Source organism: Ipomoea nil, unplaced genomic scaffold (genome assembly GCF_001879475.1).
Source record: "Ipomoea nil cultivar Tokyo-kokei standard unplaced genomic scaffold, Asagao_1.1 scaffold0202, whole genome shotgun sequence".
NCBI classification, from domain to species: Eukaryota; Viridiplantae; Streptophyta; class Magnoliopsida; order Solanales; family Convolvulaceae; genus Ipomoea; species Ipomoea nil.
The window spans coordinates 1177346-1321524 of NW_017616630.1; the positions used below are offsets into that span (position 1 = coordinate 1177346).

The window sequence follows — 144179 nt, forward strand, 5'->3', positions numbered from 1 at the left end:
CACACACACACACACACACACACACACACACACACACACACACACACACACACACACACACACACACACACACACACACACACACACACACATATATATATATATATATATATATATATATATATATATATATATATAGGGTTGAGTTCAAATGAGGACAACAATATATAGAGGACTGTGAGGACAAATAACGGGCACACAACAAATTAATACCAAGCACACAACTTAATACATAATGGCACATAAGAATAAATGTAAACATCAGGTTTCGAACTCAGGCTCTATAAATTAACAAATCTAGCATGCGACATACAAACTGTGGCACACGACTACATTCGGCCATGCACACAACATACCGGCTTATGGCACACACTACATCTGTCCTCACAGTCCTCTATAATATACTTGTCCTCATTTGAATACACACACACAGATATATATATATATATATATATATATATATATATATATATATATATATATATATATTCCTTTCATTTTGTCTGATCAAGGGCCGTGATTGCGTTTCTGTTTGGGTTCACTCGGCACCAGTGCACTGTCTACATGCTATCTTTTGGGATGTAGAGGTCATAGGGGAATTTTAGTATTTTGTATTCCCCCACTTTACGCCGTGCGTGTGGTTTGTTTTTGGAGATAATTCCAGCAATGGTCCTCCGACTATATTGATTTTCCAAAATTAGTCCCCGACTTTTAATTTGGACACTTTACATCCTTTGACTTTAAATTTCTTTCCAATTGAGGTCCTTTCGTCAGATTACGGTAAAGTGGACTTTAAATGAAAGGGTAAAATATTCATTTCATCTGCCTAATGTATAATTCTTCATATTTCTTCCTTGTATACGCGACTTCGGACATCAGATTTACTTAATTGCTTAATCCCTAATGGAATTTTGTTATTCGAGTGGATTTAGTGATGTCTCTCCCAAAGATTGCGCAATTAGTGATGGGTAGGTCCAATGGCAACTGCCGATCGAAGAGGGGTGCGTCCGACCATCCTTTTGCGCCGTCGACACCGGCCTCGGCCGGTGCTCACAGAGTGCAGTCGGCGTCTGGGCCGTTCAAGCGACGGGCTGGAGGCGGTCAGCCGCTCTCCACGGTAGGTGGTGCATTTGACCGGGCTGCGACTGGGGTAGCTTCTAGGGTCTCCGCGAGGCGACTGTCGGGTGTGTTATTGGACTGCGGGTTTCTGTTGCGATGCTTTACCGGTGTGCATTTGAAATTTGGATACGCACAACACATTATGTGAGTTTAAATGTTAGGAAATAAGTTAGGAAATAGGATTGAATGCTTAATGGAAATAGGTTGAATTCTATATGATTGTTATGAGTGTACTGTCTAAGGGCTACAAACCTGAAAGATTGTGGACGCACACCTCTGTAGCGTTACAACAAATATGGATACCTATAATGCATCCTGATGGTAGTACATATTTTGCATATTTGGGGTTAATATGAGAACTTCTAGCATCTTAAAGGGAAATTACTGGTCTTTAAAAAGGAGCATCTTGGGGCTTGGGGTCTATGTCTCAAAAAGAAAAAAAAAAGTTCTTTTATCAGTAGAGGGTTTAATTTCTTGAGCTGTATCTTTAATTGTTGGGAAAAAAAAAGTTCTTGTACTATTTGATGGTTTAATTTCTTGGTCTATATCTTCAATTTTGCATCCTGGTATGCGTGATTAGCTTTATGCTGGTGTAACAGCAGCCTTTTAGTTCATTATTTGGGTGTTTACATGCTGGTGTGATCTATTTACATTTTTTGGCTTGCCCGAGATCGGTGTGGGTTCTAAAAAAAAACATGGGTGCATTTTACATGAGGAAATTGGATTACTTAAACTAATCTTAAAGCTTACAACTTTTCTACATCTTAGCAACCTATTATTACTGTAGCTATTTGTTTGCTTTGCATAACACAGTAGGCATGCACAGTAGGAGTTTTATGGAAAATTGGAATACACTGAATAGGAGGTAGGGACTATGCACACTCCTTTGCATAACACATCAGGCATGCACAGTAGGAGTTGCATGAGAGGGAGAAATGCACTAATGCCCCAGGAGCTATCTGTTTGGCAGACCATCGTAAAGGTGTTGGCAATTAGTTAGGGGCCACCGGATGTCCGATATCAATGCACCACATCAATTCACAAGTTCACAAGATAATGTTGGTGTGCACCAGAACCCATTATGTGAGTTAAAATGTTTGTATGGTTCTATGGCAGTGTACATTTGAACCCATTATTATTTTCTCTGCTGCATCAGATTCATAATTCACTTGGATATTCAATTTAATGGATTATATATCTTTTTTAAATAAAAACAAAGAGATATGCGGGGATAGCGTTCATGTGTTGTAGAACTGTATTCTAAGACCAAAAAATATGTGTGCACTTAGAAATAACAAAACAAGGTGAGCTGTGGTGTGGTGTGGGGGAGGACCATGGCAGTGCACTACACAAACTGGTGGTGCACGCTTGGACGGGACGAGGTGCACTCCTGTCTAAGGAAAAAAAACATGCCTTTAATCTTACGGCTGGTGCGTTTGTATTATATTATGTCGGCATTATATTAACTGTTCGTAGCGCATTGCTGTTCACTTGTTTGAAAAAGTTTGCGCGCACGACACCATAATCATATGTTTAGTTGTTAATTAATTTAAGTATAATATATTAAGAAATGGGTTAGAGAGTGCAATGGTAGCGCGTGAGAAAGGAATGAGAAGATTTGGTTTGCGGGGTGATTTTATCAACATGGGGAGGCGTGAATGTTACATTTTATGATGTCCTATTAGTTTGCTGTGATTCAGTATGATCCAAAGTTTGGTGCTTGGTTTTGTTCAATATAGATATGTTTACTGGAACTTGAGCTTTGGGTTCGTTTGGAAAGCAGGAAAATGACATCTGGAAAATGAGTCATTTTTCAGAAAACATTTTCTTTGTTCGGGAGCACAGCAGAAAACTTTCTTTGTGTGTTTGGTTCATTTTCTGGAAAATGAGATAGAATGGTATAATTAAGCATTTGTTGTAAATAATATCAAGTGGACATTATTATAGTGTTTATAACACTTGTAACGGTCGGAGGTTTATGACTACACTTATGGTTTTCGTTACAATTGTACATTATATATATGTGCTTATACCTTCTTGTAAAGTAGTGGTTGGAATGCAAGATTAATAAAACTCTCCCATTTACCTTGTCTCTTATCTTGTCTTACTTTTCTTATTTTGTGCTGCTTGCAACTATATTCACTGGTTAGAAGCTAAATGGCTAACCGGCATAATCTCACACAACACGTTTATGTCACTCTTGAAAATCTTAGAGCTCTTGAAAATCTTAAAAAAGTTATATCTTTATAACGATCGTCCAGAAGACGAGAAAACCCAGTAAATTTATAAGGTGCACCAAATATTCATAATACTGGGTTGCGGAACAACCAGGTATAAATATCCTTGGGAAATGGCTATAATCTGGTTAAATTTGAAAATTACTGGGAGAAATTATTGAAAAATTTTATAAGTTGTCGGCAACACAATTGCCTTCAAAATTGCTCATATTATATGACAATCTGGATCCAGAGCTAGGTGCCAGAAGCGCCTAGATTGATTAACGTATAAAGAGAGCAATTAAAGGCGTATATAGCTCAACTCGCTAATATATTCCTTTTATACACCATTGAAGTATTAACCCTGTAGGTTACAAATGGTGTTTGTATAAAGGAAAAACAAGAATGATAAGGTGGTGAGATATAAAGCGAGTCTGTAGCCTACGGGTTCACGCAGAAACCCATAATCAAGTATACTCTCCCATAATGAATATCATTAAAAGTTCCGCTACATAATTGGCAGAATAATAAATTTAGATATGCAACTTATTAAAGTCATGACCTAGAAATTATGGGTCATTAGACACTAATGTTTATATGAAAATCCTTGATGGATTTATAATTCTCAAAAATGAAAGAGAGTAAATATCACAACATGTTTGTTGTTCAAGTACAAATGCTTTACTTAACTTAAAATAGTGAAGCAATTGATTGAGTAATTTCCTCTTAAAATAAGGAAATTATAGAAATGAATATGTACCATTACGTACTTATTAAGGGGCTTATTTGTAAAATAAAGGAGATGGAAAATCAAGTATTATCTCGACCTGTAGATCGAGCATTTCCTTAAAAGGAATTTCACATACTAATTAGTCTATGTCCAAATAATCTCCCGAAGTAGATAAATGACCTTTTTAACCTAAAAGGATAATTCAGGACCAGAAGTCCGCTGCTTCAAAACATCATTTTTTAATACCTTTTATTTGAGATAGATAGTTCCCAAATTCGCATATTATTTTTGTAATTTTTTAAGAGTGATTTGGTGATTCTCCAAGAAAGAAAAGGAAATAATGTCAATTAATATCCTTAGGGTATAAAATACGTCTTTCGAGAAGTCATTTGAATATTGACATTGTGTTAAATGTCATGACTTGGACTGATATATTATAAATCAATCATTACTTGTTCTTATAGATGTACTTTGTACATTTTCATCTCATCATTACTCTACTATGCTCTCGCTTTGTTATAGAGATTTTTAAATTATGAGATGAGGTCAAGAATAGCAAATTAAGGTACAAATATTCATATTAATGTTTTTTTGACATGAAGTCATCATACTTGGACAAATAAACGTATATAGTTTTCATGATATAAACTCCAGAAGAGTGATAAAATATTTGTCCAGAAGATTTGCTCCAGTGACAAGTTAGCAAATGTCTACCTACAGAATATCTATGAGATTGATATGCGTGGGTAAAGAAAATTATTATATTTAGGGGGAGCAACAAAATATAAACTATAAATAATTTTATTGGTCCAAATGATCGTGAGAAAATATGATAAATTCTAAATGACAATCCTAAAGATTATACCATATCCCTTCTCCACACACCCTTTTGAAACAATGATTTTACTTTAAGCAATGTAGAATTTGAAGATTGTTATCTTCAGGGGGAGACAAGAAGTACATTCACTCAAGGCAATCTTGTAGATTGATCAATCCTATAGATTGGGTCCTAAAAGGACTAATAATTGCACTTTTTGCAGCGTGTATATTCACTCGAATCAATCCTGTAGATTGGGTCTTAAAAGGACTAATAATTATAATTTTTGTAGCATATACATACCATGTACTCTTTTCCTCACTAGGTTTTTCCCAATGGGCTTTTCTAGTGTGGATTTTAACGAGGCACGAGTATGATATAGTAATGTCAATTGGGGTGTTGAAAATATATAAATACTTAAATAGACGAACCCCGAAATCCTGAAGATTATGCCCTGAAGGCTTATGGTTGTACTCTTTTTCCCTTAACTAAGTTTTCCCACGAGGTTTTATTAAGTTAAGGTTTTTAATGAGGCAACTCGTACCATATATGATTCTGTAAATATCATGTACTCTTTTCTTCAACTAGGTTTTTCCGACGTGGTTTTCCTAGTGAAGTTTTTAACGAGGCATGAATGTATTTGAATATATGATTGGTATACCTTGTACTCTTTTCTTCAACTAGGTTTTTCCGACGTGGTTTTCCTAGTGAAGTTTTTAACGAGTCAAGGTCGTGGCCAAATAATGTCCAAGGGGGAGTGTTGTAAATAATATTAAGTGGACATTATTATAGTGTTTATAACACTTGTAACGGTCGGAGGTTTATGACTATACTTATGGTTTCCGTTACAATTGTACATTATATATATGTGCTTATACCTTCTTGTAAAGTAGTGGTTGGAATGCAAGATTAATAAAACTCTCCCATTTACCTTGTCTCTTATCTTGTCTTACTTTTCTTATTTTGTGCTGCTTGCAACTATATTCACTGGTTAGGAGCTAAATGGCTAACCGGCATAATCTCACACAACAGCATTTTATATAATTAATTATTTTGTTTAAAATAAAAAATATTTATAATAATAATTATTTTTAAATCAAATAATAGCAATTATTAAAAAAAAAAAGACGGAAGGATCAAAGAAAACTTCTCTCTGGTTTCTTCCGGCGAGGGAAACCAGAGAGAAGCTCTCTCTGGTTTCCCCTTGCCGGAAGAAACCAGAGAGAACTTCTCTCTAGTTTCCCTCGCCGGAAACCAGAGAGAAGCTCTCTCTGGTTTCCCTCGCCGGAAGAAACCAGAGAGACTTCTTCTGGTTTCCTCGCCGGAAACCAGAGAGAAACTCTCTCTGGTTTCCCTCGCCGGAAAAAACTAGAGAGAACTTCTCTCTGGTTTCCTCACCGGAAACCAGAGAGAAGTTTTCTCTGGTTCCCCTTCCTCACTGCTTTTTTGTTTTTTTTTTTTAAGATTTCCGGGAGAAACCAGTGGTCTGGTTTCCGCTGGAAACCACAGCTCTGGTTTCCGGCGGAAACCAGAAGACTGGTTTTTGCCGGAAACAGTGTTGGTCATTTGGCGGAAAATGACTTCCGCCAAAATTTGGCGGAAGTCATTTTCCGCCAAATTGGGTTGGTTTTCCCCAGTTAACGGAAAATATTTTTCGTTGACCAGGTTTTCCAAGCCTTACCAAACATTGAAAACCCGGAAAATGATTTCCAGAAATCATTTTCTGGGTTTTCAAACACAGCCTTAGATTTTAATAAAAGGTGTTGTTGATTTTGCACTTTGCTTCTGGATGGATGCAAAATCTGCAGCACGATTTGTGAACAGTACAATTTATAGTTAACAAGACTTAAGATGGCATGAGCTTTATTTTATTGGCAACCAGAATTTATTACTTACCACCACTTTGGTAAACGCTTCCCTAACGAGACTGTTTTTTTTTTTTTTTCATGTAGATCGACTTGCTCCCCGCATTCCTAGACAGTAAGAACCAGACCCTCCATGCTATCCGCCTAAGGAACATGAAACCAAAAAGAATGTAGATGGCGTGGTGAGACACGACTAACAAGCGTGATTTGGGTGAACACTTGCTGATGTTAGTGTGTAGGTATCACGGCAGTTTAGAGGCCAAATAATTGGTAACTTCGGTGATTTTTGTAAACACTCTCCTGCTAGTGTTAGTGGGTAGGATACATGTCAAGTTTTAGGCAGCAGAATGCACTACACTCGTGCACTGCTAGTGTAGTGGGTGTGTTTTTCACATGAATTCTGTGTTCCAAATTGCAGCAACAGTTAACCAACTCCATGCTTATTATATTTGTCCACAGATTAACGGGTGTGTCAACGTTATCCAACGTTACCCAATGCACGGTTAAATGGTTAATGTCCACCTACTTATCACCAATTGATTTTAAGTAGGATATGACAACTAGATAGCCAAAGAAGCATAGTATCTGGTTACAATTAGTTTATCTGTTTTTGATCACTTTGGCAACAACTAGTTGATAGCCTAAGTTGAACATACTCAAGCTGATTTACAAGAAAACACTAGGTAGTTAGCTTGACTAAAGATAAAAGAATTGAGGTATCTAAAGTTTTAATACAAGCATAACATCATCAAAATCTAAGTACAATGATTCCTAATAGTTTCTCCCTTTTTTATGATATCGAAAGCTATCTATTTGCCAGAGCGGAAATGTAAAAACTCTCAACTTGAGTTACTAACACACCCAATGAAATTTCAATTTTATTGATGATAAACTTCATATTAGATTGAGCAAAATTCCCCATCCATACCTTATCACCATTAGTCGTCTTGAAGGTAGTGAGCAATTCATGGTTGGAACACAGGTGCCAGGTCACATCGATGTCAATGAACAACTTTATTTGGTTGGAACCAACCAAGTTTACCTCCACCATAGCCAAGGAGATGATTTCAGATTCTTCCTAATTGACTTGCACTACATTGGATTCAGAATTATTACTATTCTTCTTCTTAGGTGTTTTGCAATCAGTCGACTCGTGCCCATCTTGCCACAATTGAAGCATTTTTCGTGGAATTGCTTATTCGAAACACATCATTTAGGACTAATATTTTTCTTGTCCTTTTTGGAGTTCTTAGAGCTTTCATCGTGCTCCACAACATTGGCTTTAGTGCCACTAGCAATAGAAACATTCCCATCGCTTTTCCTGTTGCCCTCCTCAATCTTGAGTCGGAGGATCAACTATTCCATATTCATTTCCTTCTACTTATGCTTCAGGTAACTCTTGAAGTCCTTCCAACTTATAGGCAATAAGTGGATAATAGATGTCGCTTGAAAGGCTTCAATTACCACCATTCCTTCGTCTTGCATCTTGTTGAAGATCATTTGGATTTCTTGAACTTGACTAAACGGTGTTGGAATTCATCATCTCTCATCAGCATTCATGTTTTCACTTTCATGTTCTTCTCATCATCATCATCATCATCATCATCATTATTATTATTACACAAGGGAATTTTTGTCTTTTATCACTTACATACCAAACACTATAATTGAAATTTCTAATAATTCTATGTATGCCTACTAAAGAATGGAATTTGAATTCCTACTTTTATTATCACATTATTCCTTTTCCATAGAATTAGAATTCATTTTCTTTTTAATTCCCTCGGCATGTAAGAGTAACCCAAATCCACTTTAATCCTATCTAAATTGAAAGTGAAACACTAAAAATTATACCACAAAATGATCATTTTAAATAGCGGAGTATTTAAAACCGTGCCACCTTCTTCCCTCGTTAACTTTTACCATTGCCTTCGCATTCCACACTCATAGCCATCTCCATCACGGTGTTGCCGTTAAATTTCATTCAAATAAAATTTTAAACAAAATGAAGAAAGAAATATTATTACTCTATTAGGTTATGCCGTTGAAACTGTACCAGTTGATTCATTATTATATGTGAACTAGTTCTTTTACGTGCTTTGTGCGAATGAAATAGTGCCCAATGATTATTTTTAAATAAGTATTTTAAAGTATATTAATGCAATATTATTATATCGGAGATGTTCATGCATAAGTAAATAAATATTGAATTTGTTTATTTAAATCGGTAATTTAAAGTATATAAATGCAAGATAATATATAAGATATTGATTTTATTGTTACTAAAATAAATGTTTGCAACTTTGTAATAACGCTAGTCTAAATACTTAGTCTAAAAATGATAGTCTAAATAAATACTACTTTTGATTTAAATTTCACTAATTCATCTTAATTATCTTTTGGGTAGCATTGTCATTGTCTTCATCTTCAGTACATGTCTTCTTTTTTTTTTTTTTTTATCGTGCAATGAGATTATGGTGTAGAAAGCTTTAGATTTGTCTTATTGTGTGTATATGATAATATGATGGGATATTAGTTGTACTATTAACTCCTTATCTTACAAGTACCTATTGATATTTGGTAGTGGTCGTTTTTTCGCTACATGTTTCATGCGTTGTGAGATGTGTGCCGTATGTTATCATGTGAAAGTATTGAACAAAATATTAATATTTATTATATTTGTATAAAATACTTGGTAAATAAATATATATAACATGTTTTGTATTATAACTTTGATACTTAATTACAAGATAATGTAATAAAAAAAAAAAAGACAATGGACAATGTAGTGAATATAATAAATTAATAAATTTGAAGATAATGAATCTTTGAATTGTAGAAAATAAAGACAATATAACTAATGAAAGTATATCTCTTTTTAAATTTTTTATATTGAATAATTTTTTAAAATAAAAGAATTATAGACATCTAATTCTGAATTAATTAAATGCATATTATTACTTTTTGTTGTAGCTACTACTTTATTTAATTTAATAAGAGTTTTAAAGTGACGTACATATTTTTCATCAACAATAATGAAATCATTGATTTTTTAAAATTTACATTCATTGTTGAGATAAATTATTTTGAGAGTTTGTCAATAATAATTAATGTCAATAGATGATAATAATAATAATAAATAATTCAAAATATATAGTTACAATAGATATTGTTATAATGATATAGTAAAAATTAATTTACAAATTTTTTTAGAAGTTTTCATGCATTGATAAAATTCTGATGGGTAAAGTTGTTCAATTGAAGCTACCGTTTCATAGTCCAGGTGTAATTGTATTTATGATCAACAACTTTGTAGTTAGGTCGCGGATGCCTGACAACGATGTAAGAACAAATTTTGTCCGAAAAAATTAATAATAATAATATAATATTTGTAAAGTAATGTACAATTGTACCATTATAAAAATACATACAAAAAATATTAATACCATAACGACCTAAATCATACCAATAATGCAAAAGTATAATTGAAATATTAAATTTTGTTCTAATCTAAATAATCAAAAGAAGGTTAATTAAAAGAAAAAAAAAACTTAACCTAAATTTGTTTTTTTTTAATGCACAAAAATCAAATGATTTTTAAAGTTCTTGATATGTAATCTTTGATGCTTAACTTTGAATGTTTTGTATTTAGCCAGACTAATTATTTGAACAAAGTTTATGTTAAATTTTATATTATATATTTTTTAATATATATTTTAACATATTCGTAGTATATGTTTAAAAATTATGTCAACTCTAATTATAGAAATTAATGAGTAAGTTAAAAATAATAAATATTTAACAGAATATTCCGTTACTAATGTTTATACTAACAGAATTTAGGTTATTTAAAGGAAGAAAATAATATAATAGAGGGTAAATAAGAAAAATCATTAAAAAAATACTAAAATCAAAATAATATGAACCATTCATTTTATGAATCAATAGTACCGACATTTTTTTGTTCCAATAATTAAGGACCTAACATTATTCGCTCTTATTAAAATTGTAGATGTAGATATTAAAATATTAATATTAGCTAGGATATAAGTATTATCACAAGAATGCATGTAAATGTGTGTACCAAAGTATATGCATGCATAAAACTATTAAATTGTAAATCAGTAAATTGTGGATAACTCAATCAAATTGATTAGATAATTAACCTGATAACTATAATGTTTTAAGTTTAACTTTTTGTAGGAGTCATCTATTTGCCTTCTTAATTTGAGACGACTTGACTAGTTTACTTCCTTGTGGTCCTTTGCTAGCTAGGGCCACAATGCGGACTACACACAAGATGCACATTCAGAGGTAGTGATTGCCCAGAATATTCCACGTTCGACTTTCTCTAAGAACTATTTATTCGACTTCTTAATTTGAGCCGGTCGACGACTAATTTAACTCCTTGTGATTCTTTGGCAGTTATAGCACGTTTGGTTCACAAAATGAATTTGAAGGGAATAGGAATGCTATTCCATAAGAAATGGAATAGGTGAGGAATAGAACATGAATTGTATTCTATTGTTTGATTCGCTGAAGGAATAGACTTTAGGAATTGTATTCCAACGTTTGGTTGGTTAAAGGAATAGAAATGGAATATATATTTAAAAGACCTAAATTCCCTTCTACAAAATATAATAATAATAATAATAATAATAATAATAATAATAATAATAATAATAATAATAATAATAATATAATAATAATAATAATACACAACCTTAGCATTTATTATTATTATTATTATTATCAAACAAAATATGTTTGAAGAAGTGTTCAACATGAGATCTAGCACTATACGTCGCAAGGGATATACGTTGTGCTCAGATTGTCAATCGGCGGTCACCGAAATTTCTGAGATTTGTTGCGACGCCGACAAGTCTCCGGCGAGCAGAGGACTTTGACAAAGGAACCGGTGGTGGCGTTGGGCTCGGTATTAAGGCTGTGCATCGGTCGGATACAGACGGATCGGATTTCCCATCCGTCCATCCTACCGGATTTCGGATTTCCATCCCTGTGACACCCCGTAATCCGAAATTCAATTAAGGGATTAATTAAGTAATTAATCCTAAACCAATTGGTAATTTAATTCCTTAAATTCCTGAAATTCAATAGTCGGGGACTAGTAATTGACTAGTCAACCCAAAGTCAAGTGTTGTACCTAAAGCTTTGTGAATAGTTCCCTTGTTCCCTTACACATTTCATCTTAGTAAGGGTAAATAAGACATTTTCCTTGTAATAGTCTTCCAAGCTAACCTAAGAGACACATTTCATTTCTCTCAAACACTCTCCAAAATCATAAGCTCTCCCTTCTCTCTAAAAAGCTAGTTAGCTTTCTCTCCAAGCTAAATCTAGGGCTACCAAGATCTTCCAAGTTTGTCTTCAAGATTCCACCTTTCCTACTTTTGAGCATCTAGGAGGGTAAGATCTAAGCTCCTTTGTGTTTTTAGTGTTTTCTAAGGTATCTTTTCCTAAAGGTGAAATCTTTATGATGTTTTGGTGTGTTCTTGAAGTGGGTGTGGAAGGTGAACCCTATTAGGAGCTTGGTGAAGTGTTAAGTGAAGGTTTTTGTCTACAAGAGGTAACCCATGCTCTACAAAATCTATTTTGTCTACCTATATGATGATTTCTTGGATTCTACATGTGATTTTGCTATGAAATGTGAGTTGATGCATTGTCTTGTGAAAATGCATATCTAGTGCTTGTTATTAGGGTTCACGTATGCCATTGCTTGGCTATTCCTTTGATTCAAGTCATTTTGTTGTATTTGGTGAGATTTGGCATGTTTTGAACTTGAATTTGAGCTTGGTGTTGAAAATCCCCAAAGGGATATTTTTGGTACAAAGGTTGTACCCGCGGGCGGAACGGCGGGCAGGGGTCCACCCGCGGGGTACATGGTGGTATGGGTGTGGTACCCGCGGGCAGTACCACGGGTGGCCCCACCCGCGGGGAACAATGTTGGCTTGTTCGGGGATTTGTTCCCCGTGATTCTTTTGACTCGGTATTTGGTCTTTTGACTTCCCGATGTTCTTTTGTGGAACTATTTGAGTGTCTTCTTGATGTTTCGTATGTCTAAAACTATATGGTAGGATTCCATGTAGGTTTTGGTGTCTTGAATCGTGCTAAGTGTTCAACCTTGTGATTCGTTGGACCATGATGAGTCTTGTGTGTTCTTCGGAACTATGTTTGGTTTATCCGTTTTATAAGCATGCTAGTTTGGTGTTTAAATGCTAGCGTGTGCGGTTTATCCTTTCCTTTTGTTGATGATGACTTGTGTTATCATCGTTGTTGTTGGACTGTGATCCGTTCCTTGATTGAGTATGGTTTCATATCTTTGTTGTGATCCGTTGATTGATTCCTGTTGTGGTGTGGTGTGTGTAGCTGTACCTGGATTGCTGATGTTATCACATCTTTGCTTGTTTTTATAGTTATTTTGAATCATCTCAGTATTTAAGTTCTTTAATTTTGCTTATTTAATACATATTTTCCTTGCTATTATCATTTAATTATGGTTCACACTTGTTTTGAATGTTTTACGGTGTTTGTTAGTGTTTTTGAACCATTGTAGGTCAATTCTATGAGCAAGGGAAGTTCAAGGATGAGTTCGGAGCAATTTTGGACTAGTTCGGGTACCAAAGTACTCGACGCATCGAGCCTTTTGGCTCGACGCGTCAAAAATTTCCAGAAAGTTTGGTGATCAGGACCTGCTGGTCTCGACGCGTCGAGACTCAGCTCGACGCGTCGAGCGAAGGCGCGGAAATCAGAAGCAAAAGGGGCAATTCTTTATTTAAATATAGGAATTATAATTTGAGTCCAATTTTGTACAAGATTCCTATTTCATCTCAACTTTGTACCCACTATAAAATCCCTCCTTCCTCAACCCTAATAACAGACGGGGAGAATTCAGAGATTCTTGGAGACAAGAAGGAGAGAAATCAAGAGCCACAAGTTGTCTTGGAAAGCAAGAAGAAGACTAGGGAGATTTGGGAAAATCGTCTGGTTAATTCTTGTACTCTTTTGATGATTTGTAATTCTTTATTTATATTTGCTATGTATAATTTAGTCATGCTTGGCTAAATTCTTTAGAGATTCTTGGGTAAAAGTGTTTATGAACCTATGTGCCTGAGCTCTCAGTTTCTTTAATATATTATTATTTGGGTTTAATACTTGTGTTGCAATCGTGATAATATTGTTTGATGCTTGTAATTAATGGCCATAGTTACTAGCTTCATAGCCATGTTTGTGTCACCAATGGGAGTTGGGGCATAAATTAGGGCACACACGATTGCACCTAATGGTTGGTCCTTGGGAAAGGGGAACTTATTAGGGGAAGTTTATTCTAGATTATTGCTCATCGGGAGATGGTAGTAATTAGGAATAATTGAATGCTGATCTTTGATCTTATTGGGTGTTTAAGCCATGGGAGTGGAAATTCACTAGGAATAGAGATTACGGGAGTAATTCGATTCCACTTTGCATTCTCACACAAATCTTAATTCCAAACTAAATATTGCAAACGATAATTGGCACTAGGTGATTAAACACTTGAATCCCATGAATCTCAACTTCTCTCTAATTGTTTTCAAAATCCTGAACCTCTGTTTTATTTTATTTATTTTATGCCAATCAATCATCTAAGTAATTGTTAGGATTAGCTCTAATGAATAAGTTAGTAACTAGTGCTTGATACAACCACTTCCCTGTGGATCGATAACTCGTACTCCGAGAATTATTTGTTTGCAAATATACTACGCATCAATTGCACGATTAATGGTATGGGACATTAGTCACCAAGGTACGTCAGTGGTCCTCGTGGTGGCCATGGCATGATTATGGAGTTTGTGACTTGTGTGTCGGGTTCACGTATTTCTTGGGAGGCATGTGTTGCCATGTGTGTGATCGGTACCCTCGTGTACTATGAAATTGGTGGAATTGTTGGCGGTCGTTGGTGAATGGGGACGACGGTCCTCGGAGGGAAAAGGTTGGACTTGGTGTACAGGGGTCCTGGAGGTAATGGTTGGAACTAGACATAAGGTTGGGGTAGCCATAAGGTTGGAACCGGGCATAAGGAAGGCATCTCAATTCGTGATGGGTGATGTCACGAAGGCTTGTGTAGCCGTTGTTGTGTGTGATTCTCTATTTGTGACATGTGTTGTCACAAAGGCATGTGTTGCCAATGGTTGTGTCCTTATTCTCTTGTGTTATGCATGTCGGTGTTAATCTACTGTGTGATGGTAGATTATGCCTTGAGCCGTCCTTATGAGTCGTTGTTGCTTCTTGACGTATTGGGATGTGTTCCCTTGTCTTTATTGTGAGTGCAAAGAGTCTTGTGTTGATCTCTATCTTGGTTTTAAAGTGATATATATTATATCCCGTTTCGAAATGATTTTATATATATATAAACTATCTACATATGATATTTCACATGTATTGGTGGGTTACCAGCATCATTCGCTGACCGGGCGTCGTCCCATATATATATATATATATATATATATATATATATATATATATATATATATATATATATATATATATATATATATATATATATATATATATATATATATATATATATCTGTGTTTCTTTCAGGTGCTAATTAGATGAGGGCGCGGTCTAGAAGCTGTTAGAGTAGATCCCCTTTTCTTTATGATGATTTGGGCCTGTGTGCCTTTGATTAGACTTTAGACGTTATGTCGTTGACTTTGCTTTTGAGATTGATAGATTATGTTGCAGATATTTACGCCTGTGCGTTCACCGTTGTGTGAGCGTGGCATGACACTCTACGTTTTCCATCTATTTCATATCTAGTCTTCCGCTGTGTACGTTTTATGGTTAGTTTATCTGCATGTTTAAGGTTTAATTTGGTATGGAAATCGGGGGTGTTACAGTCCCCCCCCCCCCCCACACACACACACACATCCGTAAATTTTAAAGGACATACCCTATCGGATTTCATAGCTTCGTATTTCGGTTATCCGTTGTCGGATTTCGAATTGTAATCAGATATTAATAAATTAATATTAAATAATTCTAAACAAATAATTCAAACAACTATAGCAAAACGTATAAAATAGTTTAAGCACTTAAGCAGTCACTTAGTCACTCCATAGCACTTAATAAGTCATAATAAATTAAAGGCATACCAATGATACCATAGCAAAACATACAACTATACAAGTTTCAAACTAAGTTAATAATTAAAGATTTTCAATGATTATACAAAAAAAAAAAAAAAAAAAAAAAAAAAAAAAAAAAAAAAAAAAAAAAAAAAAAAACTTAAGACTTAAGTGTTTAACTTGAACAAAACATTTTAAGCACTTAAGCTGTTAAGCAGTCAACAGTCAACACTTTAAGCTCTTCAACAGTTAGCACAATCAGACTATCAGCAGTCAGCACAATCAACACTAATCTATTAATCTACTCTTCTTCCTACTAGTATAAAAACTTAAAACAATATTAGTCTTTAGAGATTAGACATAAGACATGTAAACAGAAAACTACAAAGCAACAAACTAACAATACTAGGCATCAGGCTCAGAATGCATTTTTTTCATATCAAGTAAGAATGTGGGCAAATTGCTCAGAATGTGTTATATTAGAACATTGGCAACACGCCAACTCCATTCCATTTATTCAGACAAAAGTGGAAGCTTCATCACAGCCAGCAAATAAAACAAATGCATTCAAACTGAACAGAGAGCAAGTAAGAGTTATACCAGAATTGCTGAAATTGCCAAATTGGGCTCAACTTATCTAATGGCAACAACATTTCAATAATAGAAAGTTGCCAAGACAATTAGAGGCTAAACACCACTTGCATTACAAAAGGCAACAGCATAACATAATATCATACACATTAAAGAAATGAACATATTGTAAACAAATATTAAACACATTACAGTTATTGTTCTCAAGATTACACTAATATTGTATTATTGTTAGACTAACAATATTAGTCTTTAGAGTTTAGACATAAAACATGTAAACATAAAACAACAAAGCAACATACTAACAATACTAGGCATTAGGCTCAGTATGATAATCATTTTATTATCAGAATCTCGGATCTTTTCAAAGTGATCCCACACTTTGGATCTAGACTCTAATTTCTTCCTCTTCTTATCAACAGGAACATTAGGAGTGGCTATAGGCTGTTGAGCATTTGTCTCAATGCCTGGGGTTTGTACTCCTTGTTCATCCACTGTTGAAGATGGAAGATATCCAGTTCCACTTCCACTTATATTTTGATTGCTCTCCATCTATAAGGATGAGCAACTGGGGATCAACATAACTTACTAACTTAGGATTCAGTGACTCACACAAGCACACATGATTCACACATAAGGAGATACACTGATACACATTCCATAATCAGGATTCATGATTCATTAACTCATCATTTTATGAAAATGTCCATAAATTAGGGCTTAACACTTCCACAGTCAACCATCAAGGCATCAACAATTCAACATCCAACAACTAACATAACCATACAGCCATACTCAGTAAGTCAGTAAGTCAGTAGTCAGTACTCAGTACTCAGTACTGACATACATATAACACATTAACAAATTCATTCCATAATCAGGAGTCATGAATCATGATTCATGAACTCATCATTTTATGGAAATGCCCACAAATTAGGGCTTAACAACTAACATAATCATGATTCAACAGGGACATCAGACATTCATAATAAGTGATATAACACATTCATTCCAATTTCCAACAGTCAACCATCAGCATTCAACATGGACATCATTATATAAATTACAATTTCAATAGGCTTCCACCACCACCATACATTTTGAAATTACAAATTTAAGGGTCCTTTAACCATAAACTTACAAACACATATCAGAATTAGCACAAATTCATCACACATGTAGAGAGCCCCAAAAATTAGGGTTCACTTACAAATTAGGGTTCATGCAACATCATAGAACTGGAACAGAACAAACAAACAAACAAATTAGGGCTCCGGCTCCCGCCCCTGCCAGCGATGGTGAGTTCTTGATTTTCCGATTTTGTATCCTTATTTATTTGGTTATCTAAAAGAAAAAAAATAGTGGTTGTTTTGAAATTTGAATCCTCAGATTTAGTTTAGATCGGATGTGTTTAGGCAGTAGAGAGGGATTTGTGTTTTTTTGTTCTGTAGGGAGTGGAGATTTAAGAAGGAAAAAAATGTGTTTTTGCAGGGACAACAATTGACCAAGGGATTGCGTACGAACTGTTGTGGCTATTTCTTTACCAGTAGACATTTTTTAAAAAAATTTCTATCTTGTGTTAGTTTGTCTGAACAATTACATATCCAATGAATCTTTATAATGGAGATAGCAAGGAAGAGTCTCGGTTCTGTGTCGCAGGCAGCTGGTGGTTCGCATGGGGGAGCTCAGATGGTTGAGGATGGGTCAATCCTAGACAGCGCTCATGTTCCAGTCTCGGAGTCGGCGACGATTGGCACAGTGGATGGTGGTCGTGGGTCTGTTGCGGATGCTCAACCATCGGAGACTGGTGGTGTCTCTATTTTGCCAGCGCCATTGGTGTATAAAATAAAATTGAGATGAAAACATTTGTTTGAAGCTTCAATTTGATGCAAATGGCAGGGATCCCAAAACAGAGAGGAAGAGAGAAAGATAGCATAAAATGTTTAGATTAAACAAAATGATAAAATAGAAAATAAAATAAAAAATCTATTCCTAAAGACTGAGGAATAGGTTAATATCAGGGGGGGGGGGGGGGGGGCAGATAATAGTTATTACCTTACTTGGGGGAAATATTATTTCTGGGAATACAACTGTTTGCCAAACAAAGGAATAGGCATATTACTGGGAATGCTATGTCATTCTAGGCCTATTCTGTAAACCAAAGGCAATTTATATCCTACACCATGGCGTACATAGCACTATGCGCCCAGATGCAAAACGACGTCGTTTTAATTTATTTTTTTTTTAAATTTCCCGCCCAGTGAATGGCAGTAGTTTTTTGATACGAACCCGTATCAAGCCGGCACCGCTTTGAGTGGGTGCAGACTCCAAAGATGGAATTAGGGGAGGGGAAAAATCAGAGAGAGAGAGGGAGAGATAGAGAGAGAGAGAGAGATTTCAGAGAAGGAAGATGAGAGTAGAGAAGAAAAAGATAATAATAATTCGCATGTCTTTCCCCCTAGCATGCAGGGTGATTATATACTAAGTTACTCCTATTATGCTTAGGACTATGATTCCTAATTAATATGATATAATAAAGTATTAGGACTAAACTAATGTATCCTATTACGAATAAACTTAGTCTAACAAATGTAATCAACCATCCATGCCGGTTTCCTTCGTTTTCTCCTTGGCCTAGTAGCATGGGTTGTTTCTTTTCTTTCTCCCAATTCTTGATTTTCACCTTCTTCTACTGTGGATATACTCGTATTACTCCCCTTCCCTTCGACGACCACCTGTCCTCAAGGTGGAGATTCGGGTACCATCGTTCCATTTCCTCGGCAGCTTCCCAAGTGGCGTTTTCTGGACTACTATCTAACCATTGCACTAAGACTTGGCGTTGTATTTTTTCATTTTTTAGAACATTCTGTTCTCCACAGAGTGCTAGTAGAGCTGAAATTGGTGATCGGCCCACAATTTCTTCTGGTAATTGGACCTCTATATTTTCTTCAGTTCCTATGTGTTTCTTGAGTTGTGAGACATGGAATACTGAATGAATTCTTGCTTGTGGTAGTAGCTCGAGGCGGTATGCAACTTCCCATATTTTTTTCAAGATGTTGAATGGACCATAATAGCGTCGTGCTAGTTTGTTAGAGCTTCTACGTGCTACTGATATCTGTCTATATAGTTGTAGACGAAGCCAAACCTTATCTCCTACTGAAAATTTCATTTTGCTTTTTTTGGCATTGGCTTTTTGGGCCATGCGATGCTGAGCTTCCCGAAGATTGTGTTTCAGTGGCCTTATCAATCTGTCACGATCCAACAATAATTCATATAGTGCTTGCATTGTTGGTGTGTCTTTTGTATACGGTGCTAAGGTGGGTGGTGGTCTTGTATATAGTGCTTGAAATAGAGTCATTTTAATGCTGCTGTGGTAGCCTGTATTGGCGCAAAATTCTGCCCATCCCAAGTATGTCGTCCAATTGGTTGGTTTGATGTGAGTAAAAGCCCTTAAGTATTGCTCTAAGCCTCGATTCATTACTTCTGTCTGCCCGTCAGTCTGTGGATGGTATGATGTGCTTCTCTTCAGTGTTGTGCCACTTAGTGTGACCTTCAAAGTATGTAACTGTAGTTGCTCAGCAATTTTGGGTTGCACAAAGTTATGGGTGCTGCCACTATCTATTAGAATCTGTAACTTTCGGTCATTAACTTCTCCCAAAAGTTTAAGCGATCTGGGATTACCCGGGCCTGCCAATGAGTTTAGAATGGAAATATCTCCTGCGATTATGTCATCTTGCCCATGCACTATGGTTTCTTCTCTTAAGATTGGATCTTCTGTGGTTTGCTGTGTCAATTTTGACAATTTTCCTTGGGAATCCTCAAAACGAGACTCGCCGAACCGCTTTGTGACATTCTGTAAAAATTCCTTCCATGTAGTTAACATTCCATTCCTTTTCATCCATTGATACCACCCAGAAGCATTCCCTTCCATTGTGAATCCTGATATTCGCAATCGCTGTGTGTCTGGTGTATCATAAAAATCAAAATATTCTTGAATTCTAAATATCCAACCATGAGGGTCTGAGCCATCAAAGCGAGGTAACTCAAGTTTCATATGAAATCGTTGAGTCCCTTGGCCACTCTCCGGTTGCAAAGATGGTTGTAGATGATTATCAGGTGGAGGCCCTAAAATTCCATGTGTTTGAGGTTGCATTGCTGCATTTTTATTTGTTGTTACCATCGTTTCCAACCGTGACACGGAGGTAATGAGTTGTTGAATGAGTTGGCGATTTGTAACAGTTTGTCTTTCAAAATTTTCTTGAAATTCGGCAATTGCCTGCTCCCAAGGACGAGTTGTTGATGTAGATTGGTTGTCTGACATAATGAAGTAGGATTACAGTTTTGAGTGTGTAAAAGAACAAGAAAGATGAGTTCGATGCAATGAAAGCACCAATTGATACGAACCCGTATCAAGCCGGCACCGCTTTGAGTGGGTGCAGACTCCAAAGATGGAATTAGGGGAGGGGAAAAATCAGAGAGAGAGAGGGAGAGATAGAGAGAGAGAGAGAGAGATTTCAGAGAAGGAAGATGAGAGTAGAGAAGAAAAAGATAATAATAATTCGCATGTCTTTCCCCCTAGCATGCAGGGTGATTATATACTAAGTTACTCCTATTATGCTTAGGACTATGATTCCTAATTAATATGATATAATAAAGTATTAGGACTAAACTAATGTATCCTATTACGAATAAACTTAGTCTAACAAATGTAATCAACCATCCATGCCGGTTTCCTTCGTTTTCTCCTTGGCCTAGTAGCATGGGTTGTTTCTTTTCTTTCTCCCAATTCTTGATTTTCACCTTCTTCTACTGTGGATATACTCGTATTACTCCCCTTCCCTTCGACGACCACCTGTCCTCAAGGTGGAGATTCGGGTACCATCGTTCCATTTCCTCGGCAGCTTCCCAAGTGGCGTTTTCTGGACTACTATCTAACCATTGCACTAAGACTTGGCGTTGTATTTTTTCATTTTTTAGAACATTCTGTTCTCCACAGAGTGCTAGTAGAGCTGAAATTGGTGATCGGCCCACAATTTCTTCTGGTAATTGGACCTCTATATTTTCTTCAGTTCCTATGTGTTTCTTGAGTTGTGAGACATGGAATACTGAATGAATTCTTGCTTGTGGTAGTAGCTCGAGGCGGTATGCAACTTCCCATATTTTTTTCAAGATGTTGAATGGACCATAATAGCGTCGTGCTAGTTTGTTAGAGCTTCTACGTGCTACTGATATCTGTCTATATAGTTGTAGACGAAGCCAAACCTTATCTCCTACTGAAAATTTCATTTTGCTTTTTTTGGCATTGGCTTTTTGGGCCATGCGATGCTGAGCTTCCCGAAGATTGTGTTTCAGTGGCCTTATCAATCTGTCACGATCCAACAATAATTCATATAGTGCTTGCATTGTTGGTGTGTCTTTTGTATACGGTGCTAAGGTGGGTGGTGGTCTTGTATATAGTGCTTGAAATAGAGTCATTTTAATGCTGCTGTGGTAGCCTGTATTGGCGCAAAATTCTGCCCATCCCAAGTATGTCGTCCAATTGGTTGGTTTGATGTGAGTAAAAGCCCTTAAGTATTGCTCTAAGCCTCGATTCATTACTTCTGTCTGCCCGTCAGTCTGTGGATGGTATGATGTGCTTCTCTTCAGTGTTGTGCCACTTAGTGTGACCTTCAAAGTATGTAACTGTAGTTGCTCAGCAATTTTGGGTTGCACAAAGTTATGGGTGCTGCCACTATCTATTAGAATCTGTAACTTTCGGTCATTAACTTCTCCCAAAAGTTTAAGCGATCTGGGATTACCCGGGCCTGCCAATGAGTTTAGAATGGAAATATCTCCTGCGATTATGTCATCTTGCCCATGCACTATGGTTTCTTCTCCTAAGATTGGATCTTCTGTGGTTTGCTGTGTCAATTTTGACAATTTTCCTTGGGAATCCTCAAAACGAGACTCGCCGAACCGCTTTGTGACATTCTGTAAAAATTCCTTCCATGTAGTTAACATTCCATTCCTTTTCATCCATTGATACCACCCAGAAGCATTCCCTTCCATTGTGAATCCTGATATTCGCAATCGCTGTGTGTCTGGTGTATCATAAAAATCAAAATATTCTTGAATTCTAAATATCCAACCATGAGGGTCTGAGCCATCAAAGCGAGGTAACTCAAGTTTCATATGAAATCGTTGAGTCCCTTGGCCACTCTCCGGTTGCAAAGATGGTTGTAGATGATTATCAGGTGGAGGCCCTAAAATTCCATGTGTTTGAGGTTGCATTGCTGCATTTTTATTTGTTGTTACCATCGTTTCCAACCGTGACACGGAGGTAATGAGTTGTTGAATGAGTTGGCGATTTGTAACAGTTTGTCTTTCAAAATTTTCTTGAAATTCGGCAATTGCCTGCTCCCAAGGACGAGTTGTTGATGTAGATTGGTTGTCTGACATAATGAAGTAGGATTACAGTTTTGAGTGTGTAAAAGAACAAGAAAGATGAGTTCGATGCAATGAAAGCACCAATTGATACGAACCCGTATCAAGCCGGCACCGCTTTGAGTGGGTGCAGACTCCAAAGATGGAATTAGGGGAGGGGAAAAATCAGAGAGAGAGAGGGAGAGATAGAGAGAGAGAGAGAGATTTCAGAGAAGGAAGATGAGAGTAGAGAAGAAAAAGATAATAATAATTCGCATGTCTTTCCCCCTAGCATGCAGGGTGATTATATACTAAGTTACTCCTATTATGCTTAGGACTATGATTCCTAATTAATATGATATAATAAAGTATTAGGACTAAACTAATGTATCCTATTATGAATAAACTTAGTCTAACAAATGTAATCAACCATCCATGCCGGTTTCCTTCGTTTTCTCCTTGGCCTAGTAGCATGGGTTGTTTCTTTTCTTTCTCCCAATTCTTGATTTTCACCTTCTTCTACTGTGGATATACTCGTATCATTTTTTTTTTAAAAAAAAAAACCCGTTGTTCAAGAATGTACATAATGTTATACTAGAATACACATAATTGTATACATGAATGTACATAATTATATAACAAAATATACATACTCTTTTTAAAAGATAATACACATAATCTAACATAATACATAATAAACATAAACTTTTAACATAATACACATCAACTATTAACATAATACACACAAATTTTCTGATTCGGATGTACATAATTGTATAAAAAGAATGTACATAATTGTATAAAAAATGTACATAACTGTATGAACCAATACACATAACTGTATGAACAAATACACATAACTGTGTGAACAAATACACATAATCCCAGCAACTTCTTACTGCGCCTCCCAAAACGACCCCAAAACGACGTCGTTTTGGGAGGCGCGCGGCGCAAAGTGCTATGTACGCCGTGGTGTAGGGTATAACGATTGGTAAACCAAACGGGTACTTAAAATTACAAGGCGAAATTTACCAAAAACACATTTAAAAGATTTTTCCGTAAATTTCGTCTTATGCGAACTGAGTACTTGGACTCATGCAATACAAGGCTAAAGAAAGATTCGGATCCTAAGAAGGGTGGCTCGCATAATTATCCAACAAAAATCCAGAATCAAACCATACATACAAACAAAACTCCAATTCTAGACCCACTTATTATTAATTAGTACAATCTGTCATGCCTCACCAAATATATTATTCGCCAAATCTCATTAAATTATGTTCCTTAATCAATCATTGCATTACCCACAATATAATGCCAAAGAAAGCGTGACAACTATATTGAAATTATTGGTTAAGAACTCGAAGAGGTACAATATTAATGTTATTAAAATCTGCCGACTACTAGATTGAAGAGAAGTGTCAAATAGCTAAATTTAGAGTTAATACCCAAAATAGTCCCTCGACTATGTCGTAATTACCAATTTGGTCCTCGACTATCATTCTTACCCAATTAAGTCCTCAACTATACAATTTTTACTCAATTTAGTCCTTTGTCAATTTGACTGTTTGTTGACTGTCAAAAGTGGAAATAAAGTTGTAATTTTACAAGTTTTCTCCTTCCTCCGCATTTAGCAGCGCTAAACCATGTAGCAATAAGCTCCGGTTGGGTTCTAAACCGGTCAGTATCGAAGTAGTGGTTGTGCATCGGATAGCCCATGAATTTGATTTTCAACGATTTTTTGACGATCGAAATCTGATCGGAGTGTATTGCTGCATGGTTTGGCGCTGCTAAATGGAGAGGAAGGAGAAATCTTATAAAATTATAATTTTATCCTGACTTTTGACAGTCAACAAACAGTCAAATTAATACAAAGGACTAAATTGGGTAAGAATTGTATAGTTGAGGACTAAATTGGGTAAGAATTGTATAGTTGAGGACTTAATCGAGTAAAAGTTAAATAGTTGAGGACTTAATTGGGTAAGAATGGTAGTTGAGGACCAAATTGGTAATTATGGCATAGTCGAGGGACCATTTTAGGTATTAACTCCTAAATTTATTATTCGCAAGTGTTCAATTAACTCCTTTAATTTGTTTTCATATCGACAACCGCGATGATGGTGGTGAAGATGAGGAGGAAGAGATCATAGTAGCAGTTTTCTCTAGGTTTGAATGAGTCAACAATGAAACAATTCATCAAATTATTTTTATTTAAACTTCATGTAAGCACTATAAAAGAATTACCTTATGAAAATTTAGAGAAAATGTTAAGCGAAAACAATTTTAAAAGTAAATGTGACCAATTAGATCTTATTTTAAAATAATGAGTTAATTGAGCACTTACAAGTGGTAGGTGAGGCTATTTGATACTTCTGCCAAATCTATCTATTTTAGTATAAAAGTACAAATATATATAATTTTAATTTTGAAATGAAACAATATAAATAGGCTAAACTTGTAGGCATATATATCATCATATCACCCAATTCAACCAAAAAGCTAAGGAATTAAAAGAAAGAAAGATGGGTTCAGAAAGTGGTATTAAGCTACCCATAATTGATTTCTCCGATGAAAACCTTAAACCAGGTTGTCCTACATGGGACAAGGTGAGAAACCAAGTCCACAAAGCTTTAGTAGAATATGGGTGTTTTGAGGCCACGTTTGACAAAATCCCTATACACCTTAGAGAATCCATGATTGATGCCTTAAAAGAGCTTTTTGATCTCCCTTTGCAAACCAAAGTGAGGAACACCTCAAACAAGCCCTTCCATGGCTATGTTGGGCAGTACCCGATGGTGCCACTGTATGAGAGCATGGGCATTGATGATGCTAATCTCCTTCACAATACCCAACACTTCACCAACATCATGTGGCCACAAGGAAACCCTAATTTTTGGTACATTAGTTTACTCTTTTACATTTTTTTTTTAACTGCATGTGAATATAACCAAAGTAGCCTTCTTTCTCCCACTGAAAGGGGTGACCAAGTGGGTGAAGTATGATTCTTATACTAGATAGTCATGAATTTAATTCTTGCTAACACTTTCTTGATCGATTCCGTCATACATGGTCTTCCTAGTACAGTTTACTTCTCCTATGTGGTTTGTATACTACATGGTCTTCCTAGCAAGTGTAGTTTACCTTTCATATGTAATTTGCAAACTATTATATTATACATAAACATGATTTACCCAGTGCATACTTTCAGATAGTGGTACTAGATTTTTCTCATCAGCTAAAAAAAGTTGTTTTTTTTTATGGCTAATTCATTTTAGCTGGTCAATTATATTTGTTTTGCAGCAACAGTGTTCAGTCTTACTCAGAGAAATTAAGTGGATTGGATGATATGGTAAGGAGGATGATCTTGGAGAGCCTAGGGGTGGAGAAGTACATGGATGAACATATGAATTCTACAAACTATCTTCTTCGAGTGATGAAGTATAAAGGGCCAGAATGTGATGATACTAAGATTGGACTAAATTCTCACACAGATAAGAACATTGTCACCATACTATACCAGAATGAAGTGAATGGTTTGGAAGTTCTAAACAAAGATGGGCAATGGATCAATGTCAATCCTTCCCCCAACTCCTTCATTGTCATGATCGGAGACTCGCTTTATGTAAGTGCATTATTTGACCAAATTTGCATTGTCATATATATATATAAGAGTTCTACTAAATGTACTCCCAAATTCTACTCCCTCATTTGTACTTCCTGAGGTGGCAAACCAGGATTGGTTATTTTCAACATGTGGGTCCACAGAAGAAAAGTGTCAACATCAAAAACATGTGAGAGGGAGTATAAGTTGAGAGTATAAAATGAGAATACATCAAAGTATTTTCCTATATATAATGTGTCATCATCCCATATCAACTTTAGACCATCCCAACCAAGGGTTTATTATTGTAGGTGTTTTTTTTTTTTTTTTTTTTTTTAACTTTTTGGGTGAGGTGGATTGAAGATCATAGGGTAGGAGAGCAAAAAGTAAATTTGTTACTCACGGTAAATAAGGTTACCAAAATAATTATAGAAAATAATCAGGCTTGAATTGCTTAAGAGATTCAGTACAAATTCTTACCTAATGAAAAGTCTCCTACTTATATGATCTGGAAAATCTATTAAAAAAATACAAACACATTTGTGAATACTCTTATAAAAAGTTGTGACATGATATACTTAAAACTCTAGAGCCCGATCTTATGATACCACCCGAACTCTCCTATAAACTTAAATACTTAGCAATTGATGGTCTCGGGTGCGTATGTACTGTTTTGTAGGCATGGACAAATGGAAGATTGCATTCACCTTATCATAGAGTGATGATGAGTGGGAATGAAGCAAGGTACTCGGCAGGCTTATTTTCGATTCCAAAAGCAGGATACATAATCAAAGCCCCAGAAGAGTTGGTAGATGAACAACATCCTTTACTCTTCAACCCTTTTGATCACGTCGAGTTTCTTGGATTCTACTACTCGGAAGAAGGGCAGAAATGTCAATCTGCTCTTGCAACTTACTGCGGGGTTTAAAATTCAACTTGTAAACTATGGTGCTACACAACGTATTAAACCATACAAAACCACCAAGACAATATCTATTATGTACTATATTTTAACTTGTTATCAGTCTTATTATTCTCAAAAACTCTAAAATAAAAATGTAAAATTGTATCTTTATTGTTAATCTTGAATAAAAATCGTCATATAATATTACATCTACCATTCAACCGTAAATTAAAGTTGACACTACATTTACAAAAATTTGATCATGTCTAGTTTCTTGGATTCTACTATCTAGAAGAAGGGTAAAAATGTTAATCTACCCTCACAATCTATTGCGGGGTCTAAAATTCAACTTTTAAACTATAGCGTTGCACAACGTAGTAAACCATACATAAGTGCCAAGATAAGATAATATCAATTACTGTATTCTAATTTGTTATCGGTCTTATTACTTCCGAAAATTCTAAAATTAAAATGTAAAATTGTATCTTTATTATTCATCTTAAATAAAGTCATTGTATAATACTAGTTACATCTACCATTCAATACCAGGTACATCTACCATTCAATTGTAAAGTTGACACTACATTTACAAAAATTTGGTCATGTATAGTTTCTTGGAATCTACTATCGGGAAGAAGGACAAAAATGTCAATATGCCCTTGCAACCTATTGCGGTGTCTAAAATTCAAATTTTAAACAATAGCACTACACAACGTAGTAAACCATACAAAAACGCCAAGATAAAATATAATGTATTCTAATTTATTATCGGTGTTATTACTTCAGAAAACTCTAAAATAAAAATGTAAAATTATATCTTTATTATTCATCTTAAATAAAGTCGCCGTATAATATTACATCTACCATCCAACAATAAAGTTGATACTACATTTACCAAAATAAGAGGATGATAGTGATTAACAGAATTGTAGTGAAGGCACCATTGCTCCATGAAAACTTAGGCACGTTAATGGACGATCCTATCACCAAAAAAAATAAATATGTTTTAGGACTAATTCTATTTATACCGGGTTAAATCGTAGGGTGAATTTTATGGTAACTGAATTCATTCTTAGCCTATTCTCATTTGAGCAAGTGAACTCCTTTCAAAATTATGTCATTTATGTAGAAGGTAATGCTGATTTTTATTTTTTATTTTTTATTTTTTTGTTTTATTTTGTTAGCTTATGTGGCTTGCAAACTTGCTATAATAGCAGCTTGCAAGCCTGACTTTTATAGTTTTATTTCTTTTTTTTATTTGTTATTTTATTATTATATTTATATTTATACTTATATTTATAATATAAAATGAAAGTGAGACCATTTTTGAAAGTAGAAGGGTATTTCAGGAATGTAGAGAAAATAGTAAAATATTTATAAATTTGATGATATGAAAATGGGATACACTCTTAAAAGCAAGGTTGAAAAAATCGGCAGGCGCCTGGGGACCGCCTAGGACGCCTAGAGTGCCTAGGCAGGCGCCTAGAGCGATTAATCGACGCCTAGGGCGCCTAGAGTGCCTAGGCAGGCGCCTAGAGCGATTAATCGACGCCTAGAGCGCCTAGGCCCGATTTTTGCAACAGTACTTAAAAGTGAAAGAGTATTGCGGGAATAAGAATACTTTAAGGCTCCAACTTAAAACCTCTTTTTAAGTTGAAATTAAGGAAATTTACATCATCTCATTTAGACATTGTGAGTTATAATTTGTATTTCATAATATAATGTTATATTGTAAGATTTCAAATGGTAGATTAATGATATATATAATAAGGTAGGCAGATTGATTGACTTACCATTTCCTTGAGGGGAATTGTGATTTTGATCATTCCCTTCTCCTGATTACAGAACGATCCATTCAAACCATATTTTTATTTTCTTTTTTTTTTAATATAATTTTTAAATTCTTAAAAGAAATTATTATTTATGAAATAGCCACAAAATAACCATTAAAATAATATTGACTTACCGCTGGCTGGAGGAGGTGGACTATCTTGGCCAAGTCGGACTCCTCCGCAATCTATTTCAAGAGACCCTATATATCAAAGGAAAAAAAAAAAAGAAAAAGAGTAATTAATTTATTAGGAAAAAAAAAAAGAAAAAGAGTAATTAATTTATTAGGGTGTGTTTGAAAAGTAGGAAAATTATTTTTGGAAAATGAGTCATTTTTTCAGAAAATATTTTTCTTTCCCGTACATGGTTGCATTCTAGAAAATTGTCTTGATGTGTTTTATTTATTTTCTGAAAAATGAACATAATTATTTTTAATTTTAAATATTTAAAATATACAATGATGGTGGTGGTGTGGGTGGTGGCAGGTGATTGGTTGTTCCACTGCTACAAACGGAAAATGACTTTCTAAAAAAAAAAAAAAAAGAACAATTAAAAAATAAAAGGAAGTCATTTTCCAAAAAATCTTGACTATTTTTCATTGACCACACCTTTTTTTCTATAACTTTCATTTTCTCCCCCTAACCAAACATTAGAAACCCGAAATTTCTTAATTTTCAGACACATCTTTAATTCTTGTAAATTATTTACGTTTTAATTAATTAGAGAAATAATTAATAAAGAAATTAATTAAACTTACATTCCTTTTTGAAACATGGTAATGCAGTGGCATTGAATACGTTGTCGGAGCCATCGTTACATTGACAGTAGTAGTGTGTCGTGCCGTTCACAACACAGTTCCCATCACCACACCATATTAAATTGCATGCTGCAAGTTATAAACCAAAAACACAATTTATAATATAATAATTCAGTTCTCTGTAATTAACTTATTACAACAATCATAACAGTAATTGTTGATATTTACGGCTTGATATATTAAACTCTGGAAATGGGGGTAGCGGCGGCTTAAAATTCGAACCTGCCAAAAAAAAATGATATTAGTTAAGTTATTAGTAGACAAATGACCATAAGGAGGTATCTTGTAGTTTTAGTTGATTATAAAGAGATAAATCAGCTTTGATTGCTCATAGATGAGTCATAGTTGATCTTATTAGGACTTGAGTTATATTATGTTTACATATCTATGTTGTATAGGACTCTAGTGTATATATTTTGTATCCTATTATACCGTTTGCATTGTTGAATAATATCACAATATTTCTGCGTTCATCTGGTATCAGTTTCCAGGTTCATGTTGAACGCTAACTCTTCTTCTCCGGCAGTTTCTGATAGCCACACCATCACCGCAGTCTCCTCCCCTACGCCGGTTTCTCTTCATACCGCTCATCATTTTGTTTCCCTAAAGCTCACATCGAAGAATTATCTCTTTTGGCGAACACAATTGGTGCCCTTTCTTCGCGGTCAGAACCTCATCGGCTACGTCGACAGTACGCTCCCTTGTCCGTCGCAATTTCTTCCCTCCGCCGATGGCTCCACTGCTATTCTGAACCCCGCGTACGCGTTGTGGATACAACAGGATCAGTCGATCCTATCTATGCTAACATCCTCACTGTTGGATGAATGCATGTACTTGACTGTTGGAAGAAAGTCTTCTCGGGTTGTCTAGTCCGCCATTGAAGTAGCCCTTGGTTCCTCCATGCGAGCTCGGTCGCTGAGTCTTCTCAGTCAGCTTCAAGGCTTGCGACAAGGCGACTCAACCACTGCGGAGTATCTCGGACGCGCTTAGGTCATCCTTGAGGGGTTGGCTCTCGTCGGACGTCCATTGTCGTTGGATAAGCAGAACCTCTATGTGTTCCGAGGTCTCCGGCCGGAGTATCGTGCTCTTGCTTCTTCTCTCACGGTGAAGGGCACGGCGGTGACGATAGGGTAGCTCTCAGATTATTTAACCGCCCATCAGTTGATTTGCGCGGATGATGTTGCGCGTGGTTTGCTTCCCACTCCGACGACTATGGCGGTCTCGCCATCTAGGCAGGGCGGTGATTCTGGTCGTGCGAACAGCAGAGGTGGTGGTCGCTGGCAGAATAACAACAATAGAAGAGGCAAACGTGGAACTAATTCCGGTCGTGGGTGTGGCAGGAGTAATTCTCCAAAATGTCATATTTGCAATGTTGTGTGCCACACTGCCATTTCTTGTTTTCAGCGCTATAATGCTAGTCCTGCTCCACAAGCGAATTTGGTTCAGTCCGCGGGTCTGGATGATGCACCATTTACTCTCACTTGGCTTCTAGAAATTGGGGCCACAGAACATGTTACGCCGGATGTTAATGCCTTGACTGGGGTGGAGGCCTACACTGGTGGTGGTACTCTTCGTGTAGGAGATGGCTCTGGTTTGGCTATCTCTGGTGTTGGTAGTTCCTCTTTTTCTACTCCCTCCCATTCTCTTTCTTTGTCTCGTGTTTTCTTTGTTCCTGGTTTATTGCATTCTTTATTGTCTGTTCAGCGGTTTGTTGCTAACAATAATGTTTATTTTGAGTTTCACCCGTCTTGTTTCTTTGTGAAGGACCGCGAAACCAGTGTCGTCTTACTTAAAGGTGGGAGTTCTGGTGGTTTATACACTCTTCTAGTCTCGCGTCCTGTAGCGTTCCTGTTTGCTAGAGTGTCCTCTCCTATGTGGCATTGTCGTCTCAGCAATTCACATTCACGGGTTCTTAGTTCTATTCTTCGTAGTTGTCCTGTTAGTGATTCTAGTTTAGCTAGCTTAGATTCTTTGTGCTCAGCTTCTCAAATGGGGAAATCCTCCCATTTTTCGCTTTATCGTATCAATAATACTAGTTCTCATGTGCTTGAACTTGTGTATACTGATGTTTGGAGCCCTGGTTCCGTTTTATCTACTTATAATTTTCGGTATTTTGTTTTGTTCGTTGATGATTTTTCGCGTTTTATGTGGATCTATCCCATGCGATTGAAAACCAATATATATGATATTTTTGCCAAGTTTCATGCTCGTGTTGAGCATCAATTTTCACGTTCTATTGTATCTATTCAGTCTGATCTTGGGGGGAATACAAAAAGCTTGGCAAGGTTTTCTCTAGTCTTGGTACAATACACTGTCAATCTTGTGCGTATACGCCTGAGCAAAATGAGCGAATTGAGCACCGGCATTGGCATGTTGTCGAGACTGGTCTCTCTCTCCTTGTTCAAGCATCGGTTCCTTCTCGTTTGTGGTATTTTTCTTTTGAGGCTGCTACTTTTCTTATCAATCGGTTGCCTACTTCAGTGTTAGCAAATAGTAGTCCTTACTCTGTTCTGTTTGGTCGGCCCTCAGATTACACGTTTCTCCATGTTTTCGGGTGCTTATGTTTCCCGTATCTTCGTCCTTATAATCGTCACAAAATAGATTTTCGGTCATCTCGGTGTGTCTTCCAGGGCTATCTTGAGTCGTTTCGGGGATATCGGTGTCTAGATCTTCAGTCTAATCGTGTTTTCATCTGCAGGCATGTTAGATTTGATGAGGATTCCTTCCCTTATGTTGTTTCTGCTAATATGTCTGTTGATGTAGTTCCTGTGCCTGTGCCTGCGCCATGGGCCCTGGCTCCCGTGGACATTGGTGTGTCTGCTCATGCTAAGCCCGTGTTGGGTGAGGTGACTCCTGTGTAATCTGTTTTTGGTGGTTATGTGGCTCCCGTTCCTGTTCCTCGCAGGAAGCAGGCTCGAGGTTCTACTACTCCGGCTGCCCGTGCAGGTCGGGCGTTGGCTACTATTGTTAGCCCGGAGCTTACGTGCTATTCCCAGACAGTGGTTTCTCCCGAGTGGAGGGCAGCTATGGATCTTGAATTTAACGCTCTCTTGCAGAATGAGACCTGGAATTTGATCCCCTACCGTCCCGGGCAGAATGTTGTCGGGTGCAAGTGGGTTTCGTGTTAAAAGAAAAGCTGATGGGTCGGTTGAGCGTCATAAAGCCCGTTGGCGAAAGGCTTCAATCAGGTTGTAGGTGAGGACTTCTTCGATACATTCAATCCTGTGGTGAAGCGTACTACGGTGCGTTTGTTACTTTCTTTGTCTGTGTCACGTGGTTGGACTGTGCATCAGCTAGATGTGCACAACGCCTTCCTTAATGGGCAGTTGGCTGAGACACATGCGGCAGCCTCTCGGGTATGTGGGTAAGCAGTACCCTGATCACGTTTGTCTTTTACAGAGGTCTTTGTATAGTCTGAAATAGGCCCCCCGTGCTTGGTTACATGATTTTTATATCAAGATTAGTTTTCAGTCGTCTAAAACTGATGTTTCACTGTTTATATATGCTGAGTCGGACTGTCGTGTTTATTTGTTGATTTATGTTGACGACATTCTTATTATGAGGAGTGACTCTCAGCTGGTGTTTGTGTTGTTTGATCGCCTTGCTGAGACTTTTAAAATTCGTGACTTGGGTACGCCTCGGTTTTTCTTAGGGATTGAGACTGTAGATGTTGATGGTGCGTTGATGCTGTCACAGAGTCGTTATATGACGGATATTCTGCGTCGGGGGTGGAAGACTGTAAGCCCATCCTCACTCATGTTTCTGCTTCAAGGTCTGCGGCGTCTAATGAGTCTGAGTTACTGTCAAATCCTACTACTTATCGCAAGTTGGCGGGTGCCCTTCAATATCTTACTATTACTCGACCGGATTTGTCTTATGCGGTTAACAAGCTGTGTCAGTTCATGCATGCCCCGACATCTGCTCATTGGACTGACCTTAAGCGTGTGCTTCGCTATGTGAAGGGTACCTTTCACTATGGACTTCGTATCTCCAAATCTTATTCTTTGGTGGTGCATGCCTTTTCAGACTCGAATTAGGTCGACTGTCCCATTGACAGGAAATCTACGAGCGACTTTACGGTTTACTTGGGTAACAATTTGGTCTCCTGGGCTTGTAGGAAGCAGAAGACTGTGGCACGGTCAACTACAGAGGCTGAGTACAAGGGGCTTGTGGATGCTTCGGCTGAGGTCACTTGGTTGGTTTCTTTGTTAAATGAGCTCAGGATACAGTTGCCTGCACCTCCTCGTCTGTGGTGTGACAATTTGGGAGCCACGTATCTTTGTGCCAACCCGGTCTTCCATGCTAGGACCAAGCACGTCGAGATAGACTACCACTTTGTGCGAGACAAGGTGGCTTCAGGGGACTTGGTGATTCAATTTATTTCTACTAAGGACCAGCTAGCGGACATTTTCACGAAGGCCGCCCTTACTTCATCTCGTTTCTCCTTCTTGCGTGACAAACTCAATGTTGTGGTCTTACCACTATGAGTTTGCGGGGGGCGTATTAGGACTGGAGTTATATTATGTTTACATATCTATGTTGTATAGGACTCTAGTGTATATATCTTGTATCCTATTATATCGTTTGCATGGTAAGTTGTTCATAATTAACTGGCTAAAATTAAGAAGGCCAATAGACAACTCTCACAAGATATCGAACTTGAAACCTTATAAATACCAAGCTAACTATTTGACCAACTTAGTATATGTGGAGATGTATTTTATACTAAATATAGGAAGTTTAAGAATCAATCTGTACTTAAAAAATTGTAAGTAAATACACATATATAGAGACAGAGAGAGATGAGAGAGAAACTAACAATTGGGGAAAACGCAAGGAGTGGAGATAAGACCAAAAAACTCCATCTTCGTCCAACCAGAATCACAACCACAATCAAATCCCAGCAATGCACTTGAATTCAACTCGCACCTCCCTTTTCCGCACAAATCATTTGCACATGGATCACCTTACATGTATACAACAACTCAATTCATCAATCAAAAAAAAAAAATATATATATATATATATATATATTAATATCTTGTTTTCTAATTTATAAATATTCATTTTATGTAAAAAGACTATATGGTACAAGCAGCTCTAGCTTATAAAGCTGACCTAGGTATATGGTAACCAGAGTGACACAAAAATATAGAGAGTACAATTTCTATCAATACCAACTACTACTCTAGTATCTATTGCAGTAAGTATAATTATGTACACTTTTGAATTGTATTAGGTACCATTTCATTTTTCATTCATCCGATATTTCATACAACTTAAAAAATATACATAGTTATATATCGTCAAATTAAAAGTCAATAGGGATGATCAATAACTTATAATAATTTTTCTAAAAATAGAAATATAGACATTTATTTCGATGATGAATGAATATAATTAAGATGCATGAAAGTAAATGGATACGAAATAAAATTTTTGAATATATATATACTCGTACCTAGAAATGGAATGAACTGAGCTGTGGTTGGGAAGATGGAGAGGGAAAGGATGAAGAGAATTGGGAGAAGGAATTCCATGGAATTTGCTCTCACTCTCATCTATGGAACAACAAAATAAATAATACAATACACGCATATATATATATATATATATATATATATATATTAAGCATTGGGGAAGTGGAATATTAAAATATTCTTTTTGTCTCGATATTTCCACAGAAAAATGAGGTTGATTTCCCATTCAGGCTTTGAGATACTCGCCCTGCCACTGGACTTAAGGACTTTCTTCCGGTGGTTCAATAATGAGAGTATGTTTATGAGAAGCAAAGAGAGTCTTCCCATCTACTAAACACCAAGCAAGAAAAAACAAAATATGATTCAACACACTTCATCAACCTTAAGAAGAACCAAATTCTGAAGACCACTTTTCATGCTTCTCAATGTCTGCTGCAGAAACACTTGGTTGGACTTTCTTCAGTGCTTCCACAAAGTCACACATTTCCACCGGATCCTTCGAAATCTCGTCCTTCGCCATGCTCTTTATCTCGTCTCGAGTCTTCCCGGCTATCTTCCGCCTCATCCCATTCAGAGACGCATCTCTGCACACGTTTGTCAAGTCATCCCCACTGTATCCCTCTGTTCTTCGAGCCACTTCATCAATATCCACATCCGCCGCTACCTGATACATACATTGTCACTTTTGTTACAACACGCAACCAAACTACATTATCATCTCATCAAATAACCAACCACTTTTATTCTACCTCCACAGTTTTCAAATTGATCCGTATCAGCTCCTTGCGGCTTTCAAAATTTGGGAGGGGGATGTATATACGCTTTTCTAGTCGCCTCCTGGATTTCTCATCAACACAATCAGGTTAATAAGGAGACTGTACCAGTACCACACATCATCTCTTAAAACCTATAACAAAATTTATAATAAAGTAGCTAGAGCTTGACCTCAATGCTTCATCTATATCCCAAGGGAAATTTGTAGCTGCCAAAACCATCACTATTTTTCGAGTTCCGTCCTCATTAGTGGAAGAATTGTTTACACCATCTACTTGAACAAGTAGTTCAGACTTCACCCTTCTGGATGATTCATGCTCTCCTGAACCCCTGAAAAAGTAATAACACTTAATTCTATTTTCAATCTCAAAATATTGCATAAACAAAAGATTTCCAAGCAAAAGTAAATGAGGATTCCAATTCTATATGACCACGCACATATTCAAGTCATAGCATCAAGTGCACGTCAATTCAACACATAAAGGCCGGGGTGGTTGACCTTATCTCATATCTCATAATAATATATATAGGATAGGATAACAGCAATAAATGATATCCAAGCAGTCTGCAGCCAACAAACAAGCTGACAATATACTAATGTTATCATGAGGCTACCAGAAAATTGGATGGTCTACTAGTAAGCTGTTACGACTCAGAAAATCAGGAGTTTGATTAATTGGTTCTAAAATATCTTTGCTATTTGAATTGATTTATTTCCTTTATAGATATCAAATAATTGTGGTAAGGAGCCTTGATGATTCTCCTTCCCTTTTTAGGTTTTATTTAGTCTTTGTAACCCTCCTATATAAAGGGGATTCTCATTCTAATAAAAGGGACAACCAAGAAGGTAAGATAAAATAAGAGGTAGGCATACTCTCAAAACACTCCCAGAGTCCCAGTACCTTGTTCCCAAAATTAAAGTCAGGTTTTGTCATTCCTTTAATTAATCTTTCAATGTAGGCAACCCGCAAACAACCTCCAATAACCCTAATCACCCTGTGACGTGTGCATTCGCCCTAGTACATAACATTTTTGGACATCGGAACGGAACCAAAATGTTATGTACTCAGGCAAATGCACACGCCGCAGGGCAATTAGGGTTATCGGAGGTTGTTTGCGTGTTGCCTACATTGAGAGATGAAATTAAAGGAACAAGGGCGGAAAGACAAAACCTGACTTTAATTTGGGAACAAGATATAGTGGATACTGGGAATGTTTTGAGAGCTTTCCCACCTCTAATTTTATCTTAACTTCTTACTTGTCCCTTTTATTAGAATGAGAATCCCCTTTATATAGGAAGGTTACAAAGACTAAATAAAACCTAAAAAGGAAAGGATAATCATTAAGGCTCCTTACCACAATTATTCGATAACTATAAAGGAAATAAATCAATTCAAATAACAATGATATTTTAGAATCAATTAATCAATCTCCTGATTTTCTAAATCATTACATAAACTTATATTATGTCCCAAGAATAAAAAGATACATACCCTCTAGCATTGCAAAGTGAATCAATTTCATCAATGAATATTGTACTGGGTGCATAAGCACGAGCTAGGTCAAACAAGCACCGAACCATACGTTCACTTTCGCCACGCCATTTTGAAGCCAACGTAGCAGAAGAAACATTGAAAAATGTTGTCCCACACTCAGTAGCAACAGCTTTGGCCAAAAGAGTCTTCCCAGTACCAGGAGGACCAAACATAAGAACACCTTTCCATGGTCTCCTGATTCCCTGTTAAGGAATATGTCACGTTAGTTTTCCTTAGGACTCCATACACATGTGAATGCACTTTAATGAGGCATTAAGTTTGGGTAAATGTATATATGCACATCCTCAGTTCAAGTGAGAATTGCTATAGGTTTCAATTAAGGATTCGAGTATTTAAAGTCTCTATTTTGAGCATTTCATTTCTATATTTTCATCCATTAATGCCACTTAGATTAAGCAAGCAAATTTATAAGTTTTTATACTCTTATCTTCCTTTAATACCTGGAAATATTCAGGCATCCATAACGGGAGAACCACTGCCTCCTCCAAAAGTCTTTTTGCCTCACTTAACCCTGCAACATCATCCCATCTCACACCAGGGCTCGTTTCCAAGACATCTCTCTCAAGCATAGCTGCCAAGTCTGCATCAGGACCTTCATATTCCACTTTTTTAGCCTTCCCATCTTCACTGTCACCACTCTGTAATTGCAAAAAAGTCTAAGAGCACCTCATAGAAGAGCATATACTATGTCATTTTAACTGTCACATTTTTAAGAGAACCCATGACTGGTTGGCCAGAATATAACTGATAATGCAAATAAATCAACAGAAACAAAGAAGGTCACAATTGTGAAATTAGTTTATTTCTTGGGGCCTTTCAGACAGTTACCTAAGATCTTTCATTTTAAAAAATAATAATAATAATAACAATAGAGAGAGAGAGAGAGAGAGAGAGAGAGAGAGAGAGAGAGAGAGAGAGAGAGAGAGAGAGAGAGAGAGAGAGACGCCCATGCAGACTGTTGGCCAAGTAATGGTTAAAATTTACTGAAGTGAAATTTCAAAATAACTTACCACTGAGTCCGCTTTTGCAGACTTTCCATTCCCTTTCTTTCCTGTAGTTGATGCTCGAACCCCAGAGTTAGCCTTAATAGAAGAACCAGTTTTTCCCCCCCGGCCAGAGGTTCCTGTTTTGGTAGAACTGCGCGCCCAAGCTCCATCTTGAGGGGACTTTCTCATGCCAACTTGACCTGCTCTTGCAGACCTCCTAGTTGTGGTGTCTCGACTTGGTGGTGGTCTCCAAACATCAGGATCATCCATTGGACCAGATGAAGTTGGATATTCATCCAGTGGTTGGAAGACAAAGGATGATGACTTGGTTGAAATCGGAGGTGAATATGGGCGCCTACCAACAGGAACCTCTTTGAAAGACCTCTTCTCTGCATCAAGCTGTTTCACCACTTCTGTCTCTTCGGATATTGCTTTCTTTACATTCATCCACTTTGAACGAAGCAAAGGGTCATCAACTGTGCTTACATGCCTAGAGGTCAAGCATAACAAGACATTTATTTTAGACCGAGACCTCCAATCAAACATCAAATCCTATATAGCTTTACTCTCAAAGTTTGCTAAATGGGAAGAAAACAGCATTGGGCAGTAATAAAATCAAAGCTTGTTTCTATCACATTAATCAAAAAGCCTCTACTACACATCACACAACTCACAGCTCTTAGCTTATATAATGCCTATATCATATAAAAGATAAAGGCAGAAAAAGCATTTACACTTGTGTACTCAATTAGAACAGTATGCTCTTTTCTTAATTAGCCTGTATCCCCAGAAGTGCCAAGAGGTCTAAGGAGGTAACCATATGCACCTTACTGCACTTAACACATCTAACCAGTATGATTCTCTTTCAGTAATAAACTGTGAGTTCAAATTTGGGATTCCTCTATATTCTGCTTAATACACCATTCAAGCAGATCAAGTTTCCAGTTGCATACAGAACCAAAAAAAAAAAAAAAAAAACCCTCAATTTGAAAACACACAATTAACAGTGAAGTTCAAATTAGCGAAGAAATGAGAACATACTTGTTGATCTGAGCAACAGAACCATCGAAGAAGATAATGGCAGTATCATAAAGGCCTTCAATTGCGTATTCTCTAGCCAACTTCAAATGATCCTGTAATCCAGCTAATGAATTGCCCCCCATTGAAGCTACAACTCGATAGATCTCACCAAATTACGAGGGTTTCTTCAAATTGAAAGAAAAGCAAACTTGCGAAGCTCAGTAGCTCGCAGAAGTAGAGAAGAAAGGAATATTCCTCGGCCTCCGGTGATGAAACCAGAAGAGCTTCTCCCTCTTTAAGTAAGAATGTATGTGGAGGTTAAAGGTACGTCGACGTTTTAACCGTCGGGGCGGGGCCGGAGAATTAGAAAGGTGGCCACTGGCCAGAGATGATGAGTGATGTGAGATTACCGGATTGCCCTTATGAGTTTCCGGATCTACCCGTTTTATACAAAAAGGATTAGATTAGTAATGGACCCTCCTTTCAAAAAAAAAAAAAAGTAATGGACCCGTTAGGCTGTTATAACGTAAACCGTAAACCTGTGACCCCATCTTCGTAAGTCGCAACACGGCTTGTTTTGTGGTACACTCATTCTGTCATTCATACTACCACTCGACAAAATTAAGGATCACGCCACAATGTTTTTTTTTTAAGGATTAATATTAGATGGACTCTCACTTTTTTTTTTTTTTTTTTATTGATATGTCTTGCTTTGATTGATTCAAAAAATTGATGTAGTCATGTTGAACATAGAAAAATTCAAATGTATTTTATTAATATTAAAAAATCTAATATAAAGTAAAAGGTAACACTTGTGTGAGACCGTTTCACGGGTTTTAATCCGTGAGACGGGTAAGATATTTGATTAATAAGTCAGATCTTTGACCTCATTAACCAAAGATCCGACTCGTGAGACAGTATTACACAAGTTTTTGCCAAAGTAAAAATGTATGATTATATAATGCGGGTATAATAATCTATAAATAATTCTTTTGATTCTTTGTTTAATTTGAATTTTAATACTTCACAAGCACTTGATTGCTTGTTTAGAATTTATTTGAAGATTGAAATACTTCACTACGAACAAATTTGGTTTGAGCGTAACAAACTTAGTATTTGAAATGTTTGAATTTTTAACACTTAAACTAGAAATACTCAGAGATTTGATACTTGCAATGTTTAAATCTAAATACTTAACTTGAAATACTTGGGACTTAATATTTGAAATACTTTAATTTTAAGTGCTTGAATACTTGAAATACCTCGCTACGAACAAATTTGACTTGAACACAACAAACTTAGAGCATCTCCATCAATGCATCTTGGTGTGGTTTTTGAAAAAACAAGGCTTATGGGAAGGAGAGAGAAAATTTTGGACCTTTGGAGGAGGAGGGGTTTTTAGATTGAGCATGTGGGGCCTGCGTGGAGAAATGACAACCGTTTGTTCGTGCGTTCAGCGCACCTTGTGTGCCCGCGTAAAAGGTTTTGTTTTAATTTTTTTTTGGTCAGACTTGTTTTTTTTTTTTTTCCTTTTTCTCTTCCCTCCCATTTTCTCTTTGCTAATCACACCCGCAAAAACTACAACTATTGAGAATGCTCTTAGTTCTTTGTCTTCTTGAAATACTTGAATTTTGAATAGTCAAAATTTGATACTTGAAATGTTTTGATTTGAATACTCAAACTTTTGTGAACTTAAAACTTGAATACTTGAAAATTTTTAAACTTGAATACTTTTTTTTTTTAAACTTAAAACTTGAATACTTAAAAATGTTAAAACTTCAATACTTGAATCTCTTCTTTTCTACCACTCACTTTTCCCTGGTAAGGGAGACTTTTATTTATAGTAGAGAAAACATCATCATACCTTACATTTAAAATTTGAATCCAAAGAATTTTGAATATTGAATTAAAAAATATTTGAATCCCTAACTTAGCCAAATTAATTATATAAAACATTTAAATATAGAGTAAATACCACTCAAAGTCCTCCGAGTTTTGGTGGTTTGGTCATATATAGTCCTAAACTTTCAATTTACCTCATGTGGTCCTCTGACTTTCAAAATCATACCTTCAGCGGTCCTTCGGTTAATTTATTCTGTTTGCACCGTGTAAACCAAGGATAGAATTGTAATTTTTCTTTATTTATTCATTTTTATTGTTTATTACCCTCTGTCGGCCCTTGCCACTTGCCACCGCTTGTATGCAATTCTCCTCTTTCCTCCGCCGTATTCTGCTGCAACGGCTAACGGGCCAGTTGTGGAACATGGTAGACCCACACGCCGAGCAGAGACACATATGCCTACATGGAAACAAAAACACGCTAGACTCTCTTTCCCCACCGCCGGCACATCCTCCTCATGCCGCTGTTTTCCGGCACCGGCGCTGCAGTCCCTAGTTCCGGCAACTCCTCCTCCCCTTCCTCCTCTACGTGATTGCTGTCGCAGCAGAACTCGGCGTCTCCCTCCACCGCACCTCGGTCACCGGAGATGTGCTCATCGCCGACGTGGGCCAAGACTTGTTCCAAGTTTGAGCGGAGAGAATTGGTGGTGACTTCGTTGGTTTGCGCTAGGTCTCTCCATAGCTGGTTCTCTACGTAGAGGCTCTTCACCCTTTCTTGGAGGGCCAAATTCAGTTTCCCCAATCTCTCAATTTGATCATCTTTTTTCTTTCTTCATCACCCTTTCTTCGATTGCCGCAACCAAAATCCTCCCCTGTTGCTTTTGCCTCTCTTCAAATTCCATTTTCATCTTTTTTCGTCTGTAAATAAATTAAATGGGCACAAAATTAGATCAGAACAAACAAAATCACAATCACAGCAGTAATATTAGCTAGAATTGTAATAAATTATTCATTCAAATACGGACTTGTATCTTTCACTGATCGCTCTCTCCGCTTGGCTTCGCTTCGATAAACCACCCCCTTTTTCTGCTAAAAGTGTATAAACAAAGAGAAAGTACAATTCTACCCCTGGTTTACAAGGCACAAACGGAATAAACTAACGGAAGGATCGGAGAAGGTAAGATTTTGAAAGTCGGAGGACCACATGTGATAAATTGAAAGTTTAGGACTATATGTGGCTAAATCACCAAATTCGGAGGACCTTGGCTGGTATTAACCCTTTAAATATATTTTGATTGTTCATAGCGGATGTTGGTTTTAGGGGTTTTGGGCCCAGGGAGGTCCAACACAACCGTAGTTGGTGGATTCACCTTTCATAATAAGGCTACTAAAATAGAAGAAGTATGACTCAATGATTTTTACGTGGAAACCGAAAGGTGAAAACCACAGGCCTTTTTAGGTACCGCCAAGCCTAAATTCACTATGTATTTTGTAGGTGTCTTTGTACATGTTGTATGGCTATTTTGTATATAGAAATATTATATAGGGAAAGAGTTATACTTTGTATATAGAGAGGAGCATTTTTCTTGACCTTCTTTGTTGAAAGAGTGGTAGGGTCTTCTCTTGTAGTGAATGGATAATGCATCTTCTAGTAGGGAAGCGTGATGGAGTCTTCTTTTGTGCATGGTGGAATAGTCTTCTCTTGTGTATGTGAATAGCCTTCTCTTGGGAGAGTGGTGTGGGAAGAGTGATGTGTTTTTCTATGGGAGAAAAAATAATAAGTGGGAGAATAGTGCTTGGGAGAGTCCTCCCATGTGTAGATGAATGAATCCTCCCCCTCCTTGTGCTCTTGAACCTTCTTTTATAGTAGTAGGATGGGATTATAGCCGTTGGGTAATTTAGTAGGGTGTTTAATATGATATTTACTTTGGGAGGTTATGGATAATAATAATAATAATTAGGTAATTGACTAGTGGTAATAAGTGGGGTAATAATAGGGTAGTAAATAGGTTAACGGCTAGTTTAGGCCGACCTTCTACTTGTGCCGATTCCACATTTGCGCCGACCTCCGAGTTGAACCGACTCCTCGGTTTGGCTCGTATCTCTTTTGGGCTTTTCCTTTTCTAGACTTGGCCATTTCTCGTCTTGGGCCTTTCTTCTTCTTTTTGGGCCTCGAGCCCACGGGGTTCACACCCCATCAGCGGACTAACTCAATATGTACACATGGGCACTTTATTGATTTGAAATGAAGATTTGTCTAGATAAAAATTTAAGTGGCATAATGGTTAACTTATAAACTCGAAAGACTCTGATCAATTTAAAATAGGGAGTATTAATGATAGGGCAAAACTCTCAAAGTAAATCGATTATTAGTTCAATATTTCATAGTTTACCACAAACTCAACCCATATTAGATAAGTGAATGTAACTCTTGAGTGAGATAGAAAGGGAAATGAAAAAATGGAAGGCAAAAGAAAGAGATGTTATTAACAACACAATATGAAAGAAGCAAGCCATTCTTCAAGTTCACAATTAATTGTGACTTGTAATCTTCAACAACAAACATTTCAAAGTATACAAATTTGTTCCTATTCCAAGTTGTGAGATCAGAGAATGACCAATTATTGATTCATAGTAAGAATGTATGGTTATATTGCCCTGCCCATTGCCTCAACAAAATCAACAACCCATTCCACTACTTACAAGTTCTTCCATCCCTTTTCTCAGCCTCTCCGACGCAGCTCGACAGTCGTCCTCCTTCAACCCTCCAAACGAGATCCTAACGTAGCCTGGACACCCGCTAGAGCTTCCCGGGATTAGGACTACTCCGTGCTTTCTGGCTAGCCAGCGCACGACTTCAAAGTCATCCACGTATTTGTCTGGAAGCTTTGCCCACAGGTATATCGCCCCTTCTCCCCCTTTCACAGCTTCCTCACCCAAAGGCGACAGCGCTTCTATCAGAACCTCTCTGTTCTTCACCAGCTCTTTCACCTGATCGGTTACCCACTCGGGCCCCACTTCCAAAGAGTGAAGGGCCAATCGCTGTGAAATTATGGAAGCACAGATGGGTATGTTGTCTTGGACTTTGAGGAGTTGAGCTGTAAGGCCATCGACTTTTGAAGGGTACGCTATCTGCATATCCATGAATCAAGTAAGGCTAACAAATCTGGTATAAGTTTTCGAGTTATAAAGGGCAACACTTACATATCCAACGCGCCATCCCATCATCCCATAAGCTTTAGAGAAGGAAAATATATTGACAATGTGATTGTCCTCGAGGCAAACATGTTTCCTACCATCGTACATAAAATACCTGGAAACAGGACATATTAATAGCAGCGTGTAGATGTTTTTATCATATGTAGAAAGTCGTCAACATCTCGAGATAAAGTAACAAATAAACGTCAGCATTGAGCATTGCAGACACAGAAAGCAACGACTTACTCGTAAGTATTGTCAACCAATAGCCAACACCCCGCTTGTTTGCATAAATCTGATATCCTCTACACAATATCAAAATGGACCTAAGTTATATACGCCATTAAAAAGATGAAAAAAAGAATATCGTATGAACTCCAAGAACGAGTTGGAGCACCAATCGTTCCAATGATGTATAACGCAAATTAAGTGCATTTTGACCATGTTACACGGAAGACTCTGACTGGCTGACCTTGAGAAGAGGCTCTGGGATGTAGGTCCCAGATGGATTGCCGGGATTTACCACAGTAACAAGCTTAGGTGTTGGTACCGTATTCTTCAGAGTCTTCTCTAACCAATCTGACAGATAAGAAACTTCATTTGATGGTTTCCAAATATAAAAAAGCACCAATAATTTTGGTGCAGGAATTTAGGTTTTACTCAACTGTACTCGCTCCAAATTAGGGACAGTGAAGAAAATAATTACAAAGTTTAAGTAGCGGACTCCAAATATCATGCAACACCGACAATCTTTTAGAAGTGTAGTAAATAGCAAGGACGCCAAACCAATTAGTAGAGACATGAAAGGAATTTGAAACCCAACATTACGATGTACTGTCTCAAAACTACAATCATACCTCTGACTAGTAAACGTAAATATGAAAATATCTGAGGCTTTTAAGTAATTCAAAATTTAATCATTATAGCTCAAACGATCGATCCATCCATCCATCCTATGGTGTTACAAACCTGCATCGGGATGAAGTGTGTTTGGATGGCCAGGGCCCACCAGAATGTCGGTAACACCTGTCATCTGGAACGACATGTATGCATTGAAGTAGTACGGTGCAAACATGACAACAGAGTCCCCAGCATCACACAGTGTGAGGACGAGATTCACAAACGCCTGCAATCATATTCACGAAGATGGCTAGGATTGGTATGAGTAGCCCAAAAAGACCATATCCCCCCTCTTCAGAAAGTAAGCAAGACCAGATTTTGATCACATCGTAACCATGTGTATAATGGAGCTCATTATTGAGCCGAGCCAATTAAACGAAGAGCTTTTGTAAACACCAAAAAGACAACACACAAGACGGTTGTGCGTTGCAGAAATCAACAGTTTTCCATAGAAAGTGTAGTTCTCTCAAGAACTCTAGCTTCTGATAAAGACAAAACATTCAAGAATGGTCTATAGAAAATTTTATGAATCATTAGCATAATTCAAAGTAAAAAAGCAAGAGAAACAACTTTGCTAAACGAAGCAGATTGTGATCATAATACAATAAGAAAGCAAGACATCCAGTGCGTGTATATGCAGACTAGATCGATCAAGAAACAAAACTAATAAATCCAATTTTTTTACCTGAATTAACTTGGTTAAGCAGCAAGCAATAAACTGAGTAACAGATTATCAGTCAGATACCTGGTTTGCACCAGCAGTAACCATCACAGACGATTTATGTAAGTTATTTTCTCCCTGCAACTGAGAAAACGGTACCAAAAAAGTGAGGAAAAATTATTCAAGTAAAAGATGCTGTTAGATACATGTTCCAGATTACATTAAACAGCTTAAAAGACAAAACGAGCTCACAATCATGACAAAGTCTTCAATGATCGATACATAAAAAACCCGTTCGTCAGTTATATTTATCAGAAACATAAGTTAAGTAGAATTCCACAAACCATAGATAGTGTCATCCCACAAGACAATAATATGGTGAATAACTCTCCCCAGCCTACAACTCCCTGTTTTAAAATGTTGCATAGCGCATACGACACATTCAAGTATACTATACCTTTTTCATTAATGCCTCCCTGAGCTCGGGAAGGCCTTCATCAGCACCATAACGACTGATTGAAGGTTCCTCGACAAGACCTTTCACCTTATCCAGTGCTTGCTTGGGTGGTTGCCAGTACACAACTCCCTACACCAATAATTTAATATTCAGGATGCAAAACTAACCAGTGGCTTGCCCTTTCTACACTATCTCACCACACAAAGGTTCACATTAAACCATCACCAATGTACATTGAACAAGTTTAATAATATTCAATTGATGATTACAGCAAAATATAATCACAGCTTTTCTTGCGTTTATAACTTATACAACCTCAAACTTTACTGAATACCCTAAAATAACTTTCTAAGTAGAATTGTACGTGTTAATCTCAGGCAATTAGCAACTGAAACACTTAATATGGTCAAAAATCATATTTTACCAAAGAAAACTGGTTTAATATAGATTTTGAGATCAGGAAAGAGCATGAATTTCAAATAGTACTTTTGGTCCATAAAACAGAGCCCAGTTATCCCCTTCACAGTTCACAATGCAGACATATCAGAAAAGATGGAAGCAAAATGCATGCAAGTTCAAGAAAAAGAACAACTGGGGACATGATTTATACAGCAAGTTCAAGAAAAAGTAATAAGCAAAGAAGTTGAGAATAGAAACAGTCCATGATAAAGTAAAAGCTTTAAACCAAATGAAGGGCAAACCCACTAAGAGTTTCAATTTCCAAAGTGGACCAACAACGTAACACAAAGCACAAAACAAGCAAGCAGAAACGTTGGAGAAAGTAAACAAACCTGAGCCAGAGAAATACAATCTTTAACTCCTCGGATCAGCTCCTGTATCTGCAAATCACAACCACAAAACACCCATATAAAAGAAATCACACATTTCAACATTAACACACAGAAATTAAACCGGAACACAAAAGTAAATCAATTTTCAGTCGAGGGCATTCACAAAATCTAAGCTTTTACCTGCACCATAACAGGTGTCTCTGTTAGCACAGCTCTTCTTGCTAGCATCCCAAATGAACCCATCTCTCTCTCTCTCTTTCTCCAACAAAACCGGCCCAGAAACCAGAAGTAAAAGTGGGACTTTTGTAGCAGAAAATCTACCAAAGTCTCAAACTTTGTAGTTGGGTAGAAAATTTCAAGAATTATATTATAATTATAAGAAGAAAAAAAAAAAAAAGTGCAGACTGCAGAGAATCGATTATAAAAATTAGTTTATTAATGATGGCTAATTTGCTATGCTGGCTATCTTATTAGATTGGATTGGAAGAGACGACTTTTAGCTCTGCAAGCAAATACAAATCTCAAAAAAGGTGAAGCCAAATACGCAAATGACAAAAAGATGGAGCACTTTTTCTACAAGTATCCTTGTACGCGAATACGTTACATGTCTATCCCGTATGTCTCCTACCTTCCTTTTCTGTTTTTTTTTTTTTTTTTTTTTTTTTCTTTTTCTTGAATGCAAAAGGCAAATAATTTCACTTCGGAACACCTTAATTTTACGAGAATTGTGAAAAAATTAGATCTTCTGATTCTTTTTTTTTTTGAAAGTAGATCTTGTGATTCAATGTCTTTTAAGTGTGAAGATCACTAGATCAGTGTCTAAGGCTCACTAGGAGACACCTCACCAGATGGTGAAATTCTCCCATTGCAATTCTTAACATTTTTTTTTTTTTTAAATTCGTGAGTTGTTGACCTCAAATTAACAAAAAATAAAAAATATAAAGTAAAAAAGTGATAACGGTCAAATTATTTACTCTTTTTTTTTTAGTAAAAGTCAAATTATTCACTTTATTGATACTAAAAATGCAATTAAACAGATCAATTTTCAAAACGTAAAATTATGATATATTACATTTTAAATTTATACAATTAGATTAAGTAGATTACTTTTTAAGATTACGGAGCACAATCTAGAAATTACTCAAATTACACAACTTTAAGGTGTAATATGACCTAATTACATATTTTCAAAATTGAGTAGTTTAATCATTTTTATTTTTTTTTTGTGTGTATTAGTTGTCAATTTGATCTTTATCCAAGTAAACAAAATAAATAAATGAAAAAGTGGCATTAGTTGGTAGAATGGTAGGACATTTAATACATTTCCACATTTGGTAAGAAAATGGTCGGGAGGAGACTTGATTAAACAATTAAAATGAATATTATTGGGAAAATGACACTTTTTCCCCCTATGTTATATACTTATAGCACTTTTTTCCCTTCAATTATTTAAGTGGCTCTTTTTCCCCCTGAAATGTTAAATAGACATATTTACCCTTAAAATAAATATTTCATTTATTTTTATTCTCGAATAAATTATTACTATAATTTGGTTCAAACCAGATACTATAGTAACCAAACCAAAATATTCCAATTACAATTTATAATCAAAACGCGATATTTAGAGTTTATTAAAATCACGAACTGGAATGGGCGGTTCATGTTCCAAACTGAAAAAATAAAATACATTTATTGTTGAATTTAAACTATTTTAAAATAAAAAATAAAATTTTAAAATAAAGACGGTTCAAAATCGCGAACGGGATCCGGAACCGTCGGTTCATGATCCAGTTTTTTTTTTTTATTCTTAAATTTAATAAATTGAAATCCAAATATTGGGTTCTAGATCTGAATCATAACTGAAAACTTTTAATTCGATTGCTATAGTGTCTGGTTCAGTTCGAACCGAACCGTAGTAATCGCTACATATACGTAATAATTTGTTGGAGAAGTAAAATAAATAAAATGTTTACTTTAAGGGTAGAAATGTCAATTTAATATATTAGGGGAGAAAACCACCACTTTTAAAATAATTGAGGGGGAAAAAGTGCTATAAGTATATAACATAGGGGGAAAAAGTGCCATTTTCCCAATATTATTTCTTTTTGAAAATACAATTAAAATGAATATTTGATAACAAAGTTTCTTCTTAATGTTTTGAAAAATAAAGTATAAAAAAAAAAAAAAAAAAAAAACCCATCACAATAAAATTGTAATATTAAAAAAAAAAAAAAAAAAAAAAAACAAGTAGCTTGTAGTTTAGTTGCATCTCTTTAACTCTTCAAATGAGAAATTATAGATTCAAATGCAGTAATACTCAAAAAAATATTTAAAAAAAAATTACTAATTATTGGGTAATTTTATTAGTCTGACACATCATATGATAATACTATATTATTTAAACTTATTCCAAAAGGCTGAACCCCAACCTTAAGGGCCCCCCACACCCCGGCCCGACAGAGCATTTTGGGAGGATGTAAATCATGGTGACTCAACTGAACATGAACCATAGAGGCTAGACCGGTGCTCACTGCGCACAAGGAGCCCCCCTCACTTTAAGAGGTTGCTCCCACACTGCCGCTGGTGAGACTCGATCCCTAGTCATATTATTTAAACTTGATTCAAAATTATTACCTCAATCAACATTTTGATTAAGAAAACATTTTATTATTTAAAAATCACATTATAATATTTATTCTTTACATATCATTAAGTTAGAAAATTAAATTCATCCCCTACTCATATATAAATTGGTAATCATAATTTAAATAAGGGAAAATGGCACTTTTTACCCCTGTGTTATATGCTTATAGCACTTTTTCTCCCTGAGTTATTCATGCATTCATATTTGTCCCCTCAATTATTATAGAAGTGGCGGTTTTTCCACCTGATAATATTAAATGGACATTTCTACCCTTAAAACAAATATTTTATTTATTTCTCTTCTTCACCAAATTATTGCTTATACGTAGGGATGACCACGGTTCGGTTCGAACTGAACCAAACACTATAGCAATCAAATTAAAAAATTTCGGTTATGATTCATAACATAACCCAATATTTGGGTTCCCGTTTATTAAAATCATGAACTGGAAAAAATGGATCCTGAACCGTGAACCGGAGGTTCAAATCGGAACAACTACTAGTAATAGCTTAAATTAGAATTATAATATTTGCAAATTAGCAAATAGTGTATGTTTTTTTTTTTTCGCATTTATATTGACTCTCACATATAAGTATATATAATCGCGATTTGAGTTTTATTTTGAACCGTCGGTTCACGATTTTGGATCCAATTTGAACGGTTGGTTCAAACTTTCTTTTAAAATTTTATTTTTTTATTTTTAAAATATTCTAAATTTAACACTTAATGTATTTTATTTTTTCAAATCGTGGTTATAATTTGTTGGAGAAGAAAAATAAATGAAATATTTATTTTAAGGGTAAATATGTCCATTTAATATATCAGGGGAAAAAACTGCCACTTAAATAATTTAAGGGGAAAAAGTACTATAAGTATATAACAAAGGGGGGAAAAGTGTCATTTTTCCTTTAAATAAAAAGTTTACGAATGTAATACGAATTGGACTCAAATGAATTACATTATAGCTTTGAACAAATTCTATATGCCTTAGTTCGATTCCTTGGTTATTGGCTTTGGGAATTTGAGCATGTCAAATATATGCAACCTAAGAGCATCCTCAACACTAATTAATTTTTTTTTGGTTTATGAGGTGTCAACTAGGAGAGATATGATAGAGAAAAAAAATAAAAAAAATCTAACATCTAGTTTTTACTATTCCAAAATTCATGTAAAAACTCATATTGGGGATGTCCTAAGGTATCCTTAATAGATAAGTTTTTAGCACAAATTTTTAGGTGTCAAATAGGAGAGATGAGAGTGTAAATGTGTGAAAAAAGAAAAGGAAAAAAAAAACAAAGCTGCAGCAAAAAATATATATAAATAAATAAATAGTGTATTTATGCGTTGGGGCGCCTTTTTTTGCGCCACATGCGATGTGGCAACTTCCTTCTATCTTTTGGTGAGATCCGCAAACCCTAAAAAAACTTGGACTTTGCGGGGAGCGCTCGACTAGGAGCCTTTTTTCAGTCGTTATATCGTATGTGCACTACGGTAAAAAACGGTCCGCCGTTACCGTTAACGGAGTCCGCATGTTTGGTGTATTAAACATCAACTAACACTACAATACATCTAAACCGACACTGGAGTTATATAAAAATGATACTGTAGTTGTGGTGAAATGAAACTACAGTGTATATAAAATAAAACTGAATAACATTTCACATATTTGAGTGTATATTGTACAATGAAGCTTTAATTATATCAAAATGATCATGTAGTTGTGTTTTAATAAAACTAGTGTATATAAAATAAAATTAAATAACATTTTCACATATTTGAGTCTATAAATATCGAATGAAACTGTAGTTATACCGAACTGAAATTGTAGTTGTGTCGAACTGAAACTGTAGTGTATACAAAATAAAACTGAATAACAGGGTTACTTTTTGCAGAAGAGTGCGACGGAAAACAAATGCCATTTCTTTTCATTTAACAAAATGACGTCATTTTGATGCGCGGTGCATAATCGATTAGCACGATATAATTTGCCCCTTTTTTTTTGCGTAACGCAATGTGACAGCTTCCTTATCTATTTTGGTGAGACCCACAAACTTTGAAAAAACTTGAGCCCTGTTTGGTAAAATATTAGCCTATTAGTCAATTTTGACTTATTTGACAACTATTAATTGTTTGACTTAGTTAAAAAATCAACTCTAAAATACTAAAATTCAAAAAGTTACTCAAAGAAGCCTTTTCAATTAGCTTTTTGAAAAAAAAAAAAATCATACCAAACAGCTAACAGCCGCCTTCTTACAATCAGCGCCATTTATCAAATAGATCCTCCCTCTCTCTCTTCAATGTGGCACAATTAATTTTTCTACGAGGGAGTTTAAAATTCTCGACTTTTTTAAGAGATAAGAATACAAGGTCATTCATGCAATCGTGCCAACCAAACTGATTATGGGGAGTGGAGGAAATTCCATTTGCCTTTGTATGGAGCGTACAGCAGGGGCAGTTATGTACTTTCAAAGGGAATCCGATCCACCAAACCAATGTTCAGATGGTTTCTGAATTCTAGGCCAACCAAACAGATACTTGAAAGTTAGCGAGAAACGCAGAGAGAGAGAGGGGCGACAATGGCGGTGCCGAATATAATATTATCTTATCCTGCCAATCCATGGCTGCTGACGTCACCCTCCGCTTCACTCTCTTTCCACTGTTACAATAACAGTTTTATAATGAATAATAATAATAATGCGAAGCATTATTTTAACGTTGTTTCCAGTCTCCCTCTGCCCAAGGTCGGAACTGCAGCAAAACCCAAGCTTTCTTGTTTCACCTCACGAATGCCGCTCTGCTCCTCCGATTCACCAGGTAATTTCTGTAAATTTTTTTTTTTTTTTTTTTTTTTTTTTTTTGGGGTTAGCTTCTTGAATCTTGAAACGACCATCTGGTTTCAAACCGTCTTTGATCGTTGCGACTTTCGTTGTCTATTGGATTTCATCGTACGGAGTAATTTTTTTTTCTCGGATTAATATAGATAAATATTGGATTTTCCCAGTATTCCTCTGCTTTACTGCAACCTCGTACTCTGTCCCTCAATTCCTCCACAATCCACATACACCCAGGATTAGGAATGAGGATGTTGTGGGGCTTTATCTGTTCATATTTCCTCTATCTCTTGATGCAGGTTCGTGGATGCAAGATAATCCTTGTTCAAATGGAAGGAAACACAGTTTATTAGTGCATTCGGTTCCCCCCACGAAATCTGTGGAAGTTGCCTCTGTAAATGACCTTTTTGATTTCATATGCTCCGGCCCCCTAGTGAACAAAACAGGCCTAACCCCAGAAGCGGTGGCAGAGTCCATTGATAAGTGGATAGAGTATGGATCAATTCTTTGTAGACTGTTTCAGCTCAACCAGCTAACCCTTAATCTCCCCCAGAAAGTTAGAATTTATCATTACTATATCCCAGTGTTCATGTGGTGTGAAAGGGAAATAGCAGATCATTGCTCTAAGTTGAAGGGTGCAGATGAAGTTCCTCCTTTGGTGGTAATTAATTAAACACACATTTCTCATTTATCTTTGTTGGTTTCGAAATTCCAAAACTTCTCACATAGGTGTTGAAATGATTTGGAGCGCAGATTGGGTTTAGTGCACCACAAGGCTGTGGGAAGACGACACTTGTTTTTGCACTGGATTATCTTTTCCAGGTCACTGGGAGGTAGGTTGCGTGATATTCCGTTTTTATCAGTCATTTCTGTGTAAAAAAGTATTTAATAACGCGTTTATGTGTTGAATGTCAGGAAATCAGCTATGCTTTCCATTGATGATTTCTATTTGACGGCTGAGGATCAGGTCATCCTTTAAACTAGCGTTGTAGCTAGGATCGTTTAACTTGTGGCTTTCGTAGTCTCTGATGCATCGTTAATTTGGTTTTAGGCCAAACTAAGAGAAAGCAATCCCGGGAATTTGCTATTAGAGGTAGTAATCTACATGTTGCATAGTTGTGGTTAAGAAAATGATGAGATGAGATGAGATGAGATGTGTGTTTTCATTCCAGTTGCGTGGTAATGCTGGAAGCCATGATCTTCCATTTGCTGTTCAGACTCTCACGGCTCTAACCAAATTGACCAAAGAAGGTTAAATCTTCTGCTTTCTGTACAATGATCCCGTAAATATATATTGTCAATTGATTTGTCTGTGCTATCCAGGTACGAAGATGAAGCTCCCTCGGTATGATAAAGTAAAGAATCACTCACTAACTTGTTATATAATACCGGTTTCTAGCTATTTTATCTCGGATTCTTCACTAATTCTGTCATATGACTTGCAGTCTGCATACAATGGTAGAGGCGATAGAGCTGATCCTTCCACATGGCCAGAGATTGAAGGGCCCCTTACGGTGCTTTCAAAACTCGTGACATTATTATTATTATTATTATTTCTATAATATATATACATTGATAGCCAAAGCAACTTAAGTGGTTTTTAATCTTTCGGGATAAATGGAAAGACTAGCTTCTCCTTGTTCCTCGTTCATCTCTACCTAGATGGTGATTTTCCTCGTTGGTTGGTTCCTAGGTGGTTCTGTTTGAGGGTTGGATGCTTGGTTTCAAACCCCTTCCATCCGAAGCTGTCAAAGCTGTTGACCCACAGGTTTCATTTCAACTAATCTTAGTTCATCGCATTCTGTTATAGTCTAAACAGTATTTTACTTGTGTTCAATGCCAATACTGCAGCTAGAGATTGTTAACAAGAATTTAGAAGCATACTATGATGCATGGGACAAGTTCGTAAAATCATGGATAGTTATCAAGATTCAAGACCCAACGTGTGTCTATAATTGGCGATTGCAGGTTAGTAAACCCACCATACGCCAAAAAAATCCAAAACTTTTGCTTCTGGTTTAACTAGTTCTGGGAATTTTCAGGCCGAGATTGCTATGAGGGCTGATGGAAAACCTGGGATGTCCGATGAGGAGGTAGTTAATACCCCTTAATCTCAGTGTTTTGGATATCATAGTACAAAACAGTAGTCAATAGAACGCACCTAAGAAACTCTCTTCCTTGCTCACCTACAGGTTAAAGATTTTGTGTCGCGCTACTTGCCAGCTTACCACGCGTACCTTCCTACCCTCTACTCAGAGGGACCAAGTGGCGCAGATCCAGACCACTTGCTTCTCATTGAAATCGACGAGGGCAGGAACCCCATTCTTGGTTGCTAGCTAAAACTTTCAACTGCAGAATGTCTGTTACGATCCAGCCTCTGGTTTCTATGTTTTTGTACAAAGATTCTAGCTAACTTTTGCTTCCTTAATCATGCTTCTTTGTTACTCATGTTCTTTTGGTCGAATTCGACTACATATGTTAACCATTGTCAAGGAAATATGGAAATATAGAATAAGATTTTTACTTCAACTTTGAACCAAATCTCACTTCTTTTTTAAACAAATTTTATTTGTCATTACACATTTCACATCACAAATTCACTACATGGCCTATGGTCTTTTGTCAGTTAGGATCATAAGACAGGTTTATCCCTGCACACCCGGATAGTAGTCGTGAGTTTCTCTCTATCGAAGATGAGAGCAGTAAGCTGTGATGTATCGAAGATGTAAACAGAACAGGATGGAATTCATTATTAGAGGTGGTTGTCCTTGTGTATCGACTGTATCACATATATATACAGAGAGAAAGAAAGAAGCGGTTATAACTAACTATTATGCACATAATTACAACACTGCCCTTCTTCTTCCTTGTTATTTATCCCATGCTGGGAGTTGGCCAAAGTATTCTTCTCTGTTACCCCCCCGTAAGCTGGAGCGTGGAGATCTTGAACGCCCAGCTTAGATATGAAGAGCTGAAAAAGAGAGATGGGGAGAGGCTTGGTGAAGCCATCCGCGATTTGTCCGGAGGATGAAACCGGAAGCAGCTTAACCAGACCTTGGCTAACTTTTTCACGAACGACATGGCAATCTATCTCGATATGCTTTGTGCGTTCGTGAAATACAAAATTCTCTCCAATGGCAATTGCAGCTTTATTATCACAAAAAATGGCAGCAGGTCTCTTCAATGTGATTAGCAGATCACTGAGCAATGTTGTGAGCCACTGTACTTCGCACACCGTTGCGGCCAGTGCCCGATACTCCGCCTCAGAAGACGAACGGGAGACAGTGGCCTGCTTCTTTGTTCGCCACGAAATGGGAGCAGCTCCAAGGAAGATGCAGAAGCCAGTTATGGATTTTCGACTTTCTGGGCAGGAAGCCCAATCGGAGTCAGAGAACACATTCAAGTGCATGTCACCATGTCTGGGATAGAAAATTCCTTGTCCGGGGGCTTTCTTTATGTACCTCAGAATGCGATGTGCTGCAACGAGATGAGCAGTGGTAGGCTTGTCCACAAATTGGCTCAGCTGCTGAACTGCGAATGTGATATCTGGCCTTGTCGCAGTGAGGTATAAGAGACGACCAACAAGGCGTCGATAACCATTGATATCTTGAAGTAATGTTCCTCCTTCTTTCTGTAAATGATGACCAGGGACCATGGGGGTGTTGACTGGCTTGCAGGATAAAAAACCAGCTTCAGTAAGGATGTCTAGTGCATACTTCCTCTGACAGAGATTCAAGCCTTTATCACTCATGTGAGCTTCGATCCCCAAAAAATATCCCAAGCTCCCTAAATCTTTAATTTTAAAGGTGATATCAAGGAAGCTCTTCAGTTCTTGAATCAAGGCCAAATTAGGACTAGAAACAAGGATGTCGTCAACGTATACAAGTGTGGCAATGAACTGCATCCCCTGGCCTTTAATGAACAATGATGGATCAGACTTCGACTGCACAAATCCTCTGCTTAGCAGGGCAGTAGTTAGCCGGGAGTTCCACTGCCGGCTAGCCTGTTTCAAGCCGTAAAGAGAACGAAGAAGTCTGCATGCCTTTCCTGGTCTGTTACTCTGAAATCCCGGAGGGAGAGCCATATAGACTTCCTCATCAAGACTGCCATGTAAGAACGCATTGTTAATATCTAGTTGATGGATGTACCAACCATGCGAAGCAGCCATGGCAAGAAAGGTGCGGATGGTGGTGAGCCTTGCCACCGGGGAGAAAGTTTCAATGTAGTCAATCCCTAGTTGTTGAGTGAAGCCCTTCGCAACCAACCTCGCCTTATAACGTTCGATGGTACCATCTGCTTTCAACTTCACCTTGTATACCCACTTACAGCCAATGGGGACTTTCCCGGGAGGTAAATCAACAATTTCCCAGGTGTTGTTCTCCTGTAGTGCTTTAATCTCAGCTGCCATGGCCTCTTTCCAACAGGCATGCTGTACGGCTTGGTTATAATTCCTTGGCTCACTAACAGAGGTAATAGCAACTGAGAATATCATGTGAGGCATTGTAAGATTATCATATGAAATAACATTGGACAGGAGATGTGGAGAAGAGTTCTTATCTGTGATGACATCACAGTAGTAGTCTTGGAGCTTATTTGGAGCATGTCGAATTCTGTCTGATCGTCTGATCTCAATAGGTGACGGCATATCAGTACTTTCAAGAACAGTTTCTTGTGATTGGCTAGGCTCATCAACTGTCTGGATGTGTGAATTATGACCATCGTAAACTGGTGATGGCTGCATAGCCAAATCTGGTTGGCTGGGAGTAACAGACTGTGTGGAAAGGCTTGGATTACCAAGTTCAAGCTCCATATTGGTATTTATAGGGACCACAGGTAGTGGTGGTTGTGACTCCTCCAAACGCATCGTGGCATTATTTTCAGACATGGGGAATTGTTTCTCATAAAAGGTGACATCTCTTGAGACAAAAGTGGATCCATCATTTAAATCATACAGTAAGTATCCCTTAGTTCCAGATGGCATACCTACAAATATGCATTTTCTTCCCCTCGGGGCCATCTTGTGTCTGTTCGTAGGTAAGGTAGCAGCGAAGCATAGACAACCAAACACCTTGAGTTGTTCAATATTTGGCTTCTTTCTATGTAATCTTTGATATGGATTATCCCCATTGATGATTGGAGATGGCAGTCTATTTATAAGATAAGTTGCATGCATGACACAGAGTCCCCAAAACTGTAGAGGAAGTTTGGCCTGAAAGCAGATAGATCTTGCCACATTCAATATATGTTGGTGCTTTCGTTCCACTATGGCATTTTGTTGAGGGGTATTGACACATGATCGTTGATGAACAATGCCTTTTGCGGAGAAGAACTCTTCCATATTGAACTCAGGGCCATTGTCACTACGGATCATCTTGATCATTGAACCAAATTGTGTGAGCACATACGAATGGAATTGAAGGATGAATTGCCTTGTTTCAGACTTTGTTTTCATTAAACGCAGCCATGTATATCTCGAGTAATCATCCACAATGGTAAGGAAGTAACGTTGTCCTTCTAGAGAACAAACCGGGAAGGGACCCCAAATGTCAACATGTATGAGGTCAAAACAAGCATTTGAAGTGCTAACACTTACTGGAAAAGGATTCCTCTTCTGTTTTGCCAAATGACATACATCACAGATAAAATCCTTGGCTTTAGAAACAACAATATCAGAAAACAAATGCAATTTATTAGTGGGAAAGTGGCCCAATCTTTGGTGCCAAATGTTGGCATCAGTACATTGCATAACAAAATTACTTCCTAACAAGTTTGGCAGCTCCTTGAGTACATATAGTCCTCCTTCCTGCTTAGCTAAACCAGCCATCAGACCATTCTTCAGAATCAAACACTGCCCATTCATAAATATGAGTTTATAAGATGTATCCTGGATAAGTTTACTGACTGAAATGATATTAAACTTGAATGTGGGGATATGTAATGCTTCCCTCAACCACAGATTATTATCCAGCTTGACATCTCCTATATGCTCAACATTGATGCATTGGCCAGTAGGCAAGTTCACAGCAGCTCCAATGGCTTTGTGATGATTGACAAAGGAATCAAGGGAGCATACAATATGATTTGTAGCTCCCGAGTCTATAATCCAAGTATAAGAGCATAAAGCAAGAGAATTAATATGAGATGATGAGTACTTGCCTTTGTCATTGCTCTGCACTCCATCAAAATTTTCCACCAAGGTTACTGCTGCACTAGTAGTGGGATTAGGCACTGTCATCTGAGTTTTGAGGACGGCTATTATCTTCTGTAATTGGTCTGCTGACACACCTAGATCTCCAACATCTGTATTCACTGCTGCAGTAGTGTGTTTGCCCCTAGACTTGAAGCCAGGTACCCATCCCGGTGGGTAACCATGTTTTTTGTAACATTTGTCCACCGTATGCCCCATCATGCCACAGTATGTGCATTTAGGTTTTGTGGCGTTACTCCTTCTGCCATTATAGGTGTTCATAGCTGCTACAACACTTTCCTCATGTGTGGAACCTTGGCCTTGAACTGCATTAGAGAGATTAACATCCAGATTGCCTAGATTCAAACTGGTTAGATTGATCTGTCTCTCCATTTTTTCTGCCATAACATATACCTTGTAAACCTCAGGTAATGGATCTAGGATTAGGATACTTGATTTCAGATTGCCATATTCATCATTTAATCCTTGCAAAAACCGAATTACTTGGTCAACTTCCCTTTCCTTTCGAAACTGATCGATCAAACCACATTTACACATGGGGAGTGGCCTCAATGTGTTCATCTCTTCCCATAGAGTCCTGCTTTTGGTATAGTACTCACTCACGGTCATGAGACCTTGCTTCATGTTGTAGATCTCATTCTGTAGGATGGAGATCCGTTGTGCGTCGCATTGGGAGAATCTTCTCCTCAAATCCTCCCAAATTTCTCTCGCATTGTCCAGATGCATTATACTCTGAGCAATTGATGGATGTACAGCTTTAAACAACCAGGAACAGACCATTAAGTTGCACCTTCTCCACATTGAGTATTGAGGATGATCGATACTCAACGGTGCGATGCTTCCGTCTGTCAAACTCCATTTATTTTTGACTTCCAGAGCAAGTCGCATGCTGATGCTCCAATTTCCGTAGTTCGAACTCCCTAACAAAGGTGGAGTGACGAGCACGGCGGTTAGATTGTCGTTGGCGCCGATGAGAAGAGGACTGTCCAGATCTCCGGTGTTGAAGCTTCTCTGTTGACTGTTCTGATTCCCCTGTGGAATCGTTTCCGGAGTGGGACGAGCTGTCGAGCCACTGGCCGGAGTCATCGCCGGATTGTTCTCACTTGTGCCGATCACGGCAGCTGCGTAGGTGTAGCGTTCACGCTCTGATACCATATCGAAGATGAGAGCAGTAAGCTGTGATGTATCGAAGATGTAAACAGAACAGGATGGAATTCATTATTAGAGGTGGTTGTCCTTGTGTATCGACTGTATCACATATATATACAGAGAGAAAGAAAGAAGCGGTTATAACTAACTATTATGCACATAATTACAACACTGCCCTTCTTCTTCCTTGTTATTTATCCCATGTTGGGAGTTGGCCAAAGTATTCTTCTCTGTTACTCTCGTTACCAAAAAAAAAATAAAATTACAAGATAACATACATGGTGCATACTCTCCAAGAGTTCAGAAACATTTGCAGCAAAGGATGTCCAGACAGCACTCGCAGGCTTCATAGCAGCAACAGCAGCAACACACCGTGAACAAACTGCATCAACAACGTTGTACAAACAAACAAACATATTATCATCTGAGTCATGTAATTCATGTTAGTTATGATAAACATAGATTCTGTTTATCAGTGGCGTTGATTCCAACGAGAAAAAACGAAAACGTTGTTACCGACCAAGCGTAGAGGCAGCCTCTGTCCTGGTGTCGGTGTCTGACGTGTTCAACGTAAGAGTCGTATGAAAACCGCTGGGGAGCTGGAGCGTACATTTCTTCTTTACACACCTCGCTCTGATCTGGTTTAATTTTTAAGGTGAATGGATGGATGTTTGGTTGTACTGATCTATATATAGCATTATCGCTTATAGCTAGTGTTGAAGCAATGAATTCCTTATGGCATAAGCTAGCTGATAAGCAACATTGGACTTACGTGTTCTTATTTATCACCATTTTTTATTTTTTATTTTTTATTTTTTTTTTTTACTTTTTGGGATTATTTTATTCATTAACTTACTATCTCCATCTCTGCAAGACTGCAACACAAGAAATTGATTTCTTCGACAATCTTACCATAAAATATTATCGTTTGGTGTGCTGGCGTTCAAAGATTTAACAATATGCATAATTTATTAGTTTTATTCAAAGGATGAAACATTTCATATATTAGGTAGATATGCTAAGCAGGGGCGGATTTAGAATTTTTTTTTAGTGGGAGCGAAAAATTAATATAAAATAGATCATTTGATAAAAAAAAATACTTAAAAGACTAACCATAAATATTATTGGATATGGGCGAAAAATCAAAACACACTAAAAATTTATAAAAAAAAGTATAATTAGTTTGATAAAATGATTCAAATAGAAAATACATTATAAATTATACATCTCACTATTAATATAAAAGAATACTTGCACATTATATTTTAAAGAATAAAATGATTCAAATAGAAAACACATTATAAATTATACATCTCACTGTTAATATAAAAGAATGCTTGCACATATTATATTTTAAAGAATAATATTTCTAAAAAAGACTAAAACAATGTAAAAATATAATATTTCTGAAAAGACGAAACAATGTAAAATTCAAAGGTTGCATTGAGAATCAATCCCTTAAACTCTCCCAAATTTCACTTGTGACTTTCCATCCCAACTAACTAAACTTTTGATTACGTGTACATATGAAATATATTTATCTAATCCTGTACTATACATACATATACATACACAAGGTACTATATATAGGGTAATAGGGGTGGGAGGAGGGGGGCAGCTGCCCCCACTGCTCCCATTGTAGATCCGCCCCTGTATCTAAGTACCATAGAGCATTTCATATATTAGGTTAGATATGTATCTAAGTACTATATAGCATCCCAAAAGTCGCAGTTTTATAAAAAAATTTAAAGCGATTTATATGCCTAGTGGGCGCACGGGGTAGGTGCACCAAATCCGTCAATACCTGCCTGCAATGAATATTTTTTTAATTCTTTTTTGATTAGTTGTTCTAAAAAAATTTAATTTGCAGTAATTTATTTTCCTTCTCTCTCCTCTCATTTCTCTCTCCCAACTCAATCTCAAAACCTGCAAAAATCACTAATGGACTTGCTCTTATCAATTTTTTTTTTTAAATGTTAATTCAATCTAGGTGGTATACTAGTATATAACAACCTGCATTCATAATATAAGAATAAGAGTGCTATGGGGTAACCCTAACCCTAACTGAGTATGATTAAAATTGTGAGATTGAATTAAAGTGAAATTGCATTAGTCCGTATGATAAAAAGAGTCCATTTATTTAAGGGAAAATCGCACTTTTGGTCCCTCAATTGTTTCCCGATCTGTAATGTGGTCCCTCAATGTCAATTTCAGTCAATTGGGTCCTCCAGTTCTTTAAATCGTTGTCAATTTGTCCCTCCGGTCAAATTTCACATGGACCATGGTTAAAAGCGTGGATAGAATGGTAATTTCCAATACCCTTTAACCCCTTTCCTTATTTCCATCGAATTAACCCCAATTCACTTACCATTTCTGCTAAGCCCTAGCTTCCCCCCAATCTGCGAATTAGACATTTAACTCCCAAATACTACAGCTGCGAAGAGGACGACGAGGACGAGCACAAGCATGACTAGTCGGAGGATAAATGGGTCCAATTCAACTCCTACGTGTAAGTATCTGAGCTATCCTATGCTTTATTTATTCTTGTGCAGTTGAAAAGATAAAGTTTGTCTTGTGTGTCTAACATGTGCAATGTGTTGGGTTCTGGGATTAGTGGGGACCAGTTCTACTTAAATAAAGGGAAAATCGCATGTACGGGGAACTTGAAGTAGGGTTGTATGTATATTTTTGACATGTGCACTGGGTTGGGTTTCAGAGTTATTGCTTAGTGGGGACCAGTTGTTGTTGGTTACTTTGTTGTAGCCACATGGGGACCATAGGTAGTGCACTGGTTGTGTCTTTATTGTACTGTGAATAGCTCATCCAATTTTTGACTGCAAAACTGTAAAATTGACACTGAATTTAAATTCATGCTTTATTGTGATGAATTAAAGAGAAGTAATCCTGGGAGTACTGTCAAGATGAAGCTTGATAGTCAGTTTAGTGTTAATGGCAAACCTAGGTTTCTTAGATTGTATGTTTGCTTTGCAGCTTGCAAAGAAGGATTTCTAAGAGGATGTAGACCTATTTTTGGGTTGGATGGATGCCATTTGAAGGGTAGTCAGAAGAGAGGGCAACTGTTAAGTGCTATTGGTCTTGATGGAGATAATTGCATGTTTCCTATAGCCTTTGCTGTTGTTGAGGGAGAATTAAAGGAAAGTTGGACATGGTTTTTAAAACTGCTGGACAATGATTTGAACATAGGAAGTAATCCTCATGCCTGGACTATAATATCAGATAAACAAAAAGGTCTGTTACCAGCTGTTGAAGAATTGTTTACTGGATTGGAGCAAAGGTTCTGTGTAAGGCATATGCATGCCAATTTTCTGAAGGATGGCTTTACTGGAAATGTTCTGAAGTTAAAATTGTGGGCTGTGTGTAAAGCTACAACTGAGGCAGATTTTAAAAGGTATATGGAGGAATTAAAGGAAGAAAATGACAAAGCTGCTGAGTGGTTGGCTGCCAGAGATCCTAGGCATTACTGTAGGGCATTTTTTAGCACTTTTCCAAAGTGTGATATGCTTTTGAATAATTTGTGTGAGTCCTGGAATAGCACTATTTTGAGTTTGAGGGACAAGCCTATCCTAACCATGGTTGATAAGATAAGGATTTATCTAATGACTAGAATGCAAAAGAATAGAGACAAAATGAAAACTTATCAACATAAAATCTGTCCCAAAATCAGAAAGTGTCTAGAAGATGCAAAAGATATGTCAGCTAGGTATAGTACTTATAAGTCACATGATAATATATACCAAGTTGATGATCAGAATTTCAAGACCTTCAAGGTGGATTTATCCCAAAGACAGTGCAGCTGTAGAGGATGGGATCTGACTGGCATTCCTTGCAGTCATGGTGTAGCAGCTATAAGGAAACAAAGAGAAAGCCCTGAAGATTATGTGCATCAATGTTATACAGTTGAGACTTATTTGACAGCTTATGAACCTGCAATACTTCCCATTCAGTCTTCAGATTTATGGGTTAAATCAGATCTTCCAGCACCAATTCCCCCAAAGTATAAGGCACAACCTGGTAGGCCTAAAAAAAAGAGAAAGATAGATTCAATTCAAGAGAGCAAGCAACAGAATAGTCAAGTCAGAACAAAGAAACTAGGGGAGGTGAAGAGATGCAGAGTGTGTGGACTGACAGGGCATAATAAAACTACTTGCAAGGCTAAAACTCCACAGGTTGTGTTATTACTTGAGTTTAAATTTCTGTGTTATTAATTGACTGTTGAAACTAATATTATCATCTTATAGGCATCTGAAAGAGTTGAAGAGATTGATCAGCATGTTGATGTTGAAGGGCAGTTTGAAGAGCAAGGTGATGTTGAAGGGCAGTGGCGAGCTGTCGTAGGCTCCCAAATTAAAACCTTACAAACGTAGTAGCGGGAGTAAGGATCGATCCCACGAGGAGTAACTAGTTTAACTGTTGTGCTCAAATTAAAGGTAGGGGGTTTGGAATATATCGAGAATAAAGATAAAATAAAAGAGAATTTAAATAAACAAGAAATTTAATTGAACGAATAAAGCAATGAAAACAATATATTGAAAACACTCAGAATAGAAAACCTTGGTTAGTAAAGATCCACCATCGGAATATAACACTGATCATTGATTCATAAAGCAATTAATATGCAATTGAATATTTGTCGTGAAATTATTTCATTTCCGTTTTCCCTTAGTTGTAGGTAACTAAAGCACACGCGGTTTAATTACCCCTAACTATTAAATAACCTAAGACAAGCGCTATAGATTTAATTTAATAGCAGCAATAGGAACTAGGAAAACCGACAAACTAAATAACACAAGCACAAGCGGTTGCATTTAATTTAGGAAAATATTCTACCCGAGTCCAATTATCACTAAGCCGTCAATAATTAACCCAGTTGCTACTGAATATTAGAATAATTTGTAGCACAACATTATCTAATATAGCAAATAATTATATCAAGTAAATAACTAGTAGGCCTCCCTAGCAATTAAATGATACAACTATTCAAATAACTTAGAAGAATATTTAATACCCAAATGCATAAAAATTATATAATAAAAATAAATAAATAATCTTACAGCATAATCAATTCCGGAGCTTCAATTCACTAAACCAAGCTAAAGAAATTAGCAATGAATGGACATTGATAACAGCTTTACAGAATAATCGAGAGGGGAAGAATGAACGTTTTACAATGCTATTGCTACCATCTATTTATACTATTTCCAATATGAACTCCAATCATTTTCTAACCATCCAATTTCCTATTTTGGTGTCGCACGATCAGGCCTTCCGACAATGCCTCACAAATTGAGGTCGAAATTTACGTAGCAATTGAATAATTCCTTCTTCGGCGTTCTGCACAATGAAAATAAGAAACAAACAATTATTTTATTTATTTTGTCTTCAACTTTGCATTCTAAGACTTAATTGGGCCACCATATAATATAATGGACTTTAAGCTTAAAATAAAAGAAAGGAATTGGGCTAAAAATATTTGGGTTCAAAACTTAAATTATTAACTAAATATTATTATAATACTTGTTTAACTAATTTTCTTACTAAACTCTAAAAAGAAATAATTATTAAATATTTATAAATAACTAATGCAAAATTATTATAAAGATGTACCTAAAATATGAGTGTAAAATATGCCTATCAAATTCCCCCACACTAAAACATTTGCTTGTCCCCAAGCAAACATATTATTTGTGAAGTAAATTGAAATGAAATTCCAAAAATTCATAACACTTCATGAGCAACAATCTGAAGCACCCTGCAATTAATAAGTTAGCATTCCTAGTTGAAAATGAAGAAAACTAAATAAGTAAGCCCTCACAGGAATATCACTCATCACTCAAGTGTTTGATCGGTATAGATTTCGCTCAAGTTCATTCCTATAAAATTGCTCTACCATAGGCTTGCATATCTTTTCAATCACCACTACAAGAGTCATGCATGACACAAATCATAAGGACTTTTCACAGGTTGTAATGGGGCTAGGGTTAAGGTAGGGAATATTTAGGAAAGTAGCTTAAACAAAAGCTTTCAAACTAGAGGAGTAAATAAATACAAATAATCCAAGATACTTGCTCAACACCAAGTATAGAATGCTTCCTCAGTATTACCAGAATTTCCCCTTTCTTCATTTATTTAGAAGTAACTTCAACTCAAAATCAATTGCTGATTCTTTCTCATTTTCTCATAAATTTTCAGCAATATTTTTCTTTTTCAAACATATATTCTCCATTTTTTTCATTTTTTCAATTTTTCAATTTCCATATTTTTTGGAATCATGAATTGTCTTCATTTTCTTTTTCATAGAAGACCAGTGACAAATCGGCAATGAAGATACAACCTACCTCATTCTCCATCATATTAACACAAGAAAGTGACCTCCCCCACACTTCTTCCTCACAACCTCACGTAGATTACACGAATAATTCAAAATTTGCTCCACTAGTTATTCAGCTGGGTGAAGGCATTATTTTTAGATATAAAAGGCTTGTAATGTGGTTCAAAATAAAGAAAAGAATGGCCATAAAGCTCAAAATGGTTAACAAGGGGGAATAAATCATAGGACAAACCGGTTATTTGGCTAGTGAGGCTCAAGATCAAATAATGGCCTTAATCACACTTGAATCATGCATGGTCTAATTAGCTTTAAAAGAGAATCAATGCAAGTTCTAGAGAAACAAAATTATGGAAGAAATCGCACAATAGAAACAAAATAAGACCGAAGTGTCAGTCAATGGCTCAAAACACTCACATGTTTATTGCTTACTTAATATAGCCACTACATATCAAACAGGAAATGCTAACAAACTAATCACAACTTGCCAAACTATTTATTCAATCATGTTATGAATTCCAAGAAGGAAAAAAAGTGTAATAATTTTTTTTTCAAAATAATACTTATTTTGCATAAAATACTAGTAAAATATTTGTGAAATGTTTTTTGAAAATTTTGACATAAGCAAACAAATAATAAAACTAAATTCTCTCCCCCCACACTTATTATCAACAGTGTCCTCAATGTTGAATAAAAAAGCACAGAAAAAGGGTTATTGAATGAGAATATGGAATAAAAAAAATGGAATGAACACACCTTAGGTTACCTCCCAAACAGCGCCTTTGTTTATCGTCGTTGGCTCGAATTATGATATTTCTTTAAATTTCCATCGTCTTTTTGAGTACCTTCGATGATTATGAATATTCAAAGAAACAGCCCCTTCATGCAGATTAGTACTCAAAGATGTTATTATTTCTTTCTTTTTCATTCGAAGCAATTTCATCAAATGTAACAAAGTTCACAGAATCAACAAAAATTGCAAGATTATCATCACTAGGAGATTTCATGGTATCATAAATATTAAAAGTCACAAGTTTACCATTAGACTCCATAGTAAGCATACCACTATGAATATCAATATTTGTTTTTGCAGTTTTTAAGAATGGCCTTCCTAACAAAATATGATTATTATTTTTCATATCAAGCACATAAAAATCAGCAGGAAAAACCAAGTTATCAACTTCAACAATCAAATCCTCAATCACACCCCTAGGATATGTAGTAGATCCATCAGCCAATTGAATTATTATACTAGATTTATTCAGGGGTCCAAGATTCAAAGAAGCATAAACAGAATATGGCATGACATTAATAGAAGCTCCTAAATCTAACATAGCATTTTCAAATTTCACCCCACTTATCATGCATGGAATAGTAAACATACCTGGGTCTTTGCACTTTTCAGGAAGATCGCTTTGACTAGCCATAGAGACATTCTCTTGCACTTTCACTTTCTTAATTCTTTCATTATTTCGTTTCTTTTTCATAGTGTGTACCTCTTTTAGAAAATTTGCATAGCGAGGTACTTTTTCTATAGAATCTAAAAGTGGTTTATTAGCATCACATTCACGAAAGGTCTCATACAGATCATTATTTGAGTTTCCTCTTATTGGTTCTAAAAGAGCTTGAGGAAATGGGGGTACTGGTTCATAATCAGAAAAAGAAGAAAGCTTACCTTGGGACTTCTCTTTATTGTTGGCAATGATTCCTGCACTTATTTCCTTATTTGAAGCAACATTCTTTTCCAGCGACATACTTTCAACATTAATTGCACTTACATTCTCTTTAGGATTAACAACTGTTTGAGAGGGTAGTTTGCCAGAACTCTGTGCTTCCAACCGACTAACCGTAGTTGCAAGTTGGCCCATTTGTCTTTCCAAGTTTTGAATACTAGCCTTTGTTTCTTGAATACTAGCTCTTGTCTCTTGTTGGAATAGTTGTGTTTCTTGTTGAAACTGCAAAGTGTTAGTAGCAAGAGATTTAACAATATCTTCTATATTCGTACCTGAGCTAAAGTTTTGGGTTGGTTGTTGTCTTGAAGGAAATGGTTGTCTGTACTGCTGAAAATTGGAACGATTCTGAACAAACTGGTTCCCTTGTGAGTTCCCATAGCTAAGGTTTGGGTGATCCCTCCATCCAGGATTATATGTATTGGAAAACGGATCATACTTACCTTGAGGTTGTCCAGGAAAACCTCCAGCCATGTTGACTTGTTCAATATGTTCTTCTTGAAGAGTTGGGCAGGTATCAGTTTGGTGCCCAACTACCGAGCAAATTCCACATGCTTTTACAGTTTGCATATTGCCTACTGCTAATTGACGGACAAGAGTAGTTAAACCAGAAATTTGTTGTTCAAGAACAGAAATATTTACCTCATTCACATGCTTAGACGGTTGGACTATTCTATTGCCAAACTGTTGAGAATTTGCAGCCATGTTCGCAATTAGAGTTCTTGCAGCGTCTGATGTCTTGTCAACTAAAGCACCACCGCTCGCGGCATCAATCATGTTCCTATCAGTCGGAAAAAGTCCTTCATAAAAGTATTGAATGAGTAATTGATCACTGATTTGATGGTGTGGGCAGCTTGCACATAACTTTTTGAAACGCTCCCAATATTCATACAATGACTCTCCATTGTTTTGCCTTATACCACAGATTTCCTTTCTAATGTTGGCCGCCCTTGAAGCTGGGAAATATTTTTCAAGGAATAGTGTCTTTAAGTTATTCCATGTGGTGACGCTTCCGGAGGGTAAATAATATAGCCAATCCTTCGCTGAATCTTTCAAAGAAAATGGGAAGGCTCTCAACTTGATTTGTTCTTCAGTAACCCCTGTGGGTTTCATACTTGAACACACCACATGGAATTCCTTTAAGTGTTTGTGAGGATCTTCACCTGCAAGTCCATGAAAAGAAGGCAAAAGATGAATTAATCCAGATTTTAATTCAAATTGTACATTGGCACCTAGAGCAGGAAACGTGATGCATAAAGGTTGCTGATCTAAATTTGGAGCTCCAAGCTCTTTTAAAGTCCGATTTTGAGTCATGGGTTCCTCTTCTAAATCAGAATTGGTAGAATCGGTAGCCAGATCACTAAACTCCAATTTCCTCAAAACTTGTTTCCTCCACCTGCGTACAGTTCATTCAATTTCTGGATTGTATGGCAGGACTTCTTTGTTAGCAGATCGAGTTATGGGCATAAACAAAAAGAAAATATATTGCAGCAATTATGTAAAAGTAACGAAAGAAAAGATTTTTTTAAAAAAAATTTTTATGGGACAAATTAACGAGAAAAACAAATAAACAAATAAATAATTAAATAAACACAAAATAAACAAGAAAATCTCCCCGGCAACGGCGCCAAAATTTGGCGAGCTGTCGTAGGCTCCCAAATTAAAACCTTACAAACGTAGTAGCGGGAGTAAGGATCGATCCCACGAGGAGTAACTAGTTTAACTTTTGTGCTCAAATTAAAGGTAGGGGGGTTTGGAATATATCGAGAATAAAGATAAAATAAAAGAGAATTTGAATAAACAAGAAATTTAATTGAACGAATAAAGCAATGAAAACAATATATTGAAAACACTCAGAATAGAAAACCTTGGTTAGTAAAGATCCACCACCGGAATATAACACTGATCATTGATTCATAAAGCAATTAATATGCAATTGAATATTTGTCGTGAAATTATTTCATTTCCGTTTTCCCTTAGTTGTAGGTAACTAAAGCACACGCGGTTTAATTACCCCTAACTATTAAATAACCTAAGACAAGCGCTATAGATTTAATTTAATAGCAGCAATAGGAACTAGGAAAACCGACAAACTAAATAACACAAGCACAAGCGGTTGCATTTAATTTAGGAAAATATTCTACCCGAGTCCAATTATCACTAAGCCGTCAATAATTAACCCAGTTGCTACTGAATATTAGAATAATTTGTAGCACAACATTATCTAATATAGCAAATAATTATATCAAGTAAATAACTAGTAGGCCTCCCTAGCAATTAAATGATACAACTATTCAAATAACTTAGAAGAATATTTAATACCCAAATGCATAAAAATTATATAATAAAAATAAATAAATAATCTTACAGCATAATCAATTCCGGAGCTTCAATTCACTAAACCAAGCTAAAGAAATTAGCAATGAATGGACATTGATAACAGCTTTACAGAATAATCGAGAGGGGAAGAATGAACGTTTTACAATGCTATTGCTACCATCTATTTATACTATTTCCAATATGAACTCCAATCATTTTCTAACCATCCAATTTCCTATTTTGGTGTCGCACGATCAGGCCTTCCGACAATGCCTCACAAATTGAGGTCGAAATTTACGTAGCAATTGAATAATTCCTTCTTCGCCGTTCTGCACAATGAAAATAAGAAACAAACAATTATTTTATTTATTTTGTCTTCAACTTTGCATTCTAAGACTTAATTGGGCCACCATATAATATAATGGACTTTAAGCTTAAAATAAAAGAAAGGAATTGGGCTAAAAATATTTGGGTTCAAAACTTAAATTATTAACTAAATATTATTATAATACTTGTTTAACTAATTTTCTTACTAAACTCTAAAAAGAAATAATTATTAAATATTTATAAATAACTAATGCAAAATTATTATAAAGATGTACCTAAAATATGAGTGTAAAATATGCCTATCAAATTCCCCCACACTAAAACATTTGCTTGTCCCCAAGCAAACATATTGTTTGCGAAGTAAATTGAAATGAAATTCCAAAAATTCATAACACTTCATGAGCAACAATCTGAAGCACCCTGCAATTAATAAGTTAGCATTCCTAGTTGAAAATGAAGAAAACTAAATAAGTAAGCCCTCACAGGAATATCACTCATCACTCAAGTGTTTGATCGGTATAGATTTCGCTCAAGTTCATTCCTATAAAATTGCTCTACCATAGGCTTGCATATCTTTTCAATCACCACTACAAGAGTCATGCATGACACAAATCATAAGGACTTTTCACAGGTTGTAATGGGGCTAGGGTTAAGGTAGGGAATATTTAGGAAAGTAGCTTAAACAAAAGCTTTCAAACTAGAGGAGTAAATAAATACAAATAATCCAAGATACTTGCTCAACACCAAGTATAGAATGCTTCCTCAGTATTACCAGAATTTCCCCTTTCTTCATTTATTTAGAAGTAACTTCAACTCAAAATCAATTGCTGATTCTTTCTCATTTTCTCATAAATTTTCAGCAATATTTTTCTTTTTCAAACATATATTCTCCATTTTTTTCATTTTTTCAATTTTTCAATTTCCATATTTTTTGGAATCATGAATTGTCTTCATTTTCTTTTTCATAGAAGACCAGTGACAAATCGGCAATGAAGATACAACCTACCTCATTCTCCATCATATTAACACAAGAAAGTGACCTCCCCCACACTTCTTCCTCACAACCTCACGTAGATTACACGAATAATTCAAAATTTGCTCCACTAGTTATTCAGCTGGGTGAAGGCATTATTTTTAGATATAAAAGGCTTGTAATGTGGTTCAAAATAAAGAAAAGAATGGCCATAAAGCTCAAAAAGAATCTATTATGACTCTATTATGCTAGCAGTTTAACAGTGAGCCCCTTTGAAATAGACTACTCAGCACATTTGGTTATTTAACTCCAAGCCAATGGTCATTTCAGTATTAGCAATGAATCTATCATCTAACTTCCAGCCACTATGCTCACCTATTATGTACTCATTTGGTCATTTACCTTCCAGCCACTGTACATAACATGCATTAATTCAATAATCCAAACAGACAATAGATTACATAACTTGCATTAATTCAATAATCCAAACAGACAATAGATTACATAACTTGCATTAATTCAATAATCCAAACTGACAATAGAGTTCATAAGCATTAAAATTCCCAAGTTTTTACAAACATTACGCATTAAAATTCCTAAGCCAATTGTAGAAGCTTTTCACTTGGATCAACACTTGTCATCCAAAGCCTAAAACAAAGAAAACCAACCACAATTCCAAATCCAAAACCATACAAAAATTGAAATTTTGAAGTCAGAGTCTTCTTCTTAAGCTGGACAGTTTTCTCATCAATCACTACTTGAAGCCTTTGCATTTCACTCTCTTGCTTATCTAACCTCTTCAATAAACCTCGAATCACTTTAGACACATGGTCAGCGACATCGGAGTCCAACCATTGAAAATAGCTACAGTGCCCATTCCCCTGCCAATCAAAATCAATAAACAAAGCCAAATTAAATACTCTAACACCTAAGAACAGCTCAAGATTCGTTTATGATGCTTACACGTACTCCATAGCGTGGGCATGATCTAAATCGCTTTCCAGGGTTGGCATAACTCCAGGACATCCTTACCGGAGCGATTTCGCCGCACCAACAACGAACTTCTGGAATCCATTCAACTGAGTCGCACAAACTGTTTGAAGACATGGCCGTGCAATATGAACTTCGTCGTCTTCATAGATTTTGGGAGAATTGGTACGTGAATCAGGGATAATTCGCGGAATGGGAGTAAGAAACGGGTATTGGTTATGGCAGAAATGGTAAGTGAATTGGGGTTAATTCGGTGGAAATAAGGAAAGGGGTTAAAGGGTATTGGAAATTACCATTCTATCCACGCTTTTAACCATGGTCCATGTGAAATTTGACCGGAGGGGCAAATTGACAACGATTTAAAGAACTGGAGGACCCAATTGACTAAAATTGACATTGAGGGACCACATTGCAGATCAGGAAACAATTGAGGGACCAAAAGTGCGATTTTCCCTTTATTTAATGTCATATTGCTAAGTAAAAGCTCTTGTTTTCCAAAATAATTCATTTATGTTCAATTCTTGATCAACTCTTAGCATAAATGTCCATATAAATAGTTTTTTTTTTTGAAAACCAATCCACAGATTGTATTAATGAATCAAAGCTATAATAGCGTCAGGGGGATAGAATCCCAGTACATAGCATGATCCTGAATGAAAGCTAAGGAAGCTAAAGTATGAGCATGTAAATTAACATGTCTAGAGACATAATCCAACGAAATATAACTAAACAGAGACATAAGTGTTTTACACTGATCTATTGTGACCCCAACATACGAATGTATTGGTGAGTCCTGCTGCCGCATAGTCGTTCGTAGTACCATGCAATCCGTAAGTAGACTGCCTGATTTGTTATTCCTTTCCAGTAGCCAGGATAGTGCCTCCTTATATGCCTGTGCCTCTGCCATAAACGGTGAAAAACAAACGGGCAATTTGTCATTTTTTGCCGCTACGAAAGAACCCTCTGGCGAGATCAGTATAATACCGTACTGGCCTCCCCAGTGTCCTGGCGAAAACCCGCATCCACATAACATCTGAGCGTGTTGGTAGGCTTCTAAGCAAAACAGTCCTCCCACAGCTCCCGTGTTCAGAATACACGCACCATCAGGTATTCGGGAGAGAAGTGGTAGACAAAACACTAACCTTTATTCTGCAGGTTTACCATCTTGTGGCAATACCAACGACTATGGCTGGGGATATTCGGGCGATCCTGAAGCTTCCGCTACTACGAGTTAGGTTACTCGTTACTTTAGATTGTGTTAGTCAATTTATTATCTAACATTTGGTATCAAAACCAACTTTAGATTGTGTTAGTCAATTTATTATCTAACATTTGGTATCAAAGCCAAGTTAATTCCTGCCTGGTTGATTAATTAGTGCCAAATATATATTTTGAAAAATATATTTGTTCTTTTGTTTCCTGGAAAAACAACTTTACGAAATTCCATGTTTGTCTAGCATATTACAGTGTATATTTTTTTGAGTAAATACCCAAAATAGTCCCTCGAGTATAGCTAAATTCCCAAATTGGTCCTCAACTTTTGATTTCAACTAATTAAGTCCTTAACTTTTTAATTTTAACACAATTTTGTCCTCCGTTAATGTCACCGTTTAATTGCCGTGAAACTCAAGGACAGAGTTGTAATTTCACATAATTTTTGCATTCTCCCTTCACTTGCTACACTCCCCATCGCTGCAATCATTCCCTCCCACCGAAGCTATAAGATCCTCTAACGTCGATTCCTACATTCCATTTGCTTCCAGCGCTTCCCTCAATCGCTTCTCCTTCCGCAAAGCTCCCCTATTTCGCAATGCTGGCAAGTGTAGTTCTGATTGTTAGCATTCTGGACATTATTTGAAACATGGCTAATGCTACCATTAGGGTCATTTAATGCACCACCAACAGTAGCAGAAATACCACCCCCAATAGGCAGACCACCAACAGTATGAGCATTATTTAATTTTTTGCCCTAACACTAGCATTAGCTACACTAACACTGGAAAAAGCCACAGAAATGGGGGCTTGCACCAAACTAGCATTACCATTAACACTAAGACCATTTTGAACCACGGTCCCTCCACCAACACTTAGAGGATTTTGCAACACATTTCTATGAACCAAATTACCAGCAGAATGGTGTTTAGGATGGGACTCCTTACCTGGCAGAGTCACAACCTCCTTTATAGCCACTCCGAGACCACCGCCACCAGTCCCCCCTTTGCTCACCTCATCTGCTCGCCAGGCGGTGACCGATTGGGCATTAACTCCCGGAAATTCCGAATGTCGCCGATCAACAATCGTAATAGCGACGGGTGGTCTCTGCACATCCCCAACACCAGACAAACCTTCAGAACCTCCATGCATCGGCTGGGACAGCGGCAACGCCTCCATTGACGATGGGGCGATCAGATTCTCAGACTGCGTAGAAGACCTCCGATCATTGACGAGCGACCTCGAAGCCTTCCCAAAACCAGCCAAACCCTCTAAATTTCTGGTCAAAGAAGATATTTTCCGGCACGTTCGGCGGACGGAATCCCCGTGTTACTTCAGCACTGGAGTGATGGTCATTGATCTAGGGAAATGGGGGCAGTCCGGATTTACTTAGCAAACAGGTGAAGGGAGAATGCAAGAACCATGTAAAATTACACCTCTGTCCTTGGATTTCACGGCTATTAAACGCTAACACTAACGGAGGACGAAATTGTGTTAAAATTGAAAAGTTAAGGACTTAATTGGTCGAAATCAAAAGTTAAGAACCAATTTGTGAATTTAGCTATACTCGAGGGACCATTTTGGGTATTTACTCTATTTTTTTTTTTTGGGAAATATGTACTGCTGGGCTGTTTTTCATTTTTTTTTTGGTTTTTATTTTTTTTTTTCGGCAAAGCCTTCTGCGTGGGATTAAGCAGCACCGTGGGGTGGCTGCGGAGCTAAGTACAGCGTCAACCGTTCCAGCCGGAAACACTGCTGTTTTGATTGCATCCGGCGTTGGTCATTGGCGTCGTCCTTGTGAGTGGCGATGTGGATGCAGGAGTACCATTCCAGCCGCGCGAAGAACATGGTGGTGTCGCCGTTGAGGATCCACATAGTCACCCCGTCGACCTTGCCGCAGGTGGGAGACGAGGAGCGGCAGCCCTGCTCTCGTTTCGCAAATTGAAGAAGATACGGCAGAGGCAGCACTGGTTCCGGCCGTCGCTGCATCAGACCTCTTACTTCAGTGGCGTCGTTGCTGGTCTCTATCTTCATCGAGGCAGCGTCGGACGGCTACCTGGAGGTAGATGGTTGGCGGCATTAAAGGATGGTCGCCGGTATCTCTTCCACTTCCAATGCGTAGCAGCAGCGTCGTGGGACGCTTTTGGGGTGGCGACTTCTTCGCCTAAGCTACGTATGGCATTGATGGAGAAATCAACAGTGTCTTCCGTGGAAATCGACGGAACAGAGAGAAGATGATTATTGGTAGCGATCTTCCTGGTACGCCTTCTATTATAAAGTGCGATTTCTTTTATTTACCATATATTAATATTTGTCTCATTTAAGAATTACATATTAATTTTGATAAATGGTAATTATATTAAGATTTAATATTACCATATTAATATTATTATCTTAATTAATATCGTAAATTGGTTTGACAAATGATAAATATTAGTAATTGTTTAATTTTGAAATAATAATGCCCTTTAGTTATTCTTTAAATTTTGACATTAAAATTTTCAAATTTAGATTAATTGTGGCATTATTTGTGATTGAATTGTTGTCGTTATTAGTTCAATTACCGCCATTCATGTCACAATTAAATTATTATTCATTTTTGAGCAAATAGTAAGTTTTGATTTGCTATTTGAATTTTAATTTAATATTGAGAGTTGTATTAATGCCTTTTAGTTTTCTCTCAATTTATGAATTATATTCACAATTAAATTATTATTCAATTTTGAGCAAATATTAAGTATTAAATTTGCTACTTGAATTTTAATTTAATATTGATGTGCATATTAAATTGCTTGAATTATTGCAATTTATTTAGTATTTATGAGTTAATAATATATTAATATACAAAATCCAAAGCATGCTTTGTATATTCATAAATTATTTTATTATAATTGTACATTTAGAAAATCATATATTAAGGTTGGATATAGCATATTATTAACTCATGGCCTATATATTAAATATCCTTCAATTTTGGATCCTTAGGCTAATTTTGGACATTATAGCCTATTAAGACGGCTTGTTTGGTTTCTCATTTAATTTTGAGCATATTTTAGTCCTATTTGTCACTTGGGACTTTAAAACCTATTTTGAACAAGCTATTTAGGACCTATCTGGGTCATTAAAATATGGATTCCACCTCTTTGATTGATATGTTAATAATAATTGTAGCATTTTTTTAATTTGATTATAACATGTTTATTAAGTTTTAATTATTACTAACTACCGTATTTTGTTAACGGTATTTATCGTTGGTAATAATATAAAGTTTGGATCTATTTCAACACTAGACCATTTATTATTCATGTTATAATTAACTTAGGCACTAAGGTTCATGGGCATTAAGGTTCATGGGCCTGACTTAAGCAATTTGGTGCTATAATTATTATCTTTGCTTGATTTTGAGTCATTAAGTGTTTAAGGATTACAATTACCATTTGAAGCCATTAAGAATTATAATTATTGTTTTTGGCCATTAAGAATTATAACTATTATTTAAGTTGATTGTGTTTTTTCATCTATTAATAATTTTCAGGGCCTTAACAATAATATTAAGTTGATTGCCTTTACATTGGTAATCTGGTTATACCTTAATTTTAGTCTCCTTACTCATGGTTAATTATTAGGTGGTAAATTGAGATTAGTATTTGGCATCCCTCAATTACAGTTTTGCATTTATTGTAATTAATTTGCATTATTAATCACTGTTATTAAGTTGAGAGGCTAATCTCATTTATTACATTTCGTAATAATTATTCATTCATGGTAATTTACTATATTTGGCACATTGGTAAGATTATCCATGTCACTTCATTTTTCCATTATTATTAATAATGGTAATTAAGTGTTACCAATGAACTGTTACGTACCATTGGGCGATTCATTGATATTACTAGCATCGACGAGTCAACTAAACTCTCCACGAAGGTGGGAGATTTTGGAGGTTTTCTTCGCTATCGAGGTTAGTGCTATTGATAGATGCGGTTTGAATCATTACGGTACGTAAATCATTAATTACAGTTTACAGTTTATTATTATTGGTAACTACTGTTATAACTGTTAACCATTTTGAAATAGTCACTCCTTCAGAATATGGAGGCATTAAGATTACTATGTTTGTCATTATTAAATGTTAATGGTGATTATAATACTCCTTATTACTATCAATATTTTAATTAATGATAACATCATTTTTATGGTATTATGTCATGAATTTTCAAAGTGATTTATGTGGCATTTATTTTCGGACTTAAGTTTTATTAAATTTTAAAGCTATATCCGGAAATGTCTTAAAGGTTAACGGTTTTAGCTATTGTTTTTTCATATTTAGTCTCCAAATTAATATAATAATATTATTAATGACTATTTATTGCTTTTTTGGTTTATTTGCAATTTTTGCCATTAATAATACTATTAATTGAGTTTTGAAGAGTGCTTTTAAATCAATTCAAATTTTGGAAAAACATGTTTTCTAGGCAATCTATCACATAATTTATTTAGTATTTGAATTATGATTTTAGATGTTATTGCCCACATTTAGTTAAGTATGAATAATTGAATACACATTTGGTGTTTTTCATACTCTTTAGATTGTTTTATGCTTTTAATCACATTAAGTGTATAATATTAAGTTTATTATGCAATTAGGATTCGTGAATTTTTTTATTCACGAATAAAACATATACTATGGCTTGATATTTGTGACTTCAGCCTGTTCCTCACAAATTTGATTTTATGCAATTAAAACTTTTTCACGTGGGCTTATAGTTTTTAACCTTTCAAAGTATATATCTATTGCATTATTATTCAAATTTTGGATTTCTTTTGGTTAGAAATCATATTAGTTTTGAATATTAATTGTATACTTTAAGGTTATTGCTCATATTTAAAATTGTTTTGGTTTATGCAATTTATTTAGAATATATGAGTTTAATATTTGATTTTATGCATACTTGTCCACCGCATAATATTCTGTTTTTTTTTTTTTTTTTTTAAATTATGCAATTTTATTATGCCTTTAGAAATGCATACTTTAGGATGGAGTTATATTAGTTCCTTATTAAGTTGGACCTATGCATAAACTTTAGTTGCGGTAGTGCCTAAATTTAAGGACGTTTAGTCCGTTAATTTAGTTCATTGATTTAAAGCCTTATCCATAGGTGAATCTACAATTTTATAGATCTCCCAAACGGTTTTACTTCAAACATGAGAACGCATGACTTAGGGAAGTTTCTTGGGGAGGAATACTAGTTCTATAGCCCTGGCTTAAAAGCCTTGTTGTTACTAGTCCCCTTGCGACGTACTCTGTCTAAGGAGTTGGTATTTAAACGAGCTTCGTCTCGACCAACTTTCCTGAGAATATACCTAAATAATTGTTTATCATGTGTTGGTTTAATTTGTTTGTTAGGCTTTAAATTCCCCTTTTGCCGAGTGATTACAATTTCTAGATTAATTAAAGAGTAGCCACAACATCTTTGATTTACTAAAAATTGTCTAAAGTCCAAATCACATAAAGATGGCAATGATAAATGTCTAGTGATCTTATAATTTTAATTAGTTGGGGAGTAGCCACAGCATCCTTAATCAGTTAAAATTATATATTGAGTTGTTAGGGTCACATAAAGTTTTAGACATATCAATTGTGATTAATTGTATGTAATATGATGGAATTTAGCCCACATGCAATTTCGTTATATTTGTATGATTAATTAGGATGAAATATTGAACTATGATCATAATTTAGCCCACAGGCAATTATGTATCGGAATATAGTTTAGTAGTTTTATCAGTAATGATAGGAATAAAGAATTTTATTTACTTAATGAATAATTCCCTTCTCTATCATAAAGTTATGATGTAAACTTTAGATCATATTTCTTAATTTGCCCACAGGGATTAAGAAAAGGAACATGGTCTCTTAAGTTTTGTCATAATGGTTGTAATTTATCTAATTGAATTAAAACTTTAGCCCACAGGCAAGTTTTATGTCACTAGATTCTTCAACTCATTTGATAATTGTTTCATCATAAAATTTCAGTTGGATCAAATTGAGTAGAACTTTAGTCCACAGGCAAGTTTTATGTCACTTGATTCTTCTGACTATTTAGTAATTGAGATAAAATACTATCATAAGTGTTTAATTAAATTTAATAGATTTAAAACTTTAGCCCACTGGCAAGTTTTATGTCAATAAATTCATCAACCCATTAGATAATAACTTTATCTCAATTTCTTAGAATTTATAAATTTAGTTCAAATATAATTCTAAGTTTCATGGTTTGCATTGGCAAAACATGTATTTAGTCACTTCCCAAAATTTAGATACACCTTTTATTAATTATTTTTCACGAAGCTTACTTGGTTATTTGGACTAACTATAGTAAGTTGCGTGGTATGATATACCTCTTTTGGATTCCAATAATAAAATGTATCCTTTTGAGCCAGATTCCAACTTGGTTTTGGAAGGCGTATTTTATTAGTTTAGTATGTCCAATTATGGTGGAGAATCATGTCCTCATTAATTATTCATTTAGTTGGACTATAATTGGAACCAAATATTGATTATTTAGTATGCCCAACTAATGGTGGGGAATCATATCTTCATTATTTAGTTGGTCAAATCAATTATGAGTGTTATATCATTAATTTGGCTAAAGAATATCTTAATCAGTGGGAGTGATCATTTAGAAAAAGATCATTAAAATACTCCACTAAAGCTGATGGATTTAATTGTTTTCATACATTCCAAATTGGATTGTGCATCTAGCAATAAGTCCAAAAGTTTCCACAAGCATTAATTTAGTTTTTTGTTCTTATAATTCATAAGTTCATTTCACTGAACGTCTAGTTGTACAACATATTTATGAAAATGTTGTAACAATATTAAGGGATTTATTAGAACGAAAGCATTTAACTTGTGGTGCACTGCCAATTAATAAATTCTTTAGCAGTCAATATAGTCTTTAGTTTCTTCAAAATTGATCCTGGGCCATTTTGGTTTGTAAGACTCAAAACAATTTTGCAAGACATATAAAGACTCGTAATGATTAGTTAATTTCGAGGTGGACCTTGAGATTATTTGGGAAGTTGGTGTATGTTTAAGATTCCAAATTTATGGACTTAGACTTTTTTGGTTTGTTGTCTAAGTTATTGGAATGTTTCTATGACTTGACTATCTTTTGGCTATCTTAATGAGTGGGAGTGACAGACGTGTCAACTCCAAGCTCTTAGCCGTTAGAGGTACTGTTTATGTTAACTTATAAAGAAGTCATAGAATATAGTTAGCATTATGCTAACATTAAGAGATCTCTACTTAAGGCATGCTTCTAAGATTTTAGAGATCATACAGTGAATATGGATGGTTTCTTCATTCAGTTGTGCACATAATATATTTTGAGAAACATCCATTAAGGGACTAAAAATAAACGTAGGGTTTGTTCATAAAGAACCTAAGTTAGGGAATTTAAATGCATGTGATCATAGAAGATATTACTCACTTGATCAGTAGAGGACGTATTACTATGGTTCATGTGTTTTGTTCTTTAATGGAGGTTGCGCAAGTACTTGCACCAAGTGGGAGAATGTAAGTGTTTTCCCTAATATAATATAGTATAATATATTGTATTAATTAAGTGGTGGTGCAAGTAGAAGATTAAGTCAGTTAGTGATTAAATCTGTTAGGCAACTCAGGATATTCAGTTAAGCTTTAACTGAATATCTGCCTACGTTGATGGCATGTAGGCTTCTAAGCAAAACAGTCCTCCCACAGCTCCCGTGTTCAGAATACACGCACCATCAGGTATTCGGGAGAGAAGTGGTAGACAAAACACTAACCTTTATTCTGCAGGTTTACCATCTTGTAGCAATACCAACGACTATGGCTGGGGATATTCGGGCGATCCTGAAGCTTCCACTACTACGAGTCAGGTTACTCGTTACTTTAGATTGTGTTAGTCAATTTATTATCTAACATGTAACACATCTTCATGATCTAAAGCACACATTGGGCATATAGGGTCCACATCTATCCTCTTTATAATCAAATTAGTGGTAGTGGGTAAAATATCACATATGGCTCTCCACAAAAATGTCTTCCACTTGGGTGAGACTTTTAATTTCCACATCTGGATCCATTTATCAAACATAGTTGGGCTACTCTCATATTCCACAACAATTCGCCTATAAGCGTTCTTCACTGTATACGTCCCTTTGGGGTCACCCATCCAGTACCATGAGTCATCATAGTCAGGGCTAATAGGAATCATACTTATTAGGCTCACATCCTCTGGAATAAACAGGTCAGATAAAATATGTAGATCCCATGTATTTGTTTGTAAATGTATTTGATGTAAACCAATCAAACCTGCCACTCGTGCTTCCCTTAACTCTTTTGGCATTTTGAACCAAGGGGCTAGGGTTATCTAGTAATCACGGGTGTCCCCATATTAAAGTTGTCTGTCCATTTTCAATTCTTCTACGCACCCCCGAGATTACCATTGCATGTGCCGCCATAATACTCCTCCAACAGTAACTTGGGCCCGCAGTTCTCAATAGTTGCATCAACAAAACCAGTTATGGGATAATATAAATAGTTTAATTATTGATGATGAACAAAAACACAAAATCAAGATCTCTGCCTTTTGTAGCCAAACTTTCGGCAAGGATAATTCACTTCTCATTCTATTAATTACATAATAATAATAAAACAAAATTTAAATGTGTACTTGTATTCCAAACAACAAAAACAAATTAAACTTCTAGTAATCTCACGTTAATAGAGAAATTAAATATATTGCCCTACTACGAGTGTCAAAATTAACTTGATGCCGGTGTACTCTCCGGCTGCTGAACCGCGGCAACCTCCGCCGGAGAATCTTCTGGCGCCGGAACGGGGCTTTCCTCCGTTTGTAGAGACGTTTCAGCGCTTTCCACTGCTGGGACGGAGGCAGCTTGGACCAATTCGTCGGCCTTGAACTTGTTGACGTAGTAGCTGAGCGAGGGGCCGGAGTATTCCGTCGCCGTCTGGATTGACGGAGGGGTGTTCTTCCCGACTTGGAGGAGAATGGAGGACGCGGCGGCGAGCGAGATGAGACCGATGCCGGCGGCGATGGCAAGGTTGTTGTCGGATCCGTCGGAAGAGGAACCCGCGGTTCCGGAGCTGAAAGCGGTCTCGGCCACGTACACCGCGGGTTCGACGGAGTAGATGTTGGTCTGCCCTGCGGTGTCCTTCTCAACGTACCCAGTCCAGCCGCTCTTCCGGGCCATCGGCGGGAACGTTCCGACCACCTTCGTTTTTTCCTCGGCTACCCACTCCATGCTCACCTGCCCCACCTCCTTCTCCGGTGCGCATTCCTCCGCATTGCAGTCGGAATCTGAAGAATTTGCTCGGACGATCAGCTCTCTTCTCATTCTACCACTACACCTGAACCCATTCCTCTTCGTCTGGCACTTCCGCAAGAACAACAACCCGCCGCCGCTGGCAGCGCCGGTAGCCGGCGAGGCAATCTTGAAGGTGGTTCCCCATACAACACAAGCAGCCATGCCTCCTCTCTCGATCTATCTCTCTCTCACTCCCTGACAGTTGATTTGTATTGAATCAGAACCGCGAAGTGGGAGATTCTGTGCGAGATATTTTAACTTTTGGTCGGGTTGGCTACGTTTGAACCTTTGCTTTGACGGAGTGTTACAGACCACACATTTACAAGAGAGGAGAGATAAAGATGAGGTTTACTGAATTGGGCTTCTCCTTTCCATTTGAGCCTAAGGCAAATAAGGGAAAATTGTAAAAAATGCCCCTCTATAATATGCCAATTATCAATGTCATCTCTGAATTATGAGTGATGTAAATGTTGCCCCTCAATTATAAAAATGGTGCACATATAGCTCCTCCCGTAACGGACCTGTGGTTCCCCACCACTGCCCATCACTGGTACTTCGAATCAAGAGAGGGAAAAAACAACTAAATTACATATTTACTCCGACTTAACGGTGTCGTACACTAATGGGGAACCATATGTCCGTTGCGGGAGGGGCTATATGTGCACTGTTTTGATAATTGAGGGGCAACATTTACACCACTCATAATTCAGAGGTGACATTGATAATTAGCATATTATAGAGGGGTATTTTTTACAATTTTCCCGGCAAATTATTATGTAGACCACAGTGCTTTGTGAATCACAAAAAAAAAAAAAAATATTTTTAATATATTAAAACTATATTAATTGATTAAATTATTTCCTTTCAAAAAAAATATATTAATTGAGTATTGAATGTACATTATATAAAATAATATATTTTTAATACTCAAATAATGTATATTTCTTGAATACAAGTATATAAATACTTGGTCAAATATATAGAAGTTCAACTGTATTATTATACTAGTTTTTTTACGCGCTTTGCGCTTGATTATTTTTAAATAAGTATTTCAAAGTATATCAATGTAATATTATATAGGAGATGTTCATGCATAGGTAAATAAATGTTAAATTTGTTTGTTTAAATCGGTGATGGGGTGAGGACCCCGGCCCAAGAAGGCGGGCCCAAGAGAAGAGGCCCAGAATGGAGAAGAGTCCAGAACGGGTAGGTAGCGGCCCAGAAAGTGAGAATATGGGTCAGTAGTAAGGCCCGGAAGAGGCCTGGGCCGAGTCCAGGAGACGGCCCAGCCCCAGGTTGAAGAGAAGACTTGGCTTAGAGCCGTTGAGAAGCATTCATCGCAGCATTCAAGGGGCTCGACCAAGCGAACCGTTAGGGAAGCCCAAGGAGCCATTGGCCGGCCCGGTAACGACACCCAACGGTCCTAAAGTGTAATTAGCCTTGAAAGCAGCCTTCAATGTACATTAACTCGGCTGAAGGAGGGCCTACTATATAAAGGCTCCTCCACCCTTGTAAACCAGGCGGGTCCAGGCCGAGAGAATAAAGGAACACTTTCACTACCACTGCTTATTGCATTCCATTTTTAGTAGCTTTATTGAAAGGTGTATCCACCAACCAAGGTTGTGTTGGACCTCCCTGGGCCCAAAAACCCAAAAACCAACACTGGCGCCGTCTGTGGGGATGGAAACAAAGAGCCGCGTGCTTTTCTGAGCAGGCGAGTGCACGAGACAAACGATGATATCACAGAAAGATAAGAGCTTCGCAGCATGTCGGAAGGACGAAGCCAGGCGAATAACCGCAATAACGCTCCATAAGTCGACTTGAGAGAGCAGCTGAATCAACGAAACGTCCAAAGTCAAGAAAATGAGTCGGCACTCTTGAATTGGCCGCCATCCATGATACCGTTCACTCCCGAGCAAATCCGAGCTCTCGGGCGGGCTATCGCTGCAGAAAACCGGGGAAGGGGAGAGCAGTCGGCTTCACGATCGCCGCCCCGCAATCAACAACCGCCCCAAAGATCTAGGGAAGGCAGGCAAGGAGATCGGCGAGAAGAGAGTGTACCGGTACGATCAGTCCATTCCAGGCTCGGTCCAGACACCGCACGCCGATCCGCGAGAGAACGATTGGGAGAGAGAGAGTCTAGTCGCGTGCCGGAGGGACCGCAAAATCGAGAGGCTGCCCGAGAGAAAGCTCGTACTAGAAGAACTAGGACTCCGGCGCGACGGTCCGAGCGACCTAGACGTAACAATGATCAACATGCTCGACGAAAGCACGGAATCCACCGGGAACCACACGCAAAATGACGAGGATGTGGCTCAACTGGCTCGAGAGGTGCAAAATCTGAAGGAGCAAATGGAAGGAAGGACCAAATCCCCTGGGCGGACATTGCTCACCGCCTTGCCTTTTTCCTCCAAGATCATGTCTTACAAAGTACCCGGCGACTTCAAGTTCCTGGAGCAGGCCACCTTCGACGGATCCGGTGATCCGCGAGAGCACCTTTTGAGCTATCAGGCTAAGATGCAGGTCTTAGGGGTCCGAGACCCTGTCATGTGTCGCGCTTTCCTACCGACACTAAAAGGACCGGCGCAAAGATGGTTGGTGGCTCTGCCCCTAGGATCGATATGCAATTTTGAAGAGCTAGCCGACCGCTTCATGAGTCTCTATGCGGCCAACATCAAGCCGCAAAAGGATCTGACTCACCTGGGGGACGTTCATCAAGAGGAGGGTGAATCCCTTAAAACCTACTTGGCCCGGTGACAAAAGGAGATCCATGTAACACCCCCCAAAACAAGACCTAAAAACAAGTCTTAACACATGCAGATTAACAACAAAACACTAGCACAGCGGAAGAAAACGGAAACTGGATAAAAGAAATCCAAAACAGGGGTGTTATGCCACGTCTACCACACCCGGTAAACGCTAAGGCGAACAATCTGCAAGTGTATCACTATCCCAAAACATCAAACTACAAACAGTCTAAAACCCTTGGCACGCAGGCCACAAAAACACAATCTAAAGGTACAGGCGCTAAGCTACCGGCTCTAGACATCGCGCTCGACTACTCAACACCTGAAAGATACAAAGATAAACATCGGGGCGACGCCCGGTCAGCGAAAGATGCTGGTAACCCACCAATACCGTTAAGTATCATAAATAGGTAGATATAAGGTATAAAAACCATTTTCGAAACGGAATACATATATATAAGTCAAAAGCCAAGATCAGAAGACAACACAAGACTCACCACTCACAAGGATAACACCGGGAACACATCCCAACCACAAAGGTTAACCACACACAAGGATTAAGACTCACCCAACGGCGACACATGCCAAAACACCACAAGGCTCCGTGACTACACACGTCACGAGAGAAGAGAACTCACCACAACGGCTTCACAAGCCCTCGTGACATCACCCATCACGAGTTGATATGCCTTCCTTATGCCCTGTTCCAACCTTATGGCTACCCCCAACCTTGTACCTTCAAAGCCAACCATTACCTCCAGAAATCCCCTGTACAGCCAAGTCCAACCTTATTCCGCCGGGACCGTCGTCCCCCACCTATAACCACCAACGAAAACCCACCAATCACGGCAACACATGCCCGGATAACACAATGTTATCCCCCAAACACGTGGACTCAGCCACAACTCCATAATCACGTCACAGCCACCACGAGGACCGCTGCAATACCTTGGTGACTAGTGTCCCATACAACTAATCGTGCAATCCAGGTAGAGCCACACACGCACCACCACTCACACGAAACAATCAACGGATTGCAAAGAAGGTATGAAACATACTCAACAAGGAATGGGTCACAGCCCAACAACAACAACGATGAATAACACAAGTTATCATCAACCAAACGGAAGGTACGAACAACACACACGCTAGTATTAAGACAACGAACTAGCATGCTTAACAACGGGGAAACTCAAGATAGTTCCGAGGAACACACAAGACACCTCTTGGTTCAACGAAACACAAAGTTGAACACTTAGCACGATTCAAGACACCAAAGATCCTACATGGATACCTACCATATAGCTCTAGACCTACGAAACATCAAGAAGACGCTCAAATAGTTCCACAAAGAACAACGGGAAGTCAAAAGATCAAACACCAAGACAAATGAATCACGGGGAACAAATCCCGAACCAACTCCACCGTGTTCCCCGCGGGTGGACCCACGGGTAGTGCCCCACCCGTGGGTACACTACCCACAGGGCGACACGTTCCCCGCGGGTAGGCCGGCGGGTGGTGCCCCGCCCGCGGGTACGTCCCTGTACAACAACAAATCCCTTCGGGGATTTTCTCCTCCAAACACAAATTCAAGTCCAAAACACACCAAATCTCACCAAACACAACAAAATGACTTGAACCAAGGAAAATGTCAAGCAATGGCACAAAGGAACCCTAAACACAAGCTCTAGATATGCAATATCACAAGATAAATGCATAAACTCTCACATTTCATAGCAAAACACAAGTAGAAGCCAAGAAATCATATATAGGTAAGCAAAATAGGTTTTGTAGAGCATGGGTTACCTCTTGAAGACCAAAAGACTCTTCTTACACCACAACAAGCTCTCCACTAAGCTCACTACCGAAACCCACTTCAAGATCAAACCAAAAGATCATAAAGATCCCACCTTTAAGAAAAAGACAACTAAGATGGAACCAAAAAGACTAGACAAGCTTAGATCTTACCCTTCTAGATGCCCAAATAGAGGAAAGATTGAATCTTGGAAGCAAAACTTGGAATCTTGACAAAGGTCTCACTAGGCTTGAAGAACAAGCTACTCTTCTTTTCTAGAGAGAAGGTAGAGATATTTTCTAGGAATTGTAAGGGATGAAAAATGAAGAAGTCTTCTAGGTTTAGGTTACAAAACTAACTCTTGGTGAAAAGACAAGGATACCCTTACTAACTCTTAGAAAGTGTAAGGAACAAGGGAACTCCTCTCAAAGCACAAGGTACAACACCACTTAAAGATTGACTAGTCAAATACTAGTCCTTGAGTATCAAAAAAATCAGGATTTTAGGAATCAATTCCTCAAAAGAAATAGAATTAATTACTCAATTAATTCATGGATTGGAGTGTGGATTTTTGGGGTGTCACAATCCAGTCTATCGAGGAGGTTGAGGACCAGACTGCCCTCACCTTCTTCATCGAATCTTTACGATCTGGGCAACTGTATCGTGATCTACGTGACAACCGACCGGCCACCTACGCAGAAGCCATACATATGGCTAATGAGCGAGCTAACACGGACCAGGCTATGAAGCACAAGCGACAGCGCGAGGTCGGAGGATCCGCCAGCGGAAAGAGAACCCGCGCGGAGGCTAAGGAGAGACGCCCGTAAGCGATTAGGCGGCCTGAAGCTAGGCGCCTCTACGACAGGCCCAACATCCATCCCTATAGGCTGACTCCTCAACCTCCGGTGCACGACGTACAAGCAGTCGCACCTCCTCCGCCTCCCCCGACTGAGGAGCGCGCGGCGAACGAAGAGCCAGGTAAGATTCTAAATACGGCGTTACCACAAATCCTACACTCATAGCATGGAAGAATGCTACTACCTAAAGAAAATCACGGAGGGAATCATTCAGCAAGGAACCCCGCCTCCTAACCAATGGCGGAAAAGGTCGGCGGCCCGGGAAGACGGCGACCCCGCAGTGGCGGCTGAAAACAGTTGCGGCAAGCAGCCTGCGACCGAGGAAGACGAGGCCCAATGGCGACAGAAGCCGGTTATTAACATGATAATTGGCGGACTAGAAGGAGGCGACTCGGCAAACACTAGAAAAGCTTGCGCTCGACAGTTGTATGTAGGGACAGTGTACGAGCGAGAAGAAGGTTCAAAGAAAGCTTGCCGGGAGCCCATTACATTCACTGACAAGGATCTGCCTACAGGAGAGACGCCGCATCGCGATGCCCTGGTCATCGCAATAGATGTGAATGGGGTGGTCGTTCGACGGATCCTGGTGGATACCGGGAGCAGTGTCAACGTGCTATACCTCGAGACCTTCACCAAAATGGGACTAACCCGAGAACAATTGAATCCGGTCAAAACACCACTCGCCGGCTTCACGGGCGACTCGGTGGAGGCAGAAGGATCCATCACTCTACCGGTAGAAATCGGCAGCTATCCCGACGTACAGAAGCTAGACATGAAATTCATTGTGGTCGATCTGACCTGTTCGCATAACGCCATACTCAGACGGCCAGACCTAGAGGATTTGGGAGCGTTGATCTCCATTGAACACCTCTGCTTAAAGTTCCACACATCGAGTGGGATAGGTACGGTTCGCTGCGACAGGAGAGTCGCCCGCGATTGCTATCTGCAGGCCTGCAGAGGCATGGGTAAGCGAGATATGCAGGTCCATGAGATCACAGAAAGACCTCCGAAGAAAGCAATGATACCCCGCCCGGAGCCGGCCGTGGAGTTAGAAGATATCGAGATCGACCCCGAACGACCAGAAAGGCGGGTCTGGATTGGCGTCGGTTTCCCGGAGGAGATACGGGAAGGAGTCATAAAGGTACTTCGAGAGAATCGGCTGGTCTTCGCTTGGGGGCCAGAGGATATGCTGGGAGTCGACCGATCTATCATTGCTCACCGACTCGCCGTAGACCCCGACCACCGACCAGTCATACAGAAGAAGCGTTACTTGGCCAACGATAGGAGGGAGTTTGTGAAAAAGGAGGTAAACACACTGCTGGCTGCGGGTCATATCCGAGAAGTCAAATGCCCAGAATGGTTGGCGAACGTGGTACTTGTACCGAAACCCCCAGCCTGGCGAATGTGCGTGGATTATACCGACCTCAACAAGGCCTGTCCGAAGGATCCATTTCCATTACCCCGGATCGATCAACTAGTCGACGAGACAGCGGGGTCGGCTTTGCTGAGTTTTATGGATGCTTTCAGGGGGTATCATAAGATATTCATGCACCAAGCCGACGAGGAGAAGACCGCGTTCTTAACGCCAGATGGGGTGTATTGCTACCGAGTCATGCCCTTCGGGCTCTAAAACGCGGGGGCTACGTACACTCGGATGGTCGCCCGGCTGTTCCAAAACCTACTAGGAAAATCCATGCGGCCTACGTGGACGACATGCTGGTTAAAAGCCGAGAAGAAATCAACCACGCGGAGGATTTGGCCGACTGTTTCCAGGTGATGCTTAAGTACAATCTCCGACTTAACCCGAAAAAGTGTGCCTTCGCAGTGCAAGGTGGGAAGTTCTTGGGATATATGGTGACCAAGAGGGGCATCGAGCCCAATCCCGAGAAAGTGCAGGCTATCATAGACATGCAGCCTCCCAGCACCGTTAAGGACCTACAGCGGTTGACTGGTCGATTGGCTGCCCTTAGTCGCTTCCTGAGCAAGATGGCGGACAAAATCGTGCCTTTTTTCGAAGCCATGAAGAAGAAAGAAGGTTTTGTGTGGACGGCCGAGTGCCAGCAGTCATTCGAGGAGCTAAAAAGATATCTTTCTACACCGCCGGTGCTGTCCACCCCACAGGTAGGAGAGCCATTGTTCTTATATTTAGCAGCCTCCCCCAGGGCGGTGAGTTCAGTGCTTGTCCGGGAGGAAGAGCGTGCCCAACACCCGGTATATTACGTAAGCCGTTCTTTGAAGGCCGCCGAGGCGCGGTACACGCCCCTGGAGAAAATCGTCTATGCATTTGTGATTACTGTGCGCAAATTGGCACCTTACTTCCAAGCCCATACCGTTTAGGTCCTGACTGATCAACCCTTGGGAAGCGTATTACGAAATCCCACGTCCTCGGGTCGACTTGTGAAATGGGCAGTGGAGCTGACCCAGTATGGGATTGAGTACCAGCCTCGCCCATCCATCAAGGGACAGGCCCTAGCCGACTTTCTGGTCGAGTGCACCGCAAGGGAAGGCGACAAGGAGGACGCCATGGGAGATAGTCCGGGCGAATGGTGGGAGGTGCATGCGGATGGAGCGGCAAGCCATCGACATTGTGGTGGCGGAGTCATGTTAATTACACCAGAAGGATTTCGGCTTTACTATGCTTTAAGCTACCTATTCCCGACATCTAACAACGAGGCCGAGTATGAAGCTGTGCTAGGTGGTGTACGACTCGCCAAGACACTAGGAGTGGAACGCCTACGGATCAAAACCGACTCCCGTCTGGTGGTCGGGCAGATATCCGGGGACATGCGAAGCTAAGAACGCTCAGATGGCTCAATATAAGGAAAAGACGGTAGAGATGCTGAAGGGATTTGGAACGTACAAGATAGAATACATTTCACGAGCTGACAATACAGAGGCTGACATACTGTCAAAGATCGCCCTGGAAGGTGTGCCGGATCATCTCATCAAAATCTGTCAAAAAGAAGAACTGAATCAACCCAGCATAGAGGAAACGACCCTGGAGATTCAACAGGTAGCAGTCGAGGAATGGGATCGGGAGAAGAATCCTGAGATGTTCTGGATCAAAGACATCCGGCGGTACAAGGAAAAGGGGGAGTTGCCGGAAGTTCTGGGAGCCGCCGCCAGGGTCCGTCGCAAGGCCCCGTCATTCGAAACTGTTAACGGACAGATGTACAAGCGATCATTCGGAGGTCCCCTCCTTAGATGTTTGCTCAGGCCCGAGGCGGAGAAGGTAATGGACGAGGCCCATCGTGGAATCTGCGCCGCCCACCAAAGTGCCCACACTCTCGCCCGAAATTTAGTCGTCCAGGGGTACTACTGGCCCACCATGATGAGAGATTGCATCGAATGGATAGCCAAGTGCATGGATTGCCAAGCATTCATCAGGAAGGATACTCGGCCCGCCACTTTCTACATGCCGGTCACCACGGCCATCCCGTTTGCAAAATGGGGGATTGACTTGCTGGGCCCGCTGCTAGTCGCTCCCGGACGTTTGAAATTCTGTGTTGTAGCCATCGACTACTTCACCAAATGGGTCAAGGCCGAACCACTAGCCACCATCACCGAGTACCAGTGTCGACGCTTCCTGTGGAAGAAGGTGATTTGCCGCTTCGGGCTACCTGAGCACATAGTCAGTGATAACGGCCGACAGTTCGACTGTCGGCCCTTCGCCGACTTCTGTCGCCGACATCGTGTACGCCACACCAAGGTATCCGTCGCCTTCCCTCAAGCCAATGGGCAAGTCGAGAATGCGAACCGAACAATAGTGGACGGAATTCGGAAGAAGTTGGAGGACATTGGAGGAAACTGGGCGGATGAGCTTGACCGGGTCCTATGGGCCTATCGAACCACACAGAGACGGGCGACTGGAGAAAGCCCATTCTCCTTAGCGTATGGCTTCGAGGCCAAGGTTCCAATAGAAGTTGTCGAGCCTACCCACCGAGTCCGTGACTATTCGGATGAAGGGAATGAAGAAAACCTCAGGATTGAGAAGAACTTCTTGGAGGAACGAAGGGAGGCCGCGTATGCCCGAATGGTGGAATATCAACAGGCCGTAAAAAGATATCAGGATCGGAGGATTCGCCCGCGGACCTTTCAAGTCGTCGACCTCGTGCTACGAGACCGACAGGCAAGCCAGCCCACGGAAGGTGGAAAGTTCGCAGTTAAGTGGGAAGGACCTTATCGCATTGCTGCGGTGGTCCAAGCCGGCACATACAAATTAGAGACACTGGAAGGGAAGCTCGTCGACCGAATCTGGAATGTGATCCATTTGAAGAAATTCTATCAGTAAGTTTGAAGCCTTAAAAGGTTAGTCTATGTACCCACCTAAAGTTTAATCTTGAATAAAAGCGCTATCATTCTTCACATCTCGGTAGCAGTGTTCGAGAAAAAGAGAAATGAAACAAGGGCCCAGACCCTTGGTCGTTTCCAAGGGAAAGCCAGAAGGAGTCGCCTCGACTGAGGGACTCGGCGAGAAAAAGATGGGAAACAAGGGCCCAGACCCTTAGTCATTTTCGAGAAGAAACCCAGAGGAGTCGCCTCGACTGAGGGACTCGGCGAGAGAGAGAAAGGAAACAAGGGCCCAGACCCTTAGTCGTTTCCAAGAAAAAGCCAGAAGGAGTCGCCTCGACTGAGGGACTCGGCGAGAAAGAGAAAGGAAACAAGGGCCCAGACCCTTAGTCGTTTCCAAGAAAAAGCCAGAAGGAGTCGCCTCGACTGAGGGACTCGGCGAGAAAGAGAAAGGAAACAAGGGCCCAGACCCTTGGTCGTTTCCAAGGGAAAGCCAGAAGGAGTCGCCTCGACTGAGGGACTCGGCGAGAAAGAGAAAGGAAACAAGGGCACAGACCCTTAGTCGTTTCCAAGAAAATGCCAAAAGGAGTCGCCTCGACTGAGGGACTCGGCGAGAAAGAGAAATGAAACAAGGGCCCAGACCCTTGGTCGTTTCCAAGGGAAAGTCAGAAGGAGCCACCTCGACTGAGGGACTCGGCGAGGAAAAGATGGGAAACAAGGGCCCAGACCCTTAGTCATTTTCGAGAAGAAACCCAGAGGAGTCGCCTCGACTGAGGGACTCGGCGAGGAAAGATAGGAAGCAAGAGCCGTCGAAAGGCATAAATAAAATTACATAAAGAAAAAAAAACACGAAGAAGAGCAAAGGGAAAAGTTTCATTTAATAAGGCCAGCCCTTACAAAAGGGAGAAGGTACTAAAAAGCCCTAGACTACGGGGGAGGGGGAGTCGACGTTGACTTCCTCCACTTGTTCTTCCGCCGATGTTCCAGTAGGAGGAGCAGGTGAAGTGTCTTCCGCAGGAGGAGGCTGTTCCGTCGAAGTCACTGGGCTTGCCACAGAAAGAGCCAACGGGTCAACAGTCGCTGCAGAGGTCTCAGCGGCTGGCAAAGGATCGAGCATCGGCTTAAGGCCCCAGCTCTCCGGAGTGAAGGACGAGTCGCGGGCCAAGAGGAGGGCATAGATTTCCATCTGAGCTTCGCGATAGCCCAGGCGGTAATCACGCTCGCCCAGATCAAGCAGATAGTCATCCCCTTCTGGAGTCGCCAGCCACTCCTTCGCCAGCGCCTCTCGACGACCCTCAACCGCCGCCTTCACGTCCGCCTCAAAGGTAGCCGAGTTCTTGTACTCGGCAACAGCGGCGACGACCTTGTCTCGCTCTGTCTCCCATTGGCGGGTGACCCACAGTAGCTCGGCGGTATGAACCTCCTTCGCCTTGGCATAAACCGCTTGTTCTTCCAGGCGAGCCTCCTCCGACTGGCGTAGACGAACGGCGATGGAATGCATGGTGGTCTTGAGCGCCCGCATCCGCTTTCTCAGCTCCAGCTGGAAAGTGAGGTTCTACGAAAAAGGGAAAAGAAGTAGCATCAGGAGAGAATCTAGAGGAAATAGAAAAAATAGAGGGGGTTAGCAAAGGAACTTACTCGGTAGGACTGGCGCAGAGAAGCTTCCAGGATGTACTCATCCTGCATCTTGTTCGCCGCCTCCAAATCCTTGGAAAGAAGGACATGTTCGGCCCAGTTCTGGACCGAGTAGTCGCCCCCCCAAATTTGGGCATTCTTTTCGAGCTCTAAGCCCAACCGGATCTTCTTGGGTGGAGGCGTGTCCGACTGCTTCAGTAGGCGCTTGGAGCTGGGGCTCTCCGTGGGCGCCGGAGGCGGAAGGCGAGAAGGAGAAGCAGCGGGAGACGGCGTTAGGTCCACCACAGTTCGTGGAGGAGTTGGAGTCGCCTGGCGAGCCGGAGAAGGAAGGGAGGAAGAGGTCGCCTGAGCACCGGACGACCGCTGAGACAACCGACGCCTCATCTTTTCTGCACGAACAGCTATCTCCGGTGTAGGGGCTTCGGCTTCGTCCGAGCTGGTGGAGTCGGAGTCGTAGGGACCTGCGAAAAAGGAGAAAAGTATTAGCAGTCGGATCATACAGAGAGGATAAGGAAAAGAGAGATCACGGAAGGACTACCTATGGTGACCGCGCCGGCTGGCAGAAAGCCCAATTTCGCCATAGCCCGGACTCGAGACCAGTACTTGACGAAGTAAGGTCCCCAGCTCTTCAAGAACTCGGCACCCTGGATCGCGTCCTGGGTGAAGACGGCGCGCCGTGAGCACGGTTTGAGAAGAGCAGCCGGCCACAGAGTGGGAAAGGTAAAGGAAGTGAAGGAAGGACGGACAAAGAAGAAAAAGGGCTTCCAGTCCTTTATTGAATCTGGAAGACCCTCAAACAGTTGGCGCCCAGGACGGGCGGCGACCTGAACGAAGCCTGGGGAGTGCGAGCCGACCTTGTTCACGGCGAATAAATACCGGAAGAGGTCTATGTCCGGCTCGCAGAGCCACCAGTGACACAAATTGATAAAACAAGCAAGGAGGCGGTGCGAATTGGGTACCAACTGACCCGGAACCAGGTTGTAATGACGATAAAGAAGAGAGAGAAATGGAGAAGGAGGCACTCGGAAGGCAAAGGCCACCGAGTGCAGGTGGATGCCCACACAACCCTCCGGCGGGTCATATATTGGCCGGCTTTCCGGAGGATAAACAGTGGCCGAGGGCCCTAAAAGAAAGCGGGCCATATCAAGGTCCGCCGCAGAAATTTGCGACGGAAGCCCCGACGGCCGGACGATGGAGTCAAATTTGCCCCTCGGCCGTCCGGCACAGTCAGGAAGAGCCGCCACCGTCGTGAGAGGGGCTGGGCTCAGAGGAGTAACCGCCCCCGAAGAAGAGGGGGTCGGTTGAGAAGATGACGCCGATGGAAAACCAGACGGAATCTCCATGCGACGGGGGGGGAGGGGGGGGGGGGGCTAGAAGAAGAAGAAGAAGAAGAGGACGAGGAAGTCGAGGCGGGAGACCCCGCCGAGCGATGAGAAGGAGAAGAAGAAGGGGAAGACGACATCATACCAACCTGGAAGTCCGATGGAAAGAAAGCGCAGGAGGAGATTGATGAGGTCTCGAGAGCTCTTTTGGGGGAAGTATGGAGAAAGTAAGTGAGATGAGGAGGGAAGAACGGGGTATTTAAATTGGGAAGAATCCTAAGGAACAACCACGTGTCGCGCATCTATTGGAGGAGAGTAAGGGTTGACAAGATGTGAAGGGACGCTTGCAATTAATGACCTCGAAAAGCGGAGTGATGATTCAGGTCTAGGGTTAGCCTGTGACGGCGCGTCTACCCTAGGGAAGAGACGGGTAGAGATGACCCGGCCTGTTTGCGTGAGGCCCATTGCAGGCCACGGCCTCTGGGCTCTCCGAGTACGGGTCGGAGGTATCCCAAGGGGATCGACGGGCCAAGCCCATCAGTCAGCATGAATAGCTCCCGACGAAGAAAGAACGGGTCCGTAAGTCGGACAAAGAGGTCCGCGTCGACCTCACGAAAGGAGAGATAAGATAAAAGAGCGAGGAGTCGGTTAACGGTATGCGAAGAATAATAAACAATACACACAGTAAAGCGACAAAACGATAGTTTATTGATCAGAAAGCAACAGAGGCCTACATCCCGGCCAAGAAAGTACAAAGAGAAGGACAAATCACGGCTTGGTCTTCTCCTCCGCAGGGCGAACAAGAGGCGGACCTTCCAGGAAAAGCTGAGGACGGAAGGGCGGAGGAATCGGCTCCGGCTCCTGTCATCCAGATAGACAACCGGCTTTCCGTCATCGATCATCTGAAGAGGCCTCTCAAGGGCGCTGGGAGACATAGCCACCCCGAAAAGTGGAGGAACCTCCCACGCCTCCTCCTCCTCTGGCCCAGAGTCATCCACCACGGGTTCCACTCGACATTCGGCCGACTCCACGGGGACCAGGTCTAACATGTTTGGAGGCACCACGATGGGGTCCGAGGTCGAGTCACCCACCAGGTGACCGCCGTTGGCCAGCCTCTTCTGCCTTAATTCTTCCAGGCGAGCATGTTCCTTGTTACGGATGGAAAAATGGCGATCACCCACCCTGTAGCTCATGATCAAAGATTTCTGAAATGAAAAGTGATATGAATCACAAGCATATGAGACCCTTATATAGCCCCGGAAGGGCGAATATCCATGCAGAAATCACGGAGGGAATCATAACCGCCATTACGAGGCCAGATTAGATGGAAGGCAGGAATCTCTGTCAGGGAATGGTTCCATCAAATCCGCTTGAGAAGAGTAAGATTCGCACTTTAACTGAAAAAGCAAGATTTTCCAGAGATACGGGGAATATCACAGATGTCAGATTTTAAGATTTGTCAGACGGCCGACTCAGCGACCAGTCGGCCGGGAGGTCAAGGCGAGTAGAAAATTAAAAAGTCTCCGAAGAGAAAATAATAAAAGCCAAGTTTATTAACCAGTGAAGGGGGGGGGGGGGGGGGCACATAGAGAAAGGAGCTTATTACATCATAACGAAAATAAATAAGGTGCTCCTTTTGTGGCCCTCTCGGAAATACGGAGGCGGATTCCAGTTGAGGCGATCACTCGTCCGGGGAGGAAGAGTCACTCTTAAAGAACATCTCCCTTGATGGTCCAGTGGGAGACGAGCAAAAGGAGTCCCAAAAAGCTGGCATGATCGGCGGCACCACCGGCTCCCCATCATCCGGGTACAGCTCCAGGTATCGAGCAAAATCAACATCAGTCATCAGGTCTGTAGCTGGCCCATCTAGACCGTCGAGTGGAATGGTGAAAGTCATACGGAAGGCTAATTGCTTCGGGACGACCACTTCAACAAAAGACCCGTCCTGCGCAGTAACCCTGGCCGTAGTTGGGGGCAGCGAGTCGACCGAGGGTGGAACGTTCGCCGTGAGGGAAGAAATAGGAGTCGGCGGTTGCGGAACAGAGGAAGTGGCACCCTTGGAAGGTCTCCGGGAGGCGGGCCGAGGAGCCTTCTTCTTACCCTCCCTCTCAGGCCTTGACCGCTTAGAAGGTAGAGGGCGTCGAGGCGACCCAAAGTCTATACGCTTTCCGTTCAGAGGTGAGCGACCCATGACTGGTCAATGAGATGATGAAAAGGTGAAGAAACTAAGTGGCTATTTATAGGATTCCCCAGGAAGGAGGAAGAATCCAAACGTCTCCGGCGAATCAGGTAAGATAGCGGAGAATCAAGACGTTATTTGGGCAATTAAGAGAGAAGATTTGCGGATTAGGAGGAAGAAAAGTTACTACTTTCCCACACCCGAGTTAGAGGACCGGATATGAGAAAGTGAGGGACTAGTTGATGGGGTGAGGACCCCGGCCCAAGAAGGCGGGCCCAAGAGAAGAGGCCCAGAATGGAGAAGAGTCCAGAACGGGTAGGTAGCGACCCAGAAAGTGAGAATATGGGTCAGTAGTAAGGCCCGAAAAAGGCCTGGTGTAACACCCCGTGTTACGGCCTTTAATCTCGAATAAATTATTTAATTAATCCCGTTAATAATAATTAAAAAAGATTTAATTTGGTTAGGATTCCCTTTAATTAATTAATATGGTCCACGATGGACCATGGACCCTTATCCCTAAACCAAGCCCTTAGTCCTATAAGGAATAAAATTAGTAAACTCATACCATTCAGAGCCTAATTAGGACTCCTATATATATATATATATATATATATAAGGACATAGGAGGCACCTAGAAGTCACACCATAATAGATATCACCACACAAGAATTCCAAAGGGACTCCCCACCACCAAGCCTAGGGAGATCAAACGGATGGAAATCTTAGGGAAGAACCTTAATAGCCAAGGGAGGATTAATTAAGGCTAAGAGGTAACCCATGTCTCAACAAAACCTATTTTCTTCGCTATAATCTCTTTCCTTGGCCTCCCTCTATATGCTTGTGTCTTGATTAATTCCTCTATGCTATTTCTGAAATATCCTTGATGATTGATAAGATGATTTGTGTGTATTCTTGATAATCTTGATGATCTTTATGATGAAAAGAGGTTCTTGATATTGATGTAATGATTCTTGACAAATCTTGATAGTTCTTGATGTTAAAGATAAATTGTGATTTTGATGAATTGGGAGGGATTAGAGCCCTAGGATGGATTGGGAATTTGTGTTATAATGTTCTTGATATAAATTGGGTGGGAAATTCGCATGTTCGGGTGTTGTCTATGTTTAGAAGTCATAATAGGATGAGTTATATGTGATTCTTGCTTTTGATCCATTAATTGACTACGTGGTGCCGTTAATTGCGTTTAAAAGTGTCTAAGCATGGTTTCGGGTTCCATAAAGGATCCCGGGACGAATTTGTGATGAAAGAGTCAGTGGGGGGTAGGTGGGGGTAGGGGTACTCGCCACCTACCCGCTGCCCGAAGATCACCGCCGGGCAGCGGGCAGGCGTTGGGCAGGCGTCCGCCCGCCGGCAACCCGCTGCCGGGCAGTGATCTCCGGTGGGCAGCCGACGGGTGACCCTCCACCCACCGGCTACCCGCTGGACCGTACCCACCCTGGGTCGTTGGCTTCCCCGTTTGATGTTCCCCATTCCCCGTGGTGTCTCAACGGACCCCGTTTGTCGTGCTTAAGTCTAGTTTGATGTTTCGGGTGCTGTTCGTAGGATAAAAGAGTCTTAGGAATTGCATGATAGTTGAATCGGTAACTCGTTGACCTAGGTGAAAGTCGTATGAACCCCTTAGGACTATTCTTAGTATGTGAAAGATCACACGTAAGCTTAATTATATGTCTCCCCATTCCCAATGTGCTATTATGTGCTATTATGTGTTATGTGATGCATGATCCCCCAACTTGGTTAAGATCAAGTGGGCTATACGGGCAGTTGAATGGGCTGAGAACCATCCCAACTGTTAACCAGGCCGGTTAAGATCGGTCAGGTATATAAGTATTATATAGGACTGAGGTCCACTATACGGGCAGTTGAATGGGTTGAGAACCATCCCAACTGTTAACCAGGCTGGTAGAGACCGGTCAGGTATATAAAGATTATATAGGACTAAAGGTCCACATGGGCCTCGGTGATATGACCCACCAACCTGGACGCGCCAGGCGGTGTGTAGGGCTAACAAGCCGAGGAAGGCTGTAGTCCACCGACCTAAGTAATCAGGCGGTGTGTAAGGCTACGGCTGGCTGCGATCCACCAAGTGATGGGACATCGGTATGTAGGGTCGTAGTCTCCGAGGATCTTCGCCCACCGACTGAGTTTAGCTCAGCGGTGTGTCGGGCTTGATCCGCTACGGTCCACCGATTGTGCGCATCAACGGTGTGTAGGGTCGTAAGTCCCCCCTTGTAAAGGGGATCGCGGTCCACCGACTGGGCGCGTCAGCGGTGTGTTGGATCGTGGTCCGACGTTGAGTTCTTCAGCGGTTCTCAAAGGATTGGTTGCGATATACTCCCCTCATACCACGGTATCGAGGTAGGGTGCTGCGGGGCCGTGTTAATGCTATAAGCATTAACCCTCATGTTCGGGGCATGCGATTGGTCCCGTGGCGCCATCAACGATTATGTGATATGAATGATGATGTGTTTGAATCAAAAAGTGTTCTGTGACCTTAGATGCGTATTCCTTATAATGCTATCTCTACTTAACTGTTTATCATTGTTTGATGTGTTTGTCCCTACTTGCTGAGTCTATTCCCGATTTTAAAACTAGTGTCTCTTAAGTATGTATCTTCCTGCTTCAAAATGATTTTCGTATATCTATATATATCTATCTATATGGTATTTCAACGCGTTGGAGTGGGTTACCGGCATCATTCGCTGAACAGATATATTTGGCTTTCAGGCACAGATGATTAGCTCCCAGAGCGCGCTAGAAGAGCTTGGAGTAGATAGATAGCTTTCCTTTTTGGCCTGCGTGCCACGATGATGTATTGAGGATAATTAGTTAGTTTAGCCTGTGCATCTGAGTTCTCCAGCTCAGATGTAGCATAGCACCCCGCATCCTTATGTTTAGTAATACTCTGTTTTGGGATTTAATGAGAATTTACCTTTATTATATAAGTTTTAAAAGTTTCAAAATTTTGGGGTGTTACACCTGGGCCGAGTCCAGGAGTAAGGCCCGGAAGAGGCTTGGGCCAAGTCCAGGAGTCGGCCCGGGCCCAGGTTGAAGAGAAGACTCGGCTTAGAGCCGTTGAGAAGCATTCATCGCAGCATTCAAGGGGCTCAACCAAGCGAACCGTTAGGGAAGCCCAAGGAGCCGTTGGCCGGCCCGGTAACGGCACCCAACGGCCCTAAAGTGTAATTAGCCTTGAAAGCAGCCTTCAATGTACATTAACTCGGCTGAAGGAGGGCCTACTATATAAAGCCCCCTCCACCCTTGTAAACTAGGCGGGTCCAGGCCGAGAGAATAAAGGAACACGTTCACTACCACTGCTTATTGCATTCTATTTTTAGTAGCTTTATTGAAAGGTGTATCCACCAACCAAGGTTGTGTTGGACCTCCCTGAGCCAAAAAACCCTAAAACCAACAATCGGTAATTTCAAGTATATAAATGCAAGATAATATACTAGAGATTGATTATAATTGTCACTAAAATAAATGTTTGCAACTTTGTAATAACGCTAATTTAAATATTTAGAGTTAATCCCACGATAGTCTGGAATGTAAAATGACAAAAACGATAGCCTAAGACTAAATTTAGAATTGCCACAAAAGACAAGAGACCTCTGGTGGAATTAACCAAAATATTTAGTATAAAAGAGATAGTCTAAATAAATACTACTTTTTGTTTAAATTTCTCTAATTCTTCTTAATTCTCTTTTGGATATGGTAACTGGCTTACTACCCCCTCACTTCGAGAGGTTGCTCCCACACTGCCGCTGGTGAGACAAGATCTCTGGTCATTCTTTCCAAACTTCACCTCTATGACCAGTTGAGCTGTCTATGCGGGTAGGATAACATTGTCATTGTCTTCATCTTCAGTACATATTCTCTTTCTTTTTTTTTTTTGTTTTTTGTTTTTTTTTTTGGTTTTTTTTTTTTTTGTTTTTTGTTTTTTTGTTTTTTTTTTGTTTTTTTGTTTTTGTTTTTTGTTTTTTGTTTTGTTTTTTTGTTTTTTTATTGGTAGTGTGTCATGTGTAATTGGGTTACTGGTGGTAGCATAGAGGGATTTATCGTCCAATGAAATTATGGTGTAAGAAGTTTTAGATTTGCCTGACCTGTGTATATGATTGAGATCTTAGTTGTACTATGAACTCTTTATCTTACAAGCACTTATTATTGATATTTGGTATTTAAAGGAAGAAAATAATATAACAGAGGGTAAATAAGAAAAATAATTAAAAAATATTAAAATCAAAATAATATGAACCATTCATTTTAAGAAACAATTACACCAACATTTTTTTTTTGTTTCAGTTAAGGGCCTAACATTATTGACTCTTATTAAATTTATAGATTAGAGAGTTAATTACCGATTTAGTCCCTCAACTATGAGGATTTCACCAATCTGGTTATCGACTTCCAAAATTTCTCAATTTAGTCCCCAGTTATGCCTTTTTTACCCGAAGTGGTTCTAACCGTTAGACATCCGTTAACTCAGGATCAAATTGGTAATTTTGCTATAGTCAAGGGACCATTTCGGTCATCACATGCACCATTTTCTCCGGCGGCCACCCCGTCGTTTCCTGGGTTTGTTTTATTATTATTATTATTATTATTATTATTATTATTATTATTATTAACAAATGCCAACTCAGCTGCTACATAAGCAGGTAACCTATTGAAATTGATGGTAACCTACTATCAGGTGAAATTGCATACATTTGAAGTGTTCAGTGGCCTAATTGCACTTTTTTGTTGTTTTTTTTGTTGTTGTTTTTTTGTTTTGTTCAGTGGCCTAATTGCATTTCAGGTTACGTTCAGTGGCCAATTTTAACCTTATATTATAATTTAATAGTGTTGTAATAAGACTACAGTGTGTATAAAATGAAATTCAATAACATGTCTCGCTGTAATAAGACTATTATATGTATAATGTCGAATGAAACGGTAGTTGGAACAAAATGAAACTGTTTTTTTAATACAAGGGAAGGGTGGAACCCCGGGAAACAAAACAAATCAGTCACCGCGAACAAAAGGAACGCCTAAACTATCCTTTCGGACATACTCCGCGAGTTTGTCATTTGGGCAAAAAAACATCATGGCCAACTCGTGGTCCGGAGCACAATTCTTCGCAAGCCAGTCCGCCACCTGATTTTGTTCCTGCAAAATGTGACAACATTTAACATTCGAGTTTTTCATTAACCAAGCTTTGCATTCAAAAATAATATTGCAAAGAGTTCCACCACCTTTAGCGTCAAAAAGAGGGTCATTTATATAATTGACCACGTTGACGGAATCACATTGGATCATGATATTAGAATAAGCCAGTCTCCAAGCAACTTTGAGACCAGTAAGGATCGCCCGGGCTTCAGCAACAAAATGAAACTGTAGTTATGCTGAAATGAAGCTACAATGTATATAAAATGAAACTGAATATATAATACAAGCAGAGCTACTTACGCGGAACGGACGCCGTTTATTTTCATAAAAAGAAACGAAATCGTTTTGGACCATGGTCCACAGTATAATTTTTCCAGAAAAAAGCAAGCAAATTATTAGCATTTGAAGACCCATGGAACGTTATGATGTGGAATCGTGCTCACCTTGCAAGGTGGACACGGGGTAGATTCATAATTTCTATACTGTAGATTCATAATTTCTAAACTGTAGATTCATAATTTCTATACCGTAGATTCATAATATAGTTATGTGATTTGTGAATACAGAGTTCAACAATTGGGAATATGAACATCGAAAATTATGAACATATAGCTCTATAATTATGAACATATATTTATAAAATTATGAACATATAGCTCTATCACATGTTCACAAACCTAATACTGTAGATTCATAATTTCTATACTGTAGATTCATAATTTCTATACTGTAGATTCATATTTTCTATATTGTAGATTCATAATATCTTATTGCGAAGACGAAATAATGCGATTACAAAGAGAGAAACGCTGTTAACAACAAGTCAAAAACAATTATTTTAAAAAAATTAGAACAACGTCGTTTTCAATGAAAACGACGCCGTTGTGAAACTGTACCCACTTTGCTAGGTGGGCACGATTCCATAGCATAATTTGCCAAGAACCGTGGCAAATTATTGTATGGACCATGGTGCACACAATGTTGTATGGACCATTATAAAAAGTACATTTTTAATATACTAAATGTACATTATTTTTGTACTGAATGTACATTATATAATATAATGTACACTAAGTACACAAATAATGTACATCCCATGAATACAATGTACATTATTTTTACATGGAATGTACATTATTTTTGTATTGAATGTACATTATTTTATACTATACAAAATATGATTCATACAACTTGTGAGGATCATGGTCTACACAATAATGGGGCTATGGGCCTATGGCCATATGTTTGTTGATTCAATTATTGAAAATTAAATTTCTCAAAAAAAAAAAAATATTGAAACTTAATGGGTCCAAATGTCCAATCATTCACAATTCTCTCATCCAAACAAATTAAAACTGTTCTGTTGCAGCGCAATCGTTATACCCTACACCACGGCGCACATAGCATTGTGCGCCGTGCGCCTCCCAAAACGACGTCGTTTTGAGTCGTTTTGGGAGGCGCGGTAGGAAGTTGCTGGGATTATGTGTATTTGTTCACACAGTTATGTGTATTTGTTCATACAGTTGTGTATTGGTTCATACAGTTATGTACATTTTTTATACAATTATGTACATTCTTTTTATATAATTATGTACATTCGAATCAGAAAATTTGTGCGTATTATGTTAATAGTTGATGTGTATTATGTTAAAAGTTTATGTTTATTATGTATTATGTTAGATTATGTGTATTATCATTTACAAAGAGTATGTATATTTTGTTATATAATTATGTACATTCATGTATAAAATTATGTGTATTCTAGTATAACATTATGTACATTCTTGAACAGCGGGTTTTTTTTTTTTTTTAAAGAAAAAACTACTGCCGTTCACTGGGGCGGGAAATTTCAAAAAAAAAAAAAAAGTAAATTAAAACGACGTCGTTTTGCATCTGGGCGCATAGTGCAACGCGCGCCGTGGTGTAAGATATAAATTGCCGTTGCAGCGTCTTTGTTTTTAATTTTTTACTTTCCATAATTTATTTTAAATTTTATTTTACCTTTTTTTTTTTAATATGAGAGAAGCGGACAAAGAAGCAAAGGATAAAAATAAGTATAACAAACTTGTCATATTGGCATTTGAGATATTAGCATGAAGTAAAAATTAAAAAAAAAAAAATTGAGTGTGGTTGAGTGGAAAGGGATGGACTCATCCATCCTAAATGTCCAAAGGTCAAAGATTCGATCATTGACTTTAGGTATGGAGTAACCTTAAATCTTCAGGTCAGCTGTCCCACTCAAAAGAAGTGCCTACAATTTAGCAAGGGAATTAGTCACCGTGTCTGACGGTGGAGCATATGAATACGTGTGGAGGTGCATTGTCAATTTAGTAGGAGGAGCTCCTAAATTGTTAGATTTTGGATGATAATGAAAATTCATTGCCACTATAGGAGGGTAGGTGGAAGTTTGGCTTTAGTGGTGATGTGTGAGAATGTATCATCACATTAGATATTATTTGCGAAGTGGACCAAAAGGGCGTGGGATAGTAAGTGCCTAAGCACAAAACATATCAAGTGTTTCGAAGCTAATTCTAGGAAAGTAGTTCTGAAATGGCATAGAACAATCAAGTGCAAGTAATGAAAAAGGTTAAGTAACAAGCAAGATGTAAATAGAGGGCTTGGACTAAGTCCCACTTGCCTAGATGCTACGTTGTTTCCTAAATCATAGATCATGTAATGAATTAACAAGGGATCAAGGGAAACATTGCTAAATGTCAATGTTATTCTCATGTCATTGGTCTATCAATTAGTTTTAGACCCATTTTCATGACAATCTCATCTAATTGAAACAATTTATCAAACATGTAATATTCACGTCTTCTTCCAACCTCTTTTTTCAAAGAAAAGTTGGAAATGTTAGTGTTGGGACTATAGTATTGTCCTATTCTCGTAACAACAACACACATTAATGATCCCCTTGTATAATTAGGCCCTCATTATACAAGAGTCCCTACAAACCACCAAACTCACAACAATAACCCTAGCTAGGTCATTACATAATCTCTTATTGCAATTCAATTCACACAAGCATCCATATTAAGAGAGAACTCAATCCAATCCTTATAGAAGATCTAGTTAGTCAAGATTACTATGAGTAAAAACAATGTGAAATTGCATTCATAAGCAACAATTGAATTTGTTAGTGTTTTATTTGTGTAGAAAAACCCTAACATATAATTGGCAATATTATTATGGCAAATTAAGATAGGTTTTAGCTTGGTGTCTGTTTATTCTTATAGAAGACTGACTGATCAGTACAATCAACAGACACACTGCTAGATCAAGCCACTGAAGATCTGATAAAGGAAAGTTTTTTAAAAAGCTGGGACGCGGTTATGAGATGACAGTTTTGGAAAGAATATCAGCGGATCAGCGTGAAATGTATGGACTGAATCTTAAAGATTTCCTTCTTCACAAAAAGTCCTACCATCTACAATCAGAGACATATTTGGAGAGTGTCCAAATCAAAGAAGTATATATATCCTTATTCGTTCAAGAATTAGAGTTGCATTGATTGAAGCCGCAACACTCTATACTAAACAAAATACACATCTCTAGTTGTCATGACTCTTCTCAAGACAATAAGTTCTTGGTGATTATGAAGAAGAACTTGAGAAGTATCAACGTTGCTTAAACGATAGGACGCGAAGATCACTCAGTTGTGGGAACAACGTGGGACTGCGTCATTGAAGCGGATTGCATCAGATTTAGCTCTCCAATTGAAGGGATTTCATTGGACTTCTGCATGCGTGGCTCTCCGACTTCAACAATCCACTAAACCTTTGTAGACTGGATACTGACCTTGTGTGTGGCACTTGGGTGAGATTGTTGTTTCTCTACCTTTGTACATTGGATTATGATTTAGTGGATTGAATGCCTCGGTGATCGTCCCCCAGATGTAGATACACACTGTATCGAACGGGGTAAACAAACATATGTGTTGATTTATTTTCTCCCTTAGTCTTCCGCTTTAAATTAATCTGCTTTCTATCTGGATGACTGGTCGATTAAGTATCTGAGTCAATCAGTCCAATATTCCAGTTGCTAGAAACTAAATCAATATTCTTATATTGAGAATATGCAAAATTACAGAATTAAAGAAAAGTGCAGTAGATGTAAAGGAAACTTAGTTTGATCAATTGAGAGTTGAAAGATAAAATCTTGGAATGAAAAATGAATTGGAGTTACAATCTGTTAGGAATATATTGTAAATTTTGATGAGCCGAATGTATTTTTGAAAAATCAAGTAGTCCCCATTTTTATTTGAGTCAGTTTAAGTCTACGGAGTATGGTGCACCCATATCATCCAACCCATGTACAAGTTTGGAAGATCATAATTTATTTGAAGAAGTTAAGCGGGATTATAGCTTAACACAATTATGATGCGAATAAGTCACCAAGAACCATGCTAGAGGAGTTGGAAGAAACGCATGTGAGCTATGCCAAAAGATCCTAAGTTTGAATCTCAAGTGAAGCATTTTTACCTTGCTTGGGAGACTAACCTCCACCGTATGGGAGACTAGCTAATGTCGTAGGAGACTAACCTCCACTGTATGGGAGACTAACCTCCAGTCCTCCAGACTATGGGAGACTAGCTAATGTCGTATGGGAGACTAACTAACTAGCTAATGTCGTATGGGAGACTGACTAGCTAACATGGAGACTAGCTGGGAGACTAACTAGCTAATATGGTATGGGAGACTAGCTAAGACTAGCTAACATGGAGACTAACTAGCTAATATGGAGACTGACTAGCTGGGAGGAGACTAAGACTAGCTAACATGGAGACTAGCTGGGAGACTAACTAGCTAATATGGTATGGGAGACTAGCTAAGACTAGCTAACATGGAGACTAACTAGCTAATATGGAGACTGACTAGCTGGGAGGAGACTAACTAGCTAATGTCGTATGGGAGACTGACTAGCTGGGAGACTAATGTCGTATGGGAGACTAACTAGCTGGGAGACTAATGTCGTATGGGAGACTGACGAGCTGGGAGACTAATGTCGTATGGGAGACTGACTAGCTGGGAGACTAGCTAACATGGAGACTAGCTGGGAGACTAACTAGCTAATATGGTATGGGAGACTGACTAGCTAAGACTAGCTAACATGGAGACTAGCTGGGAGACTAACTAGCTAATATGGAGACTGACTAGCTGGGAGGAGACTAACCAGCTAATGTCGTATGGGAGAGTGACTAGCTGGGAGACTAATGTCGTATGGGAGACTGACTAGCTGGGAGACTAGCTAACATGGAGACTAGCTGGGAAACTAACTAGCTAATATGGTATGGGAGACTAGCTAACATGGAGACTAGCTGGGAGACTAACTAGCAAATATGGTATGGGAGACTGACTAGCTGGGAGACTAGCTAAGACTAGCTAACATGGAGACTAGCTGGGAGACTAACTAGCTAATATGGAGACTGACTAGCTGGGAGACTAGCTAAGACTAGCTAACATGGAGACTAGCTGGGAGACTAACCAAGAGGGAGACTAGCTAGCTTGGGAGACTAAGTAAATTGGAGACTAACCAAAGTGAAAGCACAAGTCTCACAAGAGCCATGCACCAGATGGAGAAACACACCAAGTATGGTGGACCAAGCTTAAAATCGAAACAGAGCATATCACCATGAACAACTATGAAGTTTTTACAGAGGTTCCAGTATATTATTTTACAAGGATCATGAAGGAGAAAATATCTGATATATTTTCATCTGAACATCAAGTTTTTACGGTGGAACCGGAGACGCTCGAAGAAGGCTGATTCGCGGAGAAATTGTTTTATACTCAAGCAAGAATTAGCAGATAAATTATTTGATCAACTTGACATGTCAGAGCATTTATGAAGGACAAGAAATATCAAGCTTGCCGCGCCGAACTTATTCAAATTTTGGAGGCTACAAAATTCAAGACACGACAACGGGCAAATTATTCAAATCATCTGACAAAAGGAGAAATGACATCTACCTAATATTTCAGATCAAGTTGACAATATCTTTTGATCAACTACAATTCAAAATGGACGATCGAGATCGAAAGTTGATCAACGGGCAAATAGCTTTCATTGGCTATAAATTGCTCAACCAGACTTGAAGATAAAAACACTTGAATAAGCACTTGAACAAGAGCAGTATACGAATTCTACAAGAAAAATACGTAGAATATCCAATCAACCATCAAGTGATATATTGAGCTATATACGATAGAATTCAAGTCTGAGTGAGAGAAAAATTTTATCTCTTTGTAGATTTCTCTACTGAGTGTAGAAAGAGGGCGGAGTAACTAGAGAGAGTGAAAAACCCTGGTTGAGTGTAGCTTTGTGCGTAGCACTCGGTGTAAAGGGCAGAGTGACAAGAGGAGCTTGTGAAAACCCTGTGAGAGCGTAGCTTTGTGCGTAGTTCTCGTGGTGTAGGAGTACAGCTTGGTGCGAAGTACTCGGGAAGGCGGAGTAACAAGAGGAACTTGCGAAAAACCTTGGAGGAGTGTAGCTTTGTGCGAAACACTCGGAGAAGTGTCGGTGGACACTTATTCGCTATTGTATCTGGGTGATCGAAGAATAGTGAATTTCCTCCTTGAAGTGAAAGGAGAAGAGTGGACTAGGAGGATTACACCACATCTGAACCACTATAAATCTCTCTCTCTTTTTATTTACTGCTCATATACTTTGTGCATGCTTATTCTAACTGCGAACTAACCCGATTACGATTTATTGCATATCTTTATCTGTCTGGGTTTAATAGTTCCCACGTTTGCATGCAAGCCAAACTTTACGTACATCATCTTTGAACCATATCAAGTGTTTCTAACGAGTTGCATGTTTAGAATATCTCTTTGAGCACCACACTATTAAGCATAACACTTTACCGCTACCTATTCCGCTGCACACTCTAAGTTGTTTATCTTGTTGATGCTTGTTACTTAGAGTTGAAATTACCAAAGTGTTATTTGCCTTGTGTGTTTTTGTAGAAAATTGGAAAAGTTTGAGAAGTCTATTCACCCCCCCTCTAGACTTCTCGCCACCCTTTCGGGACCAACAAGTGGTATCAGAGCGGTTGTCTATTTGAGTCAATTTGGACTGCTAGACAGATCTCAAAATCTTCAAGATGAAGAGAGATATGGTTCTCACTCAAAATATGCTTTTCTCACTTAACAAATTTGATGATTGGAAAATTCGAATGCAGGTGAACTTATCTGCTTTAAATGACGAAATGTGGGAAGTAATCACAAATGGTCCTATCCAAATTATGGAAGTTAACACTGCCGCCGCACTAACTCCAGATGCTCCAAAATATGTTCCAAAGCCAAAAATGGAGTGGACTAGTGAAGATAGCAGACGAAATAATTTGGACAACATTGCCAAAGATATTTTGTTCAAAGCCGTAGATGACACCATATTCCCAAAAATTCGAAAGTGCACCACAGCAAAAGAAATATGGGATACACTTATCGGTATCGGTGAAGGCGATGAGCAAGAAAAAGACAACAAACTAACCATTGCCATGAAGAGGTTCGAAGATTTCAAAATGCTACCGAACGAAAGCATCACCGACATGGAAGCTCGATTGGTCAAAATCCTTGGAGAAATCACGGATCTGGGAAAGACCATTACCCAGAAGGAAATATCGCTCAAAGTGTTACGCGGACTACCTCCAAATTGGGATATGAAGGTGACCGCAATGCGCGATCATAGAGATCTAAGGACATTATCTACGGATAAACTCTTTAGTGATCTTAAGGCGTATGAGTTCGAAATGAAGACACGAGTCGAAGAAGAACGTGATGAACGAACATCCGCACTAATGGCCGAACAACCTTCTTCATCAAGGTCAGTAGTAAAAAATGATTTTTTTGTCTGACGAACAATTTTCCTTATTTGTTAGGAAATTCAAGAAGTTCATGCGAAAGAACAAAGGATCACCACAAGGAAATTCTTTTCGAGAGAATAGAAGGTCAAGAAGGGAACCGATCGAAGATAACACAAATGTGTGTTACAATTGTAGAAAGCCTGGACATTTTATGGCCGAATGTCCACACCCTAAGGTGGACAAAAATTCGAATACTTCTCCACAGGTGGAATACAAATCCAAAGAGAAGAAATTCAAAAAGGGCAAACGGAAGGCACTAATAAGCGATCCGCTAGAAGCAAGTGAATCCGAAGAATCATCTAGCGATGAGAGTGATTCATCACAAGAAGATACGGCGCTACTATGTTTAGTAAGCAAGACATCCGAACATGAGGAATGCTATATGGCGCGTGAAACCGACGAAGAGGTATCTTCTAGTTCTTTTAGTTCTTTTAGTTCCGTTGACACTTCTTTCGAGACTCAAGAATCTTTTCAAAGTCTTATGGAAGATTGTCAAAAGGTCATGGCCACTCATACTCAAATCAAAGAGCGCAATAATACGTTAATTCTTGAAAAGGAAGAAATGTTACAAAAATTGCAAAATGCTCTAAATGAAATGAGTAATTTGAAAGCCGAAAATGTTCGACTTCAAGAAGAGTGCAAAGCTAGAGAGGTTCGAGAACATAACCTTCGGGAAGTAATCGTATCATTTAAAAATTCATCCAAAATAATGGATAAAATGGTAAACATGCAAAAACCCGCTGGAGATAAAGCCGGTTTAGGCTACGATCCATCATGTTCTCAAACCCCTGTGAAACTGACTAATTCTACTACTACTTGTATTAATAAAGTTCCAGTAGTAAAATTTGTGAAAAGTCAGTATAACACAATGAGACAAGGAGTTGGTAATCAAATAAATGCCCAGAAAAATGTTGCAAGGCCGAATCAAAAATCTAATATCTCGGGTAGGCAACAAAATTTTAAAAGGCAAAAATTTGTATCTCCAAAGAGAGCCAACGAGTCCAGTGCAACAAAACCTCATAGGAATATGGGAAGAATTCCGAGAATTGGGGCTGGGAGATTATATCCCTCAGAACAAGATTGGTTGCTTGAAGACAAACCATGGACCAAGTCCAGATTTGCTCTTTTTCATAGGATCAAGCAACTATCTGCTTCCCAACCCGCACCAAAGCATTATTCGCAAGTGCGTTATAATTATAGAGTCTTTAATGGTTACAAATCACCTACTCTTAGATCAGTGGGATCTAGGTGGATTTGGATGCCAAAAATTACTAACACTAAAGGACCCAAACAAGTATGGGTACCTAAAAATAATTAATCTTTTTTGCAGGAAGTTTGGTATTTCAATAGCGGATGCTCTCGACACATGACCGGCAATAAAGCTAGTCTAGTTGAGTTCAAAAATATCGAAGGACCAAAAGTAGTGTTCGGTGGAAACGATCAATATGGAATGACAAAAGGAACCGGCGCAATTGTGAAAAATGGTCTACAAATTGATGACGTATCTTATTTCGAAGGATTAAAATTTAACTTGTTTAGTACAAGTCAATTTTGCGACAAAGGATATCTCTTAGAATTTTACAAAGGCAAATGTCAAGTAAAGGACGAATCTACGAACGAAGTCGTACTTGCCGGATCAAGAAAGAAAAATATGTATGTTGTAGATTGGAGCACAACAAAGGAATCTGTATGCTTGATGGCAAACAATTCGAATGAAGCTAGTTGGGAATGGCACAGAAGGCTAAATCATTTGAATTTCAAAACCATCAACAAGCTTGCAAGAAATAATCTAGTCGAAGGACTACCCAACATTGTGTTCAAGAAAAATCAAATTTGTGATGCATGCCAGAAAGGAAAACAAATCAAAGCATCACTCAAAGCCAAAGCTCAAGAGTCAACATCAAGACCTTTAAGTCTACTTCACATGGATTTATTTGGTCCAGTAGACCCAGTAAGTATAAGTGGTAAGAAATATACTTTGGTTGTTGTTGATGATTTTTCCAGGTACACATGGACAATATTCATCAAGAAAAAGGATGGAGTCTTATCAAAGTTGCCAGAGCTATTGAAGCTACTACAAGTCGAAAAAGACATGAAGATTGCAATAATACGAACCGATCGAGGAACAGAGTTCGTGAACAGAGTAATTCAATCGTACTGCAATTCACAAGGAATTTTACATCAATTATCTGCCGCACGAACGCCGCAACAAAATGGTGTAGTTGAAAGAAGAAATCGAACACTCAAGGAAGCCGCACGAGTCATGATATCAGCCGCCGGATTACCAAAAAGATTTTGGGCAGAAGCGATTAACACGGAGTGCTATACTCAAAATCGCAGTCTAATCCACAAGTCTTATAACAAAACACCATATGAATTATGGAAAGGGAGAAAACCCAATCTCACCTATTTTCATACATTTGGTTGTAAATGTTTTGTACTTGTTAATGGAAAGTCTCAATTAAAGACTTTTGACGAGCGAGCAAATGAAGGAATATTCTTGGGATATTCATCCACCAGCAAGGCGTATAGAATATTCAAAAAATCAACCATGGTGGTAGAAGAATCGATTCACGTTGTGTTCGATGAAAATCACGACATAAATGACAAAGATAGTGAAGGTAATCGTGATTTAATTATTTCTAATGACAATTTTGGAGATAATGTGGTGCAAGAAGTAGAAGAATCAAGTGATATGGGTGTTCACCAAATTGAGGCAATATCCAATGTGATACCCGAAATATCACGTACACCTACAACCGAAATTGCACCCAGAATTCAAGAAGAAGAAACTCCAGTAGATGAACCCGAAAATGCACCCGTCAACAACTCACAACAAGTGGAATCACATCAAGTATTCCAACAAGAAGGAAACTCTGAGAATCCAACAAGTTTTCAACCAAATCGTAAATGGCTAAGAAGTCACACACATGACTTAGTCATTGGAAATCCAAGTGACGGAGTAAAGACACGGTCATCTACTAGGAACCAACAACAAGATGTATCAACAAGGGATGCAATGTTCTCATGCTTTCTATCACAACTGGAGCCAAAAGAAATTGACGAAGCTTTAGCCGATCCAAGTTGGATAGATGCCATGCAAGAATAATTAGATCAATTCAAGCGCAACGACGTATGGAAACTTGTTCCAAGACCAACACACCAAAATGTAATTGGCACTAAATGGGTCTTTAGGAACAAAGCAAACGAAGACGGCGTCATTGTTAGGAATAAAGCAAGATTAGTTGTGAAGGGGTATTCACAAGAAGAAGGCATTGATTTTGAGGAGACATTCGCCCCCGCCGCACGACTCGAAGCAATCCGGATATTCCTAGCATATGCAGCACACAAGAATTTCATTGTATATCAAATGAACGTAAAAAGCGCATTTCTTAATGGCTTACTTGAAGAAGAAGTTTACGTCGAACAACCACCCGGTTTTGAGGTAAAAGACATTGGTGATCAAGTCTACAAATTAAAGAAGGCATTGTATGGGTTAAAACAAGCTCCGCGAGCTTGGTTCGACACCTTGTCAATGTTCTTAATTAGTTGTGGATTCACCAAAGGTCTAGTCGATAAAACCCTCTTTAGAATTCAAGAAAATAATCACATTTTATTAGTACAAATTTATGTTGATGATATTATCTTTGGAAGTACTGATAAATCTTTATGTGAGAAATTTTCTAAGCTAATGCAGAATAGGTTCGAGATGAGTATGATGGGAGAATTAAACTACTTTTTGGGACTGCAAGTCAAGCAACTTGAAGAAGGAATTTTCATAAATCAAGCCAAGTACACAAGAGATCTTATCAAGAAATTTGGCATAGATGGAAAATCCTCAGTCAAAATTCCCATGAGTACATCTCAAAAATTGGATAAAGATGATGAAGGAAAAGATGTCGATCAAACGATGTATCGAGGAATGATTGGATCGTTACTATATCTAACCGCAAGCAGACCGGACATATCCTACTCGGTTGGCGTATGCGCAAGATTCCAATCAAAACCCAAAGAAAGTCATCTGATTGCAACCAAGAAGATAATTCGATATCTCAAAGGAACAATCAATGTGGGATTATGGTATCCCAAAGAAGGAGATTTTACACTAACTGGTTATTCAGATGTAGATTTTGCAGGTTGTAAAATAGACCGAAAAAGTACCTCAGGGACATGCCAGTTCTTAGGGGGAAGATTGGTCTCTTGGTTAAGTAAAAAGCAAAACTCCATAGCTACAAGCACTGCCGAAGCCGAATATATTGCAGCTGGGAGTTGTTGTGCACAAATCTTGTGGATGAAGCAACAATTATTGGACTATGGGATTAAGTGCGAAAATGTTAGCATTTTATGCGATAATACAAGTGCAATCGCCATAACCCAAAATCCGGTGCTTCATTTGCGAACCAAGCATATCGACATTTGACACCATTTTATCCGAGACCACGTCGAAAAGAAAGATTTGAAAATCGATCATGTTCCCACGGAAAATCAAATTGCCGACATTCTCACAAAGTCGTTGTGTGAATCTTGTTTTGCTACTCTAAGACATGAAATGGGAATGATCGAAATGAGCTAAGCAATTTCTAAACTCTTTATTTTTGATAATATGTTCGCACTATGCATGTTGCATGTAATGTGTGACCTACGTGTCTTAATTTGATTTCATATGTACGTGTGATATGTGTTTGGTTATATACATGATTTCATAAAATTTATGTGTGTCTAAATATGTTAAAATTTTATCTTACGAAATTTGCGTACATGTGTTTGTAATTTATTAATGTGATATATGTATCAATTTATTTTGTCACGTTTTAGCATAGTTAATTTGTGAAATTTATTTGCTAAATGTGTTTAATTAAATTAATTTAAGCTTAGTATACAATTAAGGGGGAACAAATTTCAGTTGGGTTAATTTTATAGATAAAGCATATGTTTAGGGGGAATTCGAACTATTTGCATATCAATTGGGTTTATATGTGAGGAAAAAAATATTCTGATGAATTCTTGCCCAAAATTTGGAGTATCAATTGTCAAAAAGGTTAGACCCATATATAGAAAGTCAAAGGTTTAAATGTTTTGGGAACTTGAAGCCCTTTTCAGATATTAGGTATCTGTCTGTCCAATATTTCTTTTCAGATTTCATTTCAGAAAATATATCAGCTTTATTGAAATATGAAATCGAGATGATAATATTTATCTGAAATATATTTATTGGTCTAACAGATTATTTTCGAGTTTTTTTTATCTGATTTGCTCCAGGTTGGCGGTTATTTGAAGCACAATTTTTGGCGCCATGTACTCGCAAATGGAGTATTTAAATCTGAGCTGGCAAATTTAAATCATGTGGAAGGTCGAATTTATCCTCAAGGAGATCAATACTCTCTCTCTACCCACTAGATGGTCGAATTTATCCTCAAGGACATCACCGCCGAAATAGTCCAAAAATTCACCAAAATTCCCAAAATCAAACCCAACTCAATGGAGGTTGATCAAGTGGAGATGGAGAAAATCACTACCGGAGGAACAAGGAAGTCTAGCCGTGTGCTTAGTTGAATGATTCTTGACATCACCGACTTCAACAAACAAGTGGAGGACAAAGCTTTAGGGGTAAAAATTATCAACTCTCTTGAATCTTGTGGGTTGTTAAATTTTTGCACCTTTAGATATGTTGGATTTTATAAAGATGAGGTGACCGAATTATATATGAATGCTAGAGTTGAAAATGGTTCAATTATTTCTATGATCAAAGGAGTTGATGTACAAATAAAAATCGATGATTTTCGGAGGATTTTCAATCTTGTTGAAACAAACTTACGGGTAGAAAATCATGTGTATGATGTTAATGCCACTTGGGCCGAGGTACGCGATGCAAACGCACCGCTAGCTCCTAGGATAAACGGCAACAAAAGAGATTTGAAGAAGGACTACGGACTCTTGTTGGATATTATACACAAGTGTGTTGAGTCAAGGTACCATTGCCGTGACAAGTTGTCGGGAGATAAATTGTTGATAATGGATATCATTTTGAACAATGTTTGTGTTGATTGGGGTGCATTTGTGTTTGGGAGATTGTGTGAATCCTTGAAGAAGGCAAAACCTTTGGTAGATGGTTGGTTTCAACAGGAAATCGGTTATGGTTTTGCAATTGGTGAAATTTTGAGGACAAAGAATGTGACTTTATCCAAAGCAAAACATGTCACAAACCACAATTACTTCTTTCGGCCAAACACAACCGAACCCAAAAATCCCACCGTACCCACAATACTCAAGCCTACCCGAAAAAGGAAACTCTCAAACCCCTCCCTAGCCCTAAAACAATTTATTCGAGAGCCAAGCAATGAAGGATCAAACACCCCTGCCATTCGATCCAATGAAGAACAATCAAGCCACCCAATAGCCTCAAGACCCTTACCCTTCCCAAACCCAAACCCCCTTGTCCTAGAAAGTCACGGGTTAGTTGAAGGAGGAAATAGAATGGAAGTTGATGTTGTTGTGAGTGACCAAGTTGAAGTTGGGAGTGTTGAGAACATACCAACAATTGAGGCGGATAGTGTACTTTTGGAGGAATTTAAGCGTGCACTTGATTGGAGAGCTTGGAGGTTGGGAGATCACAATAGGTTGGCCGAGACAATAGGGCCAAATACTCTTGAAAGAGAAGAACTAGTCTTGAGTTCGCTAGGCACACGTGATCTTGCCCGAGCCACCCGCCTTTCGGTAATTAATTCATGTTTTTTGACTAAGCTTGCAAAGAAGAAGAGGACCGAGAAAAATGTCATGGTTGAAGCCGCATCCGAAGTGCCTATTGGTGAATTTGATCCTAATGAAATCCGCCGGGCAACTATCAATTCAATAGAGGAAACTCGAAGAGCACCCGGAGAGGGATCTTTGGCACGGATTGATGATGTAGGACTTCCGGAGCTTGACCCGTATCCTGCCACTGTTGGGGATGAGAATTTAAGTTATGAGTCTTGTTTTCCCCATCCCGCAACGGAGATTACAGGGTCTATTCATGATGTGTGAGTGTACCAAGTCAACAAATCTCTTTGAATTTGGATGAAGCACGGAATTTGCCTACCTTGCCAACCACTTGTGAATTCTACGATCAAGGTCACCCAAGGAACCGTAATACATTGTTGCTTTGCTACAATAATGAGGAAGCCGAACCCAATCTTGCCGAAACAATGATCACTACACCTCAAGATGATTTTAGTCATCCATTGCCGAATCAAACACCACCGATGCATAGTGAAACAATGTTCAATGCTCAATCCTTACGGGAAGAAATTGTTGGGGATGTCAAGGCAATTCTTCAAGAGTCTACGGGAGGATTAAACACCAAGGTGGATGCAATGGACAACAAGCTTGATGGCTATCACAAAGACATGGTGGACCGTGTTGTGCAATTGTTCAATAGGCAAGGCCTATTGAAAATGAAATTGACACGGCAAAGGAGGAATTGAAGAATGAGGTGATAAAATTATTTGTTGAAATGGGAAAGCTTGGGTCCGAAACAACCTCAAGGCTCAAGCTATTGGAGCAACAAATGAAGGGAGTTCTACAACAATCCCACATCACCATGGACCTTCTTGAAAATGTTCGTGATAAGCAAAATACTTCCTCCGACACCTTTCAAAGGTTTATTAATGCTGCCGAAAAGGGGGAAGGATTGGAAAGTCATTTTGTACCTCAAGCCTATGCATATGCATCATCACAACCGAGAGCTCCACGGCCAAGAGGACCTTTGGTGGAACTTGTTCGACCATCAAGAACACCTAGAAGCCGAGGGAGCATGATGGACTATCTTAGAGGTACTTGCCCTAGCTCAAGCTCAACTCCTCAAGATGTGTTGCTACAATCCACGCCAATTGCACCAATGCCGAAGCCTATTGCTACAAGGATACAAAAATTGCAAGAGCTTCAAACTGAATTCAGTCATTGAAGTGAACAAATGAGTGATGGCCGTACGTCCGATGAGTGCATCTTTTGGCACGAAGCAGGTGTGTTGAAAGGAAACAACATAAGAGAAGCTTACGGTAACTACGTCACCGGACAAGTAGCAGCACCTTTTTAACACAAGGGCCTCGAGAAGGACTTCAAGAAATTGAGGGCTCACATCAATGCTAAATTAAGAGAGAGGTAAAAATTTGATTGACAAATTTTTGGTGTATAATTTATTTTAGCTAAGCACATTATCCCTTGATATTATATCTATGCTAAGCTAAAATGGGTTGAAAATGCATGACAACTTTTCGTACCATACTAGAGTGTCTTAGTTATTTTATTTATTTAGTATGTCACAAGATTTTAATTTGGACTTAGAATTAATGTAACACGTATAAAAATGAGGATATAAAATTTAGGGGGAAGAAAAATTCAAGCTAAAAAGAAAAATGAACACCCCACGATCAAAGTCTCATATATACGTTTAGGTTGTCTAAATTTTAAAAATCTCTAAGTCACAATTTTTGTTAAACCCATCAATTGGCTAGTCGAAATAAAAGCAATTAAAAAGAAATTATTTTTCAAAATTGACAAAGCCAAAATGACTTGGGTATAAGTTTCGGCATCATCAAAAAGGGTGAAATTGTTAGGAATATATTGTAAATTTGGATGAGCCGAATGTATTTTTGAAAAATCAAGTAGTCCCCATTTTTATTTGAGTCAGTTTAAGTCTACGGAGTATGGTGCACCCATATCATGCAACCCATGTACAAGTTTGGAAGATCATAATTTATTTGAAGAAGTTAGGCGGGATTATAGCTTAACACAATTATGATGCGGATAAGTCCCCAAGAATCATGCTAGAGGAGTTGGAAGAAATGCGTGTGAGCTATGCTAAAAGATCCTAAGTTTGAATCTCAAGTGAAGCATTTTTACCTTGCTTGGGAGACTAGCCTCCACCGTATGGGAGACTAGCCTCCACCGTATGGGAGACTAGCTCAGAGCCATGCACCAGATGGAGAAACACACCAAGTATGGTGGACCAAGCTTAAAATCGAAACAGAGCATCTCACCATGAACAACTATGAAGTTTTTACAGAGGTTCCAGTATATTATTTTACAAGGATCATGAAGGAGAAAATATCTGATATATTTTCATCTGAACATCAAGTTTTTACGGTGGAACCGGAGACGCTTGAAGAAGGCTGATTTGCGGAGAAATTGTTTTATACTCAAGCAAGAATCAGCAAATAAATTATTTGATCAACTTGACATGTCAGAGCATTTATGAAGGACAAGAAATATCAAGCTTGCCGCGCCGAACTTATTCAAATTTTGGAGGCTACAAAATTCAAGACACGGCAATGGGCAAATTATTCAAATCATCTGACAAAAGGAGAAATGACATCTACCTAATATTTCAGATCAAGTTGACAATATCTTTTGATCAACTACAATTCAAAATGGACGATCGAGATCGAAAGTTGATCAACGGGCAAATAGCTTTCATTGGCTATAAATTGCCCAAGCAGACTTGAAGACAAAAACACTTGAATATGCACTTGAACAAGAGCAATATACGAATTCTACAAGAAAAATACGTAGAATATCCAATCAATCATCAAGTGATATATTGAGCTATATACGATAGAATTCAAGTCTGAGTGAGAGAAAAATTTTATGTCTTTGTAGATTTCTCTACTGAGTGTAGAAAGAGGGCGGAGTAACTAGAGAGAGTGAAAAACCCTGGTTGAGTGTAGCTTTGTGCGTAGCACTCGGTGTAAAGGGCAGAGTAACAAGAGGAGCTTGTGAAAACCCTGTGAGAGCGTAGCTTTGTGCGTAGTTCTCGTGGTGTAGGAGTACAGCTTGGTGCGAAGTACTCGGGAAGGCGGAGTAACAAGAGGAGCTTGCGAAAAACCTTGGAGGAGTGTAGCTTTGTGCGAAGCACTCGGAGAAGTGTCGGTGGACACTTATTCACTATTGTATCTGGGTGATCGAAGAATAGTGAATTTCCTCCTTGAAGTGAAAGGAGAAGAGTGGACTAGGAGGATTACACCACCTCTGAACCACTATAAATCTCTCTCTCTATTTACTTACTGCTCATATACTTTGTGCATGCTTATTCTAACTGCGAACTAACCCGATTACGATTTATTGCATATCTTTATATGTCTGGGTTTAATAGTTCCCACGTTTGCATGCAAGCCAAACTTTACGTACATCATCTTTGAACCATATCAAGTGTTTCTAACGAGTTGCATGTTTAGAATATCTCTTTGAGCACCACACTATTAAGCATAACACTTTACCGCTACCTATTCCGCTGCACACTCTAAGTTGTTTATCTTGTTGATGCTTGTTACTTAGAGTTGAAATTACCAAAGTGTTATTTGCCTTGTGTGTTTTCGTAGAAAATTGGAAAAGTTTGAGAAGTCTATTCACCCCCCTCTAGACTTCTCGCCACCCTTTCGGGACCAACACAATCTGAAATCTTGAGCAATCCTTCACTAAATTTAGATCAATTGCAAAGAAAGGATGTTTGAGAGACTTCTTTCCAAGAAAATCCTAGAGAGAAAAGGAAACATGGATAATGATCTAAAATAACCGCTCAACTTAATTTATACCCCTAGTGCGTGCCAAAATGAATAATTTTTAAACTTACTAGAGGCAGGTTCACGATTAACCTCACGACTGTGAGGTCGATTGTGAGTTCTGGGTGAAACTCGCGACTTCCAGACCTCACGATCATGAGGTTGGTTGTGAGATCCTTAACCACCTTGCGAATTATTGAGCTCACACTAATGCTCATAGTCTTGAGCATCAATGTGAGTCCAAACATTCGTGAGCATGTTAAGCACCTCACGACCATGAGGTCAATCACGAGGGTTAAAACCAACTCTTTGAACCTCGACCTCATGTTGATACTCACAACCGTGAGTGTTAGCGTGAGGTCTAGGTTCAACGAGCTGGCCATCTTACTCACGACGACAGTCACGACCGTGAGTGCCCCTATTTTTTTCCTTTGTTGTTTTTTAGCCTCTCAACTTGCAGTGTGCCCTTATGCTTGTGTTTTATGTCACCACAACTACTTTTCACCTTCAAAAAATGTTATTCTTTGCCTATTCTTGTGCTTGCTCTTTCCTCCTTACCTAAAACAAAAGAAGTATTCAATTAGGAACAATTTCCATCTTAATCTCATTAAGATTTAAGCAAAATTGGGCTAAATGAAGTGTAACAAAAGGCAAAATATTGCTTATCAAATCTCTCCACACTTAGACCTTGTTGACCTTTAAGCAAGAACTAGAATCTGATCTCAAGGTAATAAGCATCATTCCAAACAAATGAGAGTAACCATAATCCTAATGAAAATGGCTAAAAATTTCTATTGCATCTTGGTCCAATACACACTCCTTTGGATCATTTGATCCGTGCACACCTTAAACAAGTATGGGTTATCTCAAAAGTAATGTTTAGCCTCAACTAAGAATTTCCTCATATGGTGGGAATCAAAATGACCCGGAAGCACTCCCCCTACAAGGTAATTGGCAATATCAGCATACCAAGGCACACAATTTATTTTGTACAACATCTCCTTGGGAAACAACTCCATAATACTCCTATTCTCTCCCCCGCTCTCGGGGTTCTCAACTCTAGACAAATGATCTGTCACCCCATTTTTTGAGCCCTTCATATCCATAACTTCCAAATCAAATTCTTGTAAAAGTAGAATCCACCTAATCAACCTAGGTTTGGCTTCGTGTTTTGAAATTACAAGTCTAATGGCCATGTGATCCAAAAACTCAATGACTTTGGACAACAAAAGGTAGGACCGAAACTTATCTATTGCAAACACAACGGCTAGGAGTAGAGCCGTCAAAACGGGCTTAGCCCGCCGGGCCGGCCCGCCCCGCCCCTACTTAGGTAGGGGGCAGGTTTTGAAAATAGAGGACCGTTTAGGAGCGGGCTTTTTTTGGCCCACCCCGCCGGGCCCGCGGGCTGCCCGCCATTATTTTATATAAAATATTTTTATATAAAATATGCACTTGAAAATTATTGTTATGTGTAATATTTTTAGACTTTGTAGTTTTGACTAGTTTGATGTTTGATAAACTATGAACTTTGAACATTATGTAATATTTAATGTTTGATTATTATGTTTTATGTGAGTTATGACTTATGTATCAATTTATTTTAATTAGTTCGATGTTTGATGAACATTTTTTTTAAAAAAAAGGGGTTTGGGCGGGGGCCTGCCTAGCCCACGGGCCACTGGCGGGGCGGTCCGGGCTTGTAAAACCCAGGACCGTTTAGGAGCGGGCTTTTTTAGCCTGCCCCGTTTAGGCCCGCGACCCGCCCCGCCCCGCCAGCCCGTATTGACAGCACTAGCTAGGAGTTCATTTTCGATGGTGGTGTACTTTTGTTGAATCTTGTCTAGTGTTTTCCTAGCTAAGGTAATGGGTTGGAAATTTTTGTTCCTACGTTGTCCCAAAACTACCCCCTCCCCCCTGATTATCCACTAGCACCGCACATCACCTCAATTGAAAACTCCCAATCCCGACCTACAAGAACGGGTGCACTCACTAGCTTCACCTTTAGTGTCCTAAAGGCTTCTAGCCACTCCTTATTGAACTCAAAAGCAACATCCATTCTCTAAAAGCTTAGTCAATTGTCTAGCTATCTTTGAGAAATCCTTAATATAACCTATGATAGAAACTAACGTGCCCTAAGAAACTTCTTAACGAGGGGATCGATTCGGGTGGATGAATACTCTTTATTACCGATGTTTTTGCCTTATCATCTCCAATAATAGACTCTTTAGCATCGCAAATCAGCTAGAAATTAAATTTTCCATCTTCTTCAATTATGTTTCCCTTGAGATTGATTGTGCCTAAAAGCAAGAATTACACAAATGAGCTTCATGTCATGCACTATTTGGGAAAATTTTAAGCATAAAGTGAGATAAGAAATAGGGTAAAATATATACAATAAAGCACTTATTAGATGTGCTCTTGTATTGGAGAGAAAAAAAAAAAGAATAATACTATTGGAGTTTGCTAAAATGGCATGTGACATGCTTTCTATTCCTATTACAAGTGTAGCATCTCCCCAGTGGGTCACACATCCTGTGATGGTTGTAAGTCAAGCTGTTAGAAACATTTGTATTTAGATTTTGATGATACCAAAAGTTAGGAATTTTAGTCCCCTATTTCTTTTATATTCTAGACTGAGGATTATTTCTGGAGCAAATTACACTTTTGGTCCTATGACTATAGGGGGTGTGTTAATTTCGGTCCGTCACTTTTAAAACTAACAATTTAGTCCTTTAACTATGTTTTTTAAGCAGATTTGGTCCTCCCGGCCAAATCACCGGTGGAAATTGGCCGTAAAAACTTCAACCTTTTAAAATTTTTGATTCATGAGGGCAAAATGGTCATTTCATCCCCATTTCTTTTTCTTCTTCTTCTTCCTTGTTGTGCCTGCAATGAACTAGGGTAACGATCGAACAGGAAATTGAAACATGATCCGATTAAAGAGATCTGCGCAACACAAGACCACACAGTGTACTTCGATTATACCTTTCTATCACAATTCAAAATAAGGTTTAAGGTTTCGTTGTCAACAAAAACGAGGCTCAGATGTGTGAAATAGGGAGGAGGAGAAGCCGCACCGCCATGGCCGCAGACCTACCGGTCGCCCCGCCAAGATACGGGTCAGATCATTCCCCCACCTGGTGAACTGAACAAAAATTCCATTTATCATCACAGCCTACACAAACATCATCATCATCATAAACAACAACAACAACAATGGTTTTTCCAGCGGCGAAGCTGGAAACCTAGGTTACCAAAAAACAATAATTATATGAAGTTGAAGTAGAAACAACATACACAGAAGTAACAGAGTTAATTCTAGTTTAGATCCCAGAGGTTGAAGTTCACAAGAACGTTTTTTTTTTTTTTGAAAGAACACAAGAACCTTTTTACTTGGCATGAAAATGATAGATCAAGAACTGGAGATGAAGGTCCCCTCACCACTTCTGCTTGGCCACTAGCAACACGGAAGAAGAAGAAATGGGGATGAAATGACCATTTTTCCCTCATGAATAAAATTTTTTTAAAAGGTTTAAGTTTTTCCGGCCAATTTCCACTGGTGATTTGGCCAGAAGGACCAAATCTGCTAAAAAAAGTATAGTTAAAGGACTAAATTGTTAGTTTTAAAAGTCATGGACCGAAATTAACACGCCCCCTATAGTCATAGGACTAAAAGTGTAATTTGCTCTTATATTTGCTCAAAGTTCGAATAGCCCGAATAGTACCTCTAGAAGTCATGCTCTGAAACAATTCGAATGATAACTCGAAAGGTTACGTTTTTGTCCATCTCAACAAACATTCGAAGTTTGAACCGAATGGTTACCTTTAGAATAAGCTCGAGATGAAGACCTAAAGACTGAAGACTGAAGATTCGAAGAGTAGAAGAACGAATGGTAAGGTCAACCATTCGTAACCGAAAGGTTGCAAAGGTCGAATGATGGAAGGACCTACCTTTTGAATTAAAGGCGGACCGAATTTGGTACAGTCAACCATTCGTATTTGAGAGGTAGTAAAGGATTAAGGTTTGAAACGTTAACCTAGTTAACCATTCGAAAAGAACCGCTTGAGACATTCTTTGAGCCATCAGTTCGAAACCTTAAAATCTTAGGTGAATGTGTCTAAGGCAAATAGTTTCCTAGGAGCACATCCCAAGGCAAATTTTTCCTTAAAAGCCTATGCAATTTGTGCAGAACAAAAAGATATATTCAGCGTAATATAAGTCAGCAATAGTTGGAAAATCTAACAACTCACCTACCCTCCAGAAAAACTACTGGTCTTTACTCACTGGGTAATAGGCATTAGAAATTGGTTTCCTTCTAATGGACCGTTGTCAAAACGCCTATAAATACCTTCTTTCAAGAGTAAGAAGGTGCTATTCATTTTCTAAGAATTATCTAAGTGTTCATACGCATTCAAGCTCACATCTAGTGAACAATGAGAAAGAGAAACAAAGCTTAAAAGTTCAAATCCCGATTTCAAAGAGGCTTGTGCTACTTTCACGCAAATATCAAGACATCTAAAGCCAAACTCTTTAGTTGGACAAAGATCATAAGAAACTTATTTCTTCAAACTTTGTAATCTCTACTTGGTAGTGGTAGAAATTGGCAGAGTAGACTTGTGACAACCCAAAATTTAATTTTATAAATTCGGTTTTAAGAAATTCCAAAATAGCCATTTTCACTCTATAAAAAATTTGCGATAAAATCGGTGTTTGAATAAATTATTTTGAGCCAGTTTTAAATAAATTCAACACCGGGATTATTCTGTTTCAAAAATCCTAAATTCTCGGGTACATTGCGTACCAATTTTTTGATCCGAAAGTCAATCAGAGTGAAACCGGGAGAAATCTGAGAAACCTAAACTAAGTGGTTATCTAGAAAGTATTTTTGGGAAAATCTATTTTGACCCCAAAACTATTCTGAATCATGATTCTAAACATTGGTCGATGAACCTTAGTGAACCACTAGAATCCATATCTACTTTGCCTGATATTTTCTTAGCCAAGCCAAATTACCAACTTACCCTCCACCAATCATTGAGCATCATCCTAGGGTTTTGGACCCTATATAAACATCACTATTGCTTTGCCATTTCCCGATCTCTTTCATTGCTTCTTCTATTTTTTGAGTTCTCTGCAAACAAAGAACAACAACAACACAGTAAGCATTTTTCTAAGCTCTCATCTCATCCATTCATCTTTTCCTTAAGGTTTCATCTTCCTTTGCCTAAATCTCTGAAGTTCTATCTCTAGGCTTGGTTTGTATGGTTGTATGAGGAGTCTAGGAAGTGTAATCTGAGAAAGAAAAGGGAACCACACAAAGAAGAAGAAGAAGAAGCTAAGGTATAACCCCATGGACTCCCAAAGCTTATTTTTAGACTCTGTGAAGTCTTGTTTTTGGTTGAAATGAGTAGAAATGCTAGAATATTGAAGTGTTTAAGCTATTAAGTGATCTATTGTTGATCTACGATGTGTTATTGAGGTTTTGGAAGTGTTAGTTTATCTGGAATAATTTTCTATAGGTGAAAGAAGACATCTGGTGCACAAGACAGTGTGCTCCAGATTGTTCACGGGCCTAGCCAACGGCCCTAGGAGGGAGCCGTTGGCCAGCCCCGTGAACGGCCGGCTCTAGGGAACGGCCCTTGGAGAGTGCCGTTGCCCTGAGCCGCGAAAAGGCGGAGCCAGGAGGCGGGACACGCCAAGTCCCGCCGAGTGCTCTGCCAAGCTCCAGTTGTACAGTGGTCGGGCCCTTGTGGCTCAGCTACGTGTTGTTTCGGACCGGGAACCATGGGCCCCTGTGGCTCGGAACCTTGGGGCCGTCACGACGCACGTTTAGACTTTGATTTCATTGAATTTAGAGAAGAAATGAGTTTTTTTGTGTTAGTTTTTGTAAGGAAAATTGTTACAGAAGTTGTTTGAAGTATGTTCCAGTGAATTGAAATAAGCATCGGAATATATCTTATGATTTGAGAAGCATGTTAATTACTTGTTATTTGATTTAGAAGCATGTCAAATTACTTGTTAGCATTCAGTGAAGGGTTTTGCTGAGCTTTGAGATTTATTGCTTAAGAAGTACTGTTTTATGAGTTACAGTGAATAGAAATGAGAAGCATCAGACTTAGTTATTTAATTGAATAGCATGTTAATGGTTTGATTGATAGACTAAGAAGCATGAACTCTATTTGTTAAGTTTTGCTAGAAAAGCATGCCTAAAATGTCTATTATGATTTGTTGAGAATTTTACCAAGAATGTTAAGTCTACGGAGCATGTTTACAGTAAATGAGTTTATGTTGAACATTTTGAGTTCAAGAGCATGTTGAATACTTGCTAAGTGTTTGCAAATGAAGATTTGTTAAATTATGGTTTATGAGCATATTTGTAGAATTGTGAGAATCCACAGTGAAAAGATAATTGAAGTTCATTCTATAGTAAAGTGCATAGTTGAGCATATCATGTTTTAAAATGCATAAATGGCCAAAGTGAGCCTAAGTATTATTTTCAAAACTCATATCCATTTTAGAAAGTCATTATCTTATTGCATTGAGAAATTGTTGGGAAGTTATGTGCATAAGTTGCATAAGCAAAGAAGTTGCATGAGATATATATGCTATCTATGGTGAGAAAATAGTATTTTGGAGGACCGTTAGGACTATATCCTTTCGGAAGAAAAGAGATAAGATCGGATAGAATCGACAAAACAGTAACGGACGTTGCGAGCCGACAGATTTAACATATAACGAGGTCAATATTCCCGAGTTACGAGGTTGGAGACTTCCCGCCGGGCTTGGAATCCTTGTTAGGGGGTGTGCAGACTAAAAGTACGATACCTGATTCCACAGAGAAAGCAAGCAAGAAAGAAAGATTAAGAACCAAGAGAGTGGTTCTGTGGGCAAGTTGAGTATTAAGCCGGCTAGATTGCCGAGCATGTTTAGGTCCATTCACGAGTGTGAAGGTCCTACCTCCTCCGCGAGTTAGAGGTTCCGTAGATACGGATGTGGCGGATGCACGAGATTGCACCGTACGCTAGGGCTTCACTGAGGCAGTACTTGCCTCGCACAAGAAGAGAAAGCAAGTCATTGCGACTCTAAAGAAAGCGAGTCATTGCGACTCTAAAGAAAGCGAGTCTACGTGACTCTAGAGAAAGTAAAGAAAGCAAGTCATTATGACTCTAAGAAACCTCCACATAAAAAGTATATCTTTTTACAAAAGAGTGTATATGTATACCTATCTATACTTATACTAAAGCATCTTGTTCATCTTATTGCATGATTAAATGATTTGCACGTGTTGCATGAAAATGAGATAAGAAGCATGACATTATATTGTCTTCCATTCACATATGATAGCATGAGATTGCTTAGAGATTAAATGATAGCACGAGATTGGTTATTGAGTTATGTGATAGCATGAGATTGCATATTGAGTATATGATAGCACAAGATTGCTTATTCAGTTATATGATAGCATGAGATTGCTTAGAGATTAAATGATAGCACGCGATTTCTTATTGAGTTATGTGATAGCATGAGATTGCATATTGAGTATATGATAGAACGAGATTGCTTATTCAGTTATATGATAGCATGAGATTTCTTATTGAGTACATGATAGCATGAGATTGCTTATTGAGTTATGCGATAGCATGAGATTGCTTATTGAGTATATGATAGTATGAGATTGCTTATTGAGTTATGTGATAGCATGAGATTGCTTATTTAGTTATATGATAGCAAGAGATTGCTTAATGTGATGTATTATAACATGATATTGTTCATTGAGATATATGATGATATGAGATTTTTGTTGAGATATATTTTAGCATGAGATTGCTTGTTAAAGCTTAAGTATATTATTTAACTATTAGTTTGAGTATGATTAGTGTATATATCTCCATGATAAGATAAGTATGTGCAAGCATGACATTGTTGATAAGTTAAATAATTGAGAAAGTATGCCTATTTGATAATTAGGTTGCAGGCATATAGAAACCCTGATGAGTATGTTTAATTGTTGCTTTAGTGATTGAGAATACTTGATCTAAGTATGTGGAACAAATGTTTTCCAAAAGTATATATTATAGTATTTTACAGGGTTGAGTGACATTATACTTACCTTCGTGCTAACGAGTTTGTCTTCTACTTGTTGTTTGTTAACCCCTTTCAAGTGGACCCAGTTCATGAGAGAGTACGAGTTAGATTAGATTAGCATAAATAGCTAGTTGTAGTCTAAACTCTTGATGTTATATCTTTTGAGACTTGTAGTTGACTATCCTATGTTTTTTTATGGCGCTGGACACCGGGGTTTTATTCCCTAGTTTGATTGATGATTAGTAAGACTTTTATGATTTAGTTTGTTTATCCTTAGCCTGTGCAATCACCGTGAAGGGTGATTGTGGCGGTGACACCTCTAATTAAGTTATTTAGTAAGTTTATTCCGGTGCCTTAGCTTACCTTTCAAGGTTAAGTCTGTTAAATAAGTTTAAGAAAAGTGGGGTGTTACAAGACTGGTAATAGTCGAAAAACCTGGTGGAGTTCAAGGCCGGCTTTGTGTTCAAGGCTTTAACGTCCGTATTGTACTAATGGATAGTGCTATCCTGCTTAGGAGTTCCGAGGAGAAGAGTGGAGTAAGCTGAGTTGGTTGAACCACTATAAAATCTCTCTCTCTCTCTCTCTCTCCTTTATTTTATTTTACGGTTGCATATCATATCGCAAACAACCTTAGCGCTTTACAAAGATAAAACCTACGTGCAAACAAACTTAAAAGGGTTAATACATATTTTCGTTGTGCATACTCAATGAACCGTTGAAGTTAACTCTCAGGTACTTTAAACGAATTGTAAAAGTTTTTAAAATCTATACAAATCTATACAAGTCTAGAGCCCCCCCCCCCCCCCCCCTCCCAAGACTTGTACCCTAACCCTACTAGGAACAATACAAGCACGCTTAACCATGAGTTCTTTGGCTATCTGGTTGCCAAATCCTACTTAAAACCAATTGGTGATAAGTAGGTAGACATTAACCATTTAACCACATCTCTCCATGGTAAGCCATACCGCAATGTCTCGAATTGAGCAAGGGCTGAACTCGGCCAACTCGACCGATGCCCAACAACCCCCCTCACAGCACCTGCCACATCCTTTGATCACCAAGCCCAGTTGCGCAACATGCCTGACTTGGTCCTTAGCCTCCACGTCCACTAATCCCCTTGATTGGACTTAGCCCGACCTACGCCATTGATTTGAACCTGTGACCTCGACTTTGATACCAATTAATGGAAAGTGGGAAGAACTCTTGCATGAACTCATTGTGCAATTGCTCCCATGACCTAAAGTGGACATTAGAATTGTAGTCTAGCCACTGTGTCACCTCTCCAATCACTGAGAAAGGAAATAATTTGAGTCCCACTACCTCTTCTGGTATCCATTTTGTTCAAACATGCCTAACGACCTAATGAAGCGGGTTATATGGCAGTGAGGATCCTCTGATGGTGACTCACTAAACGGCGCGTTGGAGACGAGCAAGATCACCGAAGCTTTGATTTCAAAGCTGTTAGCCTCCACCCCTGGGGGTATAGATACTATTGTGCATACTAAACTCGTGTACTCGGCAATAGTCCTCTGGTGATCCCTCCTTGGTTCATGGTATTCCTTACTTGGCACGTTTCTTCTCTAGTACTCATAAGGATCCTCCTTGTGTAGTATGGCTCGCGATCCTTCGGGGGATGGATCATAGTATGGGTCCCTCCTTAGTGGTGGTGGTGCTCTCCTCGAAGGCTCATCATAGGGTGTATCTTGATGGTTTTCTTCTCTTTGAGATGGTTGGGGTTGGTAGTAGGCCTATTACTCTCGAACTTGGCCCCTCATTGGTCTAGGGTCATCATAACCCACGTTTTGTTCCTCATAGTGCGCTTGCGAGGGTAGTGGTGACCCTCTTGGTTGATCCTCCTCTCGAGGTGCCCTCTGGTTGCTTTTAGTAGGTGGAGCATTATAATCTTCGTAGTCTCCCCCTCTATATTAAGACTAGTCTCGAGGCCTTGAACTTGCCCTCCTTGAGTGGACATTGGAGCGAGGGGATTCCCTTGGTGGCCCGATGGTGAAGCCATCTCTTGTTGTTGTTGTTGTTATTGTTGTTGTTGTTGTAATTGGTTTCGAATTTGTATCTCCTTCTCACAACGGTCTTGATCTCTGGGTGGGGATTGGCAATAGTCCTTGTTTCCCTTTGGCTTGGTCGTGCATATAACCTAACCTTCAATCACAGAGACAATAGAGTGTGTTGCAACTAAAAGTAGTTGTAAGTAAGAGCAGAGTGTAGTGGCACCAAATCAAGTAAACGAAACAACAAAATCTCTATTTAGTTACGACATGCTATAGAATGTTCTTAATTTTTAATTTATTGTGATAGTGGAAAAAAAATTAATTGTGATACAAATCAAATTATACTAATATATATTATAACATATTTCAGGTTTCATTTGAAAACCCAAAATTGTTTTCCTAAAAAATAGCTTTAAAAAATATTTAGCTCAAATTCAATAAATTATCTTCTTTTTTTTCTTTATTTGGTCCATTTTTTTTTTAAAAAATACGTACTCCAAAACAAAAATCTATTATAAAATTATTGATGTATTTAATTAACCCGGGGCAGACCCGAATCACTAAACCCGATAAGTAATGGATCGGAAAGAAGTGTGTCGCGGGGACAACTTTGTATTGATAATAATTGTAGCAGGGTTACAAGGTAAAATGTTGTAATAATAGCAAGTAGATGTCTTAGGCAAGACAATAACCAATCCTTTTATACTAGCCAAAACTCCCAACTGCCCCCCCGCCCCCCCCCCCCCCCCTATTCTCGTGGGGCGGTTGGATCGCACGTTGACCGGGTCCGCGTGAGTGCCCGGTGCCATCTCGCGCCCCCAGGCCAACGTAGGCCTCGCCCGAGGCCGCCCCGAACCGGGCCACGGTTGGCCCGTAGACCGAGGCCTTGGTCGGCCCATCCGGGGCCGCCCTAGGCCCCTCGCGCCGGCCTTCTCGGTTCGGTTCGCCCCGAACCCATACCTAATATATCCATCATCAGTCCCCCACTCTCCGAGTTGCGAGTCGTCGTCAACGAAGGAGAGTAGCCTGAGTCAAAGGTCGACCCCAAGCCCACGAGACATTGTCCGCCCCGCGCCCCCAGGTACCCAAGTATGCTTCCGTCGCGCCCGGGACTTCTTCCCTCGCAGGACACCCATAAGTCTTGGATTCCCCCTTCTATAAATGCCTAGGGAATCCCACATGTCACACCCATCAACTCCCATCAACTTTCCCATTTCCCCAAGTTTGACTTTTTCTCTTCTTATCTTCTTATCCCATTTTCAAAATTCAAACTCTCCAACTACCCAAAATCTAATCCAATCTTTTCCCCCATTTTCCTTACTTAAACCTTCTTCTTCTTCTCCATCTCCCACACTCCTCCTTCACCACTCCTTATATTCCCTCTCTCCCCGCCGGCCCGCCTTCCTCCACCTCCTCGCCGACCGCCACGCCACGCCACCGTCCCCCTGTGTCGCCGTGCCACGCCAACATCCTCCCCACGGCCCTTCGGCTTTCCCAAGCTCCCCAACATCTCCAAACACCTACTCCACTCCTTTCCCCCTCTCTCCCTTACTTAAACCTCCTCCCTCTCCCATTTTCCACACTCCATCCACTCTCTCCCCCTTCTCCCCCCGTTGGACTACTCCTCTCCCCTTCGAATCCCGTGCCACGCCGGTGACCGCCTCACGGCTCCCCGGCTTCCCCACATTCCTTCCCTTTAGCTCTGGTTTCCTCCCCGCATGTCCGCCAAGTTCGACGCCACCGACTTTGACGCCCTCGACTTTAACAATCTCTTCGCGTCCCTAGGCGGTACCGATCTCCCCATGGAACTTTCCGAGGAAGACCTATTCGGCTCCCCCTACGGCAGCCGAGGCCCGCACCGGCCTCCCTAATGACACCCCGGTTGAGGCCCGCCCTCTTCAAGCCGTGCCCGGGGCCATCAACACCTCCACTTGTAAGTTAACTCGCTCCGAACTTGATCCCACTATTCCCCGTTCCGTGCATCCTTATATTACCGGGGAGGACCTGGACCTCGTGCGGTTGTACGTGGGGCCCGGCGTGGAGGTCCTCGCCCCCCTCCCGCACGAGAATGTCACCGAGCCCCCGGAGGGCCGGTTCTTTGGCGTCCACGTCCTTTCTCTTGCCTCGGGCCTACGGTTTCCTCTCCACCCCTTCGTGGTTGAGTTGTTGAACCTCCACGGGGTCCCTCCGGGGCAACTAGTCCCCCACTCTCATTCCATACCGATAGCATTTCTTCTCCGTTGTGAGGACGTTCGGGTTGCACCCTCCCTCGATCTTTTCCACTATATTTTTCAAGCCGGCAACTCCTCGGGGGTTAAAAGTAAAGGTTTCATGGCTTTCTCGGCCCGAGCCGGTATGAAAATTTTCAAAGACCCCAAAACCATTGAATGGAAATCCAAGTTCGTTTATCTCTCCGTGGGCCTCGAGCTCCCTTTCATTTCCCCCGCGTGGAATACCCATTTTCTTAAATACTGCACCCCTCCGGGCACCCCTTTCTTAGTTGCTAGCGCCAAAAAATTCTTAGGAGACAAGGAGGAGCTTAGGATGGAGGCGTTGATGACCCCGGAGAGGTTGGCCGCCTTGATCTTCGCAGGTGGGGCCCCGCCGTCCCGGGCGTTACCGCCCTCCAGGGGCCAACTTGGGCACGGGGCCGCCATGTCGGGGCATACCGAGGCCTCCTCGGACAGGGTCGAAGGGCACTACGGGGTCCCCTAAGGCGAAGCCTTGGCCGAGGGGCCGGAGGACCATGAGTCCGTCTTCTCCGCCACTGAGTTCGAGATTGAGGTCGCCCCGTCCGAGGTCGAGGTCGTCCTGCCCGAGGCCGAGGTTGACATCGAGCGCCGCCCCACCGTGCCAGGAGGTCGCTCTCGTCCCCTCTTTCTCGTTCTTATATATATAGCCAGTTTTCCTTTTATCAAAAGCGCCATATCTGATAAACGCTTTCTGCTTGCAGGTGGGTCCTCCACGATGGTTTCTCGCAGGGAGTTGATACGCCGTGCTGCCGCCGCCCGAGCTCCTGCATCCAAGAGGCAGGGAGTTGCCCTCGAGGGTGCCAGCCGTGCCGCTCGGGTGCCGCATGCCGACGCGCGAGCTAGGACTCGTGCTTCTGTTCCTACCGGCGTTGTGGCTACTTCCGCGCCTCCCACTCCCGCTCCTCCCAGCGGGCTGGCCTCCATCTCCCTTAGCGAGGCGGCTCGCCTTCGGGGCACGGTCTTAGGCATGCTTGGGCCTGGCGCGACGGAGTCCTTTCGGGCAGATGGGTTGCCCCCTCTACTTCGTGATAGTCTCTCGGTACTCTCCGTTCCTTGCCTTTTATGCATTTACTTTGAGTGTTTGCACATCTCTTACCCTTGTTTTCCCAGGTGTTTCTTCGCAGCTCCGTAGCGCTCGAGGAGGTTGAGTTCGCGAAGGCGCAGGCGCAGATGGCCAATCAACAGGCGGACGACTTGAGGAAGGCTCTGGAGGCCAAGCAAGAGGAGTGCCGCAAGATAGCACAGGACTTCAAGACTGCCAAGAAAAAACACTCGGAGGAGATTATCCGTGCCGTTCGCAGCTACAAGAGATCTGATAGCTTTCGTCGTGACGTGAAGGCCTATGCCGACGAGCATTCGGAGGCCCTGGTGACCTCTTGGTTGGCTACGGCCTCGGGCCAGGAGAGGCTAGCAAAGGAGGGTGCGTTCTCCTACAATTTGGGATGCTACTCGACGCAGCGTAACATATACGCCCTTCTCCGTTAGCGAGATGAGGGCTTTACCCCCGGGACGTGGGGTTTACCAGCTGAGTTGGCCGACCCCGAGGCCGAGGAGCGGGACCCGGACCCGCCGGAGGAGGCGCGGGTAGAGATCGACGTCAACCTGGACCCTTCTCACACACAGGCATCGTCCTTGGACCCCTCTCAGACACAGGCATCTTCCCGTGACGGGGTTGCCTCTGAGGCCCTGGAGGGGGAACACTCAGGAGCGGCTCGCCATGAGGGCGCCCCTTAGAGAGTGGTAGATGCAGGCCCTTAGCATTATATTTTTGCTATGTATTTCAGATTTCTAGACTTTATGTATGGAACCGTTGTTTTATGATTTGCCTTGCTTCGAATATCTTTTCCACGCTTGTGTTTGTTTTGTTTTTTTTTTTTTTTTTTTCGATATGCCCTCAGGCCGAAGGGTGCCCCTCCAGCGTGGACACTATCCCGTCGGGGTTAGCGAGGCCAGGCCTCGTGCCTCCTTAGGGCAGCCGTTGGCCCCAAGCCATCGGGCTTGGGCCGTTAAGCTCTTTCTTCGGAGTTGGTACACGAGGTCGGGCCTCGTGCCTCCTTAGGGCAGCCGTCGGCCCCAAGTCACCGGACTCGGGCTGCGAGGCTCTTCCGTTGGAGTTGGTACGCGAGGTCGGGCCTCGTGCCTCCTTAGGGCAGCCGTCGGCCCCAAGTCACCGGACTTGGGCCGCGAGGCTCTTCCGTCGGAGTTGGTACGCGAGGTCGGGCCCCATGCCTCCTTAGGGCAGCCGTCGGCCCCAAGTCATCGGACTTGGGCCGCGAGGCTCTTCCGTCGAAGTTGGGACGCGAGGTCAAACCTCGTGCCTCCTTAGGGTAGTTCATTGGCCCCAAGTCACAGGACTTGGGCCGTCGGGGTTGGTACGCGAGGTCAGGCCTCGGGCCCCCCTGGGGTAGTAAGGGTGCGACCATCCTCGCCCCCCCCCCCCCCCCCTTGGGAGTGAGATGAGTCCTTGGCGAAGTATTATTGCATTTTATTAAAATCAGAAGGGGGCGGATCACCATACAAAAAAAGAAAAAACGGAAATCATCACTGAAAGTACTTTAGCAGGTGCTCAGAGTTCCACACCATATCTATCGTCTTGCCTTTCGGTGTTTTTAGTTTATAGCTGCCGGGACGGACCACGGCTGTGACTATGTACGGGCCTTCCCATCTCTTAGCGAACTTGCCCCCCTCGAGGGGCTGACTTGCTTCGCGCCTCCTCAGAACGTAGTCGCCGACCTGGAAGTAACGGGGTCGGACTCGCTTGTCATTGTAGGCTTTGGCCTGGCGCTGGTAATTCTCGACGCGGGTGGCCGCGGTCTCCCTCTTCTCGTCGATAAGGTGGAGCTCGGTCTTGTGGTTGTCCTCGTTCATGTCTGGGTCGTACACCTGGGCCCGATAGGGGGGTATGGCGACCTCCATGGGGGCCCGAGCTTCAAAGCCATATGATAATGAGAATGGGGTCTCCCCGGTGGCCCTCATCGGGGTGGTGCGGTAGGTCCACAGGACGACATCCAAATCCTCCACCCATGCGCCCTTGGCTGATTCTAGATTCTTCTGGAGTCCATCCATGATAGTGCGGTTGACATTTTCGACTTGGCCGTTGGCTTGGGGATATGAGACAGCTACACGGGTATGCGTTATGCGCCATTGGGCGCAAAACTCACTGAACTCCTTGCTCTCGAACTGGCGCCCGTTGTCCGTGATGATCTGCATTGGGACCCCAAAGCGACACAGGATGTTCTTGTAGATGAATTGTTTGCACCGGGCACTTGTGATGTTGGCTAGGGGTTCGACTTCTACCCACTTAGTGAAGTAGTCCACTGCTACTATCAGGTACTTCCTCTTGCCCGATCCCATCGGGAGGGCCCCGACCAGGTCGACCCGATCCCATCGGGAGGGCCCCCCCCCCCCCCACCGGGAGAACGGGATGACTGAACTGATCGGGGTGTAGTTAGTGGCTGGGCGACCTGGGCCAACCTGGAATTGTTGACAGGTTGGGCAGCTCCTTGCATAGTCCGCGCACTCCTTGGCCATCCTGGGCCAAAAGTAGCCCTGTAAGATGGCCCGTCGGGTCATGGTGTAGGCTCCCTGGTGGGCTGAGAAGGTACCTTCGTGGATTTCCTCCATGACCGCCCTTGCTTCCTCGGGGTACAGGCAGCGCAAGAAGGTGCCGTTGTAGGATCGTTTGTAGAGTGTGTCCCCGATGAGTAGGTAGGTTGGGGCCCTCCACTGAGCGAGCTTGGCGTCTGCTTTGTCGGGGGGCAGGGCGCCCGACTCTTTGTACACTTTGAGGTGGTCCAGCCAGCAGGCGGGACGAACCTGCACGGGCAGGACGGGGTAGGCCTCGAGGCTGGACCTCGCGAGGTCCTCCACCCGGGCGATCTTGGAGACATGTTCGGGGGTCCCTTGTCCGAGTTTGGAGAGCATGTCCGCGTCCGCGTTCTGTTCTCTTGGCACCTGCAGGACTTCGTGGTGGAATAGCTGTCCTAAGAGTTGTAGCACTACTTCACGGTACCTCCTCATACTGTCCTCGTTGGCCTCAAACTCCCCCGTAACTTGCCCCACCACGAGCCTGGAATCACATCTTATCTTCAGCTTCTCGGCCCTCATACTCTGCGCGAGCCGGAGACCCTCGAGAAGGGCCTCGTACTCGGCCTCGTTGTTTGACAATTTGAAGTGGAAACGGAGCGCGTAGTAGGTCCTGAAACCCTCGGGGGTTACGAGGATGACCCCGCCCCCGCACCCCTTAACACTCGAGGACCCGTCTGTTGATAGGGTCCACCACTCTTCCTCCTCGCTTCGGGCCTGCTCGGTGGCCTCTCGGGTGGTGCACTCGACTATGAAATCGGCAAGTGCTTGTCCTTTTATAGCAGGCCTTGGCTTGAACTGGATGTTGTACTGGCTTAAGCGCATGGACCACCTTACCAACCTGCTGGCCGACCCCGAGGCCCTTAACACCGACTCCAGGGGCTGGATCGTTAAGACATGAATGGGGTGCGCCTGAAAATAGTGATGAGTTTCTTTGCGGTTACGTCCACTGCGAATATGGCTTTCTCGGTGGGAGAGTACCTGAGCTCGGCTCCCCGGAGGGCACGGCTCGTATAGTAGACGGGGCGTTGTATGCCCGCGTCATCCCGGACAAGCACGGAGCTGATCGCGGCTTGTGATATGCCCAAGTACAGGTACAAGGTCTCCCCTCTCACGGGCTTGGCGAGCGAGGGTAACGACATCATGTAGGCCTTGAGGTCGTCGAAGGCCTTCTGGCACTCGGGGGACCACTCGAACCCCGAACTCTTCTTGAGGACCGCGAAGAAGGGTAAGGACCTCTCGGCCGACCTCGAGAGGAACCGACCGAGGGCCGCTAGCCTGCCGTTTAGGCGTTGGACCTCCCGGAGACACCGCGGAGGCTCCATGTCCAGGATGGCCCTCACCTTGTCGGGGTTGGGCTCAATGCCCCCCTTGGAGACCATGTAGCCCAGAAACTTGCCCCCGTGCACCCCGAAAGTGCACTTCTTGGGATTCAACCTTAAATCATAACGCTGCATAATGGAATATACCTCGTCTAGGTCGTTGACATGGGCATCGGCCTCTGCGCTTTTGACTATCATGGGTCGTCCACATAGGCCTCCATGTTGCGGCCAAGGACCTGCTTGAAGACCTTGGCGACCATCCTGGTGTAGGTGGCCCCGGAGTTTTTGAGCCCAATGGCCATGACTCTATAGCAGAAGACTCCTTCCGGGGTTGTGAAAGCCGTCTTCTCCTCGTCGTCCTCGTGCATGAAGATCTGGTGGTACCCCCGGAAGGCGTCTAGGAAGCTCATGAGGGCGCAGCCGGCCGTTTCGTCCACCAGCTGATCGATATTTGGTAACGGAAAGGGGTCCATGGGGCAGGCTTTGTTGAGGTCGGTGTAGTCCACGCACATCCTCCAGGTGGGGGGTTTGGGGGCGAGGACTACGTTGGCCAGCCATTTGGGGTATAGGACCTCCCGGACGTGCCCTATCTCGAGGAGGGTATTGACCTCCGTCCTCACGAACTCCCTCCTCTATGCGGAGAGGTACCTCTTGCGCTGCTACACCGACTTGGCTGTGGGGTCGACGGCAAGCTTATGGGTGATGACGTCCCTACTGAGGACCGGCATGTCCTCAGGTCCCCACGCGAACACCCCTTTGTAGGCCCTGATAACGTCAATGATGCGGGCCCGGAGCTCAGGGGGGAGCCCGGTACCCACCTTCACCACGCGATCAGGGCGGCTGAGGTCGAGGACGACTTCCTCAGTCTCCACTACGGGCTCGGCTCGCGGGCGGCCCTCCTCCTCTTTCAGCGCCTTCTCTGCTATGGTGTGCACCTGGAGGTCCCGCTTGCCTATCTGTCGGCATGCCCGAAGGTAGCAACTCCGGTTGATCCTCTGGTCTCCCCGGGCGACCCCGACCCTGGTTGGCATGGAGAACTTGAGGCATAGGTGTTCCATAGAGATTACACACCTAAGGTCCTCTAGGGCGGGTCGGCCTAGGATCACATTGTGAGCACAGCTGATTCTCACCACCACAAACTCTACCTCGAACCTCTTGGTGTGTGGCGGGGCGCCTATCTCGACCGCGAGGTTGATTGACCCTTCTGTCTCTATGGAATCCCTCGTGAACCCAGACAAAGGGGTCCTCACTTGCCCCAGTTGTTTCCTCGATAGCCCCAACTGGGTGAATGTGTCGTGGTACATCACGTTCACCGAGCTGCCTGTGTCCACCAATACTCTGTGCGCGACCACCTCATTGATCTCCATCTTGACTACCAAGGCGTCCCGATGAGGGAGGGGGCCGTCTGGGAGGTTGTCGTCGGTGAAGGTGATGGGCTCCCTCCGAGGCCTCTTCTCGTGTGGGGGTCGCACGACCACGCCCACATAGAGGCTCCGTGCCCATTTCTTCTTCTCTACGGGCGTGTCCCCCCCCCCCCCCTCCCTCGGGTCCCCCGAAGATCACATGAATGGCCTGTTTCTTCTGGGGGTGGGGGTTGTCTAGCTCTCTTTCCTCCTCATCAGTGAGCTGGCCGAGCTCTCTCTTGCGTGGCGCAGAGGCGGAGGGCTCGGAGCTGCCTCCCTTCCTCCACACGCGGCCTTGATGCTGACCTTGGCCCTATCCAGGCCATTGCACGAACTGACCCAAGTAGCCTCTCTGGATGAGCTCCTCGATCTGGCGTTTGAAGAGGATGCATTCGTCCGTGTCATGCCCTGATTGTCGGTGGAATTTGCAGTATTTATTGTGGTCGACCTTCGGGGATATCTTCATGCACTCCCCCGGGTACTCCACGATCCCTTGGCCTTCCGCATGCTCCAGGATTGTGCTGACGGGCTGCGTCAGCGGGGTGAGAAAGCGTGTGGGGGTCAACCTGGGCCCCTCAGCGTACTCACGGCGGGGAGGCCTGGGTGCCCGGCGGTCTTCTTGGGGGGCCTCGCGCCGGGGCGGCCGCGGTGCTTGGCGCTCCTCTCGGGGTTCCTTGCCTTTACGGTCCTTCCGCTCTTCCACCTCCTTCTTCCTCTTCTCAGCTACCTCCGCGTCTGCAGACCTAGAGGCACGGTCCATCAACTCGGTGTAGGTCTTGGGGGGGTACCGGATGAGGTCCTGGTGGAAGGCGCTAGATCTAAGGTTGCTTCTGAAGATGGGTATGGCCGCCTTGTAGTCACAATTGGAGACCCCTATCGACTCCTTCTTCCACTTGCTGAGGAAGTCGGCCGGGGACTCCGAACTCCTTTGTTTCAAAAAACCTAAGTCAGCGAACTGCTTCTTTTTCCGCATATGGCCAGCGAAGTAAGACAGGAAGCGTCTTGTGAGGGTGGCGAATGTCGAGATGGATCCTTCCGGCAGGGACCCGCACCAGTCCTGTGCGTGGCCGTCTAGGGTCGAGAGGAAGCCTCGGCACATGATAGCGTCGCTGGCCCTAGTTATTAGCATGGCAGCTCGGTACCTGTTCAGGTGTTCACGCGGGTCAGTCGTCCCGGAGTACGCTTGGATGGTGGGGAAACGGAAGTTCGCGGGGAGGGGTTCCTCCATGATGTCCCGCGTGAAGGGGGCGGTTAGGACGTCCAGAGGCTCCGGGGACCCGTTCCTGTCATTGATTTGCTTCTGAAGTTCGTCCATCCGCCTACGGAGTTGCTCGACCTCCCCACGATGGGAGCTCAGAGCTCGACCATTCGACTCTCCCGATCGCTCGACCCGGGAGTGTTGCTCTTGCCGCGCCGGGGCACGAGGCCCCTGGCTTGGCGATTGTCTCGCCTGCGACTCCTGTCGCGGCGGGGCTCGGGGCCTCCTGCTGGGCGAGTTTCGCGAACATGACCCTGCGGCGGGCCTTGGGCCCAACCTGTCCCGGGCGGACACGCGGACTGGGGCCGACCTCCCTCGGACTCTCTCACCATCTTGATGTTGATCCAGGCGGATACTGCCTCCCCCCCGTCTGTCCGAGGGCCGGGGTGAGTTGACCTCCCCCTCCGTCTGGGCGGCATGGGCGCGGGGTGGCCAGCTCGGGCCGCTACGCCCCCTCGCGGGGGCCGGAGGCGGGGTCGGGGCTCTTTGGGCGGCCTCTGGGCCGACCGAGACACCTCCCTGGAGCCCCCGTGCGAGGCGGTCCAATGTCGCTGAAGCTTGTTGGAGGGCGGCCGCCCCTTCCCAGAAGAGTGCAGGATCCGGGGGAGGGCGGGCGGCCACCGTGTCGTTGCAGTGGTTGTTGAGGCGATCTCTGAGGTCACCCGCCGACCTCAAAGAAGGGACTTGTGGTCCCGTTGAGGCCAGCCCTAGGAGGGGAGGCACGGGTGTTACGGGAGCCGCGAGAGTTGGACCTCGACCTTGCCATCGTGGGATATGGAGCACGCTCGAGCTTGTACGTCAACTCTCAACAAGAGCACCAATGATGGATTTAATTAACACGGGGCAGACTCGAATCACTAAACCCGATAAGTAATGGATCGGAAAGATGTGTGTCGCGGGGACAATTTTGTATTGATAATAATTGTAGCATGGTTACAAGGTAAAATGTTGTAATAATAGCAAGTAGATGTCTTAGGCAAGACAATAACCAATCCTTTTATACTAGCCAAAACTCCAAACCGCTCCCCCCCCCCCCCCTATTCTCGTGGGGCGGTTGGATCGCGCGTTGACCGGGTCCGCGTGAGTGCCCAGGGCCATCTCGCGCCCCCAGGCCAACGTAGGCCTCGCCCGAGGCCGCCCCGAACCGGGCCACGGTTGGCCCGTAGGCCGAGGCCTTGGTCGGCCCCATCCGGGGCCGCCCTAGGCCCCCTCGCGCCGGTCTTCTCGGGTCGGTTCGCCCCGAACCCATACCTAATATATCCATCAATTATTTTATATAAAATATTAAATATTTTAAATTGATAAATGTAATAATTTCCAAAGTAAAGAAATTGAAAAATAAAAAGGCAAGGTTAGGTTGGGCCGATATTGTTTACTATAAACAGTTTCATCGGTTCCCTTTTGAATTTTAACCAAGCCAACTTAATTGGATCCAAATTAGAATAACTGGGCAGATATGGCAAATTATTGGGTGGAACATGGTCCACACAATGTTATGTGGACCATAACAAAAAGTATATTTTTAATATATTAAATGTACATTATTTTTGTATTGAATGTACATTATACAATATAATGCATACTCAGAACAAAATAATGTACATCTCCTGAATACAATGTATATTATTTTTATACTGAATGTACATTATTTTTTTACTAAATGTACATTATTTTACAGTATACAAAATATGGTCCACACAACTTGTGTAGACCATTGTCCATACAATAATGATTCGGCAGATAGCAGGCTCAATTGGTATATGGTGGACCATGGTCCACACTGGTCCATACAGTTGTGGTCTAAAAATGACGTCGTTTTTTTTTATTTTTTATTTTTTATTTTATATATATATATATATATATATATATATATATATATATATATATATATATATATATATATATAAAGAAACGACAACCGTTATTTTTAACAAATCTTGTATTTGTAATGTGCTCAGAATAAAATAAAACTACAAGTGTATCTAAAATAAAACTGAATAATATGTCTCACGTATTGAGTGTATATTATCAAAAGAAACTGTAGTTGGATTGAAATGATATTTTATTTATGCTGAAATGAAACTACAATA

General features: G+C 40.1%; 9 protein-coding genes and 1 pseudogene across 11 annotated transcripts; 3 read left to right on the plus strand and 7 right to left on the minus strand.

The window, feature by feature from the left end:
• The first annotated feature begins 25350 nt into the window (after nucleotides 1-25350).
• Nucleotides 25351-27575, plus strand: LOC109190432 (probable 2-oxoglutarate-dependent dioxygenase AOP1). The gene is made up of 3 exons (XM_019340916.1): nucleotides 25351-25759; nucleotides 26164-26485; nucleotides 27144-27575. The coding sequence occupies exons 1-3, from the start codon at nucleotides 25386-25388 to the stop codon at nucleotides 27390-27392; spliced, it is 945 nt and encodes a 314-aa protein (XP_019196461.1). The 5' UTR covers nucleotides 25351-25385; the 3' UTR covers nucleotides 27393-27575.
• A 629-nt stretch (nucleotides 27576-28204) lies between these two features.
• Nucleotides 28205-35621, minus strand: LOC109189188. 2 transcript variants are annotated; one of them, XM_019339976.1, is made up of 7 exons: nucleotides 35477-35621; nucleotides 34835-34981; nucleotides 30184-30237; nucleotides 29956-30084; nucleotides 29335-29400; nucleotides 29162-29203; nucleotides 28205-28348 (listed from the first exon to the last, which is right to left on the minus strand). In XM_019339976.1, exons 1-7 carry the CDS (start codon nucleotides 35574-35576, stop codon nucleotides 28260-28262), a joined length of 627 nt encoding a protein of 208 aa, XP_019195521.1. In that variant the 5' UTR covers nucleotides 35577-35621; the 3' UTR covers nucleotides 28205-28259. The 2 variants fall into 2 exon arrangements, with proteins under 2 accessions (XP_019195521.1, XP_019195530.1); XM_019339985.1 differs by lacking the exon at nucleotides 29162-29203.
• A 37-nt stretch (nucleotides 35622-35658) lies between these two features.
• On the minus strand, nucleotides 35659-40255 carry LOC109189161 (katanin p60 ATPase-containing subunit A1). 2 transcript variants are annotated; one of them, XM_019339942.1, is made up of 8 exons: nucleotides 40095-40255; nucleotides 39853-40061; nucleotides 38836-39301; nucleotides 38266-38463; nucleotides 37763-38007; nucleotides 36441-36599; nucleotides 36245-36332; nucleotides 35659-36159 (listed from the first exon to the last, which is right to left on the minus strand). In XM_019339942.1, the coding sequence occupies exons 2-8, from the start codon at nucleotides 39972-39974 to the stop codon at nucleotides 35878-35880; spliced, it is 1560 nt and encodes a 519-aa protein (XP_019195487.1). In that variant the 5' UTR covers nucleotides 39975-40061; nucleotides 40095-40255; the 3' UTR covers nucleotides 35659-35877. The 2 variants fall into 2 exon arrangements, with proteins under 2 accessions (XP_019195487.1, XP_019195479.1); XM_019339934.1 differs by having other exon boundaries at nucleotides 39853-40255.
• A 1718-nt stretch (nucleotides 40256-41973) lies between these two features.
• LOC109190222 lies at nucleotides 41974-43807 on the minus strand (annotated as a pseudogene).
• A 326-nt stretch (nucleotides 43808-44133) lies between these two features.
• Nucleotides 44134-48186, minus strand: LOC109189182 (aspartate aminotransferase). The gene is made up of 9 exons (XM_019339966.1): nucleotides 47858-48186; nucleotides 47678-47725; nucleotides 46887-47015; nucleotides 46514-46573; nucleotides 45838-45994; nucleotides 45341-45447; nucleotides 45115-45173; nucleotides 44875-44983; nucleotides 44134-44802 (listed from the first exon to the last, which is right to left on the minus strand). The coding sequence occupies exons 1-9, from the start codon at nucleotides 47918-47920 to the stop codon at nucleotides 44350-44352; spliced, it is 1185 nt and encodes a 394-aa protein (XP_019195511.1). The 5' UTR covers nucleotides 47921-48186; the 3' UTR covers nucleotides 44134-44349.
• Nucleotides 48187-52830: 4644 nt separating this feature from the next.
• On the plus strand, nucleotides 52831-55693 carry LOC109189173 (D-glycerate 3-kinase, chloroplastic). Its single transcript, XM_019339954.1, has 12 exons — nucleotides 52831-53135; nucleotides 53452-53813; nucleotides 53906-53985; nucleotides 54068-54119; nucleotides 54204-54245; nucleotides 54325-54403; nucleotides 54476-54507; nucleotides 54598-54666; nucleotides 54846-54920; nucleotides 55004-55120; nucleotides 55195-55245; nucleotides 55345-55693. The coding sequence occupies exons 1-12, from the start codon at nucleotides 52898-52900 to the stop codon at nucleotides 55486-55488; spliced, it is 1341 nt and encodes a 446-aa protein (XP_019195499.1). The 5' UTR covers nucleotides 52831-52897; the 3' UTR covers nucleotides 55489-55693.
• Nucleotides 55694-63430: 7737 nt separating this feature from the next.
• LOC109190237 lies at nucleotides 63431-64865 on the plus strand. The gene is made up of 2 exons (XM_019340700.1): nucleotides 63431-64524; nucleotides 64769-64865. The coding sequence occupies exons 1-2, from the start codon at nucleotides 63431-63433 to the stop codon at nucleotides 64863-64865; spliced, it is 1191 nt and encodes a 396-aa protein (XP_019196245.1).
• Nucleotides 64866-74794: 9929 nt separating this feature from the next.
• Nucleotides 74795-75944, minus strand: LOC109190675. Its single transcript, XM_019341232.1, has 2 exons — nucleotides 75354-75944; nucleotides 74795-75007 (listed from the first exon to the last, which is right to left on the minus strand). The coding sequence occupies exons 1-2, from the start codon at nucleotides 75583-75585 to the stop codon at nucleotides 74937-74939; spliced, it is 303 nt and encodes a 100-aa protein (XP_019196777.1). The 5' UTR covers nucleotides 75586-75944; the 3' UTR covers nucleotides 74795-74936.
• A 7159-nt stretch (nucleotides 75945-83103) lies between these two features.
• Nucleotides 83104-84150, minus strand: LOC109189199. Its single transcript, XM_019339997.1, has one exon. It carries the CDS (start codon nucleotides 83944-83946, stop codon nucleotides 83221-83223), a length of 726 nt encoding a protein of 241 aa, XP_019195542.1. The 5' UTR covers nucleotides 83947-84150; the 3' UTR covers nucleotides 83104-83220.
• Nucleotides 84151-141144: 56994 nt separating this feature from the next.
• LOC109190267 lies at nucleotides 141145-142146 on the minus strand. Its single transcript, XM_019340745.1, has one exon. The coding sequence runs from the start codon at nucleotides 142144-142146 to the stop codon at nucleotides 141145-141147; it is 1002 nt and encodes a 333-aa protein (XP_019196290.1).
• Between the last annotated feature and the right edge of the window lie 2033 nt (nucleotides 142147-144179).

Excerpts from the sequence above, each read along its gene's own strand:
- LOC109190432 (XM_019340916.1), top strand. The coding sequence starts at position 25,386 with ATGGGTTCAGAAAGTGGTATTAAGCTACCCATAATTGATTTCTCCGAT. Across the intron at positions 25,760-26,163 it reads CAAGGAAACCCTAATTTTTG|CAACAGTGTTCAGTCTTACT; the intron begins GTACATTAGTTT and ends TTTGTTTTGCAG. Across the intron at positions 26,486-27,143 it reads TGATCGGAGACTCGCTTTAT|GCATGGACAAATGGAAGATT; the intron begins GTAAGTGCATTA and ends ACTGTTTTGTAG.
- LOC109190237 (XM_019340700.1), top strand. The coding sequence starts at position 63,431 with ATGAAGCTTGATAGTCAGTTTAGTGTTAATGGCAAACCTAGGTTTCTT. Across the intron at positions 64,525-64,768 it reads CCAGCACCAATTCCCCCAAA|GCATCTGAAAGAGTTGAAGA; the intron begins GTATAAGGCACA and ends ATCATCTTATAG.
- LOC109190675 (XM_019341232.1), bottom strand. The coding sequence starts at position 75,585 with ATGGAGGCGTTGCCGCTGTCCCAGCCGATGCATGGAGGTTCTGAAGGT. Across the intron at positions 75,008-75,353 it reads GGAGGTTGTGACTCTGCCAG|CATTGCGAAATAGGGGAGCT; the intron begins GTAAGGAGTCCC and ends TACACTTGCCAG.
- LOC109189199 (XM_019339997.1), bottom strand. The coding sequence starts at position 83,946 with ATGGCTGCTTGTGTTGTATGGGGAACCACCTTCAAGATTGCCTCGCCG.
- LOC109190267 (XM_019340745.1), bottom strand. The coding sequence starts at position 142,146 with ATGGACGAACTTCAGAAGCAAATCAATGACAGGAACGGGTCCCCGGAG.
- LOC109189188 (XM_019339976.1), bottom strand. The coding sequence starts at position 35,576 with ATGAGAGTGAGAGCAAATTCCATGGAATTCCTTCTCCCAATTCTCTTC. Across the intron at positions 30,238-34,834 it reads TCCTTGCGTTTTCCCCAATT|GTTCGAATTTTAAGCCGCCG; the intron begins GTTAGTTTCTCT and ends TTTTTTTGGCAG. Across the intron at positions 30,085-30,183 it reads AGAGTTTAATATATCAAGCC|CATGCAATTTAATATGGTGT; the intron begins GTAAATATCAAC and ends TATAACTTGCAG.
- LOC109189161 (XM_019339942.1), bottom strand. The coding sequence starts at position 39,974 with ATGGGGGGCAATTCATTAGCTGGATTACAGGATCATTTGAAGTTGGCT. Across the intron at positions 38,464-38,835 it reads CTGCAAAAGCGGACTCAGTG|AGTGGTGACAGTGAAGATGG; the intron begins GTAAGTTATTTT and ends TTGCAATTACAG. Across the intron at positions 36,160-36,244 it reads TCAATTTGAAAACTGTGGAG|GTAGCGGCGGATGTGGATAT; the intron begins GTAGAATAAAAG and ends TGTATGTATCAG.
- LOC109189173 (XM_019339954.1), top strand. The coding sequence starts at position 52,898 with ATGGCGGTGCCGAATATAATATTATCTTATCCTGCCAATCCATGGCTG. Across the intron at positions 54,404-54,475 it reads AACCAAATTGACCAAAGAAG|GTACGAAGATGAAGCTCCCT; the intron begins GTTAAATCTTCT and ends TGTGCTATCCAG. Across the intron at positions 54,667-54,845 it reads AGATTGAAGGGCCCCTTACG|GTGGTTCTGTTTGAGGGTTG; the intron begins GTGCTTTCAAAA and ends GTTGGTTCCTAG.
- LOC109189182 (XM_019339966.1), bottom strand. The coding sequence starts at position 47,920 with ATGGGTTCATTTGGGATGCTAGCAAGAAGAGCTGTGCTAACAGAGACA. Across the intron at positions 47,726-47,857 it reads AGACACCTGTTATGGTGCAG|ATACAGGAGCTGATCCGAGG; the intron begins GTAAAAGCTTAG and ends TGTGATTTGCAG. Across the intron at positions 45,448-45,837 it reads CACACTTCATCCCGATGCAG|ATTGGTTAGAGAAGACTCTG; the intron begins GTTTGTAACACC and ends CTTATCTGTCAG.